The following is a 144,179-nucleotide window of genomic DNA, read 5'->3' on the forward strand; positions in this document are numbered from 1 at the left end:
AAAGAAAAGTAGAACAAATGTACATGTATATTTATTTTTGTGCATTAAAATTAAATTAAACAAAAACCAAAAAAAATACAAGAAATCAATAATAAACAAATAAACCAAAAAACAAAGAATAAAAATGGGATGTAATATGTTAAAATCTGGATTAAACGAGATATGACGTGAAAAAAATACAAGCAGTGCAAGGCTTAGATTAATATAAAAATTTTGTTGCTTAAAACCTTTTAAAAGTTTTATGGTTAAATTTAAAACTCCTAAAACTTTGTTGTAAGACTAAACAAAAACTTTTAAAAATCTTGTGGCAAAATTTAAAGCTTTTAAAACTTCACTATTCATTTCCATTTTGTTTTATTTTAGAAGGTAGCTTAAAAAATTTTAAAAATTTTATGGTTAAATCTAAAACTCCTAAAACTTGTAAGACTAAACAAAAACTTTTAAAAATCTTGTGGCAAAATTTAAAGCTTTTAAAACTTCACTATTCATTTCCATTTGCTTTATTATAAACTAGGAGGTTCATAAGCCCCGCGTTGCGGGGACGGAATTATCGCTTGTCTGTGTTTTCCTCTTTAAAGACGGTACCACCAACACCATATCGTAAATATGTTTACTTCGGCCGTCCATAGAGTTGCGAAGAAGCGTTAATGGTTATGCTAGTTTTGTATTTGATCTTCATAGTGTTCATTGTACGGCTTATGAGAGCTGTTAGTTACAAAAAAAAGTGACGATGATACGATGATGTAGTTTACGTAAAGTTTTAATTGTTTTTTATTGAAAAAATAGACTATGGTTGCTTCTTGTAGCATACCATGAAGTTTTGTTGCTGGCAAATTCAAAAGGTAAGCAAATTGATTTTGAAAAAAAGACATGGATGGAATATTTAATAGAATGAAACTTAGCTGTATTGCTTTTTTTTTCGTTTATGGGCTCATAGCTAAAGAAAAACACTATAGTACTCTTTTTTCTTCATTCGTGCCATAAGAAAAGCACTTTGAAAATGTAAGAAAATAGGTTTGAACGTACAACCAATTAATTCAAAGGAGCAACCAATACTTTATATCCAACAACGTCTGCATGCATGAAAATGTGAAACAATCCTTAAACCAAGTATATTGAAAACAAAAAATTAAAAGCACAAAAGAAATGTTGAAAACCTTTCCATTAGAATCGTGGGAAAAAAAATGAGCAAAAGCAAACCTTGAACTTACAACCCCTGACTTAAAGTCCAGAGCCCAAACCAATCCATCTAAATAGAATCTTGTTATATTATTTGTTTATTAAATATATATTCGTTTGATGTTTTGGTTGCACATTATGCTTCTGAACTTGTACTTTACTGTTCACATCAAGTTACTATATTAAAGAAGGTAATAGGAAATTTCCAGCCCCACGTTACGGGGCATTAATTGTCGTGTTGAAAGGATTATGTTATTTTGTATACTTGCATTGAATGAACAAACATTCTATCATGGATAGGTTTGTTTAAAGGCAAAACCACAAAAGTTTTCGTCTGCGTGTTGCGTGGTTTCAATTAGTTCAATTACTTTTTGTTATTGATGATTTATGTTCCTAAAAACTTTGACATATAAAATATATACTTATTCAAAGACAATACCACAAAAAAATTAATAGAAGGCTTTAATATATTGTTTGAAAACCTGAAAACGATTATGTTTTGTTATTGATGATGTGCCGCTGTATATGTTTGTTAAATTGTTTGACATATGAAATGATATTTATTCAAAGGCAATAGCACACAAAAGTAGTTTAATATTATTTGAAACCAAAATGAAACAAAAAAATGTAAGAAACCAAGAGGTTACCCGTAATTTTAAACCTCAAAGGGATCAAGTGTGATAAAATATGAATATTGTTACAAAAAAAGAATAAACGTTTTCAATATAATTACAAAAAAATAGTTTTGATATATTATTTGAAAACCCAAAAGAAAAAAAATATAAGAAACCAAGAAGTAACCCGTAATTTTAAACCTGAAAGAGATCTAATGTGGTAAAATCTAAATATTGTTACAAAAAAAAAGAATAAACGTTTTTAATATAATTATTTGAAAACCCAAAAGGAAAAACATATGAAAAAACCAATAAGTAACTCGTATTAGATTATCTGGACCGCATGCGATTTGGTAAAATCTGAATAATGGTGCGGGTTGTAACATTGACGAATATTAACTCGCCACTCGCCACTTATTAGGCGAGTTACTATTCACAAGCTATTCAATTATTATTTATTATATATATATATAGTATATAAAAGGTAATTTTAAATGAGAAGTGATAAAGCTACAACAATTATTAGTCATCTACAACAAATGTATAATTTACAACTGCGTAAAGCACACATTGTTGTGGATGACAACATAGTATTCTACCGTGTTACTATTTTTTTAATCTGTAACTCGTCACGTTGACGAATAGTTTATCTGTAATTTTTTTTCAATCTGTATGATTTCATTCTAGCGTGTTAACATAGTAAAGTGTTTCTAGTTAAAGGTCACATTATCACAATGGAATGTTTTATATATATAAACTCTCGAAATTTTTAAAGAGATATCATTCGAATGATGATTTGTTGTGAAATATTGTTGTCTTCTTGAAACTTACAAATCAAACATCATTGATAAGTACTATTAATTTTTTGACATTTGAGACAAATCTATCAACTATGATAGATTCTTAGTGTAGGTAGTAGTTTCAAACTAGCTTCAAACTTTTAATTAGTTTTTCAACTTCAATCAAATTTAATGACCCTTTAATAATACAATATTAATTTTAGATGAAGGTGATATGTGTTCATTTGGTACTTTCACAAACCTTACAATATTGTAGAAAAGTTATATTCATATTTTATGGTATACATATGATCGTTTTATGCTTACCTTTCCAGAAATTAATTTATAACAACTAAGTTTTGGTAACAAAATATTATAATTTGTAAGCTATATATCTTACTTAACCTTATTACGTAACGTGGCACTTTTGGCATTGAACTTTTGTACCTTCAAAGAATATATCCTCTTATACTTCCTATGATGAATATACATCGGTAAACTAAGGGAATGTTGAAATCTTTCTAGTCATCTATACCACTACTAGTTCTAATATCCGTATGATATACGATAGCTATATAAATTGTATCATAAAGAAATTCGAATATGCTTCATACATGATTCGTGAGTATAAAAAATTGTGGTTAAAGTAAACTGATGATCGAAGTTAGAGTAATAGGAGTTGAATAATTGAGAAAGACAAAAAGATAATCTTATTATTGAAAAACAATTAATCAAATAAGGTTATAATGTGTTTTGTATTTATAAGTCAACAGTTATAGTTTAATTATAAGTTTAATAACGAAATAGAATCTAAATACAATTAGAAAAGCTAATTTAATAAAATAAATAAATTAAAAGAACACGTGTCGATCAAAGATTACGCCACATTTTGTTTAAAAAATATGTCAATTCTGTTTTAGTTTATTGGTAGATTGAAGGGAAATGAATAATGATATGAGCTAGTTTTAAATTGGTAAGTTATTTACACATTTTTTTAGCATGTTTATACTTGACGATAGCATTGTACTTATCTATTAGTAATATATTTAGAAGTTAATCTCAATACGGGGTATCTTTGTATCACCTTTGAGGTGAGTCAAAGGATGGAAACTTGTGACCAGTTGATCATAAATTAACTCAGTACGTCATCATAAAATCATGTTGACCACAGTTAAAAATTGCAAACCATATATTCAAATTTCGCCATAAATGTGGATCGTGGAAGTGTCGAGTGTGGTTACTTTTGTAATCTCTTGAGCCTATTTTCTATACTCCCTAATCCCTATTAAAACAAATTGCCCATTTTCCTCTTTAATTTTAAGAACATGAAATGACATATATACCCTCCATCTTAAAACATCCTTATTTCTATTTTATAGACTGCGACTAAAATGTCGTTATAAAAATTCAACCTTTATCTCTCCCTCACGTAGAAACAAATAGCAAAAACTCTAACTCAAAACTCGCCCCCTCCCCCCCCCCTTTCATATCCCACTGTAACAATTCATCACATCTCCGACCACAATGAAATTACTTTTACGTTGATAACGACACCATCACCGTCGTTGTTACCACCGCTGCATTGCGCGAGCACCAATCTAGTATTTTCTAACCCTAAAACAAGGTTTATGTAAAAGAATTTTAGCCCAATGGAAATATATTTTGGGATCCTAACTTATGGGGCCCTTAGGCAATGGCCTAGCCCAATATGCCTCTGGATTCGGCTCTATGGAAACCCGCTACCATTCCTTGTGCTTTGGCTAGCTTCTTTCTTGCATCATCATTTGTTAAGTGGAGTTTAATCTATACCACCTAATAAAACAAATGACATTTTTTTTTCGATAAACTTTTCAGCCTTTGAATTATCAAATATGTCTTTAGTCTAATAACTATCATTATCCATTAATTCATTGAGTGTCCCAAACATCCTTTATAGTTTTGACTATTAAACACTCACCCACACAACCACCATCTTCACTCAACCGCGTGACACAATTAATTGTCGTTTTTAAAAGATGTCGCCGCAACGCGCGGGTACCCTTCTAGTTTTGAAAGAAATGGACGGGGCATCTCAAGTTAACCAGCACCAAATAGCACTCGCGTCATGCTACCTCACGATTTATAAACCATTTTCAACATTGTTAGGCATGGAGCTACTTCAAGCTATAATTTCTTTTGCTTGTTTCAGAAAGTTGTACGTTGTTTATGCAGACAGGACAACACGTCACTACTACACGCATGCTAAAGTGTCCCGGTTAAAAAACAGAATGGAACTCGCTTTAGAAGAGTGTCTTATGTCAAGGAATCCTATTTAGTGATAATAGAACCCACCTTTAATAACCGGGTCTTTTTTAAACTACAACCGCATCCTTTTATACTTATAAGACCCGCCTCTTTCCATTAGAACCCGTTTCTTTTTTGGCGTGAATTTTTCTTTTTTCTTGGCGCCAAGTTGTTATAATGATTAGAACCCGCTTTTTAGCCAATTTAGTTACCCGCCAAATTTATCATAACTGATTCTAATAAATTTGCACTTTTATCATTACATAACAATATTTCATTTTACCATAAAAACACACCAGATTCATAGAAAAACTTCAATAAGACCAAGTTTGTAAACAACAATATTCCAAGTTCAAACCAAAGCATCAATACAATTATATACTTAACCAAGTAACCCTAAACAAAACATTCAAAGTAAAATACTCTAAACTATCGTATGAAATACATAAAGAAACCCAATCATCAGGTAAACATAAGAGATTCACCCACAAACAGGTTTTCTACTTCAACGTTGCAGTTTCTTTCATTCCAAGATTAATGGAGTCGAGGTAGATGATTTGTTGCAAAAAATTTATCGATCCACGTATTAACAATTTTGTCCAACTCAACTTGTCGTAGGCATAATGTTTCCTTCTTGAAAAGAATCTATATGCAAATAAAAAAATATTACCTATATAACAAAGATGGATTTATAAAATTAACAAATAGAGAAAGGACTTGACAAGGGACCTTGGAGCGCAAATCTATGTAACCAATGCATGACGTGATAACCAAACTCCCAACTGCCTTGTTGTTGGTTGCACTAAATAAAAATATATGGACAAATATACATTAATTAAACACATAACTATTGTTATTAATTGCAATGTGTATATATAAATGAGATGATGTACCTTAACCATTATCCAACTCATGTGATCTTCTGAAGCTCCACCGGTATACCTTGAAACGACCCTAGAATAGAATAAATAAAGTGTTGTATTAAACATTATCTAATTTGTACATGATCGGGCTCGTCTATGAGATTGATCAAACTTATTACCTCATCTGTATTTTAGTCTTTGAGTTATTCCTGATATCCACATGTCAAAATAGAATATTTTTCATATACATTAAAAAAAAGCAAATGCATAAATCAGAGCACGAAAATTTCTTATGGAGTCTTTGCTTGAGTTGAAATTCATTATAGTCTCTAAAGCCGCAATTAGATGTTATATAACAAGTTTCTTTGCTGCTGAAAGATGTTTAAAAATAAGCCATATATAAATAATATGATGCTGCAAAATGTTGAAAATAAGATTTACCTTTCTATAAGTTTGGTTACTTTGTACATGTTTTTGGACTTCCCACCGTCTTTCAACAATGAATCGAGAATGTAACCCATGCAACGATAATACCCAATGCTCACTATAAATGTTCAAACATTTAGCATCAACATTAAAAAAATAAATCATAACTAAGTGAAGATTATAAAATATGGTACCTTTGCCAATAAGGTGCAACGGAATTTTTTTTGTCATGATTATCGGTTAAGGCTCGAAAAATGTAATCAGTTACTTCTCTCTCATCCAAATCGCATGATATCCCTAGGATGGTATACGCGTTCATGAATGCACACTGATTTTTACTAGGACGTGATTTCACCATTGAATGTAGCCATCTAAAAATATATCAAGATAGTTATAATTAGAGTACTTATAACAATAAAAGTTATTTAAATTTTTATTTTTTTTGTGTACCTACATTTCGAACCAGGCTATAATGAAGACATCAATGCACCTCTCCGAGATCAAGCGTACCAAGTCGTTGAGCTCAATGTTAAACTCATAAATCTGATTCTCAAAAATCCCAAACTGAGTTACAATATAAATCGGACCTTCGCGAGCCTCCTATCGGGAAATCAAACACTTAAAGAACTCTATTACGCCACGTGAATCGGTCTTTATTATATTAGTATAAGGTCTCCATTGTTGTGGGATTTTTGAAGTCGAGTTATTAGCATTTGTTGACATTGCTAAAGGCCGAGTAGGCGGTATTGCATGTGCTGACACATCTGGAGTCACATGGTCGTCTTCTTAGCAGTCCTATTCACAAGTAACATTTATGTGTAAAGTAATGGTATTACAATATCACACCTCAACCAAGACAACCGGTTCATGTGGCCATTATATATAGGCATGTCGTGCATCTACTAATACACGCAAGCCAACAACTTCATCTTCCACATGAAGAGGTAAAGCATCATACTTAGAATAAACTATGTCTACATGGACCCTCATGTGACCGTCTTCAAGTGGAGTTCCATGTATTAACCCGGACCCAATTGGATATACAACCTCCATAGCACATCTCGGCATTTTCCCATAAGGTACTAGTAAGTAACATTTGTGTTCCTTTCACAAACATAAGAATCTATGTATATATTTAACATGTGTATGTGTATATATTTATATTGAACATAATACATAGATTTACCTGTCATGGATCCAAAGGATCGAATCGGGGTGGACTATAACTACTTTTTTTTTTATCCTCGGGCTATGTTGAAATAAAAAAGGATGGATATTGGCTATGTTGAAATCAAAAAGATGTATCTTTGGTTATATATAAATTATTATTTTTTTTTGTTATAGATAGATGGAAGTATGAAACAAATGATATATGACAAGAATGTTATTAAAAGATGACTGAGCTTTGCAAGTGCAAGTTATAAGAAAATGCAACACAGAGAAAAAAAAATAATTAAAAACACGTCTGTGAAAAAAATGAAAACTATTCCAACTTGCATTAAAGTTTACGTTCACAGAATCCCAAGACTTTACTCATATTTGGTATGTATCAGTTTGTAAAAGAGATGTTATTTAATCAAGGTGCATTTGAATGAAATAATCAGAGAACAAATAAAATACTTAGTCTATCAAGATGCATATGAATCAAATAGATTATGAAATAACAAACATACCTTTCTGATTTAAAGTATTGGATCTTGGTTGTGTGATATCAAGAAGATGTCATTGGATATCGATACAGTATGATATATAAAAAAATTAACTAAGCCATGCAAGTGTTAGTTTGATGGGGTCAATATATAAAAATGTTAACTGAATTAAAAAAGATAAAAAAAAAAAAAATTCGGCGTTAAGAGAAACGGCGTGTCCTATTCAAAAGTACATTAAAATTCAGCTCTTTTGTTACACCGGGTCCTTTTTATTCATGATAACTGGTTCCTATATCTATGAAAATAAGTCTCGATCGCTTATATTGGGGAAAAAAGCGGGCTCAAATATGACTCGGTTTAGAAGGAAGAACGGGTTCTATTAAGGGAATTCTATTTTAGATTTTTCAACACGCCTTATTATGATCCGGTTTATAAAAAAAAAGGGTTATATTTGGGGATTCCTATTTACATTTGTGTAGTAGTGAGAAGTGAGAAACTAAGCTATCTTTCATGGATGAACACATTAATTATTTGTAGCTATATTAACATGACAAATAACTTTACTAAAGTTGGCAAACTAAGCCTTAGAGCTTGTTCTAAGAGTTATAATATACCTTTTAAAATAAAACTATTGTTCCTTTTCCAAAACATTATATATCCCAAAACATCAAACTATATATAAAAAAAATGAAATAGTAGACGGATTGGCCTATGTATCTTCACCTATGTCATTCACTTACTCAAGATAATCTTTCACCTACCTTCATTTTGTGTTTCAGTTAGGCAATTGACCTACCCTTACAAGTAGTCTTAAGAGGGCTGGTAGTCTGACATTCACACAAGTTTTTATACAATAGTTTTGTAAGCATATATTATATTGGTCTTATGAATTCAACACTCCCATTAAGTACTTGAGATTAATTTTGTTCTAACATACTTGCTTACATGCTTTCATTCATATATCTGCATCAAATGAAAACCCCAAAAAATATTTATGTTGAATGTGTCAAGTTTGTTTATGGAAAACGTGAATATACAGTCCTAATTAAACTTTGACATATATTTATCCCTTTATTAGTCTTCACCAACCCAATATTCCACTTGTGTCCCTCTCTATATAAGGTGTCTCCCATTATATAGTTTTACTAATTTGAAAACATAATTTACACGATGCAATCATATCAATGTTTGAGTATATAAAATAAAAATAAAAAAGACAACACAACAATCCAGCTATCACATAAAATATAACTAACTTAGCACTTATAAGTAATTGAATGTTAATAACTAAAGTAATCCTCACATGATAAATATGGTTTTGTTGTTAATATCTTAAACGCTATTATGAATTAAAGAATATGGCCTTATTTGTACACATATCACATATGTATAAGTTTAACCAACCGAACAAACTAATATTTGATATGTCGTATTTTATACCCATTTCCCATAGCTTAAGTAGTCGATTATCGATGTTTAAGATTCGTTTTTCGTATACATTTGGTGCGTTTATGGTATTTGTTAGTGTTTCAGGTTGATAACAGGTACCTAAGCGATAATCTGAAGAAAACGAAGTTTCTGGAGCAAAACAAGTGCGTACGGACGTTTTACGAGCCAAGAGAGTGTAGATTAGAAGAAAGTCAAAGAAGTCAATGCTGGTCAACGCAAACTGCGACGCAGTGTGGTTATGCGTCGCAGTGATTATTGTCGAGGTTGAAACTGCTTCGCAGTTACACGAAACTGCGACGCAGTTAAACCATATACGACAGAGCACCAGTCAACGAAAGTCAAGTCAATAGAAAAGTCAAAGTTGAGACTGCGACGCAGTTTAGCGCCGAATCTGCTGAATTTGGGCAGCATATAAATAGCTTGCAAAAACATTCTTGAAACCCTATCTCTACTTTCCAGACGACTTTTAGGTGCTTTTTAATGGTTTTTCTTATTTTCAACCATTTGGAAGGATCTTAAGCTCGATTGGAACCATTTCATTAATCGTTTTCAATTCCTTGTATTCGATAACGATGAATTCTTCTATTTTGATTCGTTCTTTCATATTTAAAATGATTGGCTAATCGCCTTTTCATCCATCTTGATGGAGTAAGACAATATATAAGGATTGCACAATCTTTTATAATTCAAGTGATTTGATTTAACGTTGTGTCGTGATCTTAATCTATTAATTCTTTGTGATTTGATTATTGTTTGCGGATAATTTGTATTCAAACTTAGTGGCAACTAGGGTTGGGTAGAAGTTATTTTGATTGCTTGGTTAGGAGCAGTTGGTTATATGACGGGTACGGTAGAAGGTAATTAATAATTAATAAGAATTAATGGGTTGATGGTTGGGTACAATCAATAGACACAATTGTTATCTGAAATGATCAAAACCATTGTTGAATTAGAGAAGTTATAAAAAGGCGTCTCGGGGTACCGGTCTTAATAATGAAACTAGTTTATACAAGAGAGTCAAATAAGTTGTAAACCTGACGGGTACGGGGTTGAAGATTAATTTGAGTCTCGGTCATTTAATCACTAAATTGAATTTGAACTTCATCAAATGTGCAATTTTAACATGTTGTCGAGCGAAATCAAGATGGATGACCTTTAAATTCTTGTTTAAAACAATAAACTCTTCTTTCGATTAATCCTAAGGGATTACTAACAAATTTTACTCACTATTTGCAAAGTGACAATTCGGCCACAAAACCCCCATTTTACTTGAATCACTTAATAGTTACAATTGCTTATAAAAGTCCTTGTGAACGATCTCGGCTTACCAGTTTTTACTATACTGAATGCGATTAGGTACACTGCCTGTGAGTGTGTAGTAATCAGTCTTTTGGTAATTCGTGTTTATAAATTTTATTACTAGATTTCACACATCAATATTACATTTTAACAAGGAGATTGTCATGTTTACATGTATTTATTAAGATTTAACCGAAAATTAACAACACGAATCTTAAGCGGGTATGAAAAATCTCATAATAAATGGAAAAAAATATAACTTAAATGGTTTTTAAGTGTGCATGTTAAAGATAGTTAAGTTAGTTAGTATTATATATCTTAAAACCATGAATCCTTTTGTGTGCTAACTTTATTTGTCTTTTCTTCCTTCAACTATTTATGAATACAACAAATGTCCATATGTTCTAATACTCTTACAATAATGGTCCTATTCAGCTAACGACGGTTAAGTTCTATTGGGGTGTTTAACGGGAGTTACGAAAATTGTTGCAAATCAGGTTCTTTTTTCTAACAGGGAGTTATGTCATTTTTTTCTAACGGGTTTTAACAATTGTTAAATATTTATTTGAGTTTCTAAATAGATAGATTGACTTATGTTACATTTTTGTAACTAACATCAAACATTACTTCTAACTTAACAAAGTCTACTTACAATATGTCTGACCTGCAACGAATTACTGTGTCGATTGGATTTCAACACAACATTTTTTTTAATCTTTTTTTTTTGTTTTTATTTCTTTCTTCAGTTTATCTTTTTTTATCTTTTTTATTTTCTGGTTATATTTCTTTTTATCTTCTTATTATTTCTTTTTTTAAAACAACCGTCTTCTATCGAACTTACTTACGTATCTATATGGCGATATAAGTTATTGATACAAATGAGTGTTACGTATATGTAGTTATGTTATTGACCCTTTTTCGTATAAATGTTTTTAAAGAATATATAAATTCGAATATATTGTTTTTGATATTTAAATTTTACATATTATGTTGTCAGTTTTTAGGTTTTATAGCCGACTTCTTCCACTTTTATGTTGTATGACAAATACAATTCAATGACAAATCAGTAGCATTTTTGTAATCTCCATGACATTTAAATTATGTACTAGATTGGTGCCCGCGCAATGCAGCGACGATAATGGCGACGGTGATGGTATGGTTATTAACGTAAAAGTAATTTCATTACGGTTGGAGATGTGATGAATTGTTGCGTGGGATATGAAAGGGGGGAGGAGGGGGGCGAATTTTGAGTTAAGATTTTTGCTATGTGTTTCTGCGTAAGGGAGAGATGGAGGTTAATTTTTTTTAAGGGCATTTTAGTCACTGTCTATAAAATACAAATAAAGAGGTATTATGATGGAGGGTAAATGTGTCATTTCAGGTTCTTAAAATTAAGGAGGAGGAGAGGGGGTTTGTTTTATAGAGGAGTATAGATAAAATGATTCTAAAAACACGTTATATATCTTACATATTATCGCACACAATAAATGTCTAAAAAATCCTATTATTTAATATCCTACCGTGTACATAAACGTAATGTCTCCCGGGACAACGCACATGTGACATATCTCGTTATTAATATCTTATAAAGGACAAATGAATGACTATATATCCATATCCATGTTTTTACTAGAGGTATTGATAATATAACAATATTATTCAAGTTTGAGTTTATTTGTATTTTGTATATAGTTCGAATATTATAGTTTCTCAAACAAAAATCACCATTTGAATTTTTCACGAGTCAAGTTTAAGAAGTTGAATTATCTAGCTCGAGTAGCGTAAATCTCATTCAAGTATTTAACTACTTTATATGACATATTCGTTCATTTTGAAAAATACTAAACAAAGTCCTTAGGACTTCATTTTACGTGTATATAAAGATTGTACATTTCCTTATTAAAAGTTCATCCCTGAATTTTATGGTAAGCGTAGAACTAATTAATGTATCTTAACGAAAGCCCTTAGCGCTTCTTTTAACAAAATCCTTAAGTTTTTAACACATTTATTTTGCTACATGCTAGTGTGCTACATGTTTGTCAAACAACCAAAATTAATAGGGATAAAGGCATGGGAGTGTAATCAACTATGACCAAAAGGTTATGTAATGTACCCATCTACTCGACTTGCTATCTAGTGTAACCAACTTTATTTTTTTGGTTATATAATGTAAGCAACCGATTAAGAAACAAGTTGTAGGTTACCACTTTCAATTTTATTCATTTTTTATTAAAAAAATTGCCACTCTTTTCTAGATTCTGCCGTCATCATCAAACATGAACATCTTATGCTCCAATATATGATGTACAAGTTGTTGAATAACAGATTGTTGTCGAACGATCCTAAGATTGTAGCCATTGGTGCTTCCCTGATTGAAAGTCTTTTGGGTTTAATTTTGTTGATATGTCATGTAATAGGAGCTCGTAATGAATTATTAATTTACCTTTGAACTCGTAATGAATTGTCAATTCAATCAGTTTGGTCACTAATATTAAACACAACAACAACAGATTTTGGCAACACAAGCAGATTCCGGCAACAGGTAGCAGATTCCGGCCTTAAATAATCCCAATGAATTCAACATCATCACAACTGGCGATGTCACCGCCACCATTCCGATATCAAGATCTACAAATTTTTGAGATTTCAACATCTCTAAATCTAATCTCTATATGATGATGGGTAGTCGTGGTGGTGATAGATTTGTTGTTGATGATGACATATGGGTAGTAGATCCGGTGGTGAGCATGGTTTCCGGTGTGAGGTTTGTCCGGTTAGAAGCGGCTTTTCTGGTTATGTATTCCCGAAGACATGTAGGTGATTGGTGATTACGAATTGGTGGATTCATGGAAATATGCATCATTTTGCAAGATAATAGATACAGATACATCCATACAACCGGATGGAAACCTATTGTAGCAGGTTGCATACATTGCATAACAAAAAAAACAAAGTTGGTTACACTAGATAGCAAGTCGAATAGATGGGTACATTACATAACCTTTTAGTCATAGTTGGTTACACTCCGACGTCTTTATCCCAAATTAATACAATAGACCAAAAGTAATTTAACACTCGACCAAAAGTAATCTAAGCTGGTCAAAAAACAAAACCTTTTTTTTTTTTTTATCAAGCTGCTCCCTCTTTTACATCTCCCGGCAAAATACCCAAACTACCCTCACCCACCTACACACAGAAAACACACACACTCACTTCTTCTTTTCCCCTTTCCTTTTCCTTTGTCGGATCTTCTTCTTCTTCTTCACAATTTCTACACACCGATTTTTCCCTATCAATTTTCCTCTATCATTATGACTCTCATGACTCCTCCTCCTATCGATGTAAGCAAAACGACACCGTTTCATCTCATTTACTTTTCTCCACTCTCTCTCATTTAAAATTTTTTCATTTTTTTCTTAGCTGCTTAGTAATTAATAATTATACTTTTTCATCGGTTAATCAACTTTCGATCTGTTAATTCATAATTACTTGCTGTTAATCAATCAAATTAAAATCAATTAATTGATCTATTCATATTTGCTATTTTAGGAAATTTCTAGGGTTTTGAATTTATGTTAAATTAATTTAGAAATTTTTAAAAATTAATTAAGTAATTGTAATTAGATCTAATTTTTTGTTTATTAGCCGGAAGAAGAAGAGATGTTAGTTCCACATTCTGATTTTCCTGCTACTGAAGGACCTCAACCTATGGAAGGTATATATATATATATATTTTACTAAATCGCTTCGTTATCCGATTTTCGTGTCTCGGTTTTTCGATTCCGAGCTCATGATAGTGTATATGTATTAAAGTTAAGTTTTTTTTAAATGTATCGAACTTTACTCGAAAATCTATTACCTGTATCCGTCTTCAAAACTTTTTATTGTACGTATCAAGCTTTCAGTTTTGAAGACGAATACGTATGGAGTTGATTTCCGAGCAAAGTTCGATACATTTGAAAACAGTTAACTGTATGTAATTTAATTGATTGCGTGTATAGTTCGTACTTTTTGTTAGTGAATTAACTTGCGGATTGCCTTTTATTGTTAGTTGCACCTGTAGAAGCTGCTAATGTGGTCGAGCCAACGGTAGTTGATGATCCACCGTCAGCTAGGTTTACGTGGACTATCGAGAATTTTTCAAGATTGCCTGGAAAAAAGTTGTACTCTGATGTTTTCTTTGTTGGAGGATATAAATGGTAATTACTGCTTGTGTAGGTAATATTTATGTGTGTTGATTGGTTTATGATATTTTTTGCTGACGTGATTTTTGTGGTCAGGCGAGTGCTCATATTCCCGAAAGGAAACAATGTGGACCATTTGTCAATGTATCTTGATGTTGCTGATTCGACGTCGTTGCCATATGGTTGGAGTAGATATGCTCAGTTTAGTCTAGCTGTGGTTAATCAAATTCATAGCAAGTTTACCATGAGAAAAGGTAACCTTTTAGTGCCGATATTTGTATAATGAATAGAATATTGTAGATTCGTATCTGAGAAGTGTTTAAGACGGAATTCACTTTATATGTGATGAGGACTTTAAAGTTGCATATACTTGTACAGAAATTGGTTATTATATAAAGCAGCCCATAAGAGAAATCAACTATATGGTGCTTGAGAAATGAGAATACATTGTAAAGATAGTTTACGCTGCCTTATTAATGTGTAAAACAAGACGTTCAGTACAGATGGAGATATGTTTATTGACAAGCTGAATATTCATTATTGTTTTCTCAGCATAATGGGCTCTTTGCATACAATGTTTGCCTTTCTTATTGGGTGCTTTTATCCCATCAGAATGGTGTTTTTTTTTTTGTTTGTTTTTTTAATTCCTAGATGCACATGGATAAAATGTTTATTTTGCCGACAAATATTTAGCAATTGGTGGAATTTAAAGTAGTGAATGATGTCATTTGCTGGAGTATTAAGTTAGGTGGTTTTCATTTGTATTTTCTATTTGATGTCTTTTCTTGTTTCAGCAATTAGCTTAGTCCTTTGGTGTAGGAATAGTTTTCGGTATGGAACCGTACTGATTTCACAATTTATCGAAACCGAAAACTCCAAATATCCAATACCATGAATACCGAACTTTAGGTTGATACCTGTGCCGGTTTTTGGGTACGAGAACCACATAATACCGAATTTAGGGCGAATGCATTTTTTTGCCATTATACCATAAACCAATTAATTTGATTGTAGACTATCTGTTGATCTAAATTATACTGCCATCCACATATCCGTATAAGATGCTTTATCAAACAAATTTAAATTTATTCTATTGAGTATATTCTTTATAATATTTCTAGTTGCTTCTCTCCTGCAATGTTTTGTTGGATTAGTGATAGAGGGTATCCAGGCTCTGCTTTTTATGTACCAAGAAGTTGGCTGCATGGGCCTTTGATCAGAGAAGTATTTTGTGGTGTATCTTTCATAGTTGTAAATGTACCGTAAGCATATATCTCTTTTCTGCATGAGCCTTTAAACTCGTAGAATGTTGATGCATTCTGAATTTTTACTTTGAATGAAGGAAAAAAACTCGTGATCACCTCATCATGTTATACCATACCTGGACATATAAATTTTGGTTTTTATTGAACGCCGTGTGGGAAGCAATTGTGGTTGACTAGTTCTACAAATAGCATCTACTGAATTTCTTATTGTATTTGCTGGGTTCATTTCATTTAAAGACTAAATGACTAATGAGACTTCCAATCTTAAAACTCATGAAAAGGCACCGAGGGGTGTTTTTCAATTTGAAGGATATGTGATAGGATGAAAAGAGATGTGATATAACTAGAGTTGAAGAGCAATTTATAGTGATGTTAATACAGATATGTATGACTACGTGTAGCATCAAAATATATTCTCTGTAGAATATAAGCATAAGTTTATACCATATGGTAGTCTAGAGTTCTTATTATTTGCACACACGTTGATATATGGTGATACAAAATGTCCCTGATATAGGATGTTCTGCATTGTGTTTGATCATCATGAAAACTCTTTAAGCAAGACATTTGCTGTTTAGCAAGGCAGTCTCTGTATTCAGAATATATAATGTATGAAGTTTCAATGTTCTGTATGTGTGAAAATCAAATCATGTAAGCGAGTGTCGTCTCTTTGTATATCATCCGTGTCTAGGGTTGTTTGTTTCTCTCTTAGTTGGAAACACACTATCATATGCCAGAACTGCCAAGTTGAAGATCTATTAAAAGGTATCATAGGTTCCTATTTCATAAAATATCTATAGTGATACCTATATGTGACTCAAGTTTAATTTTATTTCATCATGTTACAGTGAGAAATGAGGGTTGAATATTTATTACACGTTCTAGTTGTGCCCCGTTACTTTTCTTGCTCTCATGATCACTACAGTCACGGGTTGTTGATAATTACCACTCTTTTGATTGTGCAGATACCCAGCATCAATTTAGTGCACGAGAAAGTGACTGGGGTTTTACTTCATTTATGCCTCTTAGTGAGCTATATGATCCCAGTAGAGGCTATCTTCTGAATGATACATGTATAGTTGAAGCTGATGTGGCAGTCCGGAAGGTTGTTGATTACTGGTCACATGACTCAAAAAAGGAAACTGGTTATGTTGGGCTTAAAAATCAAGGTGCTACTTGCTATATGAATTCTCTCCTCCAGACATTATATCACATCCCTTATTTCAGGAAGGTTGGTATTTATACCCAGTAGTTGACGCTCTCTGATAACTAGAGGTGGCATTTTGACCCATCTATGGGTAAAGGGTAAAAGTATAAGAACTGTTCTGCAGATTGAATTGGTCAAAAGTTACGCAAGATGTATTCAAATGGCATAAAACCTTTTATATTCTTCATTTATAAAATTAGACCGTAATTACTTAAATTTAGTTTTTTTAATCATACTTATTGCTTAAATTGTTCGAAAATTCAAGAATAGAAAAGAGAAGACAAAAAGTTTTTGCAAGACTGTCCTGTCACCTGCCGCCCACTTCGCCACCTGCCGATAACATTTGGATGCAAGTTACTTATAAATTTATGTTTTGAATCAGGCTGTTTATCATATGCCAACAACCGAGAATGATATGCCATCCGGGAGCATTCCTTTAGCATTGCAAAGTCTATTTCATAAACTTCAGTATAGTGATTCCAGTGTAGCCACAAAAGAATTGACCAAGTCTTTTGGATGGGATACATATGATTCTTTTATGCAGCATGACGTTCAGGAACTCAATAGGGTTCTTTGTGAGAAGCTCGAAGACAAAATGAAGGTTTAAGATTTTTTTAATACCAAATTTGGATATTTTAAATCTCTGATCATTTCTGAAACAAACTTGTGACTTTTGCATGAAGGGAACTGTTGTGGAGGGCACTATTCAACAACTATTCGAAGGACACCATATGAACTATATTGAATGCATAAATGTGGACTACAAATCAACAAGGAAGGAATCTTTTTATGGTACATACTCTGCTTAACAATGTATTAATAATCTGTAGGAGGTAGCAAAACAGGGTGAGGTGGGGGTGGGGAGGTTCAGGGTAGTTTGGGTTATTGTTCAACATGGCTTCGGGCCAAAATAGATAATTCTTATATGCTTGTCACAATGGTTTGGGCCAACATATTAACGCTTTTCAGTCTGTCTTTTAAATTTTGTTAATAAATGTATCGTGCACAATTATGAAAAATAATATACTTTCTTTGAAATAAAATGATTAGGACCTTATAAGCATATAAACCTATGTTTCCCAACTTTTGACTTATTCAACCTTTTAGACCCGCTTGACCCGTATCATTTTAACTACTATTTTTTCCCTTCATATTTTACCTTTTCGACCCATCGTCAAACAAGTATACTGCGTGTTGACCAGTTTTTTTATGTAAGTGATTGAAAATGCCACGTATAATAATCTCTGGTTTCTTTTAATCTTTGTAATTGTGTTACAGACCTTCAACTTGATGTCAAAGGCTGCCGCGATGTTTATGCCTCTTTTGACAAATATGTGGAAGTGGAGCGACTTGAGGGCGACAACAAATATCATGCTGAACAACATGGGTTACAGGTTGGATGTATTTGTTTATTAATTTTTATCTTTTGGAGTCCGATTCCAATTCCAATTTTTGGGTTTAGAAGCCATAGGCTGAATGATCATTAATCTATGATATTCATACTAAGTACTGATTATTTGGTTTTCTACTAATCATTATAAGCACACTAAACGACTCTAAAAGTTTTAGATGGTAGACTGAATTGGTTAGGCATGTTAGGTTATGGGTTGAGCGGCTTTTTGTATGGGATAAAACAGGGAGTTTAGGTTGACCAGTCAGCATTCAGTCCCTTTTGCTGATTTTTGATGGTTAAGTGGTTAACTAATGTATTAGTTATTATTGCAAAAACTAAATTACTAAGATGATTATTTGATAGTAAAATTGAGCATTGGGCCATTTTCCATTCATCTGAGTACTTACCCATTTCATTTTAAGTCCAACTTTTTAAATTTACCAATTTGACCTTTTAGTTATAAAATGTGACCTAATATAACCTGGATTTAGATAAATGGGTCACAATCACAACTTCCACCTCTATTAACAGGCGTTGAGATCATACTTGTTGGGATAGTTATTTAGCTACCAAGCTTTCTCGTTGGCCATTGTTTCCTAAAGTAGGTTGAAATGTTGTTTACTTTCGTTGAGTTTTTGATGTGATCAGATTTTGTTGTTTCTCACAAAGCAATTCTGTAATATGGACTTTCAGGATGCAAAGAAGGGGGTTCTGTTCATTGATTTCCCCCCTGTTCTTCAGCTCCAACTAAAACGTTTTGAGTATGATTTCATGCGAGATACCATGGTGAAGGTCAGTTGCACTTGATATGCAGAAGTAACTACTTTTGTGCATTATATATGTTACCAATTATTCATGAACTAAGTGGCTTCAAATGATTGTTGATTTGTTTCCAATTCTTTATTATATCTAAGTGGCGGTGAACCATTGTGTTGTGTATTCACTCTATTGATAAACTGATAATCGTTACCAGCACAAATGTACTTGCTAATGTGCATTCTCATTTAAAATTTTCTGTGTGAACCCATCAATTACAGATAAATGATCGCTATGAGTTTCCTTTACAACTTGATCTTGATAGAGAAAATGGAAAGTATTTATCACCTCAAGCAGATCGAACTGTTCGCAATCTTTACACTCTTCACAGGTAAAACTTTTTCCTACATAGTTAAAGATAATGTTAGCGTTCATGTCAAACAATAAGGTAACGGGTTTTGCTAATAACATCCCTTAGGAGTTAGGGCTCTCACGGATGACATCCCTTAGTACTACAATCTATCCATTTGAGAAGTCATTAGGACAGCCCAAAGGGCTATTAACCTGTTACACTATAAACTATAACATAATATGTTCACCTTAAGATTTTTTTGGTAAGTCTAAAGAAATTACTCTAATTCCGTGATTGAGGGAGTAGTTTTAGAATTTACAAGCAAGTAAATCCTGTCTTATGTTTTTTTCATCTAGACCTTGAAAATATATAAACTACGAGTAGGTAATTGAAGGCAATTAGTATTTCAAAATGTACACTGTCTGGTCTCTCTAGTCTTTCTTTTTCACATATTGCGCTGGATATCAATCTTTGGTGTTAAGGTTCAATGTTTTGCTGTGCAGTGTGTTGGTTCACAGTGGTGGGGTTCATGGCGGACATTATTATGCTTATATCCGGCCAACGCTCTCTGATCAATGGTATGGAAGTATTTCTAATTAGTAGAGGTGGCAAAAAGGGATGATCTACCGGGCTGGGTAATGGGTCAAGATGGGTTTGGGCACCACAGGTAAATGTGTTGGGTCAACCAATCATCACAGTCGTGTCCAATTCTATAGTTTGTTATTTTGTTAATATATATAGTTCAATAGTTGTAAGTTGATTAATAAACTATAAATAGTTAAGTTATCTTGCTCTAATATTTCGACGATTTAGGATGTTAACATTGAACACACGATGGATAATTTTTGAGTCATTTAACCCATTAGTCCTGTTTCATTCTTAGCTACTTTTTAAATATATGACTGGTTATCAAGCAAATGTAACGACTTGCAACCTCTACTCTGATAAGATCTTCAGCTGTTTTTTTTTCATGCCATGCTTGCTTTAGATATGCCTGACTTTTTATATATGCAATTACCTTCCACTTTAATTTAAATTGCTTTTGTGTTCTTGGTTACACTTTCACTGAAGTGGGTTTATTGTAGGCTGAAATTTGATGATGAGCGTGTAACCAAAGAAGATATGAAGAGAGCATTGGATGAGCAGTATGGGGGTGAAGAAGAGGTGATTATTATAATAACTAATATGCTAATGCGGCTTACAGTCAAACATATAAAGATTAAATCCTTACCGTCTTGATTTGTGTGTCACAAGTCAATATTAAAATAATATAAATCAACCATTTAAAAATTTTGTGTTGAAATTACTTATATTAGAGAAATCAAGGTTGTTGTTGTGAAGTATGATGCTACATTTAAATCTGATTAGCAAAACATGATTATTTCTCTTTCTAAAAAAACATGATTATTTCTTATAAAGTTAGATGTAGTTCATCTTCTATTGACTTTTCAAAGTACAGACATTAGTAATACAGCTTACAGTTGTGAAACTAAAAAGCTTCTATGTTTGGAATAAAATGGAAATTTGAAAGGCTAAAGTTAACTTGGGGTGGAGACATGGATGTGATTCAGGTTTAAGTTATTTCTAACTTATTTATGTATGTGGAACAGTTGCCTCAAGCAAATCCTGGGTTCAACAACTCCCCATTTAAATTTACGAAGTATTCAAATGCATATATGCTTGTGTATATACGTGAAAGTGACAAGGATAAAATAATCTGTAATGTGGATGAGAAGGATGTAGCAGAGCATCTGAGAGTAAGATTTTCAGTTGGTTTTAATTCGTTTCCCAACCTTGCCTAGAGGTGGCCATTTTGAGCCATTTACTAATGAATGGTTCAACTTGGATTGTGTGTTGCTACAAACCGGTTAAATCATAAATTTGGCCAAAAGGGAACAATTCAAGTGGCCGAAACAGGTTGAAATACGCGTGGTCTTTTTTATGGAACTTCTAAATCTTTTTTTTTTCTTCAAAGATTTATATTATTATTTTCACAGAAAAGCTTTGTAAAATAACCAACACATTTACTAATACAAACAAGCTCGTTATGGATTTTTTTTTTTTACAAGTCAACTCATTGTAATCTAGTTCGTTTTGACCTGTTCTAAAAGATTACCTGTTTCAGCCCAACCTGTATTGACCTTCCATAATCTCTTTCATTGACATCTTCGCTTGTATCTAACAAACTATATTGAGATCCCTCAATCACATTACAGGCTAGATTGAAGAAAGAACAAGAAGAGAAAGAGCAAAAAAGGAAGGAAAAAGCAGAGGCACATCTGTATACTATTATAAAGGTTACAAATTTCTATTACTTGTTCATAATCTTCAGCTTCATACGTCAGTTTGTTCCTTACACTAGTAATTTTATGTGAATAGGTTGCTCGTGATGAGAATCTTCATGAACAAATAGGGAAAAATATATTCTTTGATCTAGTGGATCATGATAAAGTTCGCAGTTTCCGTATCCAAAAGCAAACCTCTTTCTCCCTTTTCAAGGTATTATCACTTTCTACTGACTCACTTTCTTATTCTAGATATTAGTATCTGTGTATTGAAATGAGTTTACAACTAATAATTTGCAAAACTTCTTTTTCAGGAGGAAGTAGCCAAAGAATGGGGTATACCCGTGCAATATCAACGTTTCTGGCTTTGGGCTAAACGACAAAATCATACGTACCGCCCAAATCGTCCATTGACAGCTCTAGAAGAAGCTCAATCTGTATGTACTTCTACGATCTTATATAAATGCCCACTTGCTAATTTCATAAAACAGCAACCCACTTCTGTCTGATGTTGATATTGGGTAACACTCTTTTTTATCACTTAGAAAACTACTCAAGATTTCTAAAAGCTTGCTAAAACCTCAACTTCGAAATATCTAAGGTAACTTGACCTGGTTGCATAGTCAAACTTTGACTTTCGTCCCAACTTAGGATCCGCAAACCAGTTATAGCATGGAAGACTACTCTGGACGAAACCTTTCTAAATGTTTGAGCCGTTTTGTGGGTGCGAATGATATCTAATTCCCAAAAGAGAAATTACCCAAGTTACTATGCAACTTTTGATAAATGAGTAAACTTGTTTCACTTGAAGGGTGCAGTTTTACTGTTCAGATACTAAGTGCTGTCCTTTTGGGTTATAATGCCCAAGTTTTTTACCCATTTACATGTTAGTTTGGTAATTGTTGACCTTCGAATCTGATGTGATTTTAGGTGGGGCATTTGAGAGAGGTATCAAATAAGGCTAACAATGCTGAGCTCAAGTTGTTTTTGGAGATAGAACTGGGACAGGTTATTTCTGTAATATATATTAGACTCTATTATACTCTGACATTCAAAGTTCTATCTTATTAACCTCACCAGTTCTATTGATGTAGGATGCACGGCCAGTTCCTCCTCCTGCAAAAACTAAGGAGGAGATTCTACTTTTCTTCAAGCTTTATGATCCTTTAAAAGAGGAGCTTCGGTAGCCTCTCTTTCTCTGTGGGTGGAGTTTCTTTTTCTTTTCTTGGTTGGGTTGGTGTGGGGATGTGTGTGTGTGCTGACTGGTGAGGGTTGTATAAGAGCTTTAAATATGCTGAGAAAATAAGGACAAAACTTGGCTGTCAGATCATCTTGATCAGTGGCTTTAAACACAGTGGCATTTTTTCAATTTCAGTAAAAATGAAAGGGAGAGTTCAAGGGAGGGACTAAGTGGTTAGCATGGGAGCCACTAGAATCCAAGTGATGGATCATGGATGACTCATATTAGTTTACCTTGCTAGATTTTCATTTTCTCTTGTTTTTGACATTTTCTTTAATGAGTCAGGTATGTTGGGCGTCTCTTTGTGAAGGGGACGGGAAAACCAATAGAAGTACTGGCAAAGCTAAATGAGCTTGCAGGGTTCGCACCTGATGAAGAAATAGACCTCTTTGAGGTGAGCCTTTTAGGTTGTGCTTATTCCGTTATTAGGCTATACTCTGTGTCTCTATTGTCAATCATTTGGATAAAACTCTTAAGCACCCTTTTTTCGTTTAGGAAATTAAATTTGAACCTAACGTCATGTGTGAACATGTTGATAAGAAGCTCACATTTCGGGCCAGTCAGGTAATTTCCTTGTCATTATTAGCACTTGCTTTATTTGGTCCAGTGTTTGAAGTTACCAACATATCCTTCTTGGTTTGTGTTTCTTTATAGCTTGAAGATGGAGACATCATTTGCTTTCAGAAATCGCTCGAGGCTGGAACTGTAAAATGTCGCTATCCTGACGTTCCATCTTTCCTGGAATATGTGCATAATCGTCAGGTATCCTGTGAAACTCTGATATTGTGTGCCACTCTTTTCAGTTAAGGGGAAATCTGGAAATTGCATAATATTTTATTTTATATTTCGTGGTCAACGACCAATTAGAAGTATAAGGTCAAGTATCCTGTGAAACTTTGATATGGTGTGCGGTATGCCACTTTTTTCATTTGGGGGGAAAATGGAAATTGCATACTATTTTAATTTTATTTAGCGGTCAACAGCCATTAAGAAACTAGAACAATACCCGTAAGTTGCTTGGGTCACACCAAATTAAACACATTTATAACTTGCACCATATATTTAACATAGCTTTATATACCACATTAAACATAGATGAAGACGGATAGTGATTAAGTTAAAACCAAAATTAGTTGAAAACGGATAGTCTCATACCAGAGTGCACATCACATATAACTCATGTTTTGTAACTCACCATTCTCACACATGTCACTAAATATAGTTTCTCCTTTTGCTTTTGGCAAGATTTGAACATGTGACTTATAACCTTCATTTGTGGGCTCATGTGGTCACATGGTGACATTACGGCCGTTACCAATTGATCTATGATCTATTGGTAAAACCAAAATTAGTATCCCACTACGGCTTTATTATCTATTTAGTTATCACTCCTTTCTCATGTACGAATAGTATTTTATACAAAAGGTTATACAACTTAGAATGCAATAAGAGAAAAACCGCATGAAACATATATATTTCATGCATAGCTATCGAATTTCAAAATATTAACCAGGGGTTTTATTGAATGAAAAACTTGATTAATGATACTATATATGATAGTAGTTCAACTCAAAGATAAAAAGAATACGTATACATGTTTAATAACGAAGGCCAACAACGTTAATGGCGTTTAGATATAGTAAATTCATTTTCTTTTATTATCCAGTGAGGTTACAAAGGATTAATATTTGAATACTCTTACAAGCAATGTTTCGAAATAATAATGAATTCTTTGTTACTTTATTTAATTGTCAATATACATTTATTATTTTTTCAAAACTTATAATATGATATTTTTTTAAAACTCCAGCTTCTATACTTTGCGCATTCACACGTTGTAAGCATCGTGTGGACATTCATATAATTAGGGTATATATATATATATATATATAGATATAGTTAAGTGTTGAATTGAGAGCACATAGTAATAATAATTAATTTATAAACTATTCATTTGTAAATGCTTTACAATTAAACATATATCTTTAATCTATCTAATATTTAATGCACTAACAAATAAAAAAAATTAAAACTAAAATGAAGAAGAAAAATGAATGCTCTAATGCAATTGCACGTTGCCTCTGTTGCATAAATGCAAAGTGCCAAACCATATTTAAATTCAATACACGTAACACTGTTGCATAGTACAAACCATACTTTAGTTCAATACACGTGACCATGTTGTAAAGATAAAAATGAATGGTCTAGTATAAGTTTTGACTTAAGGCACACTAACACAATAAAAATTTTAACTTTCAACTTTCTTCCCTTATTAATCAGTATTGTTGCCTACTTGCCTGCCACCGTTTACCTTTCATCTCTTAATATTAAGGCACACTGAATATAATCACCATCTTCAACTACTGCACTTCTCTCAGATCCGTTGAAGATTTGGTCTCACCGTCAGCGTTCAGATCCAAAAATCGATAACCACCACCCAAGTTCACATCCACCTGCTCGAAAGTACCATCCACCCAATTGCTCGTTTTTCTGGTGTTGAATGTATAGCCGGAGAAGGACACGCTGGTGGTTATGACGATTGTCTGCTATGTGGGAAAGGGTGGGATAACATATTATATATATACATATATAGACCCGTCGCACCCATCACCTGCAGATTTTGGTGGTTATTTGCGCCGCCCCTAACTACTCTATTAAGAAAAGAATAGAAGAGATGGATAACAGAAATATATGTTATCGGAGAGATATGTATTGTATATCTTAATATGTGTGTGTGTTGCTACTTGCTTGACTCATATTCAAACAATGAAATCTATATATAATGCATCTGTTTTTATCATCAGGAAACTAAACCTCCGTTTTAAATGGTGATTTACGTCTTTACGAGAAAAGTGGGAAGACCTATTCTACCTATAAATAAATTATCACGTTCTAATTATCCACCCAACCATACCTCTGTTTTAAATGGAGGATTTTAAAATTAAAAGTCACCGGCAACAATATATATAAACAATATAAGGTCAATGAGATTAGTTGATAGAAAACTTTAGGATTAATGCATAATGAACCATCTCTACAAGTGTACCAAATTTATTTAAGTCATATTTGGCACAGGTTGTGCGTTTTCGTTCGTTGGAGAAACCCAAGGAGGATGAGTTCTTGTTGGAATTGTGAGTTTCGAAAGATCCACCTCATATAAGTTATACCTATGTCCTATTGGATTAACTTTTTAATGTTCATCATTTGACTTTTTTGCTTGTATTTCAGGTCAAAACTCAACAATTATGATGATGTTGTTGAAAGAGTTGCATCCCATCTAAACTTAACCGATTCATCTAAAATCAGGCTTACATCTCATAACTGCTATTCCCAGCAACCGAAACCCCAACCAATCAAATACCGAGGAGTGGATCATCTGTCAGACATGCTGGCCCACTATAATCAGGTAATTTCTAATTTTGTTTGCGTGATTGATGCGCTTGTGGAGAATATCCACACTCTCCAAAGTCTTGTTTGAGGATTTGTTCAATTTCCTTTTTTACTCATGCATGCAAATAATATGTTTTCCACTATTTTTTTCATCTCTTTAAAGCTTGAATGGTTTCTTCTCTTAGGTTGGGGCCTCCTTTAATAACTAGGAAACAATATAGGATTACTTTTGTCAAAATGACAAATTTGATTATCTATATCTATATCTATACTAATACATAATGTACAATACATCTATACACCCCAAAATATCCTTGGAAGAAATCTCAACCACTCATTTTTTTTCTCTCCTCAAATCTCAACCACTCATTTTTCTCTCTCCTCCATAAATCATTTTATTCCTCTAATTCATTCAAAATCTTTTATCTCAAAAACCGTACATCGATAAATTATATGGGTGTTCTTAAAATTTCATGCTCTTTCATTAGTTAGGTCATTCGATAAACTTTTGACGAATTTTTAAATCCGAGGGCGGAGCCCGTATGGCTAAGGCATTTGGCTATCACACTTTATGACATATCACCTCCTATGACCTATCACACTCTATGATCTATCACGGTATCACCCCCACCATCTCACCGCCGCAACGCGCGAGTACTTTTTATCGTATTTTAATAATTGTTACAAGTGTTGATGTGCACAGACTTCAGATATTTTGTATTATGAAGTACTGGATATTCCTCTTCCTGAACTGCAAGGCCTGAAAACCCTAAAGGTTGCTTTTCATCATGCAACAAAAGATGAAGTAAGTTTTGATTTATAGCCATCACTTACATCTATATATATATATATCGTGTTTTTTGATATATTTTTTCTGACAATTGCTAGGTAGTCATACATACCATTAGATTGCCAAAACAGAGCACCGTGGGAGATGTAATTAATGATCTTAAGACCAAGGTAACATTGCAACTTTCTTACTCTTTTTTGTTGCTAGGTGCTGGCTGGACATGGTAAGCTGAGTTGGATAATGGAGTAAAGGGTAATTTATAATTGGTTTGTTGATGTTGATCCGGTTACAAAACTTATGAATAAGAACCAATATTTTTATGTGTGAATAAAATTCATATGGTTGGATAAATTTAAGACTCACTTCGGAAAACTTTTTGCCTGTTTGATCCATTTAATGTCCCTATCTAGCTATTCATCTTCAGGTTACCTGTTAAAACCATATAAGATTTGAAACATAACCAGAGCAACTCATTCATAAGTAATTGAGTTCAAGTTGCTACCTCTATTAATTCTTTTGTAACAACAAAATTATCCGTTCCATTGTCATGTCTAGTTTGAGACCTTATTTGCAGCCCTTTAAAGCATATATGTTTCATCTTTTATACATGACTGGTCAATGTATGATGGGACAGGTTGAGCTGTCGAATCGAGATGCAGAACTTCGATTGCTTGAGGTTTTTTACCACAAAATTTACAAGGTATGAACATTTGCATACTTTTTGTCATTCCCCATGGGTACACGTTTACCAAATGTGAAGCCTTCTTTCTTGAGATTATTAGAGTCAACTCTACCTTTCTAGTCAATATAACCTGCAAACATTTCGTACTTGTAAACTTTATTGTCCATAAAGTTGAAGCCCTATATCTAACTTCTGTAGTCTTTTGTAACTGTTGATAATTCATTAATTCTGGTGTCATTCTCATTATATGCAGATTTTCCCTCTTAACGAAAAAATTGAGAACATTAACGATCAGTACTGGACGTTGCGTGCCGAGGAGGTATGCTCTAAATATATCATATGAGGTTCTAAAATCGCTGGATTGTGGGTGGGTTGAGGAGTAGTTAAAATTTGGTTTTTAATCAAACGACTGATTATTATGTGAGTCATCATTGGAAGGTTCGGGTTGGGCCAACATGCCAACAAGTTTTTGCCTATTCGTTTCAGTTTTGTAATTAGTTTAGCTAACAAACATAGTTAAAAAAATTATATTACTAAAAGAGTATTACTAAAAGAGTTGTGTATCTTTTATATAAAACTCTTTAGGACATTTCAAGCGCTTGAAGACATGTTAGATGACTTTTGACCAACGTAACATTTTTCATTTTAGCTAATTTTAAAAAGTTAACCTGTTATGATACGTTACCAATAAACACAACTGGAATTTACCCGTTCCTATCGGCTAGAACTGCCACCTCTAGTTTGCCTTGGGGCACATTTATCATCCATATATCAGGGTTTTTTTTTTCTGCAAGGGTCTTGAGACTAGCTTTCTTACAGATTCCAGACGAGGAAAAGGAGCTGGGTCCTCAGGATCGCCTGATTCATGTATATCATTTTACAAAAGATGCTTCTCAGAACCAGGCGGTATGTATTAGTCGTTAGTAGATATTTTCTCATGTACTTTTTAGCTGTAATTTCATGGGTGCAATCTTTGCATTTATACAAGTATTTACTAACAGCAAGTTCAGAACTTTGGGGAACCATTTTTCCTGGTCATTCGAGAAGGTGAAACATTAGCTGAAGTTAAAGTACGCATACAGAAGAAATTACAGGTTCCAGATGAGGAATTTTCCAAGGTATGTTGCTTCCCGCTACCACTATTACTTTTCTCTTAAAGCATATTGTTATTTTTGTGGATGATTTATACTCCAGTATCTTCATTTAAAACCATCATGTATCAGTGGAAGTTTGCATTTCTATCTTTGGGCCGCCCTACATATCTTCAGGATTCTGATGTTGTCTCCACCCGTTTTCAGGTTAACATATCGTTCCAACTCTTAGAAAAATATTATATATGTATGTAGTTTTACTATTTATGTTGTATGAGTGTAAGTATATTGACTAGATCTGGTGGGTACTTCTTGGTTTCAGAGACGAGATGTTTATGGTGCTTGGGAACAGTACTTAGGATTGGAGCACTCTGATACTACTTCAAAACGATCATATGCTGCAAATCAGGTACGTTAATCTTGTCTATGATGATTGGTACAGTTTCGAAAAAAGTGTTGATATTCTGACTTGAAAGTGTCATTTGAAACAAGTAACCAGGAAACCTTTTTTGCATAACAACTTTAGTTGAGACTTGATTGAAGTATAAAACTTAGACGTTTTTGTAAACAAATAGAAACACCATGTATATCTACTTGTAATCTAAGTTGGTTTTTGGATACGCTTTTGTAAAGTAAAATTTTATGGTGACCAATCAGAATCATATCAGCTGTAAGAAAATGGACAGTAGAATCAGATAGTCGGATAATATATGAATGTAATAATCAGATTTAGGATATTTGATGTGTAGTGAATTCTGACTGATTTTTAAGAAGGTAGTACATAAAATCCCCGAAGATGCGTTTTCGAATAAAGTAAAGATTAAGAAAGGTTAAAGGGGGGAATATGCAATCTTCTATACTTCTAAGCTATTTTGTTTGTTGCGCTTGGTGTGAAGCGTATCAATCCAATACTGATTTTGTCAATAGTTAGATGAACAGTATCAGTATTTCTTTATCAGACCATAGACACAAATTTCGTGTTTGACGACTGACTACTGGTTCAATGCAGAGCCGACACACATTTGAGAAACCAGTTAGAATCTACAACTAGCTAAAAAGCATAAAGATGAGCTGAAGCTTCGCCAGTTTGTTGGCTGAGTGATGCAACCTTTTGAAGGGTGTGCAAGGCTTTTTGGGAAATTTGTTAACCAAGTAAAATGAAACATGATTATCGGTTCTGTTAGATGTGCAATTCTTTGTTAAAAAGTTTGTGTAGCACCCTCTATGGAGTATGGGGTGATGTAGTTTAGGACATGTTTCCCATTGTACCTTAGAGTATGCATAAGATTTTGGATCTGGGCTGTATAGAGGTATATATGTGTGTTCTTCAACTTCCAATTTTCAAGTTTTTTTTATCCTATATATTTCATTACCAGATGATTGTATCCTTGTGATTTCATTATAATTTATATTAGTGGCGGGGTTCTGTGTAATGCTTGTTATATTGCTTTCTATGCTACATATTTTCCCTTATGCTGTATAAAAGAAGAAATCTGTTTTGGTGAATTTTATGTGCTATTAGCCCGTTCTAGAACTTTTTCTTTCCCCATCCTAATGGCCAATTTTCAAGTGTGATGTATTTATTGAAAGTGTATAACAAACTGGCTACAGGTTAGCAAATATGTTTTTGGTCCACATTACAAACAGTAAGGCTGTCATTTTTTTCACTAAATTTATGTTATTTTATTCCTCCCCCCCCCCCCCCCCCCCCCCCCTTTTTTTTTTTAATTAAATGATTCTGAAGGGTTGATACGTTAAAATTCACTTTGGATAATTTGATCGATTGACCATTTCTTTCAATTTACTATGCTGATTATTATGTTTTAGTCTCCTGGCCGGGATAGCAAATGATATGTACTTTGGTGTATTTTTCTTTCCTCCACTTGGAACCCACTGGTGAGTGCTTCGTGACAATAAAACTGCTGTGCTATCGAGACACACTGTCACTAATTCTGGATTATAAGTTGCTTTAAATCTGGAAATGGAAAATGATTTAGTTCGCTTACTACTAAAGCGAGCTACCACAACCACTAAGATTGGGCATGGTTGCCCCTATACGACATACCTGGAATTCTGGACTCATTTCGCCTAAAAGAAACCAACATGGGTCATCATAAGGTTTAGTATTTCCACACTTCTTTTGTGCATCTTCACTACTTTTGTGTTAACCAACATCACTATATCTGGTTCATATATCGACTTTAGACTCTTTCTAATAACCGTCATGCACGATTGAATGATTACATATATCTACATTACCTCGAAACACCCTTTACATATAAGGAATATAGCCTTTTGCTACGCGTAAAACAAGTAGGGTTGGATTAGTTGAAATATCCCTAGTTTTAATCAGTACTCTTTGCAAAAATAGTAGGAGGTTTTTTTTTTGAAAACAATCTCTTTACCTTTAGGTGTAGTAAAAATTAACATCTCACCTCCTTAGATTTTGTGCAATATGTTTTTTTTAAATGTTTCACTAAACATGATACCACTATATGAATTCATCTTTCACAAGTCTTGCCCATATACTGTTAACTCAGTGCAATTCGTCAATATCACCACTTAGGCACTTACCATTTTCTTTCTTAAAAATGGGATGTTACATGTTGAATACTTGTTTTTTTTTCGAATTCACATTTACTTTGAAAGGTGGGGATTATTATCAGTTATTGAACGCCTAACATAAGTTTTTTTAACCGGGTTTGTATTAGAGAGTCATCTCGATGAGCAGATTCCCATTTTAGCACCCTAAGATGAAAATTATACCTTTTGAAAGCTCAAACATGAGACTTTGGAATGTAAACTCCTCATGCCTCAGTATGACATTTTCTTATATATTAATAGAAGTTGATATAACAACTTATTAACCAATAAAAAAACTTAATTAACACAAAATTAGTTTTGCATATGTTATAACTGAAAATTTTAAATTAGAAAATACAAGCTCACAAAAAAGTCTAATTATTATATTGAAAATAATAGGAAAAGTTTCAATGATTTATATTTTTGTCTTCCATCATTAATTCAAACTTTTTTTATATCCCATAAAAAAATTCTATTAAATACTTAATTTAAATATAGTTATTACACTTGTAGTGTTCAACTTATTATTATTTTTTTACAATTTAATCAATTAATGGTTTATTACTCGTAACATATTTCTAGTATTTTTTTTGTTCTTTCATTTGTAAGTTATAACTTCAATGGGTATATAAATCAAAATTATTATTCTGCATAAAATTATTTTAAAATATTTTTTTAACAGCAAATTTGGTCTCAGCGACATGCCTCTTCATATACCCAACTCCAATTACATAGGAAACCCATTACGGTAAATCCCTGTCTATTCCTGGAAGCATTTTTGCTCACAACAGGATTTGAACGCAAGACCTCTATTAATATTTAATATTTTAAAATATTTAATATCTTAATTTTAACTTTCCATATGCATTTACGAGACTATAATGATATGACAATGTTTGCAATACTTTAATTAAATATATAATACTTTTAACATGTAGTCATTTAACATGTAATATAAGTCATTTAATCTATATGAAGTTCATAATGTATTATCAATCTTTATAATATGTTTTCAATGTAATGTTTTGTGTCTGTATGGGTATATAGGATAAGATTAATGTGATAACTAAAACAAGAACTATGAAAATTAAAATAATTATTAATTAATCTATGAGAATTACATATGCCTTTCGGGCATAATAAATGCAATTTACATATATATTAGAAAACTCTTTAAAAAAATTAACAAAATTTTTCTCCAAAAGTGACGAGTTTTTAAAAAAATTGATATATGTATTTTCCAAAGAAAATTTTGTTACCTTTTTTAATTTCCAGAATATAAAAAAATCCCTTAATTAATTACTAATAAACATGAAATTAATTCAAGAGGCAAACATGCAGTATTACCGTATTAGGCTTTTACATTGCTGCGAATTTTATTTTTTTTCGATCGAAACATTGCTGAGTGTGTAATATAATTTAGATAATAAAGTTTTCAAAGCGTTGCAAAGTAGAGCTTGAAAAGACCGTGTCCGTACGTCTTCTTCATCAATCTGAATGAATTAAGTTGTTGGTCAGTCTTTTTTATCTTTCTCTTACGGCTTATTCTTATTTTTATTTTTCATTCTTTCATATGGGTATGTATGTAATGACAACAAGTTTTTTAAAAAAAGCTACTGTTTAAGAAAAAATAAATAAATGACAAATGTGATTAATTTGTCTGGCTTACAAATATGGTGTTAACATGATCGAGAGAGAATAAATTTGTTCAATTATCATGCATGTGCAGCATCAGATAACCCTAAAATCTAGTCTTATTAGTGACAGCTTTTTTAGTAAATGTACCACAATGTACATATTTTACAGCTAACTGTGCAAGCCAATAATGCACTAATGTGGTACAACTATCAAAATTAATGGTACTAATATCACTACCTATGTATCATTGCTTAATTTAGAAAAAGTAATGTTTGAATATGGTAACCAAAATGACCGGTTTCCGTGAACTGGAGTTAGGGTTAAAAAAAAAAAGGTCTCTATAAGTCTTTAAACTGAAAGGAACTTGAAAATATAAGTCCTAATAGCTTTTTTTTTTAATGGCTAGATATTACATCAATCCTAAACTACCCCGAATATTACAAACTACGCCTATATCAGGATTTGAACCCTGGACTTCTCCCCGAGAGGCATAAGCAGATAAGCTTCTACCAAGTGTGCTAACCCCACATTGGCAAGTAGCTTTGGAAAGTTGCAATAGGGGTGAGTATGGTGCGGTTTTTAGTTAAAACCAAACACCAAACCATTATTGTGGGTTTTTAAAATTTCAAACCATTTGTAAATGGTTTATAGCGGTTTGGTTTTTCGGTTTTTCGGATTGGTTTTTGGTTTTTTGCAGTTTTTGTGGTTTATGGTTTGATTTTGCTGAGCCCTATATGTGTTATTGGAGGTTGGAGAAGCACCACTAAAAAAGGGTAAACACCGCAAATAATGAACAAGTCTACTTTGTTGATTTTGAGAAAATAGGGTGTACAATATATATATCTATTATAATATAAAGTTGAAGGCCTGATTATTTTTGGCACTTCACTTATGATGTTAATTAAGGATTACATTAATGAGGTTAATGTTAATTTGGAGGGGTATATTTCTTTGTAACCGGTTCATATTTGAGATAATGATGCGCATGAAGTTTTGCAATTATTATGTGATGGTGTGTTTTTAATATTGTTATTGATACATCGACAGGTATATATGTATGGTTGCTGGTCCTTTGAGCTTCTAAATTGAAAGTGCTGCATTAATTCTGGTTTGTTACACCCGTATGCATTTACTAATGAAGAATGATATAAACTTAAAAGAATGATGGTGTAAACATTAAAGTGGGAAGTCTTATAGTCTTCTATAGGCTTGGCGGCATAAAGATCTCCCCTCCTTTTCTAAATCTATATCATATACCCACTCAAAATTTCCATATATTCAACCTCTTATTATACTGATCATGATTTTCGTTATTTTCCCAAAAATTGTTATTAAATATAAATTTGTATTGTATTATTAATTAGTTATAGATTTAATAACGGCAATAATTTTACAGGTAACTAATTTTTTGATTGGATTCGATCAACAATTACCTAACTGCATCTGCAAATTTATTCACTCTATAGGGTTAGTGTTTCTCTATTTGTTACTCTCTTCTTTCATTACATTATCATCATTTCTCTTATTTATTTGTATATAGATAGATGTTTCATATATTGAATGTATAATTCATGTTGTTAATACTGTATCACGAGTTCTTGGCTATGGTCAGCCGGAAAATAGTTGGTGTTCGATTTTGAACCCAATAGAAAAATTAGTATTAGGGTTTTCTTGAGAAAAAAATGGGGTTAATGCTCTTTCGCCGATTTCAGGTGAAACATTTTTGTTTTTTTAACCAAGATTTCATGTCTCTGTTATTGTTTTCATAATTTAGATTGTTTGATGTTTGCATTTATGAAAGATGATGAATGATGATATAAAGTGACTTTCAGTAGGAAAGACACCAGCACCATTGCTGAGTACTTTCTTTGTTCTATTTTTATAAGAAATTTGTAGTTTTGACATGTTCTATTTATGTATGTATGAAGTGTTTGCTAAAATGCTTGAATGAATATTTGCAGTTGGACAAAGTTACATCAGAGATAAATGTTACCAACGAATAACTCGAGGTTGGTAATATTAGTAGTAACTTTTATTTGCCAATTTAAGATTTGCAGTAGTAGTAAGATGATTTTATGTTACATTTTCGTTAAAAGAATGGTTATTGGAAATTAGAATGAGATTTAATATGTTGGTTGTGGTGAATTCCCTACAAAAGAAGAGAAAATATAGAGGATTAATATGAATCATTGGGTTTATTTCGTTATATGTTCATATTTGAGCAGAGGTTTACAGATAAGTTTAGTGATGCATTAGATATATCGGGTTATTTAGCTTATGCTTGATACAAACCATTGGGTCTGTTTAGTTAAATTTAATTCTGAAAAAGCATTTTTTTATAGTTTATAACGAATAAATAGGTATTTAAGCTGGGTTTGAAAAAGCTTGCTAGATTATCATGTCTACTCTTTTGAAGGTTATAAGTTGCTATAAACTAGGAGATGGCTTCATAATAGTATAAACGACCTTTCAAATGTTACTTTTGTGAAATTTGTTGGCGGTAAGTGGTTTTGATTTTGAAATGAACAATACAGCTGAACATATCTAAAGATAGATGGCTTACATGAAGAATATCTTTACCCAATATCTACCTGATGAAATGAAAGCATATGATAACTTTATTATTGTGAAAGGATATGATAACTGAAAATGAAGCTAGATTTTATGTAGGTGAAACTCTTCTGGGCTAATTGAGTCCGTTCATAAATATAACTATGTTCATAGGTTATTACAACACCTTCTTTTTACATCCCGTTATACAAGTGCATGATGTATATTTTTCCAACTTTTGCAGGGATATCATACGTGACAACTTGATACTTGATAAATTTGGTAGTTACAACACAAAAGTGAGCCAGTAATGCTTAAGGCTTGGCACAAATTGCAGCAAATGGTTAGTTTCTTTGAGATTTGACATTTTTAACTCATGCATTGCTATGGAACTATATTTTAATGTGGTAATGCCTACATCACTTCATACTTCATAGTTAGAATAGTGTTTATGGGTTACTTGACCTGATCCGTTGAGTTTTGGCCATAAAGTACATGTTATGCGTCCTCATCCAACAATGTTGGCCTACCTATTGCCTCTTATGTAAATTAAGTTGAGTTTTGTATATGCTAATGTTACCAATCACACTTTATATTTTTAAAAGTTTTTTAGCTGCTTTATTTTGCATCAAAAGAGAGAGAAACATGTTCTTATGTTGTTGAACGGAGGGATTATTTATAAAGTATAAGCTACAGGCCCGGATTAACCAAATTTTTATCTGAAATTGTTGATGATAGGAACATATGAGCTCGGATGGCATAATTCTTCATGGCTTTTATCGAGCCCATCAAAATATGCAGGGACTTTCCAGTGAACTAAAATCTAGGTGCTCCTAAGGTTAGTGACTTTTATTTCATTTTTCATTTTGAATATATTGGTTTCACACACATACGCACACACCCGCTGTGTCTAAACAACACATGATCCGAAAATCTCCCTGAATTTCTATAATTCTTTAAAATCACAAGAAAGCCCCTTTGAGGAAAAAACACACACAATCTTTCCTATTACTATCATTATCAAATATCAACATGATTTAAAAGGCAAGTGGTATTAAGAAAACACCCTGGTGGGTGGCCTGATTGTCAATGAGATTGCGTTCTATTTTCTTTAAAATCACAAGAAAGCCCATTTGAAGAAAAAACACACACAATCTTTCCTATTACTATCATTATCAAATATTAACCTGATTTAAAAGGCAAGGGGTATTAAGAAAACGCCCTGGTGGGTGGCCTGATTGTCAATGAGATTGCGTTTGGCGAAAATTAGTTAGATAAAGTGCTATATTTCATTGGGTGGCCTAGTTGTCGGCGAAGTAATAAATTAGCTGACGGAGATACACGTGTATTTTATCACGTGAAGGTAAGTTTTTCTAGCAAAAGTTACCAAGAAACAAAGGCCAGCATGGGAGCCACAACCATATGCTACTTTATGTTAGAGCTGAACATGGTCCTTTAAAAATTTTTGTGCCATCATAATAAAATTTGACCCTTTAGTGTTAAAGTACGGACATTTTCTTAGTAGGTGTCAATCCTGAAAGTTAATAATTTTGCTGGTATCCAAACCGTTCGTTTATGTCTAAATGGAAGCTGATGAAGGCCCTTATTAATCAACATACAAACCAAATTACTCCAGGGGAGGTAATTCTAGACAATGTGAACTTATCAGTCATGGGCTTTGATAAGATCAGTCACAAACATTGCCATAAAAAAAAGTAGGAAGGGCTCAAACAGAACAGTACACCCGCTAGAGCCTTCACCAAGTATTGGTAATGATTCATGCATGTTATACAAGAGAAATCAACTATCCCATATCCGTATAAAATAGCATCTTCCCGTCGTTTGCCGAGTATACTAAGTTCTATGTAGAAGGGGGAAAAGGGAGGGTCAGATGGGTTATACAATGGGTCAAAATGGTTTGGATCAAAAAATGGATACTTTTGATAAGGGCTAGGTGGGTTTCTGACTGGTTTGAGACAGTTTATATATTTAAAAAAAATAGTATGTCAAATATGATCATTGGTATCTGGATTTCAAGTATTTTTTTAAACTAAAGTGATTTAGGAGGTTTTACCCAACAATTAAACTTTCGACAATATTTCATCCGTTCATCCCATTTGTCCTGTTTGAGATCAAACATAACCTCAACTTTATCCATTCAATAGTTAATCAATTCATAACTAAACAGGACAGTATTTATGCTCTACTTCTTTTTTAAGATTTTGACCTGATATTGTATAGTCAATCTACTATCTAAGGGAGGAATCACCGAGATGTCAATCTACAACGTAAGGTAGGAATCCACTTGCTTGCTAAAAGATGAGTATGTTCTCAACCTGTATATTTGTTTTTAAATTTCATCATTTTTTATTTTGAAACTCAATTTTACTTGGTACACTTGGTTGTTAAGCCGTTTAGTTTGTATATTTGGTTTTCATGGCAAGACAAGGTGAGGGAATTGGAGGCTGAAACACTCAGTCACTCACTATCTAATATGACAAAGAAACATATGAAGATTTATAAATGATAGATTGGTTGGGACGATACCTTTCTGGAATGTGAAGTTTTTTTGTTTTGTTTTTACGGTGACCTTCAGTTAGACTAGGTTGATAGTCAATCCTGGTTACTACCGTCATTTTGATGTATGTTGGTAAAGGTACACCCAGGTAGCTGTCTTTCCATAAGGTCACCTCGAGGTCAAATATGATCCCAAAAAGCAGTAAAGACCTTCATAGTATAAGTCTTTGGTGAGATGTGATTATTGAGGTGATGATTATATATACGTTGACCCAAGTTTATGACCTGACCCACCTTTTTTGCCACCTCCAATATAGTACTTGGTATGCAAGTTGAAGTACGGTAATGTTTGTCGAATTGTGAACAATAAGAAGCAATTTAAGCTTGTGGTTTTACCCTAACTTAAACCCATTTTACCGATCCTTCATTTAATGTATGCTCTGCTCCTCTTTTTTCCATCTCAATTTCCATGGAACAAAGTAGTTAAAGGGTAAAGTTGGTTAAATCTTCAACCAGTTTTAGATTATGGTTTCATCCTGCTTTCTTGCTACTTGCATTGAACCATTTTTTTGATTTAAAGTTATAGAATTTAGATGTTTGTATTTGTAATTGGTTAAATGTTTAACAGAATGAAAATTAGTTCCGATGTCCCTATTATTTCTTCATATGCTTAAATTGCAACCGGTTTAGACCATTTGGCAGTTATTTGGTTTCAGATGAGCTATCAAGCAAAAGCACGACTTTAAGAAGAATCCAAAGATTTAATACGGGGTCAACCCCTAAAGTTGATATAATTGTTTTATAATCTATCGATATACGTATCTAACTTTTCTATCAATTGATTAGTCTAAATATTCCGTTAGATGAGTTGTCTAAATTCACTTGGTTATCGGTTGATAATTACTTATCATTTGCATCAACAGGTTCTCAAATCCCGAAAAATAGACGTAGATTCCAACCGCATACCTAGCCGTGCAACGCACGGGTCTTCACTCTAGTATATATATATATATACACACATATGAAAGTCTAAGGTACATTATTTTGAGCAATACGAAAGTAAATGGGCTGGCCCATTATATACGTATGAAAGGCTAGGGTATAATATCTTGAGATATATATAAATATATATTAATTAATTAATATTAAAATTTAGTTTTATTGATAATATATAATGCGGTTCGGTTTGGTGTTTTATATGCAACCAAAATCCGAACCATTAATTTGGTTTTTCTAAATATAAGAACCATAAAATCGGTTTTTCATTATGGGGCGGCTTTGTGTTTTTTTTTTGGGTTTTTGCGGTTTCCGTGGTTTATGGTTTGGTTTTGCTAACAAAAGGGCCAACTACAAAATAGTTTTGCCAAATATACCCATATTTTGGTAGATGTTTTGGATTCTATATTTAAGGTGTTTGTGCGTGGTGGTTTTACAAATTCAGTTTTTTTTTTTTTTTTTTTTTTTTTTAATGTGATGTGATTTATATTACATTGGTGTGTTTAATTGTTAACAGGTTATCACTAGTAAGAGTTTAGTCAGGCATTTTGTTATGCGGGCTGTGGTTAAATATGGAGACATATACTTCAACAATGATCAGTTTAAATGCTTCAAATTACCCATTGTGGAAATCTAGGATGGAGGATCTTGTTTATGTCATGGGATTCCATCAACCTGTTTTTTGTGGAGAAAAGCCGGTAGGCAAAACGGATGAAGAATGGAACCTGTTACATCGTCAGGTTTGTGGGTATATTAGACTATGGGTTGATCCAAACGTGTTAAATGTTGTTAGTGGGGAAGTAAATTCTCGTACCTTATGGTGTAAGCTTGAACAACTCTATGATCAAAAGAACGGTGATAGTAAATTGTTTTTGATGAAACAACTAATGGGGTTGAGGTACCGTGATGGAACTCCAATGTTAGATCACTTGAATCGTTTCCAAGGAATTGTTACTTTCTGAAATGGGTATAATATTTGATGAAAAGGTTCAAGGATTGTGTCTTCTTGGTACTCTACCAGATTCATGGGGACCATCTGGAATTTCGTTACTAAACTCGTCACCAGCTGGTGTTATTACGATGGAGTTGGTTAAGGACAGTCTTTTAACCGAGGAGGCAGAGAGAACTTCAGAGGTCACGAATTTTCTTGACGCGTTTATTTCTTGAGATTTGTATGTCATTTTGTGAAGCCCATTAAATCTGTTGAATAGGTTCCTTGGGATGAGAACATTTATAAACAGATACGGAAAATTATATTGAGATCCCTCAATCGTCTTACATTTCTTACAGGCTAGATTGAAGAAAGAACAAGAAGAGAAAGAGCAAACAAGGAAGGAGAAAGCAGAGGCACATCTTTATACTATTATTAAGGTCACAAATTTCCATGACCTGCTCATAATCTTGATCTTCATACGTCAGTTTTTGCCTTACCTAATACTTGTATGTGAATAGGTTGCTCGTGATGAGAATCTTCATGAACAGATAGGGAAGAATATATTTTTTGATCTAGTAGATCACGATAAAGTTCGTAGTTTCTGTATCCGAAAGCAAACCTCTTTTTCCCTTTTCAAGGTATTATCCGTCTAGTGACTCACTTATTCTAGATAATTGTATCTATGTATTAAAATGAGTTTAATTTGAAATTCATAATAACTTCCAAAACTAATTCTTCAGGAGGAAGTAGCCAAAGAATGGGGTATACCCGTGCAATATCAACGTTTCTGGTTTTGGGTAAAACGACAAAATCATTCGTGCCGCCCAAATCGTCCATTGACTGCTCTAGAAGAAGCTCTATCTGTATGTACTTCTAACATTATATATAAATACCGAAAAAATAGTACGGATACTAACTTTTTCGAACCATGTATGAAGTTTATTTGAAAACGTTGTAAAACTACGAAAAACAGTGTTGGAGACATTGGTCTTGAACATGTCACTGAAATCCGGTGTTAAAGACACCGGTCTTAGCCTATGTGTCTCATACATGTCTTGAGTTTGCCTAGATGGGTGTGTGGACAGAAGAGTGCTCTTCATACATGTCACGAGTTTTGCCTAGTTGGGTGTGTGGACAGAAGATCGGTCTTACAGACACCAGTTTTTTTTCACTTTATAATAAAACCGGTATTTGCGACACCGGTCTTCAAGTCATCTCATTAAAGCCGGTGTCAAAGTTACCGGACTTCAAACTCCCACATTAAAGGCGCTGTCACAAGATTAATGAAGCCAAAAAAGTTTAGTGTACAATTCTTGCACGTGTTTTTACAATTCTTCTCACGAATATGATTCTTTTCTTATTTTACAATTCTTACATAAGTCTAATAAAGACAAAATCAAAAATATGGCGTAAACGTGTTTGAAGACCGGTAAGAGAGACAGGTTTGGTTGAAAAAGAAAGAAAAGCGGTGTCTATGACGCCGACTTCTGACAGGAAGAACGGTGTCTGAAACACCGGCTTTAGTGTAAGTGTGCCAACTGCGCACAAAAAAAGGACATGTAGGTTAAGACCGGTGTCTTCAACACCGGATTTCAGTGACTTGTCCAAGACCGGTGTCTCCAACACCGTTTTTTGTAGTTCTACAACTTTTTCAAATAATGTTCGTATATACACCACATGCTTCGAAGAAGTTAGTATCCGTACAACAACTTTTTCTATAAATACCACTAGTTGAGTGTTTTTTATATGAATGGCTGATTGCATAAAATGGCAATCCACTTTTGTCTGATGCTGATTTTGGGTAGAGTGCATGGCCAACACACACCTAAAGCGCCTACGTTCCGCTTGCAGCCAATACAACCACACACTCTTTTTATCACTTACCGACTCTAGATTTCTAAAAGCTTGCTAAACACCTTAAACTTTGAAGTATTTACGTAACGGGTAACCTGACCTGGTTACATAATCAAACTTTGATTTTCTTCCCAACTTGGGATCTGCAAAGCAGTTATAGCATGGAAGACTACCCTGGATGAAAACGTTTTGAAAGTATGAGTCATTTTGCGGCTGAAAAGGACATCTGTTTTGCAAAAGGGAAACTACCCAAAGTTACCATGCAACTTTCATTAAATGACAAAACTTGTTTCACCTCAAGGCCTGCAGTTTTACTGTTAAGTTAGTGTCATCTTTTGGGTTATAATGCTTAAGTTTTGTCCATTTACATGTTACTTTGGTAATTGTTGACCATCGAATCTGATGTGTTTATAGGTAGGGAAGTTGAGAGAGGATTCTTATAGGGATAACAATGCTGAGCTCAAGTTGTTTTTGGAGATAGAACTAGGACAGGTTATCTCTGTAATAAATATTAAACTCTCTATTATACTCTAACATTCAATGTTATATTTTCATAACCTCACAAGTTCTCCTATTGATATAGGGTACACAGCCAGTCCCCCCTCCTGTAAAAACTAAGACGGAGATTCTACTTTTCTTCAAGCTTTATGATCCGTTGAAAGAGGAGCTTCGGTAGCCTATCTCTCTCTGTGTGTGTGCGCGTGCTTTATGTATTATTTATTTTTTTGGGAAGGGGTGGTATGTGTGTGTGTGTTGTCAGGGTTATATAAGAGCCTTCAATTTGGTGAGAATGTAAGAACAAAACTTGGCCATCGTATCATCTTGATCAGTGGCTTTAAACACGTTGACTTTTTATAAATTGCAGAAAACTTGGCCATCAGATCATCTTGATCAGTGGCTAGATTCCAAGTGATGGATGACCCATGTTTGTTTACTAATCAGGTATGTTGGGCGTCTCTTTGTGAAGAGGACAGGAAAACCGACAACTGGCAAAGCTAAATGAGCTGGCAGGCTTTGCCCCTGATGAAGAAATAGACCTCTTTGAGGTGAGTCTTCTAGGTTGTGTTTATTCTGTTATTATACTATACTCTGTGTCTCTATCTGTCAATCCTTTGGATAGTTCTCTTAAGGACCCTTTTTTGTTTAGGAAATTAAATTTGAACCTAGTGTCATGTGTGAACATGTTGATAAGAAGCTCTCATTTCAGGCCAGTCAGGTAATTTCCTTGTCATTATAACATTTCCTTTATTTGGTCCAGTGCTTGAAGTAAAAAAGATTTTTTTTTATTTTTTTTTTTATGTTTCTTTATAGCTTGAAGATGGAGATATCATTTGCTTTCAGAAAGCTCTCGAGGCTGGAGCTGTAAAATGTCGCTATCCTGATGTTCCATCTTTCCTGGAATATGTTCGTAATCGTCAGGTATCCTGTGAAACTCCGATAGGTGTGCCACTTTTTTCAGTTAAGGGAAAACTGGATATTGCATAGCATTATAGTTCGTAACTAGTGGTCAACGACCATTAAGAAGTATAAGGTACAGGACTACAGGTATCCCGTGAAACTTTGATACTTTTTTCATTTGTAGGGGAAAACTGGAAATTGCATAGTATTTTACTTTGTTTTTAGCTGTCAACGATCATTAAGAAGTATAAGGTCAATGAGGATAGTTGATAGAATAGATTAATGCATAATGAACAATCTCTACAGGTGTACCAGATTAATTCTAATCATAATTGACTCAGGTTGTGCGTTTTTGTTCATTGGAGAAACCCAAGGAGGATGAGTTCTTGTTGGAATTGTGAGTTCCCAAAGATCCACCTGGTTTAAATTATACCTATGTCCTACTGGATTAATTTTTTTCATTTATTTGACTTTTTTGCTTGCATTTCAGGTCAAAATGGAACAGTTATGATGATGTTGTTGAAAGAGTTGCATCACACTTAAACTTAGCCGATTCATCAAAAGTTAGGCTCACATCTCATAACTATTATTCCCAGCAACCGAACTCCCTACCAATCAATGACCGAGTGCACAAACATCTGCTAAGCATGCTGATCCACCACAATCAGGTTATTTCTAATTTTGTTTGTGTGATTGATTTACTTGTGGATAGCATGCAATTAATATGTTTTTCGCTAAGCATGCTGAGATTTTAGTTCCTTTTTTTATCCTCATACATGCAATTCATATTTTTTTGTTTAGTTATTCAGCTTTCTGGAATGTTCTTGAACTTAGCATTTTAGGTATACCTGATCTGCTTTATCACTTCCAAACATGACCTCTTTTGATCTGTTCACTTTTTGTAGGCAGTGACCCGCTAAGTTTCCATCTCTTTAAAGTTTGAATGGTTTCCATTCTTAGGTTGAGGCCTCCTTTTATAACTAGGACAAATTTAAAAATTAGGACTAGAGTAAATTACTGAAATAATACCTGTGGTTTGGCCCAAATGATTGGTTTCATACCTACAAGATCGAAATTACGCCAATGACAGGGCCGGCTTAATATTTTGGGGGCCTTAGGCTGGACCAGTTTGGTGGCATAGTTCGTTGGCATACAAATCAAGTATAGTAGGTTTTAAGGTTTGACCCGAAAAGCCGTTTTTTTATAAGCGGCACATTAGGATTGATAGGAAAAGTACTTACAATGTGCTTCAAGTAGCTACAAATACAATACATAACAAAATTACATGCATTTCTAGTAAGTAAAAAACAAAGAATCAAGTGATACTAAGTTACTAACCACAAACATTGATGCATCTCTATTGGTATCAATTAATAGAGATGCATCAATCCTAATTTTTTTATATAAAAAAATTTGATACTAACTATGTAAAATATTAATGATGTTTTTATACAAAACTAAAATATATTTTGTAAGTTTTAAATATTTTATTAAGAAATAATGAATTTGATAAAAATATAATAATAGATTATTTTATAGTAATAAATTTTTATATAATACAATTTTTTTTATAGATAATAACTCTAAATTACACAGATGGTACGTGTAGTTTGTATAATATTATATGTTTCATACCTTACATGTAAGGCATGTGAGGCTAACGACACAACTAACGACCGTCAACGCGAGGTATGATCCGAGTGCGAAATTGTAAACCATGGGTATCATTGGCGTAATTTCGATCTTGCAGGTAGGGCTGTTAATGGGTTCGGGTTCAGGTTAGCGGGTGCGGGTTGGTGGGTTGAAAAACCCTAACCCACAACCCGCCAACCCATGGCCCAACCCATATGACATGATAAGCAAATATATATAAATATATAACGGAATAAATCAACCAATATTAAGCTCTATCATTGAAGTGTACGCTGAAATCAAAAAGTACTAAAAAAGAACGAAATACGAGGGTATTGTTAGAACTTGACACAAATTTAATAAACTTAGTGTCTCACCCAACATTAGTTAGCATCTCACAAAATTTTGAATCATCCTCTTATTTTAGATGTGAAGTTAGGTTAGATTAGATATATAGAAAATGAGATGGGGCGTATGGATAAGCAGATTGTAAATGTATAAGATATTATATATAAATCAAATAATTTTAAGATATTGGGTTGGCGGGTCGACCTGACAACCCAACCTAGACCCAACCCGAAAAAATTCAGGTTGGCGGATTGGTGGGTCGAAAATCCCCAACCCTAACCTGACTTTTTTCGGGTTGGGTTCAGGTTGGGTTTCGGGTTGGGTCGAGGTTGACAGCCCTACTTGCATGTATGATTCGACCAAACCACATGTACTATTTCAGTAAATTACTCTTAGGACTACTTTTGTTAAAATGACTATTTTTTTCCTAGGTAAATGGGTTCACCCTGGTTAGACTTGACAAATTTGATTGCATGTGTGTACTCATTATATGTGTTGATGTGCACAGACTTCAGATATTTTGTATTATGAAGTACTGGATATTCCTTTTTGTGAATCGCAAGGCCTCAAATCCCTAAAGGTTTCTTTTCATCATGCAACAAAAGATGAAGTAAGTGTTGATTTATAGCCATCCCTCTTCTACTTGTTTGAATCGCTTATGTTATCTGATATATTTCTTTTGACAATTGCTAGGTAGTCATACGTATCATCAGATTGCCAAAACAGAGCACTGTGAGAGATGTAATCAATGATCTTAAGACCAAGGTAAGCTATCTTACTCGTGTTGCTGCTAGATGCTGGCTGGACATGTTAGGTTGAGTTGGATAATGGGCTAAAGGGTAATTTATTATTGGCTTGTTGATGTTGATCTGGTTGCAAAACTCATTAATAAGAACCAACTTTTTTTTGTGTTAATGAAATTCATATAGAAGGGTTAGATGAATTAAAAGTTCACTCCGGGATACTTTTTGCCTGTTTGACCCATTTGAGTGTTCCCTATCTAGCTAGTCATGTGGATGCTGCCTGTTAGAACCAAAGAATCCAAACATAACCTGAGCAACTCATTCATAAGCAAATAATTTGAAGTTGCCGCATTACCAATTCCTTTTTAACAACAAATTTTATCTGTTCCATTGTCATGTCTATTTACAGACCTTATTTTGCAGTCCTTTAAAGCATGCTTTTTTTTTTACAATTATCTTCTATACTTGACTGGTCAATGTATCATGGGACAGGTTGAGTTGTCAAATCGAGATGCAGAGCTTCGTTTGCTTGAGGTTTTTTACCACAAGATTTACAAGGTATTGAACATTTTCATATTTTTTCGCATTCCCATGGGGTACGTACACGTTTATATGATGTAGAGCCCTATGTCATGCAATTATAGTCAATTCTATCTTTCTAGTCAATATAAGCTGCAAACCTTCGTACATGTTAACTTTATTGTCTATGAAGTTGAAGCCTTATTCCTAACTTCTCTAGTCTTCTGTAACTATTATTAATTATGGTGTAATTCTCATTATCTGCAGATTTTCTCTCAACGATAAAATTGAGAACATTAATGATCAGTACTGGACTTTGCGTGCTGAGGAGGTATGCTCTAAATATATTACTTGAGGTTGCAAAATCGCTCGACTGTGTGTGGGATGGGTAACAGTTAAAATTTGGTTTTGTTTAAATGCGTGATTCTTATGTGAGTCGGCATTAGATGGTTCGGGTTGGGCTAACATGCCAATAAGTTCTTGCCCATTTGTTTCAGTTTTGTAGTTAGTTTAGTTAACGAACATAGTTACAAGAACTATCTTTCTAAGTTGTATGATTTCTTCATATAAAGCGATTAGGACATACTAACCGTTTAAAGACATGTTAAATGATCTTTGTCCAACTCAACATCTATCATATTAGCTAGTTTTAAAAAGTTAACTTGTTATAAACCGTTACCAATATATCCAACTCAAATTGATTTGTTTCCATAGGCTGAAACTGCCACATGTAGTTTTCTCTGGGCAAATTTGTCATCCATATATTAATTTTTATTTCTGCAAGGTTTTTGAGACTACCTTTCTTACAGATTCCAGACGAGGAAAAGGAGCTGGGTCCTCAGGATCGCCTGATTCATGCTTATCATTTTACAAAAAATACTTCTCAGCAAGTTCGGAACTTTGGAGAACCATTTTTCCTGCTTATTCAAGAAGGTGAAACATTAGCTGAAGTTAAAGTACGCATACAGAAGAAATTACAGGTTCCAAATTATGAATTTTCCAAGGTATTTTGCTTCCTTCTACCACCAATAGTTTTCCTCTATAGCATATCGTCATTTTTGTGGATGCCTTTTACTCCGTTATCTTACTTTAAAACCATTATGTATCAGTGGAAGTTTGCATTTGTATCTTTGGGCCGGCCTACATACCTTCAGGATTCTGATGTTGTCTCCACCCGTTTTCAGGTCAACATTGATAGCTTTTCATCTCGTTAGATATTATATATGTATGTATGTATGAGTGTATTAACTAGATCTAGTGGGTATCTTTTGGCTTCAGGGACGAGAAGTTTATGGTGCTTGGGAACAGTACTTAGGGTTGGAGCACTCCGAAAATACATCAAAACGATCATATGCTGCAAGTCAGGTACATTTATTATCGTGACGTGGTGCTTGGGGTTAATGCTTTGATCCCTGAAACAAGAAGTTGATATATATTTTTAGCAAGACAAATTTGAGTCAATACTTTCTAATGAGATAGAAAATTGAAAAAGTCTACTTCAAGTAGAGGGATTCAAATATCTAAGCTACTACTTGATGGGGACAACTATATATATACTTGTAATAAAAGGTGATGTGCAGTTTCAAAGTAATAATGGTATTGAATTATCCAAATCATGCAATGAATCTGTAATAAAGTCAGAAGTAGTGTTTGGATATACTTTTGTGTTTTGACAATTAATGACAGAAGAGTTTGTTTACGTAGTTGATATACAAATGATGTTTCCGTACATAGAAAAGTAGAAACGTCTTTTGAGATTGAATTAGAAAACTCAAATTCGTAGTATTGTTGTAGCAGTTGACGTGAAAGTATTATATTAATCAAAATACCAAAGACAGAATGTATTATTCAACATTTAAAACTGGTCATCACGAGTACAACTCGCAATAATCAGATAATCGGTTCCAAAAAGCTAACCCATACACCCCCTATATAAAAACATTATAAAGTGATTAAACCTACTATTGGTTTTTGTAGATCGGAAACACATCCGAGAAACGGGTCAGAATCCACAACTAGCTAGAAGCATAACATCAGTGAAGGCTGTACCATCCTGTTTACCATCTTTTAAAGGACGCGCAAGGACATGTTGGGAAAAAAAGTGTTAGATGAATGAAAGCAACGTAGCACCAACCGAAATATAATGTTAGTGATGATTGGGCTTATGTGGAATGCTTGTTATCTCATTTGCTGTTACGTTTAAAAGAAACCGTTGTCGTGCTGGTAAAACCCTTTTCGGACAATAGCTATGGCATGGTAATGGATGGTTTCTAAACAGTTTCCTGTAGGAACTTGTATAATATAATGTATCAGTTTTGGTTGATTCATCTCATGATTACACGTCATTGAAATATGCACAAGTTAACATCTGAATCTATTGTACATATTTACATTTCAGGGAATGTGCAAAGAGAAATATTATTTCGTGACGATATTTTTTTTCCCCAATATTTTATATCTTCTTTTTACCCTTAAAAATCTTAATATGTATCAGTGGAAGTTTGCATTTTACGTTTAGGGTAATCGTACATACTTTCAGGATTTTTGATGTTGTCTCCACCTATATTCAGGTTAACACATCTCTTTATCCATCTTCTTCTCTCCCCTTTGTTTGATGCGCAAATGTACGTCAACCAGTCTCATAATTCTTGGTCTGACATTTATCACCTGTTAGAGGCCCATCCCCTGAGTCCGACTCATAAAGTTGGTTTTTTCAGTTTACATGTATTTTTCTCATTTTTATATGCAATTCAATCTTTTTTAGCCAAGTTATTTTTCACTTTTAATATAAATGTAAGTTTATATATTTCTATGTTTTACAAACCATTTTAAGTTATTCTAGAAAGTTTTAATTCTTCATAAAGTTGACATGCTAAAGGTTCTGGTTTTGAAGGTTAGAATTTTCTGCTTAAAACTAAAAAAAAAAAGAAAGAAAAGAAGCTGCAACTGTAATTGAAAAGAAGTTATTTTTTAAAAGGATATATCATTTTTCATTTATGTTTTATTAAGTCGATGTTAAAAATCAAACACCTCAATTGAATTTGGGGCATAATTTATGTCACATGGATCTCCAAGTTAAAAAAAATAGTAATAAGAATTTACTGTATATATTTGACCACTAGGTAACATAATACAAAACACAAAAATACTGAGTACACCAAAATATTGGGAAAAATTCAAACACATAAAATTATGTATAATACTGTTTTTTTTTAATTAAAAACAGCAAAAATAAATTATATTAGGGAAAAAAAAGTTTATCACTTTGTAATGTTATTGTTAAACACTAAAATGTTACGATTTTTTACTAGAATATGATTGGAAGGATTATTGAAAACGCATCGATATACTTTTAATGTGTTATCCTGCGTATTACGCGGGTTAATAATCTAGTACAATATAGAAGAGTGGATTGAATATATCAAAACTAATTACTTTCGTATTAAATGTTTTTAGAGCATTTACTAACATTAAAAAAGATTATTTTAAAGTATTAATCAAAAATCAATTTTTGAAAAAAGTTTTGCTGATGACAGCTTTATGGGCTATTTTTGACATATGTAAGTTAGTTATACTTTAACCATAAATATGATAGCTGGGTTTTTATGCGACAAGTAATTTCTTTTTTTTATTTTGGAAAATGATTAATCCTCCTAATCAAATAGCCCGATAATTTTGCTAGCTATGAGATGATGACATGAGGAAAAATCAAGGGGCAAGATTAGGAAAGAGAATTAGTGGATAACACATATTACGTATTAGGAGGATTATTAGGCTATTTGGTCAGAAGGATTTATCATTTTTCTTTTAATTTTATACCTATTCTTTAATTTTTAACCACGTGAAGTTAGGTTTATTTATCATTTTGAATTCAAATACCAGTATAGAAATGTCATCAATTCATCATGCCAAAGGTATACAACTCCATGGATATAAATCAGATAGTAATAGTTCACGCCGTACCAACAAAAACCCTAAAAAAGAGGTCGTCTAAGTTTCTGAAGCTGCGGCAGCTCGAGCTCCGCATTTGGTGACGATATATATATCTGATCTAGGTAAATCTCGACTCTAACCATATATATACGTATATCACTACTATATATAATATTTAAACTTTTGCTGTACATATATCCTATATCATTTTAATTACTTATATATGTATATGTATGTTTTAAGTGTGTGATGTGTCACATGTTTCTTTTGGCCTACATTGATCTGCCCTTAATTAATATTGAACGGATCGATATCTTACTTGCCAAAATTTTGAATTTGAATCGACACCCGGTAATCCGGTATATATATGAGTGAGTCTCAAAAGCAGCATGGTTAGATTAGTGGTAAACATTCTTGTCTCTGGAGACAGAGGTCATGGGTTCGATCCTCATCCCATGCAAAGGTTGAAGGGGCTTTTCTACCATTTAGGTAGAAACTGGAAGCAACCTCTCTACTTACGTAGAGGTAAGGTCTGCCTACATCTTAACCTCCCCCATACACCGTCGAGATATTGGGGCTCAAAACCCACAAAAGGCGGCATTGGACAGTTACTTATTTATTTATTTTTTTTCAAAATAAGGCGAGGAGCTAGCACATATATACATCATCATAAGCAAATGTATGATTTTGCATAACCAAATAGAAACCGATTTTTCCATAATCAGGATATTTTAAAGGATGTAATTAACCTCTTTTATTTTTATTAATAAAAAATACAAAAATATTTTTATATTTTTTCAAAGGTAGGCTGTCCTCTGGTGAAGATGTACGAAAACTTTTGACAATGTTGATCAATTTTATCACATTTAAAATCTGGCAACCACACACGTGCTGCATTAATTTGGTGTAAGATTTTGTCGTTTGGTTCTCGTAGGCCAGGTTTAAGGTGATGTCTTTGGATTTATGCTTGTCTAAAAATAAATATGAATAATATGAATAAATAATATAGTGTCGTAATTCGTAAACCGAGACCATACAATTATTCAAGTGTATGCTAAAAATTATTATTTTACAACTATTATCTAGAACCTCCCAATAATAATCTGACCCCACTCGTTCAATCATAGATCAAAACCTAAATCCCAAATTTATTTATTTATTTTTAACGGCATATTTTGGTTCAACAGTATGCTTTTTATATACCTAATTCTAATTTTAAAGAAAACCTATACTGAAAAAACCCTGTCTCCATTTCTGATGACATCATTTTGCTCACATCAAGATTTATACCCAAGATCTTTCAGTCTCAAGTTCCATCATATACCAATTCATCTATTGATAATTGGTAATTCTAAGTTTTGAAAAGCAAAATGGTCTGCTGTATCACAAAAGTGGCAAGACATTGTAACTTTTAATCCGGTGTCGTGTTCGTGTTTGGAAAAACTGACACAATAAGTTATCGTGTCGTGTTCATGTTTAATCTTGTCGTGTTCGTGTCTTATCGTGTTGTGTCGGACACGATATGCCAGCTCTAGTTTAAGGTGATGTCTTTGGATTATTTATGCTTGTATATTATCTCGTTTGCATACCTCAAAGTAACGCAACCATTTGTTTGACTCTCCAAATTCTGAAAGGTTCAAAAATTTTAATATATATGGTAAATGCATCTTTATTTCCAACTGGTGTTGTTAGGATGTTTAATTAAGATTCTACGTACCACAGATCGGGTGTAATTAAGATGTTTCTCCATTCGTACTCTTGTGAATAAGTAATTAACTATGATACACAAATAAGCAATTAATAATTGTAAAATGTAGTCCTATGATCTCTTTCGCTACATTACATAAACGCAATTATGTGCGTAAAAACTTAACCGAATTGATTACGAAATATAGATGATGATTCTAATTAATCAAACAATCTTTTAGAGCTACAAAATTTTCAATGCTTAATTGGTTGATCCGTTGATGAATAATGGTGCGAACTACTGTCCTTCATGTATATATTAACTAGTATCACGAACACTTCTCATAACAACAGCAACAGTTCCATCTTACTTCAACAAACTCCTGCACAAAATGAGCCCGCCAACTAACTTTACATGCTATTGTATTGGTGAAAGTAAGATTTGTTAGTACCACTATGATAAAGCCGAGTTGTTAGTTTTGGGGGAAAGAAAGAAGAAAATAAATATGGTGGGATATGGCTATGGCCAGGTACAGGGAAGAAGAAAGGGTGAAAGAATAAAGAAAAAAAAGGGTAAGGAAACTTATTTTATATAGGGCAAAACAACAACAATAACTGTACCCAATCTCTGAACAGAGAAAAAAAAAATACGTGAAGAAGTAGAAAGAGAATGAGGGAGAGCCAGGTGTTTTTTGCCATTGGTTGCACAGATTCTGTGTTGTTTTTTGTCCATTCACGTAATTTTCACTTAAAAAAGATAAGATAAGATCACTTAACAAGAACCTGACATACTTTTAAAATATTGACTTTTTCAACACTCAATATACTCCGTATTACTCTATATAATTCTTTACTTTCGCCTTTTGCTTTATCACTTCTGTTTCCCATGTAAGTTTTTACTCTCATCTATGATCTCTCTCTCTTATCTTTTATCTCCTCTAACAAAACAAGACCACCTTCTGACCGGAGTTTATTGCCGTCATCGGAGTTTTAGGATAATGGCAATGGTCTAGGCACGGGGCTAGGCATGGCCCGGTAAACACTGCCACTAAGCTTTAGGCATGGGATAGGCATGGAGCTTTTAGGCAAACAGTGCCGCTGAGGCATGGGAGAGGGATTGAGTTTTTGAACTTTGTAAGAGGTTATATTTGACCAAAAAGTGACTAAAAAAAGTAAGGAAGGAAGTAACTGCTCAATGCCGTCTCCTACGGGTTTGAGCCCCAATAACTCGACGGTGTATTGGGGAGGTTAAGATGTAAGCAGACCTTACCTCTACCTAAGTAGAGAGGCTGCCTCCAGTTTTTATCTAAATGGTAGAAAAGACTCTCCATCCTTTGCATGAGATGAGGATCGAACTCATGACCTCTGTCTCCAGAGGCAAGGGTGTTTACCATTGATCCAACCATGCTGCTTTATTTGACCAAAAAGTGACTGTTTGGACTTAAATAAATAAAAAAAAAAGGTTCCTTGTAGTGAAGCTTTTTTGTTGCAGGTGGAGAAGACGACCAATATATATAGTTGTAGACCAAATTTCCATGAACCTTTTTTTTGTTCAGTTTTCAATTCACCCCTTGTGTTTAAACTAATTTTTGTTTTACCCCTTTAACTATTATTTGTCATTTAATCGGGAAAGTTTTTAATATTTGTGAAAAAAAAAAATCTTCGTTGCCATTTTTATTAAGTATTTGTACCGCTAATTTTTTATTAAGTATTATGTAATTTTTTTATATCGGTTTTATGTTTTTTATTTATTAAGTATTATGTTTTTTTTGGTTAAATGTTTTCTTTTACGATTTTTATGTAATTTCCTTTTTCGGTTTTATGTAATTCTAATTTTAAATGAATGAATTATGTTTTATTATTTACTTGTTTAAATTAAATATATTATGAATTAAAAATTAAAAGATTAAATTATTTAAGGTATGGGGAGCAGGGGAGGCATTGTTGCCATGGGTTAAGCATAATTAGGCATGACTTAGACATGAAATGATGTGAAGGTATATTATTGGTGGATTGCTAGGCATGACTATGCATGATTGACATCCTCCTTACAACCTTGCTCCTACCAGGTCTGCCAACCTCACCCTCTCCCCTCCCTTCCCTCTATATATTTTCTCACTCTTTATCTACCACCATCTCCACCGACCTGACCAATTTTCAGCCTTTGACCACCATTGACCGCCGTTGACCATCGTCCACAGAATCATCTCCTCCACCCACCATTTATACAACCTTGCTTCCACCTTATTTTCTCCCTTGTTTTATTATGTTTTGCCCAAAAAAGGGAAAAAAAAAAGTTCCATAATAAAACCACTAACTCCACCGAAATTTGGAAGACGGTCAAAAGACTCAAAACCACCGAAAATCTCGAAAACAAAATCAAAACCGAATTTAGGTCCAACCACCGAAAACCGGTATACTATACCACCGAAATCAAATTCCCTGTTATATCTCGGTTAATTCTAGGTGAAGACGTCCATTTTACGCCCCCCACGTATAATATAACTCGGCCTTTTTTGGAAAAGATTATATTCCAAGTTAAGTTTCACTTAAAGATGAGATTTCTGTTGTATTAATCATTTAACTGATTAGCGTTGATAAGTTTTCTCAACGCATGTTAACCATGTTCTTCAATTCCGGGCTTATTTTGTTTAAATGGAAATAATAAAAAATGAGTTTCTAAAACTAATGCGGCCAAGCAATACATCAAAACCACAAATATTTCATCCATATCATACGATCGAGTATATAGTTTTTGTTCAGCTGTTTCTATCTATATATGATGCATATACAATATATGTGATTTTTTTTTTTTGGCTATTTACCCTCTACTATTTGCCTATTTGGTGTACTTGGGATTTTTTGTTTTGGTAAGCGTTGTGTGGTTAGTTTGCTACGCAACCCTTAATTACTATGTTTTCATGCTAAAGGATATTTATTCTTGATATTAGTTTGGATGATGTTTTTAAGGCTAGTTTGTGATTGAAAGTACTGCTGGTTTAGTGCTAATGGGTTAATTTTTGTTGGTTTTAATTAATTTTTTTTTTATTATCAAGTAGTTGATATCCGGCCATCTTCCTAAAAATGCGAGACCTGAAAACCCTGAAGGTTGAGTTTCATCATCCAACAAAAGCTGAAGTAAGTGGCTGACTTATATCTTTCAGTTATATTGTTTTATTTAATTTTCGACTTTTTTCATATATATTTTTGACATTGGCTGGCTAGGTACTCGTGCATACCATTAGTCTGCCAAAAGAAAGCACAGTGGGGGATCTGATTAACAACCTCAAGACAAAGGTATCTTTGCTTGCCTCTAATTAATTAACCATTAATATATATATATATATATATATATTGTTTCTCATTGCTAAAGCCGAGAGGTGGGCAATACCGGGCGTAGTTCATGGTTGAGTAATATTTTGAAATATATAATTATGTGCTGGTCGAATTTTGTAGCATTGGGTCGATTCATTTTTTACAGTGTTCATAAATAGTTGAATAATGTACGTGCTATACTGCTACCATGGTTACCAAAACCAATTCATTTTTAACCCAAGTTTTGTTAATGTACGTGTTTGATCAGTTGATCAATTTCTTTCCACAATTTTTTCTATTAAGCCCATTTGACCCGTTAAAGTAAAATATGATCAAAATTCACCAACTCATAAGTAAATGAGTTGAAGTTGCCACCTCTACCTATTCTTTGTAACGACAAAATTTATGTGTTCAACTCACATGTCTAGTTTCAGACCTTATTTTGCAGCCCTCTAAAGCATATATATATATATCTCTTGAAAAATTATTTTAAGAATTTTTTTTTTTGCGAGAACCTTTGAGAACTTTTCAAATCAAGCTCAACCGATGATTGTTCTTTACATGGAAATTGTTTTTTCATTGTTTTTTGAACAACTTATGTGTAATTTTAAAGTTTATAATTGTGTGGAGGCATGGATTATCATCCGTAATACAATTATGTGGAGATTTGGATTCTTGATCACATGTGCACGAATATTGCTATGATCACATGTATGCAAGTCGGTCACATGTAATCATAACAATATTCGTGCACATGTAATCAAGAATTCAAATCTCCACATAATTGTATAACGGATGATAATCCATGCCTCCACACAATTATAACTAAACTTCAAAATTACACATAAGTTATTCAAAAAACAATCAAAAAACAACTTTCATGTAAAGAATAATCATCGGTTGAGCTTGATTTGAAAAGTTCTCAAATGTTCTCGCAAAAAAAAAGGGTTCTCAAAATAACTTTTCACTATATATATATATATATGGTAACACTCCGGTGAGAACACTTTTAAAATAAGAACGGTAAGAACACTTAAAAACATCATTTTGATGCATCAAAAGTCCATAAAACTAACATAGTGCTTAACTAATTATCATTATTAATTAAGTGTTTAACAACACATTGATCATAAAACTAACACCGTTGTTAAACACTTAAATAATGATAATTAGTTGTGCACTATGTCAGTTTTATGGACTTTTAATGCATCAAAATGATGATTTTAAGGTGTTTACACCGTTCTTATTTTAAAACTGTTCTTATTTGATTGCCCTATATATATATATAGGGAGAGAGAGGTTGTCCGACACCAAACCTTAGGTTTGTAACCCCTCACATACTAATATTTTATTATTTATTGTTTAATGAATAAATGTCTGGGCCCCCATGATTTTTATGGTTTAAAAAATCAATATGTGAGTGTCTGACATCTAAGCTTAGGTACCTAACAGCCTTATATTTTCATCCCCCATATATATATATATATGAAGAGGTTCAAATGAGAACCATGTAAATTGGAAGAACCATGAGAACCTTTTAATTATAACTTGGTGAACAAATTCATGCACATATGAACATATTAACTTATAACTAATATTGCCTATGTTCATATATGCATGATTCTCAATGAACCTTACCTATATATATATATATATATATATCATTTTCTATACTGACTGGTCAATGTATCACGGCACAGGTTGAGTTGTCGAATCAAGATGCAGAGCTTCGATTGGTTGAGGTTTTTTATCACAAGATTTACAAGGTATTGAACATATATGCATTTGCATATTTTTTTCATTTTTTGGCATTTTCCATGGGGTATGTACATGTGTACGAAACGCAGAACCTTATGTCATGCGATTATTAGAGTCAACTCTACCGGCCTTCTCGTCAATATAACCTGAAAACATTTGCCCTTGTAAACTTTGTTGTCCATAAGTTGACCTCTTATTTCTAACTCATCTAGTATTATTTAACTATCATTCCTATTAATAATTCTAGTATTATTATCATTATATGCAGATTTTTCCTCTCGACGAAAAAATTGAGCACCTTATGGATCAGTACTGGACATTGCGTGCTGAGGAGGTATGCTCGATCTAAATATATTACTTGAGGTCGGAAAATCACTGGATTGTGGGTGGGTTGTGTAACGGCTAAAGTTTGCTCTTGTTATAATGACTGATTATACGGTGAGTCAGCATTGGATGGTTTGGGTTGGGCGAACAAGTTTTTGCCCATTCGTTTCAGTTTTGTATCTAGTTTAGGTAACCACGTACATAGTTACAAAAACTATTTTACTAAACTATCATATAAGACGGTTTAGAACATTTCAAGCTTTGAAGACATGTTAGATGACTTTTGACCAACGCACACTTCTCATTATAGCTAATTTTAAAAGTTAAACCCGTTATGATCCGTCACACATAAATACAACTCGAATTGACCCATTCCCATAGGCTGTAACTGCCACTTCTAGTTTGCCCTGGGCACATTTACCATCCATATATCATTTTTCTTTTCTGCAAATTAAGGTCTTGAAAATTGAACCTAACTGCTTTTTTACAGATTCCAGAGGAGGAAAAGAAGCTGGGTCCCCAGGATCGTTTGATTCATGTATATCATTTTACAGAAGATGCTAATGGTGTATGTATTTATGTCTTTAATTAGTAGATATTTATTCATGTGCTTTTAGCTGTAATTTCATGGATGCAATATTGACATCTATACAACTTTGTACTAACAGCAACTTCTGAATTTTGGGGAACCATTTTTTTTGGTCATTCGAGAAGGTGAAACACTAGCTGAAATTAAAGCACGCATACAGAAGAAATTACAAGTTCCTGATGAGGAATTCTCCAAGGTATTTTTCTTCCGTCTGCCACTATATTAATTTTCCTCTTGAAGCATATTACTCGTACCATATTTGTGGATGCCTTTTACTCCGTTATCTTACTTTAAAACCATTATGTATCAGTGGAAGTTTGCATTTGTATCTTTGGGCCGGCCTACATACCTTCAGGATTCTGATGTTGTCTCCACCCGTTTTCAGGTTAACATTGATAGCTTTTCATCTCTATAGATATTATATATGTATGTATGTATGTATGAGTGTATTAACTAGATCTAGTGGGTATCTTTTGGCTTCAGGGACGAGACATTTATGGTGCTTGGGAACACTACTTGGGGTTGGAGCACTCCGAAAATACACACAAACGTTCATATGCTCCAAGTCAGGTATATTATTATTATTATGACATTGTGCTTTGAATCCTGAAACAAAAAGTTCATATATTTTTAGCAAGATATAATTTTAGCCCATACTTCCTAAAAAGGGTAAATGACTAAATGGGTGGGAACCCTCTGGTCTTATGTACCGTCTTGGTACTCAAGGCACACACTGCATATAACTCATGCCCGGTAAGTCATTATTCTCACACATGGATCACAAGATATAGTTTCTCTACTTGTCTTTGGCAAATTTTGATCGAACATATGACTTCTAGCCTTCATCTGTGGTCCCATGTGGTCACATGATGGCGGTACCACTAGGGCTTCACTCCATTGCTTGTCCATACTAATGAGATTAAATTAGTTAAAAAGGTCTACCGGGGACAAATATGGATTAATGACTAAAGACTATGATTGTTTACGCAATTAATATACAAATGAGGTTTCCGTATATAGAAAAGTAGAACGGTTTTTGTAATGGAAATAGAAATCTCAAATTCGTAATTCTGTTTTAGCAGTTGACGTGAAACTGAATATTATATCAACCAATACAGAATGTTTTATCCAACATTATAAAACTGATCATCACGAGTGTCGAACTAATCTGATGACCAGTTCCAAAACACAAACCCATACACCACCAAAATTTTTACAACATTTAAAAGTGATTAAACAATAATATTGGTTTTTGTAGAATGGAAACACATCCAAGAAGCTAGAAGCATAACATCAGCAAAGGTTGTACCAGTTTGTTTACCATCTTTTAAAAGATGCGCAAGGACATTCTGGGAAATTAATGTTAGATGAATGAAGGCGACATAGCACCAACCGAAACCTAATCTTAGTGACGGTTGCGTTTATGTGGAATAGTGCTGCTTGTTTTCTCTTTTAATTCGCTATTATGTTGTTTAAAAGAATTTGTGTGGAACGCTTGTTTTCTCTTTTAATTGGCTATTATGTTGTTTAAAAAACCAGAAACCGTTGTAGTGTTGTTAAATCCCTTTTCTGACAATGGCGATGGCAATGGACTTTTCTTTTTAACTGTTTGCTGTCGGAGCTTATATCAAGTATTAGGTTTTAGTCCCTTGATTCATCTCATTGGAATATGCCCAAATTAAGACCATCCGTCTTGACATGGGTTTTTCCCCTTTCACGCCGAACCATAAGGGGAAACGCTTGGAGGGTGATGGTGAAAGCAGATGTGAACGCCCAAATTAGTGACCGGGTTAGTGTTGGGGATGGCAAGGTGAAAGCATTTCTTTATTGAGCAGTATTGGTTTTCTTTCTTTCTTTCTATATTTCTTTTTTTTTTTTCGTTGAGAAAGGTTGAAGGTAAAATATTCAACGTTAGTGGCGAGAATTGACGTTGCAACTTTATAACTAAATTCGGTGTAAACGGGAGGAGATGGTTTAATGTTTGAATCTATTGCTCATGTTTACATTGGCATGTACCACAAGTGACATTATATTTCGTGACAATGTTTTTAGAAACAAATTGAAAGTGTCGTTTTAATGACACGTTTTAAAAGCTTTTAGTTTTTTACTTTTTAATGACATTATTTCGTAACAATATTTTTATTAAGAGTATTTTTTTTTCTTAAAACAATATCTCCACTTTTTTCGTATGCAGATGAAATGTTTTGATTATTAGTGACACCTTTATAACGTCTAAAAATATTTTATTATTTTTAGTTACACTTTAATAATACGAGTAACATTTCTATTGTCTCTGAGCGGCGAGGCATCCTCTTGGAATGATGCAATTGGGCTATTCAGTCTGGGCTTCGACTGGTTGGGGCTATCTGATATGGGCCATCTCCAGTGGAGTTACGCGTATATGAGATTTTTGTGGGCGTATTCAAAAATATAAAAAAAGGGAAAATTATACTTTTGGTCCCTGAACTTGACACATTTTTCACTTTTAGTCACTAAACTTTAAAAATTGCAAATTATACACTGATGCCAAATATATGTTATGAAGGAACCTTAATGTTAAACTAGTATCAAGCTTGGCAAGGGGATTCTTAGAAGAATTTACCATCACAGTAAATGCTTGATTTATATATTTTCCCTTATACGTAATCGCAAATCTTGGATCTTTAATTTGTTTCAAGCTCATTTAAGATTCAGATTTTTCCTAACAGGTAGTCACAGCTTAGAGAGTTCTTTTGGGTATACGCCTAATCTGGTTAACAATGGAGACAAATACTTCAAGAAATGATTAGTTTAAATGGTTCTAATTATCAGTTATGGAAATTAAGGATGGAAGATCTTCTTTATGTTAATGGAGTTCATGAGCCAGTTTTTTGTAGTGAAAAGCCTGCAGGCAAGACAAATGAAGCATGGAACTCATTACACCGTCAGGTTTGTGGGTATATTCGACAATGGGTTGATGACAATGTAATTAATCTTGTTATTGGTGAAGTAAATGCCCGTACACTATGGAGTAAGCTTGAACAACTATATGCCCGAAAGACAAGTAATAGTATATTGTCCTTGATCAAACAACTGATGGATCTGAAGTACCATGATGGTACAGCAATGTCGGGTCACTTGAATATTTTTGAAGGAATCATTAAGCAACTTTCTGAAGTTGGTATTACATTTGATGATGAGGTTCAAGGTTTATGGCTTCTTAGTACTTTACCAGATCCGTGGAAAACTATTTCATTATCAAAATCAGTACCAGATGATGACGGTGTTATTTCTATGAAGTTGGCTAAATACGCTGTTCTAAATGAGGAGATGAAAAGAAAGTCACAAGCATCCACTGCACACTCAGAGTCATATATGACTATAAAGGTTACCTACTTACCACTTCCCGTTACCATTTAATAGATAGAACTTTATATGTCATTTTGTTAAATTTTTCTAACTAGGTTGCTCGTGATAAAGACTTTCATTACCAGATAGGGAAAAATATATTTTTTGATTTAGTGGATCAGGATAGCATTCCTATTTTCTGTGTCCAGAACGAAACCACTTTTACTTCTTTCAAGGTATGTCTGGTTACTTGCTAACCTTTATTATTCCATGTAATTATATCTTACATATTGACATGATTCTCACTTTAGTAATATTCAAATACTGTCTATCAGGAGCTAGTAGCCAAAGTATGTGGTATACCAATGGAGTGGTTTCTGGCTTTGGGCAAAGCGCGAAAATCATACTTACCGCCCACATCGTCCATTGACTGCTCTAGAAGAAGCTAAATATGTATGTACCACTCATATCTCTTTTTCTTACAGCATATGATTAGGAATGGACTTTGTGCTAAATAATGTGTTAAACGAGTGCTTAAAGTGGAAAATTTGGATGGACATAAGTAGCCACAAAGCATGGAAGATGAACACACTTATTTGCACCTTGGATATCAAGTTTTCAAAACACTTGATGTAACGTTATCTACAGGTCTTAGTCTTAGTAATGACATGGCATACTCGTCTATAGCTAATGCTGACCTTGTTGAGTTTTGTCATTTTGACCTGGAAACAGCCCAAAGTTAGTCTTTTTGGAAAGGCACCAGTCCAAAGTTAGTTTGGAGTATCTTTTTATGTAATCTGCTCTTTAAACAGAGATCCCTCTCTGCTTTACCCGTTTACCCAAGGCACACTTTCTATATCTCCTCGGTCTTGAAAGAATAATGCTTTACTTTGCAGTTATAGTCATTAGAATTTTGTTCATCCACGGTTTGCTTTATATCATGCCAAATATTTTGTGTTTTTAGGTTGGACATTTGAGAGAGTTTAAACAGGATAACAAACGAGCTTAAATTGTTTCTGGAGGTAGAACTTGGACAGGTAATATGTTTCGTTTCTACCTTTTTATACTTATTCAACTTCCTACTATTTCGAAATTTTTAGTAAGTTGCAGAGAGATCTTTACAAAGATCTCTGTTTCTTTTATTGATGTAGTATTCGCAGACAGTTCCACCACCTAGAAAAACCAAGGAGGATATCTTACTTTTCATCAAGCTGTACGACCCTCTAAAAGAGTCACTTCGGTCCCCTCTATTTCTTCTCTCTTTTCCCTCCCTTTCTCTTTATTATACCATATTACCATTTGTTCAATTATATTGTGGTATGTTATGTTCTTTTGTCTATCGATCTTGTTTAACTTTTTATTTGCTTTCAGAAACCTCTTCATATTGGAACAGTTAAATGTCGCTATCCCGATGTTCCATCTTATATGGAGTATATTCGTAATCGTTAGGTATAGCGTCAAACCTGGATATGATGCCACTTCTTGAGTTCAGCAAAAACTAGAAATCGTATAACTCCGTTCTCTAATATGACCACTGACTATCAATGGATGCTATCCAATGCTGCTATTACAACAAACCGCCAGGTTATTTTGGTTCAGTTAGTTTAGTTGTGTTGGTCCAAACTGTTGAACATCTGTATTATCTGCTAATGGTTGTCTCGACTTTCATGGTTTGGTATTTTGCTCAAGTTTCTATTGTTAATGGCACTTTTGATTAAGAATAGTTTAAGATGGATCACATGCGGTTTATCTAAAGCCCTATTGTTTACTGTCTCTTCTTAATTCAACTTTCGGTTGTGGTAACATATTTCTAAGTAAGAAGAGTCTATAGCCGTCCACCAAGATTTATATTTTATAGATATGAAACATTTTATGCGTAGTCCATTGCACAGCCAAAGACAACAGTTACATCTACAAGATCCGGTTTTCTGAGTTTATTTTTTTAATATTAGCATTTTTCTGATAGAATTATTTCTATTTAATACAGCTGATGTGAAAGTGAAATGATAGGTACATTTAATCGAGTCATCTTTTTATACACATCAAAGACTAGTAAAGGGTATTTCTTGTCTCTTAAATGTTTTCAAAAGTACTTATGTTACAAGTTGCATCTTCTAAGACAAGACAAATTATAAATGGGGGTGCTTATTCCTCTAATTAACTTACCTTAAAGAACGTTAACATTAAATAATCAAAGGAGAAAACAAGAATTAGTTTGGAAATTCCTCTTTTAATCGTATCGTCGTTAAGGTTAGATTCACAACATGGCATTATTTTAAACTTTTTTATTTTCCTGAATGCCAATTAACTAGTTACCATGAATTAGCTAACCAATCCCTTATTATTTGTTTTTTACGAATAATATTTGTGTGTATATATATATATATATATATATTGAAAAATAAAATGAGAACCAAAAAATGTGGATAACTATGAAAACTTTTTTGATAGGGGTAATTTTGTAGTTCAATAAGCATATAAATATAAATACTAATTTAATTAAATATCCCTCAAATATTTTCATAATGTTGACCCATTATTCAATATTTACAATATTATCCATTCATTTCCTACGTATTTTTTTTCTTAACTTAATAAAGTATATTTCAAAAAGATTTAGTTTGGTTAAAATGTAATATTTATGCTAATAAAATAATTATTACGTTTCTTGTTGTGAATGGGTCTTAACACCATCCAAAAAATAAAATTGAAAATTTTACACTTATTTCCCCATAATAATAATTTTAATAGATTAAGAAATTAGCTGGTAATTACATTTCATTCACATATTAAGCCTTAGTTTATTAAAGATTTTACATATGAAAATCATCATATATATGTGTAAATAAAAGTTGTATACACGTGAACATCATCGTCCACATGTGTATATAAAAGTTGTTTAGATTTGAACATCATCATACATATGTGTTATAAAAGTTGTCTACATATGCACATTATCGTCCAAATGTGTATATAAAAGTTGTTTAGATTCGAACATCATCATACATATGTGTTCTAAAAGTTGTTTACATGTGATTATCATCGTCCACATTTGTATATAAAAGTTATTTACACATGAACATCATCATACACATGTGTTAATAAAAATTGTTCACATGTGCACGTAATTCATATATGACTGTTTTTAAGTACACTTGTAAAAGTTGTAAAAAAATATGTACCAATATATTTTTGTTATGTTAATGTTTAGAAAATTGTGTATTTATAAAAGTCGTAATCCACGAAATATTATAAAATTTTGAAATCAAGTAACCATTTGAATTGTCAAATTGTGGGTGCCGGATTTATTGGACATTTAGAAGAAGTTACGGTTTCTTAGTCATTTTTTAATTCCTTGTTTACCCTTTTACATTTTATAATAATTTATTTATTATTTTAAATGCATATTATTTATTAGCCATTGATTAATCTCATCTAATGGTTTAAAATAGTTCACGCAGTTTTTGACAAATAATTAGTTCTCGTAATAACTTAAATATATATATATATTATATACATATATATGGAAAAGTGAGTATGGAGCTGTTATGCATTTAACTTGGGTGAAAAACCTTTCACATACTACTTTTTTTATATTTTGAATAAATACTTGGGTTTACCTTTAAAAAAAAATGTATGTGAGGGGTTTTCACCCAACTTGGATACCTAACAGCCTTATATTCTCTTCTCCCATATATATATATATATATATATATATTCTTTCACTACTCGTATGATGTATGGATTGACATTATATATAAAAAATTATCATTCTTAAGTACTCTGGTGCGAATCACGGGGGTTCTCCTAGTTTTATATACTCTAACTAGTCCTAATTGATACATGTACGATGTATGGTAGCTATATGAATTGTATCATAAATTTTTTTGAATATGCCTCATACATGATTTGTGAATATGAAATAAATTATGGTTAAAGTAAACCGATGATCGAAGTTAAGTTATAATAAACAATAATATAATGATAAATATAATATATGTTTAGTTAATATTTTGGATGTACCTTAAATTTTTACAATCACAAAATCGAAACTTGTAAGCATAGTGGATGACAACAAATAGTCTTGTAATTTTGGATGTAAATTCAACTTTTTGAAGTCTTCATGTTATTAACTTATTATAAGTAATAGGAGTTGGATATTGAGAAGGAAAAAAAACAATTTTATTAATGAGAAAACGATCAATCTAAAACTTGTAACTATAAGCTAAGAGTTAGAGTTTATATCTAAATCGATCTAATAAGAAAATTGAATCTATATACAATTATAAAAGCTAATTTAATAAAATAAATAAATTAAAAAGACACGTGTCAATCAAGAATTACGCCACGTGTCGTTTAAAGAATATCTAATCATGTTTTAGTTTATTGATAAATTAGTAACTTGCATATATAAGCATTACGATTTCACGTTGTAATAACTACTATACTTTTTCCTCGGTCAATATATATAAAGTCAACATACCGAGATATCTTTTCACACAACTTCAAGTTTTAGACATTAGAATTCATTTTTCTTTTGTTCACCAAGGCCGGTGTCTCCATCCCATGGAGAATTGCTGATCACAAAACAAAATGTGGTCCTTATCATGTAAAACTGTCTATATATAGAGATATTTATTCACCATCAATATTTAACACGTTTATACAAAGCACAAAATTCGCCTATAGACGAAAAATGAAGATACCAATATTGGAGAATTATATGTTCGACGAACCATCGATTTGGGTTACCGTAACAACGATAGCGACGTTGATATCGACGTTATACTTGGGTTTTGCAGAGATTATGGGGAATCATCTTCAGTATTCCAAATTTGCAAACTCTAAAAAGAAAACTTCAACAACTAATAAACAAGAAGCAGGTGTTAAGATATCAAGTAGAACTGGTATGTTGATATTCTATACGCCCGCCTTCCTTGCAGGACTTGTTTCCTTTTTCCTTTTTCCGGGTGGCGATTTCAGATTCTTTTTGCTTAAATTTGCTGTTACCTTTCATTTCTTCAAGAGGGATCTAGAGGTACGTACGTAGTTAATTTATTAATTAATTATTTATTTGTAGCAGTGACAAAATTACATGAGGTAATAGACAGCGGAGGCCGAAATTTATGAGAATAAGAAATAACACTAAAAATTTTTTTAAAGGACCGAAACTCACGGTCCCGAAATAACACTGAAATATATTTACTTTTCAAAAAGCTAATCCTTATACACTATTAACTACTGCGAAAAAAACAGGCACCCACTTCTTTTTTTTTCTATTATTAGAAAAGTCAACTAAACATACGACCGACACAATTCCTACACGTATTATAAACGTACCACAGTTTTTAATTCATCAACCACATTGTACAAGTTTTATAACTGACTGTACAAGTTAGTAATGCATAATAGTGGTACTTATGGTACAAATATCACCTCCCATTTACAAAGTGTCCACGATGGACTTATCACACAACTAATAAGTTGATAGGTGTAAAGACCTCGATCTCTTTAATTTATTGAAACATGACAAAAGCTAAGGATAAAGTTGAATGCTTGTATGCTACTATACTATGATAGTCTTACATAATTTTCACAGTTTAATTAATGACATTTTTTACCAAAAGAATGTCACAAAACAGTTAATTGATCGAGTTTGATTTTATTACACAAATTAATTGATCGAGTTTGATTTTATTACACAAATGTCTTACTTTAGCACATGTAAATTGGTTCGCTTAATAAACTTAACAAATTAAAATATACTACATTAATTTAGTCAAAATTTATGTATCTTTTTTGACTTAATAAACAAAAATAACCGTCAATTACCTATATATAATACATATAATCATTATTTATCCATTCAATCACTTAAAACACTCATCAGCTTAAAAAATAAACACACAATGTTTTGTAGAAAATATTGTTTAATTAATGGTCTTATATATAATGTTTGCAGGTTCTATTTGTTCACAAATACAGTGGCGGCATTATTCTAGGTTCGGTCATTCTCATCTCCGGGTTCTACTTATCAATGGCTGCAGGCTTGATCACTGTACACTATCTTACCCTCGGGCTACCAGAGCCATCCGTCGATCTCAAATACATTGGTTTGATCATTTATATAGTAGGAATACTCGGAAACTTCTATCACCACAATCTCCTCTCAGATCTAAGAAAAAACAACGAAAAAGAGTACAAGATTCCTCAAGGTGGACTCTTTAATCTGGTTATTTGCCCACATTATATGTTTGAAATCGCTATATTTGTTGGTATATCTTTTATTAGCCAAACACCATTGGCTTTTGCCTGCACTTTTGGTGACTCCTTATACTTGATTTCTAGGAGTTATGTGACTAGAAAATGGTACGCAAACAAGTTTGAGGACTTTCCGAAACACATCAAGTGTGTGATTCCTTATTTATTCTGAAAAATACAGTAGATCAGTAGATGTTAGAAAGTGTACATGATGTGTGAAATCATGTCATATTTTTTCTCCTTGTAATATCTGAATAAACTTCAATAAACATGTTATATTCGAATAAATGCAATTGTTAGTGATAGTACGTACGACATAGTTTTCATACGAGTATTATTTTGATAACAAATTCCAATAAAGATATTTGAAAGTGTATATGGTAAGTTGGTTGTTGGTGGACCATACAATTCAAAACTCAAAAGCCTTAAATATAGCCCATTCACACCCAATTAACAACAAAAGCCCAATTGTAAACATATACTCCGGTTTTCCTATTCAGTGCAAACCGGGTTTTTGACTGTTTTTAGCCCGATTCGGACCATACCTGGAATATTTGTAACTAGTTTTTGGTACCTGGGTGTTGCCCTGGGAGACATTACGTAACATGTACCCATGTGAAAAAGTATATAAAATTATATAAAATGAAATTTTCGTGGCAAAAGATAAAAAGTGAAAAGTTACGTGACAAAAAGTTAAAAGTTTTCGTGCCTAAAGTAAAAAAAATCAAATTTATGTGACAAAAAGTTAAAAGTTTTCATCATAAAAAGTAAAGAGAATGAAACTTTCGTGGCAAAAGTTAGAAAAACATATATTGAAAAATAAATAAAACCAAATTTCTTGCTAAAAGTAAAAGAAATTAAAGCTATGTGACAAAAGTTAAAAGGTTAAAGTTATGTGGCAAAAATTAAGAAACCCAAAAATGTAAATTATCTAAGTTAGCTGATAGGGACCATTGTTGCAACAAATTTAACGACAGGGACTATAATTGCAGAAAAAGTTAACGGTCGTTAGCTGTTCTGGACCATTGTTGCAACAAACTTAATGACAGGGACTATAGTTGTTGAAAATTGTGGACGCACGGAAAAAGAGAAACGCTATATATATATATATATATATATAGAATTGTCTGGACCAAGAACTGGACCATATGGTGGTCGGTGGGGCCTGATTCAAGTATCGGGGTTTTCGACTACAATCTCATTGGCCAATGTAAAATTGTGAACAAATTATTTAGAAATACGCGGGCAAATCAAGGAGAATTTATTTTGATATACCAATAAAAACGAAGCATAATTAGGAAAACAAAACTAAAATAAGTATAATGAATGACGTAACACATATTTTCATGGTCAAAGTTTAAAGCAAAAGACTTGACAAATTAAAATTGGACATTTAATATGAAACGGAGAGAGTATTATTAATAGATTATATACAACTACGAACAATCTGGTTAAATTATAATGGTTTTCTATATGTATGCACTAATGGTCCTTCATATTATATCTAATATCATATGACCTCCTTGTAGTTTAAAATAACTATGCTAGTTTTTTATTTTATTTAGGGAAACTTATTTTTCTAATCTTAGTCATGGTTTTTAAAAAGAGTACGATTATTATTACTTTTAAATGGGGAAATGATTAATCCTTTTAAAAAAAACTTTTAAAAATCCTTCTAACAATATGATGAGGACACTTAGAAAGATCAAGGGTAAGATTAGAAAAGAAAATAAATAGAATCAAACATGTCATATATTTACAAGGTTTAAAAGGATTTTTAGACTAATGTTTAAAAAGATTAATCATTTCCTTCTAAATGCATTAGAGTTAAACTACACTAGTTTATTGGCATATGGATATTTTTATTATCTAGATTTATGTTTTTAATTATTGTGTTTTTATTTATATTATTAAAAGGTAAAAAAGTCGTTTATAAGTTTATTTATGTAACTTATAAAAGTAAAAAAAAATTATGGTATTTTATTACTTAAAATTGATGAAATAATGAAAGCTAATTCGATAATGATGTGACGTTCTGAAATGGCCCTCATTCACGTTCCACCACTGCATGGTTAGATACACATGCATTATAAGGGCCGGCCCGTTTGGTTCAAAAAATTTATTCGAATTTAGCAGAAAGTAATTTGAAGTTTTATATATGTACACCTAATAAATTTCTTTCGACCAATTATTTGTAGTTAAAAAATTCAAAGTTGCATAAGCATCACGATTTCATATTGCAAATTTGCAATAACATTATTTTTTTCCATCAACCAATATATAAAGTCAACTTACTGAGATCTTGTCAGATAACTAGAAGTTTTATAGAATATTTATTATTAATTTTTTTATATTTTTTTTGTATTGATCACCAAGCTAGGATGGCCATCTCCCATCGCACAAAACATTTAATATTGGTTTTGACCACGTAACCGTCTATATAAACATATTCACCCCGTAACACATTTATACAAAAATACATATCGTATACAAAAATTCGCCTAGCTAGACGAAAAATGAAGATACCGATATTGGACAAGTTCATGTTTGACGAACCATCGGTTTGGGTGACCGCAACAACAATAGCAACGTTGATATCGACGTTATACTTGATTTTTGCGGAGATTATGGGGAATCATCTTCAGTATTCTAAATTTGCAAACTCTAACAAAACAGCTTCAACAACTAATAAACAAGAAGCAGGTGTTAAGATACCAAGTAGAATCGGTATGCTGATTTTCTACACGCCCGCATTCCTTGCAGGACTCGTTTCCTTCTTCCTCTTTCCGGGTGGCGATCTCAGATTTTTTTTGCTTAAACTTGCTGTTACCTTACATTTCTTCAAGCGGGATCTAGAGGTGTAGTGAATCTACGTACTTAGTTATCCTCTAGCTTAGCTAGTATTCTTTTTTTTTTTTTTTTTTTTTTTTGAGAAGAAAGAAGCAACTAAACAACTGACACAAATTCCACAAATATTTACAAAGTCGGTGGGACTTGATCCCAAAACCTATACGTTGATAGGTTTAAATCTCTAGCTTTGTTTTGGGTTGCTAGCTGCTAATCAGCTACGTACACAATTCACGGGAATTGTTTCTATATATGTTTTGATCTAGATTTCGTTTTGATGAAGGGTTGTGATTTATTTAAAACATGAAAAAAGGTTGCAACCCAATTAAGGGATAAATCTCAAACTTGAATCAACCAAAATCGACGATTAAGTTTACCACAACTATGACCACTGTTTTTCCCGGTTGTCACCGCGACAGTCTAGTCAAATCATATCTAATCCGACGAATCAATAATCTCAATGTGATTCGATACAGTTTTGTCCTTAAAGGTATTCATAAAGGGGGGGATAGAGGGGATGATTGGTGACGTGCGTGGTAGTGATTATTGGTGATGGGGTGATCGGGATGTTGGTAAACTACAGTACGGGTTCCGCCCTAGCTTGGTGGCCGGTAAGCGGAGATGGTGGTGATTACAATCTTAGAGAGAGATCACAATTGATTGAAATGATCCAATGACTAATTAAGATGTGTTCTTTAATTGGTTTCCAATTTAAAAATGGTTTTCAAATGAACATATACTTATAATATTATAAATACATAAAGATCACAAATTTATATCACTATAATAATATACGTAAGGATGAACTAAGATTTTTATAAAATTATGATTTACAGTTTAATGACATTTTCTTTACCAAAGATATGTCACAAAACAGTTAGGAGTAATATTTTACACAACGTTTTACCCACATGTAAAAATCGTGTGCCGAAATTAAATATGTTGTTGGTAATTCAAGTCCTTTTAATGATATATCATATGAGTACGTACGTTGTACTAAGATAATTAAGTAAGGGTTATGTACTCGTAGAAAATTAAGATGTTTAATGGTCTTATACATGTTTGCAGGTTCTGTTTGTTCACAAATATAGTGGTGGCATTATTCTAGGTTCAATCATTGTCGTCTCCGGATGCTATTTATCCGCGGCTGCAGGCTTGATCACTATACACTATCTTACCCTCGGGCAACCAGAGCCATCCGTCGATCTCAAATACATTGGTTTGATCACTTATATAGTAGGAATACTCGGAAACTTCTATCACCACAAACTCCTCTCGGAGCTAAGGAAAAACAACGAAAAAGAGTACAAGATTCCTCAAGGTGGACTGTTTAATCTGGTTATATGCCCTCATTATCTTTTTGAAATCACTATCTTTGTTGGTTTATCTTTTATTAGCCAAACACCGTTGGCTTTTGCCTGCACTTTTGGCGTCTCCTTGTACCTAACTTCTAGGAGTTACGCGACCAGAAAATGGTACATGGACAAGTTTGAGGACTTTCCGAAACACATCAAGTGTGTGATTCCTTACTTATTGTGAATTAGTCGATCGATCGCGACCAGTACATGATGTGTGAAATTATGTCATATTTTTCTCTCCTTGTGCATTTGATTTGAATAAACTTCAATGAATTGAACATGTAATTAATTATATTCGAATAAGCGCAATTCTTAGTAACGTAGTTTCATTTAAATTAATTGTTTGGGTATTGATTTTGTTTGGTTTCGTCATTGTGTTAACTGAAACTTAATACGTACGTACTTACCTTTCGCCGATGACATACATCTTTACTTCTTTATCTTTAATACGAGTATATTATAAAGAGTTTTGGGTATTTATATATTGAGATAATGACATATGAATTTAACCACGACAAAAAGGTTATATGATGTATTGACCTATTCGGGTGACTATGTAATGTAAAAATCTTCATTTTTCGGACTATGTCGTGTATCTTGTGACTAGTTGTAACATTTTCCCTTCACCACTAGCGTTCACCTTCATTGACTTGTACAAAGGAATGCTGACTCAGATATTATTTATATAACAATTTCTTAAAAGCCTAAATATCTGATTTGTTGCCAGAATCTACTGTTGTTGCCGGGTTTATCACGGAACTCTTACTAACGAACAAACAAACAGCCAAATGGAAAAACGATGGGTGAATATATAGATCATAGGTACAAGTAAGAAGACTTATAAATTTATCTATATATATATATATATATATATATATATGGTGGTTATCAAATGAGAATGAAGTTAAAATATGAGAACACTTAAAAACTTCATTTTGATTCATTAAAAGTCCATAAAACTGACATAGTGCATAACTAATTATCATTATTTAAGTGTTTAACAACACATTGATCCGTCAAAATAAAAAAAATCACGTTTTTTGTTGGATGCATCATTTTGATGAATATGCATCCAAGATGGACGCACAAAACAAAAAACGTGATTTTTACGATTTTGACGGATCAATGTGTTGTTAAACACTTAAATAATGATAATTAATTAATCACTATGTAAGTTTTATGAACTTTTAATGCATCAAAATGATGTTTTTAAGTGTTCTCATCGTTCTTATTTTAAAAATATTCTTACCAGAGTGTTATAATGATGGGTAAATATATAGATTATAGCTTCCCATTTTTTGACAAAAATGTCATGTATTCCGTCATGAACAAAAACACGAGTCTCCGCACTTTATTAAATAGATGTCCATGAACACTAAACTCTACAACTTTATCGTTATCTGCATTGTCAAAAACAATGAACGGTAATTATTTACTTCCAATTTGAGTGCTACGGGCTTCTGCTTGTTTCTGCAGTTTGCATTACCGTATGACCAGTTTTTTGGATCCGATAAAAGTAACTTGGACTAAAAATTAATGTACACGATACAAGACATAACCTAAAAAATAAAGGTTCTTACTTTACATAGCAACCAGCTGAGTAGATTACTACATTACATAACCATTTTGTCATAGCTGATTACATTTATATGTCATTAAATAAAAGTACGTGTGACATTATATATACGTGGCATAATCGGTTACTTTTTGTAATTTACCCGGTAGCATACACGACATAGCCCGAAAAATAAAGGTTCTTATATTATATAGTCGCTCGAATAGTTCACTACATACATTGCATAACTATTTTGTCATAGATAGAACCACATTTATATGCCATTATCCCTATTTCATTTATGGTATTTTATTAAAATTCAGATTTTGAAATATCTAAAATACCCTTAATATATCAACAACTTTAATAACCAAAAGACATAAAAAAAAATAAGTACTCGTAATTAATTAATTTACAACATTTATTTTTTAACTCTTAAAATAAAAGCACTATCCCCCTTTACATTAATAACCTACACATCTCATCGTCAGCACCAGTCGCCACCATCATACCGCCACTGTCATTAATTACCTTCGTTGCAATGCGTGGAAATTCCGTTGATCGAACGTGAATTGAATCTCCTTGGACCAACACCCTTTCACGTCTAACCACTATATATTTAGATAACTTTTTTATATTAACTTGAAAATTAGTCAAATCGCACATGTAAGATTCCAGATTATTAGATGTACATTTTAGATTGCTTCGTCCATAGGGTTCCTTTTTTGATTATTTCTCATTTCTGTCCCAGTCTCAAGTTCAACGCTTTTGATGGTTAAGAACTAGAAGGTTTCATTTATGATAAGAGGGTGATTTGTCAACAAAATTTATTTAATTAGTTATATGATAACATGTAAGATTTTACCACTTTTGTTTAGTCCTTTAATCATTCAAGTTTTTAAATGTCAAAACTGCATGCCACATTGCCACCATCATTTAACTCAACTAAGTCAACTATCTAATTTGATTATCAACTTAATTTATTGCATTTAGTTATAAAAATCACATGATCAAAGCATGATTTATGAATATATATAAATTAAACCTTTCGTACGTAACATGTCATTATACGACTACTATTCTAGTAACTTATAATTTAAGTTTTTCATTTTTGTTTTAAATACGAAATGTTTGCTATTACATGCCATTACATCTAAACTGTAATTGTACATAATTTACATAGAAATAGGAAGTAGCTAGACGGGCAACAAGCTGGATTCTTGATTAATTTCAACTATTAAACTACAGTAACAAACACAACCATAAATCATATATGGATTTACTTATTTTGAACGGCAATATGTACCCGTTCTATTTATTGAATAGAATTAGCAAGGAGCTAGGAAGAATATACGAGGGACAAGAGTCTAGTGTCAATGTTTTGGCAATTTGGCAAATTTTGGCAAAAACCTAGCCAATGAGAGGGAGCCACATGGATTTAGCCAAAAACTTGTTAATACTAGCCGATCCTTGCCAATGTTGATGGTATAGTTGGTTTTTTTTTTGCCAACTTTTGCCAATTGTTGCCAACCAAAAAATTTTAAAAAAAACACGCTCCCAACGTTCACATGTCAGCCCCCAACGTTCACTTACATCGGCCAAATACCTTGCCAAAAGTTGCCGATTAAACTTGTCGATGCATGTGCTATAGCTTTGCCAAATTGCCGATGCTAGCCGATGATTTTTGCTGATAATATAAGCCGATTACACCTTTCCCCTGAAAGATAAAAATTGACAACATAAAACAGTGATTACAAATTAAAAGTGCTCCAAGAACTCCAAACTAGGATTCTAGCTAGCTAGGTCCTTGTATTGTGATGACCTCGCATGCAGTTAGCCAAAAGTTGTTAGTGTGTTTTTAATTACTCCGTAATTCTTTTCCATGCATGATCTTCATTATTGGTCTGGCGTTTTGATTTGAGAAGACCTTTTCGTCATGATTTCCAAATGACGCAACAAGTAATTAATCAAGATTATCAGGTTTAGTATCCCTTTGTTTTGTAGTCGGGAACCCGATCGATAGTAAGCTGCATGTTCTCATGAAAGAGGTCATAATCCATCGCCTGAAATGCATGAGGGAGGCAATTTGCACCAGATGCTAACAAATTGATTAATTAATTGCGAGACTACTCGTGATATATGGTACTATATATGCATCATGCATGTGATTGATCGATCAGGTGTACGTGTCTCGGTGTTGTCGATCGTCACAAAGCGGGCAAGCGATGTGGGAAAGTTGTACCTAGCTAATTACCATGAATTATACGAGTATTGTATTGATCGTATAGTACTCGTATATTACAAACAAAAGTGTAAGAATTGAAAGTCCCCTATATATATATGGCCGTGTACGTTGGCTTGCCTATTCAGTTTTTTAAAGCATGGAGACTACAAATGAATTGACTATATATATAATATTATGCTCACTTTTAACATTTACATTTACAAGCTATATAATTATTTTTACAAGTTATTATTTATTTTTACAAGATATTTTTTGAAAATGCAACGTTAATTAAGCAAAAACAAATTTGATCATATATATATTCATATAAAAAAGATACACATCTTTAAAGAAGTTTTACAAGTTTAATTACAATACCTAAATCTAAGTTACGTACCCCTGTAGATTCCACAAGAAACATAAGGTCGTTTATTTTTTAAATTTTTTTTTAATAAATGAAATTTGAATCATAAGCAAAACTAAAATGAATTGACTATATGCTCTTAGGGGGTGATGAAAATAAATATCTGTACGTAGTTCTGTACTCATTGAAATTTCACTCCAGCTAGCATATAGCAATAACAAAAGATAAAAAAAAATAACATATGTACGTGTCATCCCCATGTTATCTTTTAGGGCCCTAACTTTTCCTTTAAGATGAATCCGAAATTAAATGGAAGAACAATAAAATATTCTCATAGAAATTTTGTGATTTTAATATTTTAAAGGTAAAATATCAAAATACATGGATAAGGTTTTTATTAGTCAAATCATGTTCATGTTCCATGTGTGCATACATATGCTCCGAGAGCAAATAAACAACCTTTTAAAAGAAATGACATCATCATAAGCACGCCCACATCAGTTTTGAAGACCTTTTGCTCTCGTCGGATTAATTAAGAGTAGAGGCGATATCAGAAAAAAATTTCAAAGGGGGCAAACTTAGAAAACTTATAAATAATATATCTAAAGGGGGCAAAATGTTAAAAACCTATAAAAAAATTTTAAAATTTTATAAAAAAATTAAAAATATATGACAAAATTTAAATTTGGAGAGGGGCATTAGACCCCGCCCCTACTGAAGAGTAATAAGTGAAAAAGATGACGAAAGGTGATGGACCAAAGTCCTTTACAAACCACATATTTTATTTCTTTTTCAATTAAATAAAAGGTTTGATAATATTTATAATAGAATAAGAAAAATGATAAATTTTCTTAATTAAACTTTCTAAAAATCTTCTTAATTATATAATCATGACATGTGGTAAATTAATAGTTGAGATTGAAAAAAAAGAGTTAATAGAATTCACTTGTTATAATTTAGAGGTTTTAAGAGGATTCAACAGGATCTTTTGGAACATTAATATATAATCAATATTTTACATAAAATAAAGTTAAAATAAAGTGAAGATGGATTATTGGTAAAACTAATTAGTATTGAGAAACTCTTAACTCGGGATCGGATCAACGAGATGAGGAATCAAGATTTTTTAAAAACTCGGGGTTGAATTAGGGAGAAATCGGATAAGGTTTTTAATATATAAGATAATAGTTTATGTAATTATATCTAAAAAACTTCAAATTTAAAACATATGAGTAATTGTTTAAAAGCATTTACATATATAATACCTCAAAGGTTTAAACAATTAACAAAAACTTATACCAGCTTACGTTAATAGTAATTCTAAATTTACATAAATTTAAAAAACAAAATGAGTGATTAACACGAATTTTTCTTGTGACTTGTTTAAGAAGTCTGACTTCATCCTTTGACTTTCAAAGCATCAGTGACAATCCGTTATAGGCGAATAATCTTCAGGCCTGATCATTTACGATACAAACATCAATCGTAATCTCTTAAGTCTCTCAAGTGCATTCCTCATACGGGTATGATGGTCATTTTTACCTTTATCCATGATAGCTTTTTCATCACTTTCCCCGTCCTTCTTTTTTACCCCGAATTCTTATCTGCACTTCAAGTACATGTTTTACATAAATCAAACTCACTAAAATGATTTTTTTTGAAAATCTATCTGGCAAAGGTAACAAACTAGAATAACCCCTAACTGTACAAATGAATCTAGACTTCTAGAAGCTAGATAAAGCTTCATCATTTTTTTTCCAAGATACTACCAACACTGCTATTTAGATTACGTAAATCAAAACAAAATAATAAGATTAAAATTAAAAACAAGAGCAATCAAAAAGCAAAGGATATAAGGCCAATGCTTTTAGGCAGGGAGTTTTTAGGACTTCTTGTCTGCCACGTCAGCATCACATTATTCAGGACTCTCCTTAGGACACTAACTGTTTATAAGGACAACTTCTTCAGAACTTTTTCGCCACATCATTAATTCTTTTATAATTTTCAATTACTTAAACATAAAATTAAATAACTATAGGGGTATAAATGAAAATATATAAGGGTATAAATAAAATCTAAAAAATATAAAATAGAAATAACAATTTAAGGACTAAATTGATAACTTTTAAAACTCAAGAGTTATAACATAAATATATTATACTATAGGGGTATAAATGAAAATTGGTTATTATATAAATATATGTATATATGTGCTTATCGTCTTCTTCACAACTACATATAATACATATATGAACATATATACAGCATACGCATACGTATGTGTATGTTTTACAAACCATGAAAGCAAAAAAGAAAAACAAACGAAATTATCTCCGTGGCCCCACCTCTCCTCCGTCCTCCAACTTCTTGGTGAAGAAATTTCGCTCGGACGCAGGACGCAGGATGCTCACTGCCGATGACGTCCAGCTTCTACACGTCATTGGACGCTCCCTCATAGACGTTTATAAGCACCGGCCTAACAAAAGGTTGCCACAATATATATGTGAACACTTCCCGATGCCAATACACCCGTTAGCCCGACTACCACTACATGAGTCGGATCCGGGTCAAACAACAATTCACTCCACTTTATCCTGAATCTTTGGCCATTCGTCTTCACCCTTTTGTTCTTTCTTCTTCTTCGCATCATCATCATCAAACATCATCTTGTATTTCATTGTCTTCTGTAAGTTGTTTACTTTCTTTTGAAAATCATAGTTTGAATCTTTAAAGGGACTATTTATTAGATATAAGATCTAAAAAAAAGGACGAGAGGCGGCAGTGATGATGATGTCTAAGAGATCTGCTTTTGTGTGTGTGCATATATATAAGAATCGATTTGATAGAGAATCAAGCTGGTAGAACAGAGATATAGATGGATGTATTGTACACATATATGTGAATTGTTTATATGTATGTATTTATCCAGTTGATTTTAGTTTTTTAGGTTTGCTTGTGTAATTATCACTTGTATTGGAAATGACCATAACACCCTTTCGTGAAATGCACGTGGGGACTTAACGGATTATAGTTGATGTTTGTTATTGTAAATGATCAAATCCGAACATTATCCGCCTATAAAGGATTGTCACTGATGTTTTATAAGTTAAAGGACGAACCCAAACTTTTTAAACAAACCACAAGGACGATTCGCATCGATCACTCAAACAAAATTTTATAAGCATAATTTCCACCATTTAAATCTTATCAATGTATTATTTTTTATTTTTTCTCTCTCGGACCACTTCACATACCATATGTGTTTCTAAATGTTTTTTTAAAAAATGTTTTTCAATTTAGCATTGCTCTTTAAATAAAAAAAGTTGACCAGAGTTTTGATCTGAGTCGGCCGATTTTTGATCTGAATCGGTCTAGTTTTACCAATGTTGACCCGATTTTATCTGTTGATCGATTTGTAGTCTGATTAGATCCGACTCGCCTCCTAAGATGAGCAATCTCCGATCTGATCCCGTTTTCTCAGCTTATCGACCATTTTTTATATAGCCATAATTAAGATTGTAAGAGTATGTTAGTTGAAAATCAATTTTAATGATAAAGTGGAATGAAGTTGGAAAACCGAAAATAGAAATAAAAGAAGCAACAATAAGGAGCCCTCTCAAAATGTTTTGAACAATTTGGTATAACTAATATATATATGCAAAGTAATTGTATACATATAAAAATAGGGACGTACGTTACATTGAATCTCCGAGAGAATTGTGTATAAGCGACACATGATCCGACTTCACAGGAAAGCTATTGAACCATGTCATATCCTCAAACAAAGAAAGACACAAAAAATTATTGTTGTAAAATTTTGACACAAAAACAAAAAATTGACCCGAAATTACAAATATATGTAACTAACATAAGAAAAAGAAAATTGGTTTTTGTTATGTTTTTTCCAAGTATCAATTGTGTATATTATCGAACTGCAGATCAACATATTGCCAGCAGATCAATGGAATTGATCTAAAACTAGCTCGAGATGAAACGAGCTCTGATTTATATACGTTAGACAGAGAATATATAATTTTGGATATCTTTTGGAAGAATATTGTTAAGGTTTCGTTGAAGTTTTGAAAAAAATGGTAAGGGAATTATGCCTTTTTTCGTTCTTCGTTTCTATTTTTGTTGATGTTATTGTTTTGCATTATGATATGTGATATGTTCATGCTGCATATTTTTATTGTACTAGATTGGTACTTTTGAATGCAATATTGAGATATGAATGTTGTCAAGTTTATTTATACAACGTTAAATTTTTTCTTGATTTATATTCCTTGAAACGCCTGCGTAATGCAATATTAAGATTGTTAATTAGGCACTTGTAGATAGGATATATGAGGACAAATTACCTACCAATTAGGGTTGCTGAATTGGATGTCCGAGGTTCAAACCTTTGTGTTGCCGTGCCAAATTTCCTTTCGGAGAGCTTTACCTGGTTTAAGTTTGTGTGGCAGTGGACTTAAACCTCTTAGATTAGTAGGCAAAAGGACATGACAAATATATGCAACATTCTAAATATTTAGCATCGATGTTGGGAAGATATTTCTATTTGGTGTTACAGTACTCACTAGGCAGAGTTTTAAATAACCATACATTTATACATGTGTGCATAGATACGCAGTTGTTAAATACGGTTTTTTGAGGATATTAGATAGACTTATGATGTGTTTGTGGTTAAATTTAATGTACAACAGAGTACGGCGGTGAATATCATAGTAGGGTCTCATGTTTGGGTTGAAGATCCCAACAATGCATGGATTGAGGGGGAGGTCACAAAGATTACCGGGCAAGAAGCTGAGATCGAGACTCATGACCTTAAAAAGGTAGGTTGATCATATTGTGCTTCGAATTAGCACAGTGTCTAATGGGCTATTTGGACTAATTTATTTGTATTCCTTTTCTTGCAGGTTGTTGCTAAGTTATCCAAAGTATATCCTAAGGATATGGAGGCTCCAGCTGGTGGTGTTGATGATATGACGAAACTATCTTATTTGCATGAGCCAGGAGTCTTACAGAACTTAAGAATCAGATACGAGCTCAATGAAATTTATGTAAGTAGCCTTTCATGTTGATATGTATATATCTATATAGTTTTTCTGAATCCTCATCTGTTTCAACCATGACAGACTTACACTGGAAATATTCTAATTGCTATAAACCCGTTTCAAAAGCTGCCTCATTTGTATGACGGCCATATGATGGATGAATACAAGGGAGCGCCTTTTGGAGAACTGAGTCCTCATGTATTTGCAGTTGCAGATGTCTCTTACAGGTGATTTTCATTATTTGAACGGAATTGGCAATTATATATACATATGCTCATTTATTGAAAGATAACTTGATCTTTGATGAAATCAGGGCTATGATCAAAGAGGGAAAAAGCAATTCGATTTTGGTTAGTGGTGAAAGTGGAGCAGGTAAAACTGAAACAACCAAAATGCTTATGCGATACCTTGCTTATTTGGGTGGCCGGAAAGCTACTGAAGGTCGCACTGTTGAGCAACAAGTTCTCGAAGTATGATACATGACGTATAGTTCTATATTAAAACTACTTGATTATTCTGTAGTTTTTGGCAGCTGACATTTTTATATGATTATCTCATACTGATTAAGCTAATGCCACCATTGTGAGTGCAGTCAAATCCAGTTCTCGAAGCATTTGGCAATGCTAAAACTGTTAGAAATAACAATTCCAGGTGATTTGCCAAATAACATTACTTTTATTAGGCTTGAAATTCTATCTTTAGCGTTTCTTGATAGTAAATAAGGTAGCTACCTCAAAGAGACAAGTAAGATTCTTTTATAGTTAGAAGTGGCAATGTCGACCCATTTACTTAAAAATTTAACACCTTGGATTGTCTTTTATTTCAAACAGATAGAAGAAAAATCTTAGCTAAAGGGGAATGGGTCAAAAGATATGCATCAGTTGGAAAAATAGGCAACTAAACACATCAACACAAATTTCACACATATTTACAAGTTTCCACCATGGGACTATATAACCCATAACCTATAGGTTGATGCGTGATCACGCATATGACAAGAACCTAGGCCAAGGGACTACGGTCTACTTTTAGTCCTTACAAGCACATTGACAGATTACCTAGCCTGTACTAAAAAATGATAATTGCAAACTGAGCCAATTTTGATCCATTTCCCAACTTTCACAGCCTGCCCATATGGCCACCCCGAGTTTCATTTCAAGGATAAGTCACAATTTTGTGACATTGCACTGAAAGTTTAACTTCAATTTTCTTTTTTATTTAACAATGGGTCAGCCGTTTTGGAAAATTTGTTGAGATCCAATTTGATAAGCATGGAAGAATATCAGGAGCAGCCATCAGGACTTATCTCTTAGAAAGGTCTCGTGTTTGCCAAATAAATGATCCCGAGCGCAACTATCATTGTTTTTACCTTCTATGTGCAGCACCACAGGAGGTAACTTTTTTCGTAAGTAAAGTTGTCATCAAAATACTTCTACAACATGTGGTCATGTGTTTTTTTAATCAGGAAATTGAGAAGTACAAATTGGGAAGCCCAAAATCTTTTCACTATTTGAACCAGTCAAAATGCTATGAACTGGCTGATGTTAATGATGCCCATGAATATCTTGCCACAAGGAGAGCTATGGATATTGTTGGAATAAGCAAGGAAGAACAGGTATATCCATCAGCATTTCTTTTCACTTTACTTAATGCAAGTCTCGACCCATTACACGCAAACAAGTTTGTACGGGTCAAATCGGTAAAGTTGAAAGAAATAGCTAAATGGGAACAGGTTGAAGGTCACCTTAAGTGTATTCGAATTCCATAAAACCTCTGATTTCAATACTTTGAGTATCATTGTAATAGTATAGTTTTAATTACCGTATTCAAAACATTAAATAAAAGTATAATATAAAGATTAAAATAAAACTTAAAAGCGTTTACCGGTCAACCTAACTAGATCCACCTGACCCATTACCCAACCCACCTATTTTGTACCTCTTGTAACTCAATGACTTCTCAAAGAGTTATTACATTTCCGGTACAACAGGAAGCAATTTTTAGAGTTACTGCTGCGATTCTTCATCTTGGAAATATTGAATTCACCAAAGGGAAAGAGGTCGATTCTTCAGTTCTGAAAGACGATAGAGCTAAATTTCATCTAAAGATGACTGCAGAACTTCTTAGGTATATCTGTATCCAAGTTCTGAAACGTTTTTGTATCCTGAAAGCTGTTATTGAAAGATAGTGAAGTTTATGAGCTTTACATCAGGTGTGATTCTGTGGGTCTGGAAGATGCATTGTGTAAACGAGTGATGATCACTCCAGAAGAAATTATAAGAAGAAGTCTCGATCCTCTTAGTGCAGCAGTCAGCAGGGATGGGTTGGCTAAAACAATATATTCCAGATTATTTGATTGGTATGAATCTGTCTTAAAGCTAAGATGTGGCAAAATGAGTGGGTTGTAACAGGTTCGGGTCAAATCAAGTGAAGTTTTGTGAGGGCTGATCCGGGCCAGGTTGATCCAAAATACCTTTTGTTATTTCATAAAAGTTATATTATTTCAATGATAAACTCAACTTTCTGAATGAGTTTATTGGGAGTGTTGTGCAATGAACGCACGTAGGTTATGTCAAATTTTAAGCTTAAGCTTTATTTTACCTAAACAAAGCCATATTGACCCGACGACCCGTCTGTAGTTAACAGGTCAAAGATTGCCACATCTATTAGAAAGTCACTAGAGTAGCAGGTTCTCTGATTCCATCAGAATAATCTCTTAAGTTAACATCTGAATAAAAGATATGTCTTCAATATCTGCAGGCTCGTGGAAAAGATTAATGTCTCAATTGGACAAGACCGTACCTCAAAGAATCTGATCGGGGTTCTTGATATCTACGGTTTTGAAAGCTTCAAGCATAACAGGTGACAACCAACTACATTTTTGGTTCAATAATATAGCTACATGTTAACTTTGAAAAAATAGATGTAATTTAACTGAATGCACTTCTTAACGAACATCGCACTCGCAGCTTTGAGCAATTTTGCATTAACTTCACAAATGAGAAACTGCAGCAGCACTTTAATCAGGTAAATGGTTGATCTTCTAACTGCAATTATAGTCTAAGGTCTTATAAGAATTTAGCTGAAAAGTGGCCGTAATTTTGAGTTTCAGCATGTATTTAAAATGGAGCAAGAAGAATATACGAAAGAGGCAATAGATTGGAGCTACATTGAGTTTGTCGATAACCAAGATGTTTTAGATCTCATTGAAAAGGTATTATCACTTTAAGTTCATAATAGCTGCATAAAATTACGTACATATAGATATATCTTGTGTGTGTGGATATGTGTGTCTATTTATCACCGGGGGTTTAGGAAAATAATCTAGAGTTATTAATAAATTTATTTTTAACAGTTTATGAGAAATATAATACAGGTTGACTTATCTTTGGTGAACTATATAGCTTTCTGAACTTGTATTTGTAATGCAGAAACCTGGCGGAATCATTGCCCTCCTTGATGAAGCTTGGTAATTCATTCCTTGCTTTATATTTTTTGAAATTTAAAGGGTCTAATCATAAAGGGTGACAATTTTAACCCAGTTATTTTCTTTTCGAAAGAGTCAAACAGGCCGAACCATATGTGACGCACCAACTATTTACAAAAACTGGGGAAAAAAACTAAAATATAGAGCAAAAAGTATTTTGGGTCAATCCAACGTCACCTGACAAGCACAAAGTAACCCGTTTTGACCCCATTATCTGCCCCGCCTAACTTGCCTATTTTGCCACTTCTACTGATTACATACTTCATTTTCCTTATAATTATGGTTTGTAATTTTAGCTAACTACTTTTATAATTCCATGTTTAATTTTAGTATGTTCCCGAAGTCTACACACGAAACATTTTCAAACAAGCTTTATCAGACCTTCAAAAATCACAAACGCTTTGTCAAGCCCAAGCTGTCACGAACAGATTTTACAATTGCACATTATGCCGGAGAGGTATGTGTTTTAGTCAAATCATGCTAACAAATTTTGTAAATTTCTCTTCTTATACCTTTTTACATCCAATTTCAGGTCCAATACAGATCTAATCAATTTCTTGACAAAAATAAAGACTATGTGGTCCCTGAACACCAAGACCTGTTGGGTGATTCTAGATGCTCCTTCGTTGCTGGCCTCTTCCCTCCAATTGCTGAAGAGTCTCCCAAATCTTCCAAGTTTTCTTCAATTGGGTCTCGTTTTAAGGTATCTATATTTATGCATTTTAAGTACACTCTGGATGACTTTTGAGCTGTTTGACATTTGGACCATTTGACCCGTTTCCTCTTACGCTGGTCTTCTTCTATGTTCTCAAAAGTGGTGAGGATTACTCTTGCATGTTTACTACACTAACATGCAACTAATTGATGCAGTTACAATTGCAACAACTCATGGAGACACTAAATGCAACAGAACCTCACTATATTAGATGTGTAAAACCAAATAACCAACTGAAACCTGCCATATTTGAGAATGCCAACATCTTGCAACAATTGCGGTGTGGTGTGAGTACACTAACCTATTTTATTTTTATCTATCTTACTCCGTACTATTTTCAGAGATGGAAAAGTGGGTGATTGGGCCGGTCGGGTAATAGATCAACATACGTCGGTTAAATAATGATTACAAAAACGATACAGCGAAAACGAAGATATATTTTCCTTCAAATATAATGATTTAGAACATTGTGGCATTTACCGCTCGACCTGTTTAACCCCATTAAAATTAAACTACTATAATACAACTTGAACTATTTTTCCAAATAATTCATATTACAACCCGAGTTTACTCTTTTTCCATGCAAATGGATTAAAACTGCACAACATCTAATTTATTATATATGGTGGCCTTATGTTATTTATTCTTCACTTGTATGTGACTAATTTTTCTTCTCTTTTAGGGTGTTTTAGAGGCAATCAGAATTAGCTGTGCTGGTTATCCTACACGTCGTCCTTTCTTTGAGTTTGTAAACAGATTTGGACTTCTTGCCCCTGAAGTCTTAACAGGCAGGTAAAATTTTTCTTCACCCTCAATTGTAACACTAAATTAATTTTAGGTATTTTCATGTCAGTTTGTAATACTATATATTTAAAATACTTTGTTACCATCTTAACCAGCTATGATGACAAGGTTGCCTGTGCGAAGATTCTAGAAAAGAAGGGAATCAAAGGCTTTCAGGTATGTATGCATACATACAGTTACATATATGTGTGTACTAATATATCTATGTATGCCTGTGAATTATATCTATGAATGAACACTAATAGCCAAATGATTATCTACACAGATTGGTAAAACAAAGGTTTTCCTGAGGGCTGGACAAATGGCAGAACTGGATGCGAGGAGAACAGAAGTCCTTAGCAGCGCAGCACAAACTATTCAAAGGCGGATACGGACTCACATTTTTCACAAACGGTTCATTGCGATTCGGAAGTCTTCAGTTATCATACAATCGTTTTGCAGAGGTGAGCCTCTGGAATATATATCTTCTGAACTTACAAGTGATAAATTGGTTGGGTCAGTCAGGTTGGGTTAAAGAGGAAACTTCTAACTCATTTGACCCAAATTCTCTAAACTTATTCATAACAGAATGGTTTGAAATATATCATCTTTTACTTATTGAACTATTGTTAAAACTGTACATGTGTAACTCCATTGACTTTTAGGTAGATTGGCTTGCAAAACTTTTGAAAAACTACGAAAGATTACAGCTGCTATAAAGATCCAGAAGAACGTGCGTAAATATCATGCTTCTAAAGCCTACAGAAGGCTCCGCGAGTCGGCACTTAAAGTTCAAATGGACGTACGTGCTATGAAGGCACGTAAGGAATTCAAATTACAGAAACAAACTAAAGCCGCAATCAAAATTCAGGTTAAAGTCAATATCCGCTCATAGGTTAACCATTCATGTTCATATTGTATAGGCAAAATGGATGAGTTGGAAATGGGTCAAAACTTGTTCTGTTCAGAATGGGTAAACTTTCAAACTGTGTCAGGTCAGGTTCCATCCTGAAAACAGTTTTTTAATTTTTCTTATTTGAATTATACAAACAATGAATATATTAAATATAGTTATAACACTACAATGCATTTTGAATAAGTTTTGAGTGACCTTTGATCCGCTCAACCCATTTTTCTTTAAGCCAAAATTTAAATTTGACCCACTAGATGCAAAGTATAACCCAATCGTCACCTAGAAATTTGTAGCTTATTATCCCAAAGGGTCTAAATTACATGTTCTCCAGGCTCAATGGCATTGTCATAGATGTTCTTCCCGCTATAAAAGGCTAAAGAAAGGAGCCGTATTTACACAGTGCAGAATGAGGGGTAAAATGGCAAGGAGAGAGTTATGCAAACGGAAAATGGTGAGTTGCAACCTCGAATCCTCTTTTAAATCATGGCATGATGATTCATAACTCAAGATATTTTGGATTATAGAATTAGATATCAACTGTAGCTTATCTTGTTGCAGGCTGCGCGGGAAACAGGTGCACTTAAGGAAGCAAAAGATAAACTCGAGAAGCAGTTGGAAGATCTAACATGGCGTTTACAGTTGGAAAAACGCTTAAGGGTAACGTACTGATAACATTTCTTTGTGAACTATGAATGTCAAGCAGAGGTGGCAAAATGGCCAGGGTAGGGCAGATTGTGTAATAGATCAAAATGAGATGGGCTAAAATGAGTAATATCTGGTACTGATAGTAATATTTAGTATGTCAGATATGATTATAAAAACTTTTTTACTTCACTAAATTAATCTAATAAGATGTTCTGGGAGGTTTTTATAATTTGAGTTACACTTTGATTATTGTATATTAAAATTTAATCAGATGATTCTCTTTTACCCCACGTTCTGAAAGTATAATGTATTCATTTGACCCCTTAGAGATTAAACATAAGAATATGGGTCAAGTTACCACTTCTATTGGTGAAAAATGCTCCATCACTGGAAGAAAGCACTATGAGATACATGTTCCAATGGCTAATCTTGAGTTCTCATCTCCAGACTGACTTGGAAGAAGCAAAAACGAATGAGGCTCAAAAATTTCAAAAGTCTTTGGAAGCTTTGCAAAAAAAGCTTGATGAGGCTAATGCAACGATTGTCCAGGAAAAAGAGGCAGCCAGGAAAGCTATCAAAGAAGCACCTCCTGTTATTCAGGAAAAAGAAGTAATCATTGAAGATACTAAAAAGGTTGAATCGTTGACTGCAGAGGTCGAAAATTTGAAGGTAATATACACAAATAGCATGAAAGAGTAGTTTGCTGAGCATATTATTTGCTGTTTTAAGATCATGAGATACTATTTTACTTCATAATGCAGGCGTTGTTGGAGTCAGAAAAGCAGCACTCTTCCGATTTAGAGAAGAAATATGCTGAATCACAAGAGTGTAGCGAAGAAAGACGGAAAAAGTTAGAAGATTCGGAAATTAAAGCTCAGCAATTACAAGATTCTCTTACCAGGTTAGCATATTAAGGATTTTTAATTATCAACATTCACTCACAAGTCACAACAGTCTTCCTTTGGGAGAGCTTTACCCGGTTTGAATTTGTTTGGTGGTGGACTTAGATGAACAAGCCAATGTCAGACACCACAATTACAAAAAAAAAAAAAAGAAAGAAAGAAAAAAAGAAGAAAAGAGCAATAATATATCATGATATGCATTCTCTTGTCTCATTGTACTCAGGCTGGAAGATGAGCTCCAAAATTTGGAATCCGAAAATAAGGTCTTCCGCCAACAAGCTGTGTCTATGACACCTAATAAGTTTCTTTTACGTTCCAAATCCATCCTTCAGGTACTCTTAAAGATACCATACTCATTAAATGTGGCATGTAATACCCTGAGGTTGTTTGATGGTAACTTCAAAATTTTTGATTTTTCCTTTGCAGAGATCTGATAGCGGTCATTTATATCCAGACCCGAAGCCAACTCTTGTACTGTTTTACTTGATCACAATACTAATTTCACAATTAGCAGTGGCAATATGGGCAAGAGGGTGGGCCGAAACAAGTTCTGGTTAAAAGGGGTCATATATTTTTGTACCGGATGGGTTGACCTCAAGCACTTTTGTCCATTTCTTGTAAAAACATTAAATAACCATGATTGAGACGTTATTAACGCAAATATAATCAAACTTTTTAATAAAACAATATAGGAGATTGTATGCATTATAAACTGAATTCAGACGAGTTTTGTACCATTCACCTATTTGATCTCTTCCCCTTTTAGCTATAGTACATGTTTAACTGGTGTGTTTTGAGATAGATCACAACCCATATCGACTCATTTATAAGTACATGGGTCGAAGTTGCCACCTTTAGTCATTGCAATGTAGTTTTTTAGCTGTAACCTTTTCATGTTAGTTTTAACCATATGTTTGTATTGTTAATTACATACTAGGATCTGCATAGCGTCTCAATGAACCAAAGAGATCTTTCAGAACTGGATGACAAACCACAAAAATCACTTAACGAGAAACAGATAGAGAATCAGGAGTTGCTTATCAAATGTATCGCACAGCATGTAGGATTTTCAGGGAATAGACCGGTTGCAGCCTGTACCATATACAAATGCCTTCTTCAATGGAGATCTTTTGAAGTTGAGCGGACAACTGTTTTTGATCGCATCATCCAGACCATAGGTCATGCAATCGAGGTTTAAACTATTTTCAACTATGTTAGTATTGATACTAATTTTACAATTTATTCCATGTATCTTAAGTGCATTTATGTTTTTTGTATATCAAAAGAAATCTCAGGATAACAATGATATATTGGCCTATTGGTTGTCAAATGCCTCCACTCTATTGCTTCTTCTCCAGCGCACTCTCAAAGCAAGTGGCGCCACGGCTGGATTGGGCCCACAACGTCGTCGATCATCGGCTACTCTTTTTGGGAGGATGAATACTGTAATTTCATACTTACCTTTGATCTGTCTACGTTTCAGTGAACATTCTTTTATTTTACCACCTTGACCAGTTACAGATAATTATATTAACAAAATGAAAAACATAGTCTGAATCGACCCATCCATAAGTTGTAAATGTTATGAGACTATTGTTGTTTAAACGGCCCTAAATGTTTTATTGGTAGAGTTTCCGTGGAGCTCCTCAAGGAGTGAATCTTTCCCTTCTCAATGGAAATTTGAGTGCACTGGATGCTGTTAGCCAAGTGGAAGCCAAGTATCCCGCTTTGCTTTTTAAGCAACAACTTACGGCATATGTTGAAAAAATATATGGAATGATTCGAGATAATCTGAAGAAAGAGATATCTCCGTTGCTTGGGCTGTGTATTCAGGTAATCAGACTCATTTATTTGGTTAAAAGGGTGAATTTAGAAAAATCAGTTTACATACTCAACCATATCATTTTCTTTCTTTGCTGCACTAAATGACATTTAATCAAAGGCACCAAGAACTTCAAGGGCAAGCTTAGTAAAGGGGGCATCACGAACAGTTAATAATGCAGCTCAACAAGCTTTGATTGCTCACTGGCAAGGGATCGTGAAGAGCCTTGGAGATTTCTTGAACACGTTAAAAAAAAATCATGTTAGTGGAATCTGTATTTCTTTAATCTTTTATATTTGTTTTTAATGTTATTATTAAACTCAAAATCTGTAAAGCAGTATGCGTGCTTTTCTCTAAAAAAAGAAAAAAACCAAGAAGTGAACTTTGATCTGTGAACTTATAATAATTGATTTAGGTTGTGTTTTATCTGAATTGGGTCAAATGGGTTGAAATTCGTCAAACTGTAACAGCTTAAAAAATTGTACAAAGATGTGTTAGCGGTCAATGCTACTTGATCCAAGATGTTTCGACCCGTAATAGAAAATGGGCCAGTTTTGACCTGCACTTGAAAATTTCCTGTTTCAACCCAAAATGTGCTCATCTGAACTTGAAAATTGCTTTGTCTTGGCATCCAAAATTTCCCTTGCTTTTTACACTTCTAATTGATTTTTGCAGGTACCTCCATTTTTGGTCCGAAAAATTTTTACACAGATATTTTCGTTCATCAATGTTCAACTGTTTAATAGGTATATTTTAACCCCATAGATATTATATCTCTCTGAATATCCATATGCACTTTCAAATCTGATTGTGTTTCCTACCACATTTCGCTGCAGTCTTCTTTTGAGACGTGAATGCTGTTCATTCAGCAACGGGGAATATGTTAAAGCAGGACTTGCTGAGTTAAAAGACTGGTGTTACAATGCAACAGATGAGGTATACTACGAGTGTGTAATTTTTCATGTCGTTTGATACTTCTATGTAGAGGTAGCACGTTCCACCCTTTTGCTTATAAACTGGTCAATTGGGCTAAGTAATATCTGTGGCAAGTCAAAAAGGTTGAATGGGTCAAAAATCGCCCAAATTGGTTTTTTTATGTTTGGCTCAAAACCTTTTTCATTATATGATCTAAAACATTAAATATCATATTAAATAATAGAGTAGTTTATCTGTTTATGTAATCTTGTTTATAAACTTACAACTTATTGTACATTAAAAAAATGGATAGTAAAGTGTTTCATGTCAGCCACGATCTGACTGGACCAGTTCGATGCACAGCAAAAAAAAGTACTTGTTTTGACCTGTACCCAACCTGCCAGTTCAGTCACCTCTACATATATTTGCTAAACAAGAAAACAAACTGCAGTATGCAGGTTCGGCTTGGGATGAGCTTAAACATATAAGACAGGCTATAGGGTTTCTGGTAAATTATCATCTTTTTCACAGGACTTAATTTATGGTTAAGGACAGAATTGAGATAAATGTCCGCCTAAAATATTTACATGCGTATATGAGTTCAGGTTATACATCAAAAGCCGAAGAAAACCCTGGAAGAAATCAGTCGTGGTCTTTGTCCCGTGAGTGATAATGCTAAACAACCAAATTTGCTATAATCTTACACTTCTCTCATGTCTCAACCACCATTACTTTGTTCTACAGGTTCTTAGTGTACAACAGCTATACCGAATCAGTACGATGTACTGGGATGACAAATACGGCACGCATAGTGTCTCCCCAGATGTAAGTCGAATAAATGGCATCTGAGGCAATCTTGACTCATTTATTGATGCATGGTCGGCTTGGTTTGGAGTGTATCAACCGATTAAAATGTTCTAAAAGTAACTAATAGCAGAACGGGTCAAATACGTTACAAGTCGCCTATAGTGTTTTTTTAATGCATACAGCCTTCTAAATTGTGTTATGCAAAAACTTAGGTCAACCCTACCCAATCTGCCTGTTTCGACCGACCCGATAAAAGGAAGTCAATGGTTATAGCAAGGATGGGCTAGTTGCCTACTCTTGCCTAACCCGCCCCTTTGACATATCAATATTATCTTCCAGGTTATATCTAGCATGAGGGTGATGATGACTGAAGAAAACAACGCAATAAGCAATTCGTTCCTGTTGGATGATGATTCCAGGTTACCTTTGTTTACCTATATCCTTTCTATATCAATTTGTAGTTATGCTCCTTCATCAGCGTCTCTATATTTCTCGTGTTGTTCATTTCTCTACATTATTAATAACAATGATGATGGGTGAATGTTAATATTTTCTTTACTCTTAGCTGTTGCTGATGTTTTTCCATGGTTTTCTTCTGCAGCATTCCATTTTCAGTTGATGACATATCAAAGTCAATGGAACAGATAGAGATCTCAGACGTCGAGCCTCCACCTTTAATTCGTGACAACTCGGGATTTAGTTTTTTGTTGCCACGGGCCGACTAACAGTCATTTTTTCATACTGGATGATTCTCCTCTGCACTCTTCAGATTCATTTATGGGTTTAACCTATAATCAAAATCATCTTTGGTGGATATTCTTTTGCAATAAGAGAAGAATGCGTGTTGTGAAGAAATGCGACTAACCAAATTAGAAGAAAAAGCATTGCTTGCGGTAATACCACCGAATCAATGGACTCCATTGCTTCTTTGCTGATCATGCCCCTATCTCCCAGCGTCCATATATGTACATACATTGTGTTCCATGACTAGCTAATTTCATTTATTGTGTATGTTGTGGTGTAAAAATTTACCATAAACACATCAAAAGGTGGCATGGATGGTACTTGATCTATACTATTTTGGAGGACACAGGTTCCAGACTACGGATTAGTACTTATGGTACTCATCTAATATCAGCAAAGATACTTCGTTTGATGTAATCTTAATCAATATCCAATTCAGATCTTATATTTAACAGTTGACTAGATGTGTAGGACATCAGCTCACAGGTAACAACCAACCAACAATATCATTAAAACAACTCGAAGCATCCAATATTTCCATACAGCTCCACTAGATCGTTTTTCTAACCAATCTTGATAATCACTTGTTCTCTCATTCTAGGTTTTCCAAAATGATAAAGTTTATACATTACGTATTGTATTCTTAGATTCAAGCTATAGGAATGGCATATAACAAAAACAACAAAACTGCCACTACAATCTCTTTACTAGATCACATGTCAAAGAGGCTTAAAAAGCTTACAAAACTAGAGAAAAGATAACTTAAAATGTTGAAACATCATGATAACTTTCGCGATAGATTTTTCAATCCACATCCAATGCATTTAAGCATGACAGTGCCTGTTGTTGGTTCTGGCTTGATTACGAATTTAACGCCTAGAAAATCTCTGATATTTCTGAGTGTTTCAATACCATAAGGTACGAGCTTTCCTACACGAACTTTTGATACATCTGGTGGGCATAATGCGCAAAGAAGAAATAACAAACCCTGCAACACATAATTACGATCAACAAGAAGTACCACAAGTGAGTACAGATTTTCTACAAAGAGCAAAATAGTCATCTTTAGCATTGAAGTACAGATTTCTGGAGCAAAATGCAAAAAAGTCCAAAATAGCCTTCACTTTTCTTTTTCTATAGCATGCTTAAAAAAGTAAATTTTAAATGACATACATAAACTTTTTATAATCTAAATTTTTAAATTTAAGCAAAATTACTGACAATTTATTTAGATATTAATCAGCTCCCTCACCGTCAAAATGTTTTCAAATCATCCTTCTGCCTCAAATAAATTCATATTAGTTGATTCAATTAAAATTAAAAAGCTGGTAATTAAATTGCACACTTCATCAGAATTTCCCGTTTCCAGAATTCCAAGCTGTAAACTACTGTATGCTCTTTAGAACAGCAAAGATTAAGATTTACTGATCCAAAAAGTGATGACCTATACAAGTGTCACAAAGTTCAGATACAAACCTGGTGAGAAGAATCTACGACACCGCCTTGTTCAATCTCACCCAGTAAAAGGGATGCAATTTCCTCCCCAACTTCCTCTGGGGGTGTAAGTTCTTTCTTTTCATCAACATCCATGTCATCATTCGCTTGGCCATAAGATATTGTGGTATCGACCGAAATGAAACACCCAGATGTTGTTTCAGCAACCAATGAAATTCCATAACCAGGTGAGCTGCCAAACACAAAATTGGTGAATTACTAAATGATCAGACCTGTTAACCATACAATGATTTAGAGAAGGTATAGAACATTGCAACTTTATGCCAAATGCTTAAAGTCGAATAAAACTAATGTGTACCTATAAACATTTACTATAATGATGCTAACTATTATAATTTTATACAAATTAGCTGAAGTTGACTGTTGAAAACTAGAGGGGGCGAAGGGACATGTTGGAAAACCGGCCATAATGGGTACAGGTTGAAGCGGGCCCAACTTCGTACGAGTCAAAATGGACCATGTTGGTATGACTCAGAAACACTTATTGGCTAGTTCATTATGTTTACAAAAGCTATATTATTTCAGCTTTTGGCTGAACCATGTAATGTATGCATTAAAAGTACATTATGGACCATTTCAGCCTGTTCAATCCATATACCTAGTTACCCTTTTAGGTAATTGATAAACGCCTAGAATGCATAATTTTAAGATGTAAAATCAAGTTATTTTGTGAAGCTTAATAGACGATTAGGGGTACCCTTATGTTTGTTAAGTGTTTCAGGCACTAGATGATGAAATGGAGCTAATTGAATCAAGAAACGAGTCAAGGAACCAAGAAGCAAAAATCTGGAATTCTGAAATTACAAAGGGCGTAACTTACGCCAGACTTGGCAGTAGGTTACGCCAGTTGAAAATCCAAGGGGCGTAACTTACGCCTAGGGGGGTAGTAGGTTACGCCAGTTGTAGATCAGAAACCCGATTTTTATGGTTTTAATTAACTTTCAGTTATATACAATTCAATTGACGACTTGGGAAGTTACCATTCATCAAATTCACTCACAATATCAGTTCCTAACATAGAGAAGACCCCAAAATCATCATCAAATCACCAATTCATGAAGATGACAATTCAAATTGAAGATTCAATGATGAAGATGATAGGCTAGGTTTTCTATTGATCATTCTCATGTGAACAATTATGTAAGCCATTTATGTTCAATCTTTCTCATACTCATGTTGGATTAGATGTTTAATTCTTTATTAGTCTTTTACATCTAATGTTGTTTGGATTGTTTGAATGATTATTTGTTCATGACTTGAATGAAATTCATCTATCATTTGGTTTTAACTTGTTAATTGATCATTGATTATTGAATGAATTTCTTATGAACTCATAGTTTATTTTAATGAATTAGAAGTCTAGTTGTGTCAATTCCCCGGTTTTCGTTATCGTGAATCATCACAATCGATTAGTCTAGTTCTTGAATTCATTCAATCCAAACGTTATAACGAATTATGTCTATGTGGTTTCCAATGAGTATAAGTTAGCTTACATATTTGAAAACATAATTGGGAGCATGAGAATGGTCTATTTTGTTTAATTGAATTATTGTGTTAAGTCAATAATCATTTTTAGTTTTAACTAAATCAATCAATCAATCGATTTTAAGTTTATGCCTAGATTAATTAATTTTGTAAACTTGTTTAACACTTTCCCGTGATTCCCTGTGGAACGATATTCGACTTACCCTAACTAATTAGTGGTATTTAGTTTATATTTTTGATCGGTCCAACGATAACGATCAGTAATATTCTTATAGTCTTATATGTAACCAGACCCATTTGGCCCGTTTGAGATAAACAAAGCCCAAACATATACATTGTGCTAACCTAACCACTCTAGTGATCACACAAAAATTATATGAAATGGGCTCTAAATATACTTACTTTCCAGCTTGTACACCAGCTTTATGATCAGTAAAAATGTGAACATCCGGAAGCAAACGGTTAAAGATTCCTCGAGCAGCATGTATCATCGTATTTTCAAACTGAACTGATACTCTTGTGGAGAAACTAATTCCCCTGATCCTTTTTACCATGCCTTCATCAGTCCATGTGACAGCCTGCAAAAACAACAATGTGAAAGAAGTGAGATACAAAAGATACGTATATCTATACCCAATAGATAAGAAAAAATTACCTTCAAACTATTATGAATAACGGGAACTGATAAGGTAACTTCCCCACCACCTTTGGGAGCAACTCCACGGTTTTCAATCTTCAACTCCAACCCTTCTGAAGGAACTCCAAAACGCTTCAATAGAGGTAAGGTGGTTGATCTAAATGTATCTACTGATGGGTCTTTTGGATCATTTGTGATCCCTGAAAGCAACAACAGATGATCTTTAATAATTTCACCTAGTAAACTGAATATTTCTCACAAAACCTATAGAGATCACACTTAACGGTACCAAAAAACTAAGGAAGCCATATGTAGGTTAAGGCCATCGACCGAAAAAAAAATATTCCAGTGAGCATCTTTTTGCAATGTATGCAATTTAAAGTGTCACAGTGCATATAATTAGAAGTCAAAGATAGTCACATAGAAATGAATTGTTAACACTGATACAAATACAAATATCAGATAATAATTCTAAACAAGGCATGCAACCATGAGCTACTGAATAGAATGAATACAAAATGAAAAGCATAAAGGAAGCAAGGTACCTTTCAGCTTAATAGAAAGGGGTTTCTTTCCGAACAAACCAAGCACGATCAAAGGTTCCAAAAAATACCCAATTGACCTACTCAATCCGCAATCATGCTCCAGGTATTTCCCACCCATTACTATCCCCGGCTTGTACTTCAACTTAGTCCCTGCAAATTCCACCACCACATCAGTTTCAACCAATCACTCCATCAGTACCCAAAATACTACCCATTCCATACAAACATACTTCTAATATAAATAACAATTATCAACATTTTGAACCCAAATACCAAACCCATATCAACTACACTTTAAGAGGAAAAAAAAAAGAGAGAAGTCTGCTTCCGGTCTAAAAAAGTTCCATTGCAAAAGCAGCAGAGCCAGAACTGGCGTACAAAAAACGTGACCCTACCGCACCTCGAAATTCACGAATATTAATAGTCCAAGCAAATTAGCTATGTAGATAAACTCACAATCCAAAATTAATTGTTCTCTACTTCCTAACCACATCAGTTTCTCACCAAAAATAATTATATAAATTAATTTATAGCCAAAATGTATCGTCTTGCTATTCTTTTTCATGTTCATCTTACCCAGAAACGGCAAGTTTCTTATTCATTCCCTAGACTAGACACATTACTACAACTTAAAAAATATATTAAATAATAATAATAATTAACAAAAAAGAACTATTAATAATCCATCCATAATTAATTTTACTGTCTAATTTCTAGTTTAACCTAATACAATACAATAAACAAATGCCAAAAAATAAAAAAAGTAAGAAACTTTTTTACCGGTTTCGTTAATTTCAACATGACAATCATCGGAGACCGTTTCGAGAAGGCGGAGAAAAGAAACCTCGTGAGGAAGGAGGCCAGGCCACGTGGCATCGGCACGGATATCTTCAATTAAAATCGGAGTTGAAGAAAGGGTTGATAACAACAATCTTTGCCTTAAGTTTTGGCTACCCTTTAGCTTCATATATGCTACTTTCCCCATTTGTTTCAGATTTTGATTTTCCGGTGGCCGGAGATTTAAGGGTTTTAGAGTGGCGGCGATTTGCCGGGAGTTGAAGATGTTTGTGTGTGTTTGGGGGAGCTAAAACCCTTTAGTTGAGAGAATTGGAAAGATTTTAGATTTTTAGGGGTAGTGAAATGTAAATTGTAAGTTGTATTATTGGTCCCTCGGGTATATATGTTGTTAACTTTTTCTCTTATGTCCTTCTCTTGGGAAAAAAAAAACAAACAAAAACTTTACATATATATCTACAATGAAAAATGATAAATTATCCTAAAGGTTAGACTAAAAGTCCTTCTAAAACTTTATGAAGGTCACATGTGTTATCCACTAATTCTCTTTACCGACATATTTTTATATAATTAAGAGTTAATTTTAAAACTAGCTAATAAAACCCAGGTTCAACCGGGTCACCTAATACAAACTTTACAAACAAAAATATATAAATATTTATATTATTTGTTGATACACTTTTTGTTTAAAAAACTCCAATGATAACACTTTGTTTAGATATTTAAAATCTGAGGTTAAAATAGTAACATGTAATAACTTTATTAATGACATCATCAAAGATTCATGTAAGAAAATATTAAGGAGGAGCCATTTAAGTAATTTTCTAAAAAATATGATGTTATCACAATTTTAGTTTATTGATATATAAGAGAAGAGATGTGCATTTGTGGTTGTCGTTATTAACACTTTGTACTATGTGATTTTTTTTTATAATTAGGTGCCCCTATGATTGATGTTAATTACACAATCTATCCTTTTGACTAACAATCTAAACAATCCCAATATATATGGCGCAAGATGATTCCACATATCGAGGTTGGAATGGGATCGAGCGTTTTCACGTCTCACCATAGTGCTCGGTTTGTCTTGATTTTCGCATTGGTATTCCTTTGTTAAAACCCTTACATGCATTGTACATGAGGGTATATTAGTCTTTTTGCCTCTAAAACACTCTCTTCTTTTTAATCGTTTTTTTTTCAGATTTATATCATCAAAACATCAACAACAAAAACAGCAATAACAACACACATACATATGTATATGTCTGTATCTATACTATATATCCATATATAGGGGTGGGTTAATATACGAGTCACTCGTTTCCTTCCCTCTCTTCCTTTTTTGGTATGATTTTATATTTTTCTTATTTTTATTTTTCATTTTTTGATTTTCTTTTTAATATATACTCATAAGGGAAAATAATGGTAGAAAAAACACAGGGTACAAAAACATAATATCGACAATCACAAGGGCACATAATGAAATTAACTTTAAACTAAAATATAGGAAAAAAAAACATAACTAAAGATTTAATAATTTCACTTATAGCTTTAAATGGGACATGTTTCGTCTAAATAAAACGCTACATGTCGCTCAATGGAAACAAAAATCATGTTTTAGTTTATTTATAGAAAAAGAAGAAGATATGAAAATAGTTTATATTAGAAAGAACGTGTCAAATAGGTTGAAGAGGTCGATAGCTATTGTACTTCCTAGAGTTTGAGATATGAGAAAAACATTTAAAGGAATTTTACAAATATAGTCCTCCAGTGATACAAGTTTGACCTGTAGAGGGGGCAGGGTTTTACCATAATTAAATGTCATGCATTCGGGCGGTTTAATTAGGGGTTTCTCTTCCTACTGGGTTTTGAGGGTGAGGGGGCTCTGACTCAGTTAAGACAACGTAAGCTAGATTCATGTTGCGAGCAAATGATCCACGCCTTTTAAAAAAAAGGTCGATAGTTACTCAAAATTAAATGCATAATCTTAAATTGATTTACTAAAAAAATCTATATTATGACTTATATATGGACGCAAAAGCTATGTCTGGACCAAAAGTGTTCGGGTCAACCCAATCCAAACCTCAATGGTGAAGTCTTGCACGTACCCTAAACAACGAGATGTTGATCATGGGCCGTTACAAGTATTCGGAGGAAAAAACCCCAAGACTTGTCATCTCTAAAGATTGAACTCAAGACCTTGAGTAAAACCTGGGATGCCTCTGACCAGTTGGACTAGTTATCATTGGCTTCCATAACTAGTTAGTTGTTGGTGTGTATGTTTAGGTGGTTGGAAGAAATAAATGAAGATTGCAAGCCAGCTTTGCGTATATATCATAGGCTGTAGTCAGTATTTTATATATTTAATGTGAGAACCGTGGAAGTTTGTGATGGTGTTAGACTTTTTAGTATAATAATACAGTAATAATGTATTTCATATGCTTCCTGTACGTACAGATCTCTCTCTCTCTAGCTAGCTCAACAGAAAGAAGGGAAGAAGAAATTCCTTATCATTTCTCTGCGTTTGATCAACTCTCTCTCTCTCTCTAGCTAGCTTGGTTTTCAAAAAAGAAAAAAAAAATGAAAAAAGAAAAGCTTCGCGTGAATCCCTCCGATCACTATATATAAAGTACTAGCTTGGTCCAATTCGGGTTTACAATAATACGGAGTAATATTAATTGCAAGTCTTCATCATGTCGTCTTCCTCTTCCAATTCCATGATAACCCATTTTATTAAAGAGTCAACGCACCTTTGTATACCTTTACAAGATATTAAAGATGCCACCAAAAATTTCACAACACTCGTCATTGGGGAGGGCGGGTATGGCTTCGTTTACAAAGGGGAGCTCTTACTTTCTACGAGTAGTAAACTTACCCCCGTGGCTGTAAAGCGACTAGTAGTCAGTAACATTTCGGGTCAAGGGTTGAAGCAGTTTTTAACCGAGATTCGCTTGCTATCACGTTATAAACATCCAAACTTAGTCTCCTTGCTAGGCTTCTGTGAAGAACACGGTGAAAAGATACTAGTTTATGACTACGCAGAGCGTGGAAGCCTCCAGAATTACATAACTAAGAGTGGATCAACCGTTCAACTAACCTGGATGCAGAGGATTAATATATGCATTGATGCGGCCCGGGGTTTGGCTTATTTGCATTACCATAGAGTCATCCATAGGGACATAAAGAGTGCAAATATTCTTTTATGTCATGATTGGAAGGCTATGATTGCGGATTTTGGTCTTTCCTTAACAGGTCATGCAAATGAAAATGTCACTTTTGCTATTACCGATGCTTCTGGCACGCGTGGTTATTGTGATCCAGAATATATATCTACGGGGATACTCACAGAAGAGTCAGATGTTTATTCATTTGGAGTAGTATTGTTTGAAGTCTTATGCGGGAGGTTGGGCTTCATAAAAGTGAATAGTGAACAAGAACTTCTAGCCCCGGTAGCCAAACGCTATTACGAAAAGGGAAGGTTAAGCGAGATTATTGATCCAAATTTGAAGACCGAAGCGGACTCGGATTCCTTGAATATGTTTTCAGGGATTGCTTATCAGTGCTTGCTTGATGATCGTGAACGACGACCCTCAATGGGTTTGGTGGTACAAAAACTTGAAGAAATGATGGTAAGTTCAAATAATAAATTTTTACTTAAAAACTTTTACATATAAAGTTATAATAATTAAATCCGATGATCTCGGGTCGGTATGTATGGTAACCCATATATGAATCATAAGGATGTGGGCTCGAGTCCCATGATGGATAAGCTTTGAAATTTTTGTGCATTATGTGTGACTATCTAATCGATTGGTTTGCCAGTACCTGCGCGTTGTGCCGGTGAGATGTTGGGTGATAGGTCATGGAGTGTAATAGCCAAATGCCTTAGTCGTACGGGCTCCGCCCTCGGATTTAAAAATTTGTCGAAAGTATATCGAAGAGATCTCTAATTAAAGAGCATGAAAATTTTAAGAACACTCATATAATTTTTATAATTTATCGATGTACGGTTTTTGAGATAAAAACTTTTGAATGAATTGGAGAAATAAATGATTTATGGAGGAGAGAGAAAAAAAATTATTGGTTGAGATTTAAGGAGAGAGAAAAAGTGTTAGGTAAATACAGAATTGATATATGGGCTTTTTGAGAAAGTAAATGTTGAAACTTAAAATAGTATAGATATAGATAAGTAGAAGATTATTTACATATATACTAAATTACTAACCAAGATTGTACGTTTAGATACGGATTTTCAAATCTTAGGATTTTACTATCAAGATTAAAGAAATCATTTCTCCACATTGCTTATGTAATAATGATTAAAGCATAACCATGATTACGAAACATTATTGACACAAAAATGATCAAAATCTTTTGAATAAAACAAGGGGTTGTCTAATATGCTGTTAACAGCAAATGGTTATCTGCTGTTTCACCTCACATTTAGGGGGGCTAAGTTTTTATTTCATCACCTGGGAAAATTAATGTGAGGGCAGGGGTTGATGTTTGCAGTATATAATATTTTCCCATAAAACAATATAGGAGATTGTATGCATTTTAAATTGAATTCCGTTGCTTTTTGGACCGTGAACCTATTTGACCTCTTCCCCTTTTAGCTAGCTGGATCTTTCACTTGCGACTTCAAGATAAATCACAACCCATGTTGAACCATTTAGAAAGACATGGGTTGAATTAATTGCCACCTATAAATAGTCGTAACAATGTAGTCTTGTGAAATGAAATATTGCATTAAGGATTTTTTTTTTCTCCTCACGGTCAATCACATGTCTTATTTTCAAGAGTTAATAATAAGAAATGTTTAAATGCTGAAACCTGGTTCTGAAACCGTTCCCAATTTTATAATTAATGTGGTTTTTTATAAAGTATTAATAGATTTGTAATTTTTATAATTACTTTAATGATTGTATTAAGTTTATTTCTTTTTGTACAATGTTTAAGAATGAATTTAATCATTTATGATTTCATGAGTTATGTTGACGTTGTATAGAGTTTTGTTTATATAAAAGTATATATATTCGCAATTATTACATTTCACTTAATTTTAACCAATAATGGATCGTAATTATGTTTTTCAACCGTACGGCTTATATATAATCTAGTTGATTACATATTAGGATCTGTATAAGGTGTCGATGAAACAAAGAGATATTTCGGAACCAAAGAGATCTTTCGTAACACTTCACGAGAAACAGACAGAGAATCAGGAGTTGCTTATCAAATGCATCGCACAGCATGTAGGATTTTCAGGGAATAGACCCGTTGCAGCCTGTACCGTATACAAATGCCTTCTCCACTGGAGGACTTTTGAACTTCAGCGACCAACTCTTTTTGATCAGATTATCCAGACCATAAGCCATGCAATTGAGGTTCAAACTATTTTCATATATTTTTAAGTTGGCATTATTGGTTCTATTTTCCCCGTGTATCTATCTTAATAAAGTGCTTCTTTATATATACATATATAATTTGTGTATAATCAACAGAAATCTCAGGATAACAATGATATATTGGCCTATTGGTTGTCAAATGCATCCACTCTATTGCTTCTACTCCAGCGCACTTTCATAGCAAGTGGCGCTGTCACTTCTGGACAATCGGGCCCACAACGTCGTCGATCACCAGCTACTCTTTTTGGGAGAATGACGAATACTGTAATTTGATATTTATATATCTTTGACCTGTCTCCATTTCAATGATTTTTTTCTTTCTTTATGGTTTACCACCTTGCACCTGTTGCGGATAACTAATTTTTCAAAAAGAAAACACAGTCTGAATCGAACCCTAATCCTTAAGTAGTAAATGTTATGAGATTGTTGTTACTTCAACTGCCTTGCTTAAATGTTTTATTGTTAGATTTTCCGTGGAGCTCCTCAAGGAGTGAATCATTCCTCACTCGACGGAAATTTGAGGGCACAAGTGGAAGCCCAGTATCCTGCTTTGCTTTTTAAGAAACAACTTACGGAATATGTTGAAAAAATGTATGGAATGATTCGAGATAATCTGAAGAAAGAGATATCTCCCTTGCTTGTGTTGGGTATTCAGGTAATTAATCAGATCGACTCATTTATATATTATGCGGTTAAAAGCTAGGGTAAAATTAGAAAACAATCGGTTTATGTACATACTCAACCATGTTAGTACTTTCTATCTTTATTGCACTAACATACGTTCAATCAAAGAGACCATGTACTTCAACGGAAAGCTTAGTGAAGGGGGAATCACGAGTGGTTAATAATGCAGCTCAACAAGCTTCGAGTCCTCATCACTGGCAAGGGATAATGAAAAGCCTTCGCAATTTTCTGAACACATTAAAGACTAATCATGTACGTTAGTGGAATTTGTATTTCTCCAACCTTATATTTGTTCTTAATGTTCAAATTTAACTCAAAATAAAATAAAGCAGAATGCGTGTTTTTGCCAAACAAATGAAAAAACCTTACATACACTTCTGATAGTGTTGATTTTTTCAGGTACCTCAATTTTTGGTCCGAAAAGTTTTTATACAATTATTTTCGTTCATCAATGTTCAACTGTTTAATAGGTAACCCTGAAGATTGTAAATCTCTTTGAATATCCATAATCACATTTATTCTAGTTGTGTTTCCTACCACATTTGGCTGCAGTCTTCTTTTGAGACGTGAATGCTGCTCATTCAGCAACGGGGAATATATGAAAGCAGGACTTGCTGAGTTAAAAGACTGGTGTTATGATACAATAGATGAGGTAAAATAGGAGCGTCTAATTCTGTTCCCGTTTAATACTTCTATTTAGAGCTAGCACGTTCCACCCTTTCGCTTATAAATTGCTCAATTTAGGCTAAGTTATATCTGTAACGTGTAAAAAGGTTGAATGGGCCAAAGGTCGCACACATTTTTTTATATATTTTTTTAATGTTTGGCTTCCTCCATTTTGTCTAATCTTTTCATAAAACTAACAACTTATTATATACTATAAAGTTTCGATTTCGGTAGTAAAGTGTTCCTGGTCAACCATGACCTGACTGGACCAGTTGGACGCACAACAAATAACATACCCATTTTGACCTGTTACCCAACCTCCCAACTTCACCTTTACATCAATTTGCTAAAGAAGAAAACAAATGCAGTATGCAGGTTCGGCTTGGGATGAGCTTAAACATATACGACAGGCTATAGGGTTTCTGGTAAATTATCATCTTTTGGTTAAGGACAGAATTGAGATAAATGTCTGTCTAAAATATATATGTGTGAAACTGAGTTCAGGTTATTGGTCAAAAGCCGAAGAAAACCTTTGAAGAAATCAGTCATGGTCTTTGTCCCGTGAGTGATGATGCTAAACAACAAGGTTTGCTATAAGCTTATATTTTTCTCATGTCTTAATCACCATTTCTTTGTTCTATAGGTTCTTACTGTACAACAGCTTTACCGGATTAGTACGATGTACTGGGATGACATATATGGCACACATGGTGTCTCCCCGGAAGTAAGTCGAGTAAAAGGCATTAGAGGCAATTTTGACTCATATACTGATGAATGGGTCGATTTGGGTTGGAGTGTCTAAATCGATTAAAGTTTTCTAAAAAGAATAACTACTAAAAGTAAAACGAGTAAAATAGGTTAAAAGTCACCTATAGTGTTTTTTTAATGCATATAACCTTTTAAATTGTGTTATTCAAAAACTTAGATAGTCACGAGCATGGTACCCGCTCGTTGTGACGGATATTATTGACGGGCTGTAATATAACACAAAAGAGGTTTAGATTGATGGAGCATAATTAGTATCTTGGTGTGTGTGAGAAGATAATGGGTATGGGTAAAAGGGTAATATCCCATGTCCAAAATTTTGTAAACTTTGAACACATACCTTATAATTTTTATAAGGGTATATAGATATATAGATAGTATAGCTTTCTTTTACTAAATAAAAACCAAAATATGCCTGTTTTTGACCGACCCTAAAATAGGAACTCAATTGTTATAGCAGGGATGGGCTAGTTGCCTACACTCACCTACCCGTCCCCTTTGACATGTCAATATTATCTTCTAGGTTATTTCCAGCATGAGGGTGATGATGACTAAAGAAAACAACGCAATAAGCGATTCGTTCTTGTTGGATGATGATTCCAGGTTACCTTTGTTTACCTATATACTTTTTATCCCAATTGGTAATTATGCTCCATGATCAGAGTCTCTATATTTCTTAGGAGTGAGCAAAACCAAACCATAAACCACAAAAACCACAAAAAATCGAAAAAACCAAACCACAAAACCGCACCATAATGAAAAACCGAATGTATGATTCTTGTATTTAGAAAAACCAAATTAATGGTTTGGATTATGGTTGCATATAAAAAACAAACCAAAAAAACCAAACCGAACCGCATTATATATTATCAATAAAAATTAAATTAAAAATTTAACATTAGTTTAACTAATATATATTTTTTTAAGATACTGTACCCTAGCCTTTCATACATATATAATCAAGATTCAAGAGACCACTTGTTTGAAGTTGAACTTGATTTTTTATTATTATTTAAGCATTTGAATTTTGTTATGAATCATTGAAGTAGACTTTGAGTTTTTTACTATCAATATTTGCATGAATAAACCATATAGTTGAATATTTTGTTTTTTAGTTTTTAGTTGATCCGGTGTTTAACAAAACCCAAACCCCACCCATTTGAAACCAAAAAAACCAAAAACCAATCCAAAAAACCGAAAAACCAAACCGTTATAAACCATTTACAAATTGTTTGAAATCTTAAAAACCCATAATAATGGTTTGGTTTTTGGTTTTAACTAAAAACCGCACCATACTCACCTCTAATATTTCTCATGCAATTTTCCTGCAATATTGACTCAGATCTAAAGTCTTTTGTCCAGTTTATTTATTGAAGCGACATAGGAGACTTTAAGCATTTGAAAACACATTGAATGTCGCTGTTGACCTTTTTCATCACGTTGCCCATGTGACTCAGATGTACACCCCAAATCAAAGAATCATTAGGCAATTGGTTTTAAACTGCTCCTCTACTTAGATCCATCATACCTGAATTTTTGTTGATTAGAGAAACACAACCTTAGGTTGCACTTAATGGAATGTAATAGTTATGATAATGGATGAATGTCTATATTTACTTCACTACTAGTTGCTGATCTTTTTCCATGGTTTTGTTTTGTAGCATTCCATTTTCGGTTGATGACTCAAAGTCAATAGAACTAATAGATATCTCAAATGTCAAACCTCCACCTTTAATCCGTGACAACCCGGGATTTAACTTTTTGTTGCCACGGGCACACGAACTGTAATTTTTTCAACCGGATGATTATCCTTGGCACTCTTTGGAGTCATTAGTCATATAAGGGTTTAACCCAAAATCAACTTCACTCTGTTGTATATTCTTTCGCAATAACAGAAGAATGCCTGTTGTGAAGAAATGGAACTAAACAGACTAGAGAAAGAAGCATTGCTTCAGGCAATACCACCGACACACTGAATCAATGGGCTCCAATACTTTTTTGCCCATCGTGCCCCTTCCTTTCGGCTCCAGTAGCTACTTTCATTTATTGTATACTTTATTTAGTGTAAAAGCTTATCAATTTACACATTAAATGGTGGAATGAATGGTATTCATATTTTTTAATAGCGAGCTAGTTCTTAGTATTCAACACCACTTTCGAATTAGGCAGCGTTCGGAGCTCAAACCACGCCTGCCTGGGATGAGACCTAGTGACATCGAATACCTTTTCTTTTTTACGATTGCATGCTTAAAGAAAAATTTTGCAATAAAGTTCTCATAATCAACATTTTCGAATTTAAGCAGATGAACTGACATAATTTATTTGAATATTAATCAACTCCCTCTCTGAGAAATGATTTTAAAATCATACTTGATCTTTCCGTCTCAAATAAATTCATGTTAGTGGAATTAATTAAAATTGCAAATAGGGTAATTGAAGTGCACATTTTTTTAAATCAGAATTTCCCTTTTCCAGAATTTCAGGCTGTAAAATACTGCATGCTCTTTGAAACAACAAAGATTAAGATTTAATGATCCAAAAGTTATGCCCTATATGAGTGTCACAATACAAAAGTGGTCAGTAGAATCTACAACACTGCCTTGTTCAATCTCACAAAGTAAAAGGGATGCAATTTCCTACCCAACTTCCTATGGAGGTGTAAAATCTTTCATTTCATCAACATCCATGTCACATTCGCTTGGCCATAGTATGGACCAAAATAAAACAACGGGATGTCGTTTCAGCAACCAATGAATTCCATAACCAGGTGAGCTGCCAAACATAAAAATGGTGAAACACTAAGGAGGTGTTTGGAATTGCGTTTTCAAGTTAGACTTTGCGTTTCAAAACTGTGTTTTGGAAAAGCATATTCCTACGTGCTTTATCAAAAGTGTGTTTTCTCTTTAGGCAAACACAAATAATCACTTTTATATCCAAAACTTTTTCCGAGTATTTATGTTTTGCAAACACAATAATCAGAAAATTCATTCAAAGCGTAATTTCAAACACCCTCTAAATAATCAAACATGATAAGCATACGATGCTTTAGAGGAAACAAAAAACATTACAACTTTATGCTAAATGTTTAAAGTCAGATAAAACTAATGTGTACTCATAAAAATTTACTATAATGATGCTAATAATACAACTTAGCTGATGTTGAGAATTAGAGGTGGCAAAGTGGCATGTTGTAAAATGGGTCATAGAGCGTTCAGGTTGAAACGGGCCCAACATCTTTATAGGAGTCAAAATTGACCAAAACAAGTTTGGATGACTCGGTAACACTTTTTGGTAAAATTTTAGATCTTATTATAAATAATTAGCTTGTTAGTTATGTTTACAAAAGCTATAGTCTATCATTTCAGCTTTTAGCTATAGTGCTGAACCATATGTATGAATTAAAACTTAAAAGTACATTCTGAACCATTTCAACCCGTTCGATCCACTAACCTAGTTACCCGTTTAGGTATAGTTCTTACTGTCTTATATGTAACCCGTATGACCCATTTGGCCTGTTTGAGATAAAAACAGCCCAAATAAACACATTGTGTTAGTCTAACCAACTATAGTGATCACACAAAAGTATATCAAACGAGATCTAAAAAATACGTACTTACTTTCCAGCTTGTGCTGGTTGATCAGTAGATATGTGAACATCTGGAAGCAAACAGTTAAAGATTCCTCACGCAGCATAAATCATCGCATTTTCGAACTGAACTGATACTCTTGTGGAGAAACTAATTCCCTTGATCCTTTTTACCATGCCTTCATCAGTCCAAGTGACAGCCTACAAAAAAAGCCATGTGAAAGAAGTGAGATACAAAAGATGTGTATCTCCATACGCAATAGATACGAAAAATTTACCTTTAAACTATTATGAATAACAGGAACTGATAGGGTAACTTCTCCACTACCTTTGGGCGCAACTCACGGTTTTCAATCTTCAACCCCAACCCTTCTGAAGGAATTCCAAAACGCTTCAATAGAGGTAAGGTGGTTGATCTAAACGTATCAACAGATGGGTCTTTTGGATCATTTGTGATCCCTGAAAGCAACATGCCAACATCAGATAATCTTTATTAATTTCCACTAGTCAATTCAAAATTTTCACATAGCTACTATAGAGATAACATCAGTAGTTCAGTACTCAAAACCTAAAGAGGCCATATGTTGGTTAAGACCATCAACCGAAGGGAATTCGAAGTGGGCATCTTTTTGCAAAGTACGTAATTTTAAAGTCTCACAAATGCATATAATTAGAAGTCAAAGATTAGATAGTCACAAAAAATGGATCGTTAACATTGTTTAAAATATAAATACAGATATACATCAGATAATAAAAATAATAATACTAAAAAAGTAATGTAACTATGAGCTACTGAATATCCATAAAATGAAAACCAAACAAAAACATAAAGGAAGCAAGGTACCTTTGAGCTTAATGGAAAGAAGCTTCTTCCTGACAAACCAAGCATAATGAAAGGTTCCAGAAAATATCCAATTGACCTACTCAATCTACAATGATGCTCTAAGATATTTTCCACCCATCACTATCCCTGGCTTGTACTTCAACTTCGTCCCTGTGAATTCCACAACCACATCAGTAACCATTTCATATAAACATACTTTTAACACCAACACCAATTCTCAACCTTCTCAAGCCAAATACCAAATCCACATCACTTAAACTTGGAAAAAAAAACACACACATAGAAATCAGCTTCCCGTAATAGAAAAGTTTCCATGCGGAAGCAGCAGCACCAGAATTCCAGAAATGGCTTACAAAAACTATGTCGATAAACTGACAGTCCAAGATTAATTGCTCTACTTCCTAAGCACGTCGATTAAACACGAAAAAACAGCCGAAAATTGGTAATGTTTTTAAAAGAAGCCTCCACATTTACAACTAATATCAGTCTAATTTAATCATATAAATAAAAATATTGTTCCATCCAACACAAAATGGTCTGTATTTTTCTCTTAAACTGATGTTTTATTTCAATTTTAACCAATACAAGAAACAAACAAAATCGCCTAGCATCAAAATTCCACTTTCTGTTACACATCCTCAAAGTTTCCCCCCGATATCAATTCAACCGGAAAAAAATTATATAGATTAAGTTATAGCCCAAAATTTATCATCTTTCATGTTCATCTTACCCGAAAACGACAAATCTTTGACTCAGATATATTACGGAGCCGAACCGAGACTTTTTGTAAAAAACCCAACTAATTCATTCCCTACACTAAACACATTACCACAACTTAAAAATATATTACAGTATATAAATAATAATAATTAACAAAAAAGAACTATTAATAATCCATCCATAATTAATTTTACTGTCTAATTTCTAGTTTAACCTAAAACAATACAATAAACAAATGCAAAAAATAAAAAAAAGTAAGAAACTTTTTTACCGGTTTCGTTAATTTCAACATGACGATCATCGGAGACGGTTTCGAGAAGGCGGAGAAAAGAAACCTTGTGAGGAAGGAGACCAGGCCACGTGGCATCGGCACGGATATCTTCAATTAAAATCGGAGTTGAAGAAAGGGTTGATAACAACAATCTTTGCCTTAAGTTTTGGCTACCCTTTAGTTTCATATATGCTACTTTATGATGGAGCACGTTGCACGTTTTAGTCCATTTACTTGCACAAGTATGCACTATGTTTGTGTTTCCTGTGAAGAAGTGTGTCATACTTATTTGTTGAACGTGGATTTTTGCTTAGTATTTGTAGTGGGTCAAGAAGTCCTATTTTCTAGTAGTTAGTTTCTTTAGAGTCTGTAACTTTAAGCCTATTTATAGGCCCATTCATTTTAAAGTAGTTTCTATCAGTTTCAATATCAGTTTCAAGTGAGGAAATACCTTGTGTTTATTTCACGTGGTATCAGAGCGAAACAAGATCAAATGAGTCAAATTATGAGTGATGAGAAGATGAAGATACCGGTGTTCGACGGTCATTACGAACACTGGAGTGAGATTATGGAGAACTTGCTCCGGGCAAAGAAATTGTGGCATCTAATTGACCCTGGAATAGTCGAACCGACTAAAGGGGTTACTCAAATCGATGCAGAAAAAACAAGATTGGAGGAGCTACGGACACAGGACCTTCAAGTTAAGCACTACATGTATCAGGCCATTGATCGTGTCACTTTCGAACAGATACTAGACAAAAAAACGTCCAAGGTTGTTTGGGAGTCTATGAGGAAGCGCTTTGCATGAAATGAGCGCGTCAAACGGTCAATGCTACAAAAACTCCGTCGAGATTTTGAGGTGTTGGAGATGAAGACAACAGAATCTGTTGCAGATTACTTTGGAAGAGTGTTGGCTATTTCCAATCAAATGCGAAGCAATGGCGAAACAATGCCTGACGTGAAGATTGTTGAAAAAGTACTGCGAACACTTACCGATAAGTACCTGTTCGTGGTAGTTTCAATAGAAGAATCAAACGATGTGCAAAAAATGACGGTTGATGAACTCCAAAGTACCCTCGTCGTACACGAACAAAAGTTCAAGAAGGCTGAAAATGAGGAGGAACATGTACTGAAGGTTAATTATGATGAAAGTTCGAGCACGAGAGGTAGAGGACGGGGTAGAGGAAATGGTGGAAGAGGAAGAGGTCGTGGTCGTGGACGAACCGCGTTCTCGAAAGAAACAGTTGAATGTTATAAGTGCCACAAATTAGGACACTTTCAATATGAGTGTCCAATGTGGAAGGAGGCAAATTATGTGGACTTCGGTGAAGACGATGAGATGATTTTGATGGCTAAAGAAGACGTATTGGAGGTGGCAGAAAGGAAATCATCTTCACATAATTTGTGTGTCATAAAATATCATGATGACATGATTTTTATGGGGCAACAAGATGATTCAAAGGAGGAAGAAGGAAAGCAGTATGCTGATGCTCGCAAGAACAATGACAAAGGCCATCAATTGTGGTTTCTTGACTCCGGCTGCGCTCATCATATGTGTGGTAACAAATCTAAATTCACTGAGTTGGATTTAAAATTTTCTCATACTGTTAGATTGGGTAATAATACGAGATTAAATGTCGGGGGACGAGGGCAAGTTAGATTAACCATTCAGGATAATATCTTCGTTGTTCAAGATGTGTATTATGTGCCTGATCTCAAAAATAATTTGTTGAGCATTGGGAAACTACAACAACGAGGCTTATCATTCCTTATCCAATCTGATGTATGTAAGATTTATCACCCACAAAAAGGTTTACTTATGCAAAGTTTTATGAGTTCAAATAGAATGTTTCCTTTGGTTGAGCAAGTAAGCGACTTAAAGGAGGACTTTGGGAATAGTTGTTTGTATACTAACATTGATAGTTTATCAAGTTTGTGGCATGCTCGGTATGGGCATCTTAGTTATACAAGCATGGAGAAATTGCAGAAATATGAGATGGTTGATGGTCTTTCGAAATTCAAGGCTGAGAAGGCTGTTTGTTCAGATTGTTTGACAGGAAAACAACACAAAAATCCCATTCCAAAGGCAAGTGAATGGAGAGCAGCAGACATTCTTGAGCGCATTCACTCTGATATTTGTGGACCGGTCTCACCCATTTCGAATGGAGGAAACAAGTACATACTCAGTTTCATTGATGACTATAGCAGGAAGGCTTGGTGTTACCTACTTACAAAGAAGTCTGAGGCATTCGAATGCTTCATGGAGTTTAAATCGAAAGTTGAGGTGGAAACAGGAAAGGTCATTAAAGCATTGCGTACTGATCGAGGAGGGGAATTCACCTCAGATCAGTTCAATGCATTTTGTAAGAAAAATGGGATAAAGAGGCAGCTAACCAATCCGTATACCCCGCAACAAAATGGGGTGGCGGAACGCAAAAATAGAACCGTGATGAATATGGTGGTGACTTTATTGGCAGCGGTGAAGATGCCAAAAACATTGTGGGCTGAAGTAGTGATGTGGACTTTTCATGTCCTAAATCGAAGTCCAACAAAGGCACTTGTGAACAAGACACCGAATGAAGCTTGGTATGGGAGAAACCATCAGTGGAGCACTTTCGAACATGGGGTTGTTTGGCGCATGTTCATATCCCAAAAGAAGCAAGAACTAAATTGGACGAGAAGAGTGTATCTTGTGTTTTGGTGGGAATTAGTGAAGAAACGAAGGGCTGTCGTCTATTAAATCCAAAAACAATGAAGGTGATAATTAGCAAAGATGTGATTTTTGAAGAAGGAAAATTATGGGAATGGGAGAAAGAAACTCAAAGCAGTTGTGAACGATTTACATGGGGGGAAGATGACATGGAAATAAGCACCGGTGATGAAGAAGGTCAAGGGGTTAATATTCAAACTGAAAGTCATCAACAGGAAGATAATGCAAGTGAACAAGAAGGCACAAGTGTTTCCAATGTGAGGGAGAGAAGACATCGAAGAGCTCCTTCCTATTTACAAGATTATGTCACAAGAGAAGATGAAATGAATGTTGTTCAAGAGCATGCTACCGATCCAATTACTTATTTTGAAGCTTCAAAGGAAGAGAAATGGAGGGCTGCTATGGATACAGAAATCGATTCCATTGAGCATAATGCAACCTGGTCATTAACTAAGTCGCCCATGGGAGCAAAGTGCATCGGAGTAAAGTGGGTTTATACTTATTTTGAAGCTTCAAAGGAAGAGAAATGGAGGGCTGCTATGGATACAGAAATTGATTCCATTGAGCATAATGCAACCTGGTCATTAACTAAGTTGCCCATGGGAGCAAAGTGCATAAGAGTAAAGTGGGTTTATGAAACGAAATTGAATGAACAGGGCGAGATTGACAAACACAAGGCGCGTTTGGTTGCTAAAGGGTATTCTCAAGTTTATGGGCTAGACTACAGCGAAGTTTAGGCGCCAGTTGCACGTATGGATACAATTAGATTGATGCTCAGTCTGGCAGCTCAAAGGAGATGGGTGGTATACCAAATGGACGTCAAATCGGCATTTCTTCATGGCAAATTAGAAGAAGAAGTTTACGTACAACAACCAGAGGGTTATGTTCTGCCAGGAAATGAAGATAAAGTGTATAGGCTTCATAAGGCATTGTACGGTTTAAAACAAGCATCAAGTGCTTGGTTTAACCGAATTGAAGCTTATTTTGTACGAGAAGGATTCAAGGGCAGTGAAAAGGAGCACACTTTATTTGTCAAAAGAGATGAAAATGGAGGTATACTACTAGTAAATTTATACGTTGATGATCTCATATATACTGGAAATAGTTTTCAATTGTTGCATGATTTTAAAGTTTCCATGATGAATGAGTTCGAAATGTCAGACCTTGGTAAAATGAAGTACTTTCTTGGTATTGAGGTGACTCAAACTAACAAAGGCACACATATATCACAACAAAGATATGCTGCCGAGATTTTAAGGAGATTTAATTTGGATAATTGTGCTACTATGATCAATCCAATTGTACCGGGTTGTAAGTTATCATCGAGTGGAGGTGAACGGGTGGACGTAACATTGTTCAAGCAAATGGTGGGTAGCCTCATGTATATCACAACAACTCGTCCAGATCTACAGTTCGTGGTAAGTTTAATAAGTCGATTTGCATCTCAACCTATGGATGAACATCTTGTGGCGGCAAAGAGGGTATTCAAGTATTTGAAAGGAACTCTTGATTATGGTATTTGGTATAAAAGGGGCGGAAAAGATAAACTAGAAATATACACCGATAGTGACTTTGCTGGTGATTTGGATGGTTGTAAAAGCACATCGGGTTATGTTTTTTTCTGGAATGAAGGAGCTGTTTCATGGTCTTCGAAGAAGCAAGATATAGTAGCACTCTCCTCAACTGAAGCCGAATATATTGCGGCGGCTTCATGTGCATGTCAAGGATTGTGGTTCAAGGAAATTATGAAGGAATTTGGATTGGATTCAGATGATTGCATGAAGATAAATTGTGACAATACTTCCACAATTAAGCTCTCAAAAAATCCGGTATTTCATGGCAGGTGTAAGCATATTGCGATACGGTTTCACTTTTTAAGAGACTTGGTGAAAGATGGTATGTTCAAGTTGGAACACTGTGGTTCAAGTGAGCAAGTCGCGGACATTTTCACAAAGCCGATAAAGCAAGAATCTTTTGTAAAGCTAAGGTCCAGGTTGGGTGTTCGTTCGATCAAGGACAAACTTGAAGAAAAATTTCAAGTTTGAGGGAGAGTTTGATGGAGCACGTTGCACGTTTTAGTCCATTTACCGGCACACGTATGCACTATGTTTGTGTTTCCTTTTATTGTGAAGAAGTGTGTCATACACATTTGTTGAACGTGGGTTTTTGCTTAGTATTTGTAGTGGGTCAAGAAGTCCTATTTTCTAGGAGTTAGTTTCTTTAGAGTCTGTTACTTTAAGCCTATTTATAGGCCCATTCATTTTAATGTAGTTTCTATCAGTTTTAAGTGAGGAAATACCTTGTGTTTATTTCACTTTCCCTATTTTTTTTTTTTTCAGATTTTGATTTTCCTGTGGCCGGAGATTTAAGGGTTTTAGAGTGGCGGCGATTTGCCTAAAACCCTTTGATTGATTGAAAGAATTGGAAAGTGTTAGGGGTAAAGTGAACGTAAATTGTAAGTTGTATTATATGGTCCCTTACGTCTATATTGTCTCAACTTTTCTCCTTATGTTTTTATTTACTTTTTTATTTATGAGTTAAATGCAAAAATAGTCCTTGTGGTTTGTCAGTTTTTGCAACGACAGTCTCTCTTTTGAATTTTTAGCAACTATGGTCCCTAAAGACATGTTTCAGTTGCAACAGCAGTCCCTCTCTAACGGAAACGTTAAATAATGTCGTTAAATTTCCCATTTGAGTAGCACGTGAGGGGTATTAATGTCTTTCCACCTACACAAACCCAGGGATGCTCAAAACTATCCATGAATATCCGAAACTGTCATCCGAAAATCTGATCTTGTTTTCTTTGAAAAGTCAGATACCTTATATTCCAGACTTAAATTCATACTTAAACTCAGATAGTAAATTTTGAAAAAGTTTAAGAATTTTAATATAAATATTTTTTCTTGAATCTGAAAATACCCGAAAATGTCAAAAAGTATCGAAAAAGATTATTTTCAATATCCGAAAATATTCTAAACTTTACGAAAATATCTGAAACTTAGTCTCAATACGAAAATATCTATGACACTTTTTTTAAAAATTTTGGATAGTTCGGATATCCGAAAACTTCGAATATCCAAAATTTTGAATATGTTCATATATTGAAATTCTTTATCCGAAAAATTGGGGGGATATCCAAGTTTCACCTATCTGATTTTTAATTATTCAAACTTTCGCATATTGAATTTCAATATCCAAACTTTTCGATCAATCTTGGATATTTTCGAATGCCCGAGATTTTCAAAAATAATTATCCGGATCCGAAATTTAGGATATCAGACCTTCGAATATCCGACTTTCCAAATAAAATTAGATTGGATTTATAGATTACAGGGTTGGATATGGATACTTTTGAATACCTTGTGTTTGTGTAGCTAAAAGGACATTAATACCCCTCACATGCTACTCACATGAAAAACTTAACAGTACTAATTAACGGATCCGTTAGAAAAGGACTGCCGTTGCAACTGATACATGTCTTCAGGGACCATAGTTGCTAAAAATTTAAGAGAGGGGTTGTCGTTGCAAAAAGCGACAAACCACAGGGACCGTTCTTGCATTTAACTCTTTATTTATCTTTATACTTTAGAGCATCAAGTATTATCGGCTAGGTATTGGATGGTAATACTGCCCGTCATATTATTATTATTATTATTATTTCTGTGTGTGTCCTCAAATCGGAAAGAAACGATAAACAAAGATTAATAAAAGCGAAGTATAGGGCTCAAAGATAGTGCTTTGAGCACCTTATAACAGGTTTTTTTTTTTTTTATAAAACGTGATCTGATAATCACCGTTAAACCAATACTTAACTTGACATAAAATTCATAGTTTTTGAGATATCTAAGATTCTCAAGTATGTAATCATCCAATTTGTAAACGGTTTAATTAGTGCAAGCAACCAAAAGTATCTTTTGTATCTTGAAAACCATAACAGATAACAAGCTTGCCTTGATGCTTATAGAATAGTGATGGGGTGCTCAACCATGTATGTTACAGATAGCATAATCGACCCATCTACTCATGATAGGGTTGACTTAGTTTACGTTCCTTATATGGGTCGTATAAGAAATATATTAGCTTAGAGGAAACGGGTCAAATAGGTTGAACGTGTCAATAATTACTCAAACTTAAATGCATAAAATCCTAAATCAAGGGACCACCCGTTTGCCATTGATGTGTGTTAGCCCAGTGGTCATGAGGTTTTACACAATTTGGTTTACTCATGGGGGTCTCAGGTTTGAATCCCGTCACATGCAAATGTGATGACAGGATCTTAGCAATTTTATACCCATCTAACACACGGGGAGCAAACTCTTTAGGGTATTGCCAAAAGTCGAACCGACATGGACGCATCCATGTGAGAGTGTTAGCCATTAATCTATTGTTTCATTTCAAATAAAAAATCAATTTACCACAAAATCTATAAGACTCCTCTATATATGGACAAGAGTTATGTCTATAAATTCTAAAGTTTTAGCCCTTCGTTTCGACAACAAAGAAGTCATCTTTGACGATTTCCCATTCAGAGAAGATAAAACTACCCTAAAAATCTCATTTTTCCTAAGGCTTTCGAGAAGGGATTGATTCTATTAGACAAAAAGTGTTTGGGTCACTCCAATCCAAGCTGAGCTGTCTGCATCCTCATGTCCCGAACTTGTGTTGACTTGTTACCTGTACTTTCTTATTTTAGAAAGCTAGAAAAATGTACATGAGATATATATTAATATATTTCAAATTCGAATTCAAGCCTTTGGTAGCGGATTTGGTAAGTAAAACTCATCCCATAATCATCATTTTATGTTTATTAACTTGTTTCTAGTTTATTACAAGTGAATTAGGGTCACAAATCGGGTCAAATCGAATTAGGGTTCAATTAGGGTTTGAAAGGGGTCAAAATGGCTTTGAGCAAGGATTTGATGTTATGAATCAAAACTAAGATGTGGGTTATGTTTGTTTATGTCAAATGAGGTTAGTTAAGGCTTCAAAACATGTTTCGAACCTTCCTAGATCGATCCTTGGGTCAAAAATGAGGTTTTGGAGCGTTTTGGTTCGTGTTTGGCTGCAAAATTTCACCCAGTCGCGCCGCTAGGAACCAGACTCGCGCTGCGAATTTTAATGTCCATCGATCAGAAGTTGTCTCGTGCCAACACCTCGTGCCGCGAGGTCTCGCCGCGAGTTTTGGCCTGCTTTGCGCGTCAGTTTTCAAATATACATAACTTTTGATCCGTAAGTCCAATCGAGTCATATGACCTATCGTTGGAATCGTGAGAGGGTCTACTTTCTCATGGTATAGCCCTTTTGGTCTGAAACCTTGTCCATTCCTAAAAATTTCGAATCAAATTGTCTTGTTTATACTCGAAAAGGTTGTTTAAGCGCTAGTGAGTTTGTGACTCGACTTAAACTTTCTAAGATGACTTGTCTAGGGTCTTTAGAGTTGGACTTGATTGTATTGTGATGTACATTGTTAGGTTGTGGAAACGTGGCAGTTGTTGGACATTATGGCTCAATATTAACTTGTCGCTTTGCTTGGAAGCCAAGGTGAGTTTCGTAGCTCTCTACTCAATTGAGATTCGGGCTGAAAAGTGTACAACTTTTGTGTGTTTACTTGCTTGATTGTGCAATTATATGTTTGTCTTGATTGATGACATGGTTCAATTATGCATACGCTTGATTTTCTTGATTGATAACATGACTTGATTGTGCATATATTTGAGTATCTTGGGTGATGACATTGTTTAATTGATGGTTTTGTTGACATGCAACTACATGGTTGTTATATGATTATTGTATGTGCGTGTTTGGTGGATTTATTAGGTTAGTTGTGTATATATGGAAGACGGTAATACCTTTGGAAGGTTGGAGATGTGGTAGGAAAGCTGCGGGTGACCCTATATATAAGCATCAAAGGCCTTTCAAAAGTAGTATCGTACGAAGTAAATACACATGGTGTTTTGATTATGTGTGGACATTGATGGTCATGAATGAAGTACATTACGTGCAATTGAGTACAATGAGGTACATTACGTGCAATTGAGTACAATGAAGTACATTACGTGCAATTGAGTACAATGAAATACATTACGTGCAATTGAGTACAATGAGGTACCTAACGTGCAAATTGAGTACAATGAAGTACATGACGTGCAATTGAGTACATTTGAGGGACATTGATGGACATGTTTGGCATGATAGAACTTGTTAGATACTTATTGATATCATTATTACTTGTTCTCGTTTACTATGCGTATTCTAACTACCGTGAGTAGTTCATTATGTGAGTACAGCTGTACAGGTATGAGGGTCATTGATGGACATTGATTGATTATGGGTTGATTGAGTATGATTGATTTATTTATGATTAGGATAGTTGTACATACATGGAAGACGATGATACATTTAATGAGTTGCAGATGTGGTGGGAAGGCTGCGGGTGACCCTGTATACAAACATCTAAGATTCCTTAAATGTAAAGTCGTATGAAATGTATGTGCATTGTGTTTGGTTGAGTTGATGGACAAAATGTACTTGATGACAATTTGGTGGACAATTGAGGTGCAACGTGTGCAATGGCTTCCATGGCTCAGTAGGTGGCTGTATGGCTCAAGATTGTAGTTGTTATGGCTTAAGTGGGTTGATTTGTTCCTGGTAAACAATTGCTATAGTTAACATGTGTCTTCCACTTGAAAAGGTGTTGTTAAGCTTCAATAGTTAACATGTGCTTCCACTTGAAAAGAAAAATCTGATATATACATCAGATTAACAACCAGAACTAACACTTTTTCAATCTGGATCATCAACCAAACTCTTTCTCTTTCACTTCACTTCACTTCACTTCACTTCTTGAAGGTGAATTATGGGTTGTGGTTAACTCCGGCAGTTCTTACTACTTTGGCTGTTGTACCCTGGGAAACTGACGGGTTCACTTGGGTGGCCCGAAATCAGTTTGAAGGGACCTTGGTTTAACCATATCCTCAGCCCGTTTTTCCCTTTCTTTCTGTTTTTGTATTGTTTCTTTTTTGCTTTTTTGTATTGTTTAGTAGTACTTAATTTACTTGTAATTTTGTGTTGTAATTCGAATGTATCTTCAATAAAAATATTGTGTTCTTGAATGGTGCTCCAACAATATTATCTTTGGAGACCTTGGAAAGTATCATGTTGTGGTAGCCTTTATGCAGTTCTGATTGTGTTGATTATTTCAGGTACCTCTGTTGTTGGTTCAAAAAAATTTTACACAGATATTTTTGACCATCAATGTTAAACCGTTTAATAGGTATAATTTAACCCAGAAAATTTCATCTCTTTAAATATTCATATGCACATTTAATTTGGTTGTGTATCCTACCACATTTCACTGCAGTCTTCTTTTGAGTCGTGAATGCTGTTCATTCAGCAACGGGGAATATGTGAAAACAGGACTTGATGAATCAAAAGACTGGTGTTATAATGCAACAGATGAGGTATTCTAGGAGTGTTTTTTTCATGCTGTTTGATACTTCTATTTTAGAGGTGGCAGGTTCCACCCTTTTGCTTTATACTGCTCAATTTGGGCTAAGTAATCTCTTTAACGCATCAGACTGGACCAGTTCGACGCAATACAAAAGACATACCTGTTTGACCTGTCACCCAATCTGACAATTTAGTCACCTCTACTCCTATTTGCTAAACAAGAAAACAAACTGCAGTATGCAGGTTCGGCTTGGGATGAACTTCAACATATACGACAAGCAATAGGGTTTTTGGTATATTATCATCTTTTCCACAGGACTTTAGTTGTGTTTAAGGACAGAATTGAGATAAATATGTGTCTAAAATATATATCTGTGCAACTGATTTCAGGTTATTGGTCAAAAGCCAGAGAAAACCCTGGAAGAAATCAGTCATGGTCTTTGTCCCGTGAGTTATAATGTTAAACAACAAAATTTGCTATAATCTTACATTTCTCTCATGTCTTAACCACCACTTCTTTGTCCTAAAGGTTCTTAGTGTACTACAGCTATACCGGATCAGTACAATGTACTGGGATGACAAACACAGCGTGCATAGTGTCTCCCAGGATGTAAGCCGAATATGTGGCATTAGAAGCAATTTTGACACATTTACTGATGAATGGTTTGATTTGGGCTGGAGTGTCTCGACCCGATTAAATTTTCTATAATAAAAATATATAAGAGCAGAACAGATCAAATGGGTTAAAAGTCTCTTATATTTCATTTTTTAATGCATACAACCCTCTAAATTGTGTTATATTGAAAATTTTATATCGTTATAGTATCTTACCTGTTCTTTGTAAAAAAATTACAAAAGTATTTGCAGGTCAACCCAACCCAATCTGCCTGTTTTGACCCATCCAAAATGACTAATTCAATTGTTATAGCAAGGATGGGTTGGTTTCCTATCTCACCTAACCCGCCCCTTTGACATGTCAATATTATCTTCTAGGTTATATCCAACATGAGGGTGATAATGACTGAAGAAAGCAACAACTCAATAAGCAGTTCATTCCTGTTGGATGATGATTCGAGGTTACTTTTGTTTACCTATTACTTTTTTTTTTTTTTTTTATCAATCTGTGGTTACACTCCTTCATCGGAGTCTTCATATTTCGCATTCTCTGTTGCTCATTTCTCTGCAATATTTACTCAGATCTAGATGTGGCAAAATGCATGAGTCGAATTGGGCCGACCTATCAAAACTCTTTTGTCTACTTTTAAATGTTATAAATACATAAACCATATAATTTATTTATTTAATTAAGCGACTTAAGGGACTTTAAGCATTTGAAAACACATTAGATGTCGTTTTGACCTGTTTCACCTCGTTACCCATATGTCCCAGATGTACATCCCATATTGAACAATTATTAGGTAATTAGTTTGAAACATGCACCTCTACGCAAAACCATCATACTTGAGCTTTTGTTGTTTTGAATAGCACAACCTTGGATTGCCCTTAGTTGTATGTAATAGTGATGATAAGGGATTTAAATTAAATTTTTATTTACTCTTTGTTGTTTCTGATGTTTTCCCATGGTTTTCTTCTGCAGCGTTCCATTTTCCGTTGATGACATATCACAGTCAATGAAAAAAATAGAGATCTCAGACGTCGAGCCACCACCTTTAATCCGTGACAATTCGGAATTTAGTTTTTTGTTGCCACGGACTGACTAACTGTCATTTTTTTCATACTGGATGATTCTCCTTGGCACTCTTCGGAGTCATATACGGGTTTAACCCATATTCAACTTCATCTTTGGTGAATATTTTTTTGCAATAAGAGAAGAATGTGTGTTGTGAAGAACTGTGACTGACCAAACTAGAGAAAGAAACATTGCTTCAGGCAATACCACCATATCAATGGGCTGCAACTTTCTTATCCATCATTGCCCTTTCTTTTGGCGCCCATATATGTATATACAGTGGGTTCCATGACTATCTAATTTCATTTATTGTATATGTTTATAGTGTGAAAATTTACCAATTCGCACATCAAAAAGGGCATGAATGGTATTTGATCTATATTCGATACATGTTCAGGACTTTGGATTGTTCTGTTTTCCCAAAAGGGTGGTTTTATCTTGAACTCTTGGTTGATACTATAGTAGTCTAAAATCAGCAAGATACTTCATTTTATGTGTTCTTACTCTATAGACAATTCGGATGTTACGTTTAACAGTGTGAGTAGATGTTTAACATAGATAAAAACTGGTATACTGGATTGTGTTTTTATAGAGTAGCTATTAATACAGTATTGTACCAAATTTAATGATATTTAATAACAAGATATTGGTCAACAAAAATGTTTCATTACTGTCAATCCCAACACTTGGTTTGAAAAAAGAAAATAATAGTAACGAAAAAACTAATACTAATAGGCTAATAGCTCAACAATCTAACTATTTCAATTCCTGACCTATTCATAAATGCTCAATGATTCTTGATGCCATCAGCAAATTTCCTCGGCAAATATGACATCATATATGGATTGAACTGCACAAACAACAAACATCTGTTCAGCTCCAAGGACTTACAAAGACTAGATCACCATCATTCTTCAAATCGAAGAACATTTACCTTCTTCTTTGGGGATATTAGGTTGATCTACCAACAGCTGCTCAAAAGCATGTAAATCGCTGGCACTGCAATCAAGTTAATCAAAAAGATACTTTACGCTAATAATGAATAATATTACCACTTTTCACATGAATTGATCAACATAATAATCACTAGTGATGAAAAAGAAACAGAAAAGGTGAAAGGGGAAAAAATCGCATTAGACCACATTTTGAAACTCAGATTTCGCCAATAAAAAGATTCAATGTCAAAAATGTAACTAATAAATAAAAATTGAGATAATGAGGTAAATGACTTATGTTGACCTGTTACCCAACCCGGCCATCTTTTACCACCTCTACACAAATGTATAAATGTTGCCTCAAATATATCCTAGAGCAAGAAAGACAGTAGCACAGGATTGACATACCTTGGCTTCAAGACAAGGCTAGGAAGTGCAGAAATCAAAGATGATTTAAGCTGGTACCTGGACCATTAGACTAAAAGAATTGAAGTTGCACATGACTACTAGTCAATATATAAAATGGCAGGCTTCATAATTATCTTTAACGTAGGCGAGTATCTAGTATTGAAAAGTGTATGTATCATACTCTGCTTGATACATCTCGTGAAGAAGTCGAAGCCCTTCCAAGCAGTCTGCAAGACTTGGTTTTATGCCAATTCTGTTATGCAATTGTTTCTTTGAAAACTGAATAGAGCCACCTTTCACTTGCTGCTTAGCATCACGGAGAGCTTTTGCAAGCGAGAAAACAACACTATTTAGTTCCTCCCTGACCACATCAAGATTAGTCAGCTAAACTTGTTTCAAAATCCAAATGTAATTTCAACCAATGAAGTTAATAATAAAAATCCAACTTCTTAATCCACAAGTGTTTTTAAATAACACAATTAATTTGTGCAGATTCAGTACTAGCATCTAAAAAATACTTTTCCCATCCCAAAGAAAACAAAACGTTTTACTTGGAACGTTAGATAAAACGATAAGGATAAATACAAGGTTAAATTTTTTTATCACTAGCAGTCGAAACTTGAATGAAGAAACTAAAAAGGAAACAGGTCAAAGGTCCCCAAAGTGAATATTTGATGCACAAATACTCCAAAATCCGTTTATTTAGATAAATACATCTTCATCAAAATAATGTAACTTTCATGGTAATAATCGACATGCTAACCGTTTATAAGAAACTTAGAAAATATATACTAAAGAAATGCTCTGGAAACCCAACCAGATAGCAAAACAACTGAGCCATTTCAACACCAACCATATTGACCCGTTACCCAAACCTGTCCGATTTACCCACTTCCCAATCTGACTAATATCCTGTTATGATTGCTAGCTTAATGCTTTTGTTACTATAAATCTCCTAAACTAAATTCAACACCAAACTTACAAAGATTTAGTCATCGAAAGCATGATGGTCTGCAGGGATTCCATCTGCTTGGTCAAGATACCATCTTTAACACCATCAAGATTTCTCAAGGAACCATATTTTTTACGATTTTCAAGCAACTGATCAAAGGAAACAAACAAACTCTCTAAGTATCATAATTTCTAAAACATGCATACACACACTACAGAATGTGAAGAACCTGTAACCTTCCAATGATGGAAGAAGCATTTCTAAACTGGGAAAGCAATCGAGCTTGGTGCTCGTCCCATCTATCCATGTCCTCTCTCACTCTCCTAAATTTCTGCTGATACTTTTTCACCATTGCTTCCATTCTGCCTTTTATTAATTGTTAAAATATATATATGGGAATTTGAAGCTGTCGATTGGAGGGAGGGACGGAGGGTAAATTTTAGGGATTTTGACTTTTGTTTGTAGACATTATGTGTATTCATTTGGATTTTGACTTTATAAGGATTTTTGACTTTTTATTTCCAATCTTTATAAAAGCAAATTTTAAGTTGATTTTAATTTCTTTTTTTGTAAGGATTTTGATTTTATTTCCAATTTTAAGTTGACTTTTTATTTTTAGAATGTCCTAACTAATATAACTAGGGCCTTGCTAAACAAAAAAATAAGGGTTTTCGTTAAGGTGCATTAATTAGTTGTACACTTACCATAAAATTTAGGGGTGGATTTTTAATATGGAAATGTACAATCTTTTTATACACGTTAAGTGAACCCCTAAAGGTTTTGTTTAGCAATTTCCATATAACTAATACTATACTGGACATGTTATACCCTTAATGAAACTTATTACAAAATCTACTCTTTAATTTCTTATATCTACACTATCTTTTTTATATCAATAAACATATTATTCGTCGCCGTCATTCGCTGCAATCGCTACCCGGCACTGTCACTATCACGTCACCGCAATCATGACCGCTGCATTGTGCGGGTATTCCGTATTCGTCATAGTTTCATTAAGTAGCTCCTTGGTTTTATTATTTATTTAAGTAACATGTGTATGTTAAGGTGGCTAGAAAATATAAATAAAGATCGCAAGCCAGTATTTAATATATCTAACGCGGGAAGCCGGGAAGTATGGAGAGTTTGTGATGGTGTTGACTTTTATAGTAATAATAGATAAGATATATGATATATCCTTCCTGTATGTATGTATGATGTTGAAAGTAGTCTATACAGAATTACAGATCTATCTCTAGCTAGCTGAAAAGAAAAAAAACCTTTTTGCCCCTTTCATTTCTCTGCATTTGATCTTCTTTGATCATCTTTCTTGGTTGCCTTTTTTATAAAAAAAACACTGACTGATCAAGCTGGGTACTATAAAGTACATGATCCAATTCGGGTTTTAAAATACACTCATTGCTTCAGTTATATACAATATACTTCGTATATTAATTTCAAGTCTCCATGTCGTCTTCTTCCAATTTCAAGATAACCCATCTTATTAAAGAGTCAGAGCACCTCTGTATACCTTTTGAAGACATTAAAAAAGCCACTGAAAATTTCACAACACTCATTGGGGAGGGCGGATATGGCTTGGTTTACAAAGGGGAGCTCTTACTTTCTGGTAAGCATACCTCCGTGGCTGTAAAGCGACTCGATAATAAACTTGCCAGTCAAGGTTTGAAGGAGTTCATAGCCGAGATTGACTTGCTATCTCGTCATAAACATCCAAACTTAGTCTCCCTGCTCGGTTTTTGTGAAGAAGATGGTGAAAAGATACTAGTATATGACTATGCAGAGCATGGAAGCCTCGATAATTATCTAACCAAGGGTAAATCAAACATTCAACTAACTTGGTTGCAAAGGCTTAATATATGCATTGATGCGGCCCGGGGTCTGGATTATTTGCATAACCATGTAGCACAAAACCATAGAGTCATCCACAGGGACATAAAGAGTGCAAATATTCTTCTAAGTCATGACTGGAAAGCTATGATTGCGGATTTTGGTCTTTCCTTAATTGGCCCTGCAAATGAAAACGTTACTTTTATTATTATTGGTGCTGCTGGCACACGTGGTTATTGTGATCCAGAATATATTAGTACTGGGATACTCACTAAAGAGTCTGATGTTTATTCATTTGGAGTGGTATTGTTTGATGTCTTGTGTGGGAAGTCGGGCTTCATACATGTGAATAATAAATTACAACATCTAGGCCCGCTAGCAGAACGCTACTACAACGAAGGAAGGTTAGAGGAGATTATAGATCCATATTTGAAGACTGAAGTCGACTCAGATTCTTTGAATATGTTTTCAGAGATTGCATATCAGTGTTTGCTTAATGATCGGAAACAACGACCCTCAATAAGTTTGGTGGTACAAAAACTTGAAAAAATAAAGGTAAGTTCTGATACTTGTATCTATACTAGTCGTATGCCCGCGCGATGCGGCGGTGTTATGGTGGTGGCGGCGGCTGCGGTAGTGGTGAAGGAGGTAGTGTAGTTATTTTAAGTATATTTTAGGTATATAAGGTGAAAGATATTCAAATTAGTGAATAAGGGAAAATGGTAGTTTGGGTAGATCAAGTTCTTTTTTGAAAAATGTGTGTGTGTGTGTGTGGGTGGGGGGGGGGGGGGGGGGGGGGGCAAATGCTTTATAAGGTAGTATAGACATAGATATAGATAGATGTGCTATTTATTAAGTTGTTTTGAACAGATTTTTACCTACAGAGTTTACATGATACATGTGCTATATATGAGTTTGCTATATACGGAGTATATGTTAACCCATGAACCATAAGGATGTGGGCTCAAGTCTCATGATGGACAAGCTTGTAAAATGTGTGTGGATTATGTGTATCTAATTACTCTGCTTTACATAAATAAAACATTTACATATACACTAACAAAGATTATTCCTTAAGATTTAGATATTGATCTTAGCTTTTATGATCAAGATAAAAGGAATCATGTCACCACATTGGATCTTTTGTCTGAGATCCTATGGAGCAGAAGCAAGCTCTTTTGTCCATTGCCTGTATAATAATTAAAGCGTTACCTTGATTATGAAACATTATTGACGCAAAAATAATCAAAAATCTTTGAATAAACAATATAGGAGATTGTATGCATTATGGATTGAATTCAGATGCCTTTTGAACCGTTCACCTATTTGACCTCTTCCCCTTTAAACTGAAACCATTTCTTGTGCTTTCGAGATAAATCACCACCCATATCTAATCATTTATAAATACATGGTTGAAATTGCCACCTTTAGTCATTGCAATGTAGTTTTTAATTGAAGCCTTTTCATTCTTAGCTTTAACCATATGTTTTTATTCTTAATTACATATTAGGATCTGCATAGCGTCTCCATGAACCAACTAGATCTTTCAACTCAGTATGGCAAACCACAAATATCACTTAACGAGAAACAGATAGAGAATCAGGAGTTGCTTATCAAATGCATCACACAACATGTAGGATTTTCAAGTAAAAGACCGGTTGCAGCCTGTACCATATACAAATGCCTTCTTCAATGGAGATCTTTTGAAGTTGAGCGAACAACTATTTTTGATAGTATCATCCAGACCATAGGCCATGCAATCGAGGTTCAAACTATTCTCAACTATGTTGGCATTGATACTAAGTTTACCTTTATACCAAGTATCTTAAGTGCTTCTTTATTTTTTGTAATATCAAAAGATATCCCAGGATAACAATGATATATTGGCCTATTGGATGTCAAACACCTCAACTCTATTGCTTCTACTCCTGAGCACTCCCGCACCAAGTGGTGTCACGGCTGCATTGGGCCCACAACATCGTCAATCATCAGCTACTCTTTTTGGGGGGATGAATACTGTAATTTGATACTTATCTTTGATCAGTCTCCACTTCAGTGAACATTTGTAACTTGACCTGAATTGGCCCATGCATAAGTAGTAAACATTATGAGATTGTTGTTACTTAAACGGCCTTAAATGTTATGTTGTTATGGATTCCAGGAAGCCAAGTATCCTGCTTTGTCTTTTAAGCAACAACTTATGGCATATGTTGAAAAGATATATGAAATGATTCGAGATAATATGAAGAAAGAGATATCTCCATTGCTGGAATTGTGTATTCAGGTATTCAGACTCATTTATGCAGTTAAAAGGATGGAACTAGAAATATAAGTTTGCATACTCAACCATGTTGTATTCTTTCTTTGTTGCGCTAACTGCCATTTAATCAAAGGCACCAAGATCTTTAAGGGCAAGCTTAGTGAAGGGGGAATCACGAACGGTTAATACTGTAGCTCAACAAGGTTTGATTGCTCATTGGCAAGAGATCGTGAAGAGCCTTGGAGATTTATTGAACACGTTACAAATAAATCATGTTAGTGGAATTTGCATATCTTCAGCCTCTTAATATTGGTTTTTAATGTTGTTTTTAAATTTAAAATTAAATAAAGCAGAATGCATACTTTTGCCAAACAAAAGAAAATGCTGAGAACTGAGAAGTAAACTTTGACCTGTTTATTTTTAATCTTCGATGTAGGTTGTGTTTCATGACTAAGTATCATTTGGGTCAAACGGGTTGTAAGTCATCAAAGAATAACAGTATAAAAGAATTGTAAAAAAATTGTTAGCGGGCGACTTAACTTGATCCAATCTGTTTCGTCCCGTACTAGAAAATAGGCCAGTTTGACCTGCATTTGAAATTGTCCTGTGTCATCTCAAACTTGTTTTCGTCTTTACCTCATCTGGAAATCTTGACATCCTTTGAAAAGAATAAATATTTCCCCCCTTGAAACAATTTTCTGGGCGCCCAAAATTCTTACAAATATCTATTATGTCTTTTAGTAGTGGTAAATAGAGGCATCTTGTGTACCCCATTCAGTGTCATCTATTGTTTACATTACCAACAACTAGAAAGGTAGTATGGATAGGAAATATCATATTTGGAGACCTCAAAAAGTATTATCTAGTGGTAGCCTTTATACATTTCTGATTGTGCTGATTTTTTCAGGTATCTCCATTTTTTATCCGAAAACTTTTCCCGCAGATATTTTCGTTCATCAATGTTAAACTGTTTAATAGGTATATGTTAATCATCAAGATTGTTTATATCTTTGGAAACCCATATGCACAATTAATCTGGTTGTGTTTCCTACCACATTTGGCTGCAGTCTTTTTTTGAGACGTGAATGCTGTTCATTTAGCTATGGGGAATATGTGAAAGCAGGACTTGCTGAGTTAGATGACTGGTGTTACAATGTAACAGATGAGGTATACTAGGAGTATTCGTGCCGTTTGATACTGCATTCCACCCTTTTGTTTATAAACTGTTCAATATGGGCTAAGTAGTATCTGTAATGAGTCAAATGAGTGAAAAGTAACCCAAATTTTTTGCTTCTTTTTTTTAAAAAATGTTTGCCTTAAAACTTCCTGCATTATACTATCTAAAACATTAAATATAGTTAAACAATAGAGTAGTTTATGTTATCTTTTCCAAAACTAACAGCTTATTTTATTTGAACAATATTAGATAGTAAAGTGTTTCAGGTCAACCATGACCTGACTGGAACAAACAAACTGTTACTCAACCTCCCAATTTAGTCAACTCAAATTCTATTTGCTAAACAAGAAAATCAAACTGAAGTATGCAGGTACCGCTTGGTATGAGCTTCAGTTTATACGACAGGCCATAAAGTTTATGGTAAGTTATCATCTTTTTCACAGGACATTAGTTCTTGTTAATGACAGGATTGAGATGAATGTCTGTCTAAAATTTATGTGTGTGTGTGTGTGTGTTCAGGTTATTCATCATAAGCCAAAGGAAACACTGCAAGAAATCAGAGATGATCTTTGTCCTGTGAGTGATAATGCTAAACAACAAAATTTGCTATCATCTAACAATTCTCTCATGTCTTAACCACCATTTCTATGTTTTAAAGTGTCTTACTATAGATCAGCTATTCCGGATCAGTACGATGTACTGGGATGACATATATGGCACGCATGGTGTCTCCCAGGATGTAAGTAAATACATGGCATTAGAGGCAATATCGACACGTTTACTGATGAATGGGTCGATTTTGGGTTGGAGTGTGTCAACTGATTAATATATCTTAAAAAGAACAAAAAGAAGAACGGGTTAAATGGGTTAAAATTTGCCAAAATTTGGATCGTTGTAGTAGCTTTCAATTTCTTTGTAAATAGATTACAAAGGTATTTGACATGTCAATATTATCTTGTAGGTTATATCCAGCATGAGGGTGATTCTAACTGATGATAAGTACGAGCAGTTCGCAAGCAACTCATGCCTACTAAATGATGAATCCAGGTTAACTTTGTTTTTTATCTATATACTTTTTATCAATTTGTAGTTATGCTCCATCATCAGAGACCATTTCTTGGGTTGCTCACTTTTCCTGCAATATCGACGTAGATCTTGAGGTGGCAAGTTGCATGGGTCGGATTGGGCCGACCCATCAACAGTCTTTTGTCTACTTTTAAATGTTATCCATACATAAACAGTAAAGCGACTTAATAGACTTTAAGCAATTGAAGAGACATTGGATGTTGTTTTGACCTATTTCACCTCATTAGCCATGTGACCCCGGATACACATTCCAAATCGAACAATTATTAGCTAATTGGTTTTAAATTTGACCAATGGGGTGAAACCCAGTGGTACCGTCATCAAGTGACCACATAAGCCCACGGATGAAGGTTAGAGGTCAAGTTCAAAACTTGTCAAAGGCAAGTGAAGAAACTATGTCTTGTGATCCATGTGTGAGGATTATGACTTATTGGGCATGAGTTCTATGAGGTGTGTGCTCTAGGTACCAAATGGGTACATAGGACCAGAGAGTTTCCACCTATTTACTCTTTTTAGTGTTAAATTTACAACCATCATAATTAAGTTTTTGTTAAGAAAAACACCACCTTCGACTGCATTTAATTGTATGTAATAATAATGATAAAGGATGAATGTTTATTTTCTTTACTCTTTCTTGTTGCTGAGGTTTGTCCATGGCTTTCTACTGCAGCATTCCATTTTTTGTTGAAAACATATCAATGTCAATGGAACAAATAGAGATCTCAGACGTCGAGCCTCCACCTTTAATCCGTTGCAACTCGGGATTTAGTTTTTTGTTACCATGTGCCGACTAAGCTGTCGTTTTTTTCGTACTAGATGATTCTCCTCTGCACTCTTTCAAGTCATATACGGGTTTAACCCATTAATCAACCTCATCATGGCCTCTTGGGTCATTTTTCAGATATTATACATAATTAGCATGTTAGTTATGTTTACAAAAGCTATATTGTTTCAGCTTTTGGCAGAACCATGTAAATATGTAGCATTAAAGATACATTCTGGAGCATTTCAACCCGTTCAATCCACTTGCCTAGTTACCCTTTTAGGTATGATTCTTATATTGTAATACGTAACCATTCGACCGATTCAGCCCGTTTGAGATAACACAGCCCAAATAAACACATTCATTAGCAAGGTTTTACCTAACCGGCTTTACTTTCCAGCTTGTGCATCAGCTTTATGATCAGTAAATATGTGAACATCCAGAAGTAAACGGCGCTCCCCACACAGCATGTATCATCATACTTTCAAACTACACTCACATATCTTAGACAACTGTTAACATTGTCTAAGATACAGATAAAAATATATCTAAAAATAATACTATATAAGTACTGTGTTACGGACTTACAGATCGACCATTGCAAGGTATGGGACTTGTCCCATATCGGTTGTATGGGCACTAGTGTGGGTTTTATATACCAAATGCCCAAATGGGATCTCTCACCCATTAGACTAATCTTTGAGTTGTGTTCTCCCATTTGGTATGTAACAATGGTATTAGAGCCAGGTTGGAGTGTGGCCCACGGAGTGGTGGCTTGGATGGAGCCAGATGTGACCAACGAGGACGTCAGTCTTTAATGGGAAAAGATTGTTACGGATCGAAATCAATGTAAGGTATGGGACTTGTCCCACATCGGTTGTATGGGCAACTAATGTGGGTTTTATATACCAAATGGGCTCTCTCACCCATTAAACTATTCTTTTGAGTTGTGTTCTCCCGTTTGGTATGTAACATAATGTAACCATGAGCTATTGAATACCCATAGAAAACGAAACAAAAAGCATAAAGGAAGCAAGGTACCTTTGAGCTTAATATAAAGGGGCTTCTTCCCAAACGAACCAAACATGATCAAAGGTTCTAGAACGTACCCAATTGACCTACTCAATCGACAACAATGCTCTAGATATCTCCCACTCATCACTATCCCCGGCTTGTAATCCAACTACGTCCCTGCGAATTCCACCACCACATCAGTTTCAGTAAATCACTCCATTGGTACCCAACATACTAATCATTTACATACCTCTAACACCAACACCAATTCTCAACATATTCAAACCAAATACATAAACCACATCACTTAAAATTTGAAAAAAAGAAAACTGAGAAGTTGGCTTCATGTCATAGAAAAGTTTCATTGCAAAAGCAGCAGAGCTAGAACTGGCATACAAAAAACACAACGACACCACACCTTGAAATTCAGTATGTAAATGCCAAAATGAAAACATAAATAAAACTAGATTTTGTTTTTAATGTTATCAATACAGTATTTAACGAAAGTTAATGATATTTTAACAAGAAAATGGTCAATACATATGTTTCATTAATGTCAATCCCAACACTTGGTTTGAGAAAAAACAATAATAGTAATAGCTCAACCTAACTATGTAAATTCCTGACCAGCAACTATTCATTAAAGCCACGAGAATATGCGACTTAGTGTTCAACGCACTATGCACATTCTCAATGATCCGTTATGCCATCAACAAATTTCCTCCGCAGATATAAAATCCATGTATAACAATCCCAAAAAACCATATGAAATCCAAATATAATACTGCTTCAGAATGTGGAATTATTCACTCCATCACAGTACTTTTATATGAAGATAAAAACACAAAAACAAAAGGTTGACAGCGAGGTGGGGCAAAGCATGATGGGTAAACAAAATCATGGATTTGATGTAGCTTCTTGTTGAGTAATGGTTGTGGTCATAGTCGGCAATGAGGTTGGTTCTACAATATTAGGAGCTGCTGGTGTTTGTAATGTCTGGCTAAATGTTAGCCTTGGTGGAGGTGAAGTGTGATCCGTCTGCAGGATTGGTGTTTCAGGGAATGCACAGCACCATGGACGAACTGGACCTCCTTGGTTAGCTTTCTTGAAATTGATGCTAGTATTTTTATGACTATGTATAAACAACAATGAAAAAAGATCACACAATGCAATAATATATATACAACTGGATAATAGTAAGTGGTACCATGTCCATCAAACAAACAGTCATATAAATATCAACATCCATATATCACGACAATTAATCTTGAATGAGTAAATTAAACATTTGTATGGTCAAATAAAAGCATGTCCGTTGACACTTATGGTGATAATTAGCCATCCCTGAGAATCAGTTACCTTCCAATAATATTGCTAACCATCATTATATACTTCCTCTAATATGGTTCTGTACTTCTCTATGTATATGTGTAAATTGTGATTCTGCCATAATTCTAACTTGTTGCGTAAACTGCTTTATGCTTTATCAATTAACAATCTGGTGAATTTCAACCCATTTCTTTACTAGCTAAATCTTTTGATTTGATCCGTTAGCTATAAGGCATATCCTGAATTGACCCATTCAGAAGTAAACGGGTCGAAACTGCCACCCGCTATACCAACTAATGAAACAAGTATGGATTTTGTACAAGACCATACCTGATATTGAGGCATATGCACATCCCTGGCCTAAAATTAGTCTGCATAAGTGCTGCCAAATAATAGGTTTCAACTTGCTTCTGTTGCTTACTGATATGAATGCTACTGAAAAACTGTCTCGCCCAACTGGCTCCAAAACCCTCCCTCAAAATAAAAGAGCTTGCTGCTCACTTTTCAAGTGATGTGCCATCTACTCCTTGGCTCTGAATGGTTTTTCTGTTATATACTTTCGGGAGTGGATTTTGTGCACCATTTATAAACTTGCATAGTACCTTTCCACCCTTTGACTACACTTCCTTTACAACGTCTTTAGGGTTCTACAGGTTACACATCATAGCATTTATCCGATACTCCATGATATTGATCTTGAACAAAAGATTGAGCGACCTCCGGAGATGAATGCCCTAATTGTCCACAAGTCTGAAATCTTAGCAATAAGGCTTTTGTATATGCATCTACAGAGAACCCATTGTTCCTCAAATCTTTAAGATATTGATTTGCCTCTGACATCTCATTGTGCAGAAGACATCCCTGGGTAATGGTATTATATGTACAACCATCCGCTAAGCAACCACTTTCTTGCATCTTCAATAGCAACTCGTTTGCTTTATTCAGTTCCCCGTGTCTGCAATAACCATTGATCATGATAGTGTACGTATGAACATTTGGTGGGCAACCATCTTCCTTCATTTTCAAAAACAACTTTTTTGCTTCATTTAACTTTCTGTTCCTACAAAAACCACCAATCATTGCAGTATATGTACATACATTCGGTTGTAATCCTCCGGCAGAAAGCTCTAGAAACAGACCATATGCAGCGTCAATTTCCTCAGCTTTGCACAGCCCGTCAATGATGCTAGTATAAGTAAAGACATCGGGAGTCACCTTTGCATCATCCATCATCTTAAACAAAGCTAAAGCCTCACTAAGTCTTCCGTTCTTGCATAAAGTATCGATCAAAGTACTGTAAGTAACAACATTAGCAGCCAGACCACAATCTTGCATTTTATAAAAAACGACAAGTGCATCCTCTAGTTTTTCAGCAAGACATAGACCCCGGATAATAGTAGTGTAAGTAACAACATTAGGATTAATATTTTGTCGAGACATATCCTTAAACAGTCCCAATGCTTCGTTTATCTCTTTATTCTTACAGTACCCATTGATCATAACATTATAGCTAACAACGTCACGAGCACAACTCATGACATCAAATAAACTCTTAGCATCATCTAATCTATGAATCAAACAGTATCCATTTATCAAAGCATTGTAACTAGCAGCATCCGGCATCATCCCTCTTTCAACCGTGAAATCAAGAAAATACTGTGATTCATTCACCAAACCTTGTTTACACAATGTACTTACTAACACGTTAAACGACTGCAAATCTATTAACACGTTCCGAACTAACATATCATTCAACAATTGTATAGCTTCTTCCCGTAACTCAAACCTACACAGCCCCTGCATCAAGCATATATAAATAACCAAATTTGGCACAACACCTTTCTCAATCATTTCCCAAAAAAGACTCCAAGCACGACCAACTTGCCTGTTTTTACAAAGAGCGTCTACAATTGTACTATACACGACAACCCCACAAGAACCATCAATCTTCTGAATCAACGTTATCGCATCATTAAAATTCCCCATTTTACACAACCCATTAACCAAAGTCCCATAACTAACAATGTCCGGTTCCAAACCAACTAAAAACATTTCATCAAACACTTGGCGTGCGCGACCAAGTAACCCCTCGTCACAAAGTCCTCTAATCAAAATATTAAAAGTAACACAATCCGGCAGGTACCCAAGTTTCAACGCGTTACCAAGCACGGATAAACCTATGTCTAGTCTATTTAAACAACAGTAACAATTTATCACAATATTAAACGCGTAAATATCGGGTTTTATTCCCAACATGTCTAGTCTGTGAAATAATGAAATGGCGACATTGTGATGATTCAGTTTAACTATTCTTGTTAGTATTTTAGAAAAATGTTTTATTGATGGAAAAGGTTTTTGGTTAATGTATTTATCAAACGTAACGAGTTCATCATATAATTCTAAGTTGGTTTTTGGGTTGATTTTAGTATTAGTTATTCGTGAAGTGAATTTGGAAATGTGTTTTTGTGTTCGGAATAATGTCACAGTTTTCATTATTATGATGTGAAGGATTTTGATTGTGTTTTGTCATTTGAGAAGGTTAATATGGAGTGTTTATATATGGGTTTTAAAAGAGCATTTGTTTTGGATTTGGGTTTTGTGGGTTTGGTTATTGGTTAATTCTGTATTTTACTTTTACACTATTATTTCTTCATTTTTCATTATCCGTTTTTTTTTTAGTCATTAAGTGCTGAATGTATTAAGTGGCTGAATGCATTAAGAATGTCTGTATGTATTAAGTGAAATATAAGTAATTAGCGGTTATTTTTGTTTATTAAGTTAAAAAAGAAACATGAAATTTGACTGAATAATTAAGTTCTTAACTATTAAGTTTATTAAGTAAAAATGAAATGGACCTAACTAATAATAATGGGTTTTCACTTTTAATAGTTACTTTGGAAACCTGTTGTATCAAATCATCCTCGTAAACTAAACAAAAATATTAATTATATGTAATCCAGTAAAAACTGCATTTAACGTGTATAAAAAATGTCTATATTCACTACAACCAATATTGCATTTGTTCACATTTTTAGCGAGTGTGAACAAATTAAAAATTTTGTCAAGTTTTTTTGTGTGTAAAAATATATAGAAATGAAAGTGTGTATAACTAAAAAGTTAGCGTGAACAAATGAGATGTTACAAAATAATCATGAAAGTTCACACAAAAAAGTGTGAACTTTTAGTTCTACGCACTTTTTAGTGTGAAGAAATTTATACACACTTTCATTTCTATATATTTATACACACAAAAAGGCGTGACAAACTTTTTAATTGTTCACAATCACTAAAAGTGTGAACAAATGCAATATTATTTGTAGTGATTCAATATTAAAAATTAAGGGGATGAGAATATAAAGTTGTTAGGTACCTAAGCTTAGGTGCCGACACTCACATATGAATTTTTTAAACCATAAAAATCATATTTATTCATTAAACAATAAATAATAAAATATTAGTATGTGAGGAGTTCCACAGCTAAGCTTAGGTATCGGACAACCTTATATTCCCTTCTCCCTAAAAATTAACCCTTGAATTCATCTTAACTAAAGTCTTTGTGGTTTCGTTTAGCCAAATCCTAAACTAAATAATATCATTTTATTTTTAAAATTCAAGAGATTTAATGAAAACTAAAATATCTATGAAGGGACTACTAACAATCTAACATAATGCATACCCAATTAACCATTATAGCAGGTATACTCTATTGATGTCGTTTGATAATTTTTATGGTTGTTGTAGCAGTAGGTTTTTAATAACGCGGAAGATTGGAAGCCTCGTATGTATGATCTTGAAATGAAAAATAATTTCAACGAGTTAACATAGTGTTAATAAGTATTAGACTTATGCTCGTCTAATGCGACGCCGGTAGTGTCGGCAGCGGTGGCGGTAACAACAGTGGAGGCGGCAATAATGGCGGCGTTGACTGTATATGTAAAAGTAATTAATGTTAAAGGTGGTTGTGTAGTTATTTTAAGAGTTGAGTGAACTATATTATAACTAATTCATTAAAAGTATTATAAGTAAATTAAGTGAAAATATATAATAGTCCAAGTCTTCTATTGTAATCCTTCGGCGGCTTGCCGAAGGTTCTGTTTTATGTTAATATATTATTGGTTGTTCATAAAATATAGTGAAAATATATAAATTATTTAAATAATGGATAGAGGCATTTTTAGTTTTTTAAAATGTAAAGTTTAAGAAAAAAAAATGAATCATTTGTTTTATGGGGAAATCGAATATGTTGTTGACTGTAGCTTCCATGGCTATTGGCTACAGTCACACACACATACAATTAAATGATTGATCTATTATAAAAATGTTCCCCTTGATTTTCATGGTAAAAACATAAACCGCATGATGCAACCCGCTGCATCCAACTTTTCTCCTTGTTTTATTGGATAGTATAGATGTGTATAATTTTGAAAATATAAAAATTTATTACAATGAGTTATAACATAGTGTTAATAAGTAAAATATTTTCAGAATAATTGAACTGTAAAAAATTGATGATATTTTACATGTAATTTAAACCATGAAAAATATATTTTTAAAGCACGTGTCTTACATGTGACATTTATTATTATATTAAACGTGTTTTTTTTAATCAAAACTTTAATTTACTGTAAATATAATAGACCTATAATAATGTTAATAATTGTTTTGTTTGTTGAAAAATTAGGTATATATCTGACTTTTCAAGATAAAAAGATACATTTTCAAGCTTTAAAATATAAAAAATTTACAAAGAGTGTAATTTTTTATTAAGAATTATCGAGATTAGGTTGATGTTGAAAAGGTCAATCTCTTTATTGGTTTTTAATAGATGGATGTTGAAAAGGTCAATCCGACACAAGTAATACATCTAAACTTCTAAAGATTAATTTCTGGTAGAGTTTGAAGTCAACTATTGCGATTGTTTGCTTGTCGAATTTTCTCCTTAATTGACAAAGTAAATAATGGGAATTAGCTAGGTCGACAATAATATAAAATCTACTAGATCTATATATATATATATAAATCAAAGCACAATACCAACAAAAACAGCAAACACGGTTTCTTGTAATGAAGTTGAATTGTGTTACATTGATCTTAGTTGTTGTTTTTACACTTGTCCTTGTTTCTTCAGAAGGAAGACAACTCCTACAAACCACTACGACACAACCACCTCTAAATGCAAGAGCCAAAGGTATATGTCGTCAATGACCCTATATATATCATTGTTATTCAAATTATTATATATACAGATGTACGTGATGTATATTAACTTGTTTATTTTATGATTACAATAGATGTAATTGGTGGCAGCAAGCTGCCTGATACACGGAGTGGTTGGGGCGGTTGTTGGCGTTGCTGGAAAAATCGTCGCTTGTTACACACCATATCCCTGGGTTGATCGACATATATATATGTAGAGATTATTATGTTTCATAAGCAAAGATAATAGATACTACTACCCCGGATTTATTCATTTTTTATATACTACTTAATGGTAATTAATAATATTGCAAGACAATTGATTAACACGAATATATTGTTTGTGATTCGTGTTTTTGTCCCAAACAGTCGTCCAAACGCTTCATTTACCTCTTTATTCCTATAATAATATAATACCCGTTGGTCGAAACATTATATCTAACAGCATCCAGATCACAACTCATAGCATTATATAATTTTTTTATTTTTGAACATTAAAATCAGGATATTATTGTAAGTTAGTTTTTGGGTTAATTTATCTATAGGTTATTTGCAAAATGAACTTGGAATTAAATTGTGCTTTATGTTACGAAATAATGATGGGAATTGAGGACAACGGGACAAAGGATTCATTACGATGCAAGAATTTTAAATGTGTTGTGCATGTACTAGTTGTGTAGTTGTGTTATATATGAGTTATGACTGTTATAGTGTTATACTGTTATCCACTTATTATTCGAGAAGTGAAGCTAATGATATAGGGTTGTGTTGATGGGCTTCGAAAGATTTTCAATTTTGGGCTTTTGTTTGTGTTGTGGATAAACGTAGGCAAAAAAAACCGGTTCCAAAAAACCGGTTCTAGATTATCCAAGAACCGAAATCGATTGGAACCGGTTCCTGAGAAACCGGTTTCACTTTTGGATCCAAAAATCGGTTCCAATCGGTTCCGAACCAAAAAAAAATAGAAAAAACATGATCAAACGTTGACTGGAACCGGTTCCGGTTCCGAACCGGTTTCACTTGTTCCGATCCAATGCCCACACGTACCTCTAGTTGTGGACTTGTCGGTCCAAATGAAATTGCATGTTGCCCTTTTTTCCTTCTTTTTCTTCAAAAGACCATATCGTTACTATATTATAAAAGAAATAGCCCATTTTATTTATGAAAGTGTTGAAAATATGTAATATTTTCACTTAGCACCCCTTAAAATATTTCAACATACACTACCCCACAACATTAATGATTAATTTATACTACCAATCATTTATTCTTTAATACATTTACATTAACCATTTACATCAATTATCTACACCACTCGACGCCGTCTCCACCACCAACACTCGGCCCCCCACTACAACGGCATTGTCACGACCACTGCAACATTTGAGAAATTTGACTTTTATTGACCCGTTAGTTTTGTGTACATTTGATTAATAATGATCGTTTACTCTATATATGATCGAGTTTGGCTATGATTTAATTGTGTTCAAGGTGAATTTGCATTTATATATATATATATATGATCGTTTTTAGTCAAGTTGTGTTTGCATGATATTCAAGGTGTTTTATGAGATTGAATGGTCGTTAATGTAATGGTCGATTGCTAACTTGTGGTGTAACTAGATTGATTAAGTAAATGAACTATCCATGGGTTAACCCTAACCTAAACCCATGCCCATCTACCCAACCCTATCCCCACCCCAAGTCTTGCCATCCTCCCAACCATTCATTCATTTCTTACACTTCTCTTTCTCTCTCACACTCTTAAATGAAAGACTTTTCTTACTTCTCACTCTCTCTCTAAATTTAATACATCAAATTAAATGTTTCAAGCAAGACTTTGTTAAGGTTTTTCATTAATATTATCATCTCTTCTTCATATTAAAAATTTGGGTTTGTAAGTGTAAGGAAACTCCCTATTCGGGTCATTTTCGGGTTTGACACTTTGGTGGAAGATTTGGTAAGTTAAAACTATCTCATATTCACCATTACATGTTTATAATCATGTTTCTAATCATATTCAAGTGTTTTCGGGTCACGAATTGTGCCAAAAGTCGAATTAGGGTTCTTGTTGCTAAATGGGTCAAAAATGAATTTTTCTTGTTAATTTGATAATGGGTCGAAATGATGAAGTGGGTTATGCCCAACCATGTCTAAGAATACTTATGTATACCTTAAGTGAGTCTTTTTCCCTTCAAAAATTGGTTTTGGGTCGATTTAGGGTTTTGGTGTTCTTGATGAAGTCTTGGCCGAAAATCAACATCTAATTGATGTTATGGAATGAAATTGTGGGTTGGGAATTGTTTACCCACGTCCATTTATGTGTGTTTGAGCTTCACAAAGTCGAATTTGAGGTTAAGTGTCAGTTTTAGGGGTTCATGGGTCGGTTTTGAAGGTCTTGGGGTAGTGTTTGGCTCATTTGGGGGCTGCTGGTCGACCAAGTGCAGACCTGGGCTTGCTGGGCAGTAATTCCAGGCTGCGGCGCAGTGGCTGGGCAGGAACCTTGACTGCGGCGCAGTGAAGAAACACTGCTGCGCAGTTTGTTACTGCGGCGCAGTTGGTGCCTTTATTTATTGAAACATTTCCTAGCTCGACTTTAGTTATCCTAGGATCGTCCCAAACTTTTCGAAATATCCTCTTATGACCTTATTGGTGCTCTACACAAGACAAACCATTCGTTCAAAGTCATGAGTCAGTTTTGGAACCAAACTTGAGATTTTAACTCAAACTATATACATATATATACATATATCTTTTGATCTGTAAGTCCGTTTTGGACGTATGACCTATCATTGAAATTGTAGGAGAGTCTACTTTCTCATGGTATAATCCTTTTGAAGTAAATCCATTTCCATTTCTAAAAATGTCTTGTCAAAGTGTCTTGTTCTTACTCGGAAAAGTTGTTTAAGCGTTTGTGGGTTTGTGACTCGGTTTAAACTTACTAAATCAACTTGTTTAGGGTTATAGAGTTGACTTTGATGATATTATGATATAAAGTGGACTCGTAGCGATTGGTGAGCGTTTATAACTCTTTGTTAACTCGTTATTGTTGCTTGGAAACCAATGTGAGTTCATAGCCCCTTTCTTTACATGATTTTGGGGTAAAAAGTGTACATCGTGTTCATAGTTTAGTTTGATCGTTATATGTTCCTTTATGTATGTAATCAAGGTTGTGTGGTTGTTTCGCTAGTTTATCAAGGTTATATGCTCGTTTGAATCATGAATCAAGGTTATATGATTGTTTGGCTAGTGTATCAAGGTTATGTGTTCGTTTGAATTGTGAATCAAGGTTGTGTGATTGTATATGTTTGTATCAAGGTTATGGGGTTCATTAAATGATCCAATCAAGGTTTCAAGGCTTGGTGATCGTTTAACGATCCCAATTATGAGATCATTTAATGACCCAATCAAGGTTTCAAGGTTGTGTGATCGTTTATCGATCCAAATCAAGGTTTCAAGGTTTTATGATCATTTAATGATCTAACTATGTTCGTATCAAGGTTAAACGGTTATTATCCCGACACTTGTTCTTATAGTCAAAACCTACGAACTCACCAACTTTATGTTGACGCTTTTTAGTACGCTTTTCAGGGAATCAAGTGAATCAAAGACGTGATGGATGATTGCATTGCATGTGATAGGATTGAGCTTGGACTTTGTGGATCCGTGATTCATTGCACCCGTTTATGGGTTATGCCTAGGATCGTTAGCCATCATTTGGACTATCTCTTTTGTAAACTATTGATGGTGTTGTGCTCCTTGTGCATTATTTGATCCGTAACTTGTAATTGTACTTGAATTATGTATGGATTACTCAATCCTTGAATGCATTTAGCACCTCTACTTAATTTTCATGTCACGCTGAGCTTTTCTACTAATGCCCCAAGTTTTCGCCTTGTTAGGGTGTTACAACCACCGCCGCATTGCGCGGGTAACGTGCTAATAAATATAAATTAGGTTCAGACTAAGCTAGGTAACAATATCGGTATGTTATGGAAGGTTTTAATAACAGATTAGCACTCACGAAAATACCCAAATTAACCCAACGGTATACATTTGATTCAAAATACTTCATCTTTTCGAACAACTTTCAAATAAAAAATCTCATGTATTTACCTATTTTGAATTCAACTTAAGAAATTTTACGCTTAATACAAAGATCAAATACACATCAACAGAGATATTAGAGCATCCCCAATGAAAATGTGGTAGTCGGGTCATAGGGCTT

At 33.9% G+C, this 144,179-nt stretch overlaps 9 protein-coding genes, 1 long non-coding RNA gene and 3 pseudogenes across 19 annotated transcripts; 9 read left to right on the top strand and 4 right to left on the bottom strand.

The window, feature by feature from the left end:
• Positions 1-13,743: 13,743 nt before the first annotated feature.
• On the top strand, positions 13,744-30,609 carry LOC122590146 (ubiquitin C-terminal hydrolase 12-like). Of its 2 annotated transcripts, none has more exons than XM_043762483.1 (32): positions 13,744-13,882; positions 14,187-14,256; positions 14,593-14,740; positions 14,822-14,979; positions 16,956-17,221; positions 17,580-17,798; positions 17,881-17,989; positions 18,476-18,591; positions 19,284-19,382; positions 19,628-19,737; positions 20,202-20,276; positions 20,784-20,862; positions 21,309-21,455; positions 21,915-21,995; positions 22,078-22,197; positions 22,298-22,420; positions 22,914-22,991; positions 23,078-23,166; positions 23,509-23,617; positions 23,719-23,787; positions 23,878-23,985; positions 26,299-26,354; positions 26,452-26,629; positions 27,317-27,418; positions 27,502-27,573; positions 28,038-28,103; positions 28,339-28,404; positions 28,905-28,991; positions 29,096-29,203; positions 29,309-29,383; positions 29,499-29,585; positions 30,186-30,609. In XM_043762483.1, exons 1-32 carry the CDS (start codon positions 13,853-13,855, stop codon positions 30,225-30,227), a joined length of 3,342 nt encoding a protein of 1,113 aa, XP_043618418.1. In that variant the 5' UTR covers positions 13,744-13,852; the 3' UTR covers positions 30,228-30,609. The 2 variants fall into 2 exon arrangements, with proteins under 2 accessions (XP_043618418.1, XP_043618417.1); XM_043762482.1 differs by having other exon boundaries at positions 13,745-13,882; positions 29,087-29,203.
• Positions 30,610-34,464: 3,855 nt separating this feature from the next.
• On the top strand, positions 34,465-49,320 carry LOC122589387 (annotated as a pseudogene).
• Positions 49,321-53,370: 4,050 nt separating this feature from the next.
• LOC122589647 (ubiquitin C-terminal hydrolase 13-like) lies at positions 53,371-60,098 on the top strand. Of its 2 annotated transcripts, none has more exons than XM_043761965.1 (10): positions 53,371-53,395; positions 55,567-55,645; positions 55,733-55,804; positions 57,523-57,588; positions 57,849-57,914; positions 58,395-58,472; positions 58,573-58,689; positions 58,804-58,878; positions 58,977-59,063; positions 59,752-60,098. In XM_043761965.1, the coding sequence occupies exons 2-10, from the start codon at positions 55,592-55,594 to the stop codon at positions 59,782-59,784; spliced, it is 648 nt and encodes a 215-aa protein (XP_043617900.1). In that variant the 5' UTR covers positions 53,371-53,395; positions 55,567-55,591; the 3' UTR covers positions 59,785-60,098. The 2 variants fall into 2 exon arrangements, with proteins under 2 accessions (XP_043617900.1, XP_043617899.1); XM_043761964.1 differs by lacking the exon at positions 53,371-53,395 and adding an exon at positions 54,605-55,044.
• A 6,351-nt stretch (positions 60,099-66,449) lies between these two features.
• Positions 66,450-68,369, top strand: LOC122587379 (3-oxo-5-alpha-steroid 4-dehydrogenase 2-like). Its single transcript, XM_043759529.1, has 2 exons — positions 66,450-66,858; positions 67,783-68,369. The coding sequence occupies exons 1-2, from the start codon at positions 66,517-66,519 to the stop codon at positions 68,251-68,253; spliced, it is 813 nt and encodes a 270-aa protein (XP_043615464.1). The 5' UTR covers positions 66,450-66,516; the 3' UTR covers positions 68,254-68,369.
• Positions 68,370-70,597: 2,228 nt separating this feature from the next.
• Positions 70,598-72,526, top strand: LOC122586425 (steroid 5-alpha-reductase DET2-like). The gene is made up of 2 exons (XM_043758417.1): positions 70,598-70,939; positions 71,997-72,526. The coding sequence occupies exons 1-2, from the start codon at positions 70,598-70,600 to the stop codon at positions 72,465-72,467; spliced, it is 813 nt and encodes a 270-aa protein (XP_043614352.1). The 3' UTR covers positions 72,468-72,526.
• An 8,589-nt stretch (positions 72,527-81,115) lies between these two features.
• On the top strand, positions 81,116-93,197 carry LOC122587029 (myosin-11-like). 7 transcript variants are annotated; one of them, XM_043759091.1, is made up of 37 exons: positions 81,141-81,261; positions 81,346-81,489; positions 81,565-81,710; positions 81,797-81,953; positions 82,076-82,134; positions 82,717-82,876; positions 82,949-83,098; positions 83,474-83,610; positions 83,696-83,842; positions 84,244-84,345; positions 84,453-84,510; positions 84,596-84,697; positions 84,915-84,952; positions 85,301-85,427; positions 85,503-85,673; positions 85,841-85,972; positions 86,368-86,477; positions 86,585-86,645; positions 86,755-86,932; positions 87,134-87,339; positions 87,713-87,832; positions 87,940-88,038; positions 88,474-88,695; positions 88,788-88,927; positions 89,152-89,260; positions 89,355-89,399; positions 89,866-90,120; positions 90,215-90,373; positions 90,558-90,761; positions 90,871-91,011; positions 91,426-91,496; positions 91,587-91,686; positions 92,117-92,173; positions 92,271-92,327; positions 92,410-92,490; positions 92,812-92,891; positions 93,074-93,197. In XM_043759091.1, exons 2-37 carry the CDS (start codon positions 81,382-81,384, stop codon positions 93,195-93,197), a joined length of 4,413 nt encoding a protein of 1,470 aa, XP_043615026.1. In that variant the 5' UTR covers positions 81,141-81,261; positions 81,346-81,381. The 7 variants fall into 7 exon arrangements, with proteins under 7 accessions (XP_043615031.1, XP_043615027.1, XP_043615026.1 ...); XM_043759096.1 differs by lacking the exon at positions 89,355-89,399 and having other exon boundaries at positions 81,116-81,261; positions 89,152-89,321; positions 89,897-90,120; positions 90,224-90,373; XM_043759092.1 differs by lacking the exon at positions 89,355-89,399 and having other exon boundaries at positions 81,139-81,261; positions 89,152-89,310; positions 89,877-90,120.
• A 689-nt stretch (positions 93,198-93,886) lies between these two features.
• Positions 93,887-98,493, bottom strand: LOC122587032 (probable RNA 3'-terminal phosphate cyclase-like protein). Its single transcript, XM_043759101.1, has 6 exons — positions 98,179-98,493; positions 97,399-97,548; positions 96,872-97,053; positions 96,619-96,794; positions 94,693-94,903; positions 93,887-94,204 (listed from the first exon to the last, which is right to left on the bottom strand). The coding sequence occupies exons 1-6, from the start codon at positions 98,381-98,383 to the stop codon at positions 93,995-93,997; spliced, it is 1,134 nt and encodes a 377-aa protein (XP_043615036.1). The 5' UTR covers positions 98,384-98,493; the 3' UTR covers positions 93,887-93,994.
• Positions 98,494-100,576: 2,083 nt separating this feature from the next.
• Positions 100,577-107,839, top strand: LOC122587031 (myosin-11-like). The gene is made up of 12 exons (XM_043759099.1): positions 100,577-101,822; positions 103,329-103,580; positions 103,698-103,865; positions 104,068-104,256; positions 104,394-104,537; positions 104,685-104,755; positions 104,838-104,937; positions 105,320-105,376; positions 105,456-105,512; positions 105,595-105,675; positions 106,240-106,319; positions 107,378-107,839. Exons 1-12 carry the CDS (start codon positions 100,887-100,889, stop codon positions 107,502-107,504), a joined length of 2,262 nt encoding a protein of 753 aa, XP_043615034.1. The 5' UTR covers positions 100,577-100,886; the 3' UTR covers positions 107,505-107,839.
• A 403-nt stretch (positions 107,840-108,242) lies between these two features.
• LOC122588092 lies at positions 108,243-111,420 on the bottom strand (annotated as a pseudogene).
• Positions 111,421-123,597: 12,177 nt separating this feature from the next.
• On the bottom strand, positions 123,598-125,751 carry LOC122589724 (uncharacterized protein At5g43822). 2 transcript variants are annotated; one of them, XM_043762051.1, is made up of 6 exons: positions 125,511-125,751; positions 125,312-125,430; positions 124,511-124,690; positions 124,330-124,386; positions 123,921-123,979; positions 123,598-123,836 (listed from the first exon to the last, which is right to left on the bottom strand). In XM_043762051.1, the coding sequence occupies exons 1-6, from the start codon at positions 125,640-125,642 to the stop codon at positions 123,793-123,795; spliced, it is 591 nt and encodes a 196-aa protein (XP_043617986.1). In that variant the 5' UTR covers positions 125,643-125,751; the 3' UTR covers positions 123,598-123,792. The 2 variants fall into 2 exon arrangements, with proteins under 2 accessions (XP_043617986.1, XP_043617985.1); XM_043762050.1 differs by having other exon boundaries at positions 123,921-123,985.
• A 994-nt stretch (positions 125,752-126,745) lies between these two features.
• Positions 126,746-132,443, top strand: LOC122588093 (annotated as a pseudogene).
• Positions 132,444-135,409: 2,966 nt separating this feature from the next.
• On the bottom strand, positions 135,410-137,011 carry LOC122588094 (pentatricopeptide repeat-containing protein At1g63130, mitochondrial-like). The gene has a single exon (XM_043760234.1). The coding sequence runs from the start codon at positions 137,009-137,011 to the stop codon at positions 135,410-135,412; it is 1,602 nt and encodes a 533-aa protein (XP_043616169.1).
• A 2,800-nt stretch (positions 137,012-139,811) lies between these two features.
• LOC122586440 lies at positions 139,812-140,284 on the top strand. The gene is made up of 2 exons (XR_006321993.1): positions 139,812-139,943; positions 140,047-140,284. It is a non-coding gene; the product is annotated as an uncharacterized LOC122586440 (long non-coding RNA).
• Positions 140,285-144,179: the final 3,895 nt, after the last annotated feature.

This window comes from Erigeron canadensis, chromosome 2, assembly GCF_010389155.1.
Source record: "Erigeron canadensis isolate Cc75 chromosome 2, C_canadensis_v1, whole genome shotgun sequence".
NCBI lineage: Eukaryota > Viridiplantae > Streptophyta > Magnoliopsida > Asterales > Asteraceae > Erigeron > Erigeron canadensis.

Bases quoted from the DNA above. Each gene is read 5' to 3' on its own strand.
- LOC122588094 (XM_043760234.1), bottom strand. From the start codon at position 137,011: ATGTTGGGAATAAAACCCGATATTTACGCGTTTAATATTGTGATAAAT.
- LOC122587032 (XM_043759101.1), bottom strand. From the start codon at position 98,383: ATGGGGAAAGTAGCATATATGAAGCTAAAGGGTAGCCAAAACTTAAGG. The intron at 97,054-97,398 runs GTACCTTGCTTC...TGTTGCTTTCAG, and splicing joins CCTTTCTATTAAGCTGAAAG to GGATCACAAATGATCCAAAA. The intron at 94,904-96,618 runs GTAAGTATATTT...TGTGTTTGGCAG, and splicing joins GCTGGTGTACAAGCTGGAAA to CTCACCTGGTTATGGAATTT.
- LOC122590146 (XM_043762482.1), top strand. From the start codon at position 13,853: ATGACTCTCATGACTCCTCCTCCTATCGAT. The intron at 17,799-17,880 runs GTTTAAGATTTT...TTTTGCATGAAG, and splicing joins AGCTCGAAGACAAAATGAAG to GGAACTGTTGTGGAGGGCAC. The intron at 23,788-23,877 runs GTAATTTCCTTG...GTTTCTTTATAG, and splicing joins TCACATTTCGGGCCAGTCAG to CTTGAAGATGGAGACATCAT.
- LOC122587031 (XM_043759099.1), top strand. From the start codon at position 100,887: ATGTCGTCTTCCTCTTCCAATTCCATGATAACCCATTTTATTAAAGAG. The intron at 103,581-103,697 runs GTTCAAACTATT...TATAATCAACAG, and splicing joins CCATAAGCCATGCAATTGAG to AAATCTCAGGATAACAATGA. The intron at 104,756-104,837 runs GTAACCCTGAAG...ATTTGGCTGCAG, and splicing joins AATGTTCAACTGTTTAATAG to TCTTCTTTTGAGACGTGAAT.
- LOC122587029 (XM_043759091.1), top strand. From the start codon at position 81,382: ATGGAGGCTCCAGCTGGTGGTGTTGATGATATGACGAAACTATCTTAT. The intron at 92,328-92,409 runs GTGAGTGATAAT...TTTGTTCTACAG, and splicing joins TCAGTCGTGGTCTTTGTCCC to GTTCTTAGTGTACAACAGCT. The intron at 92,491-92,811 runs GTAAGTCGAATA...ATTATCTTCCAG, and splicing joins CGCATAGTGTCTCCCCAGAT to GTTATATCTAGCATGAGGGT.
- LOC122589724 (XM_043762050.1), bottom strand. From the start codon at position 125,642: ATGGAAGCAATGGTGAAAAAGTATCAGCAGAAATTTAGGAGAGTGAGA. The intron at 125,431-125,510 runs GTTCTTCACATT...TCCTTTGATCAG, and splicing joins CCATCATTGGAAGGTTACAG to TTGCTTGAAAATCGTAAAAA. The intron at 124,691-125,311 runs GTAAGTTTGGTG...TGATGTGGTCAG, and splicing joins CTTTCGATGACTAAATCTTT to GGAGGAACTAAATAGTGTTG.
- LOC122589647 (XM_043761965.1), top strand. From the start codon at position 55,592: ATGCGAGACCTGAAAACCCTGAAGGTTGAGTTTCATCATCCAACAAAA. The intron at 55,646-55,732 runs GTAAGTGGCTGA...TTGGCTGGCTAG, and splicing joins ATCATCCAACAAAAGCTGAA to GTACTCGTGCATACCATTAG. The intron at 58,879-58,976 runs GTTAACATTGAT...TTTTGGCTTCAG, and splicing joins TTGTCTCCACCCGTTTTCAG to GGACGAGACATTTATGGTGC.
- LOC122587379 (XM_043759529.1), top strand. From the start codon at position 66,517: ATGAAGATACCAATATTGGAGAATTATATGTTCGACGAACCATCGATT. The intron at 66,859-67,782 runs GTACGTACGTAG...TAATGTTTGCAG, and splicing joins TCTTCAAGAGGGATCTAGAG to GTTCTATTTGTTCACAAATA.
- LOC122586425 (XM_043758417.1), top strand. From the start codon at position 70,598: ATGAAGATACCGATATTGGACAAGTTCATGTTTGACGAACCATCGGTT. The intron at 70,940-71,996 runs GTGTAGTGAATC...ACATGTTTGCAG, and splicing joins TCTTCAAGCGGGATCTAGAG to GTTCTGTTTGTTCACAAATA.